Source organism: Myxocyprinus asiaticus, chromosome 34 (genome assembly GCF_019703515.2).
Source record: "Myxocyprinus asiaticus isolate MX2 ecotype Aquarium Trade chromosome 34, UBuf_Myxa_2, whole genome shotgun sequence".
Taxonomy (NCBI): domain Eukaryota; kingdom Metazoa; phylum Chordata; class Actinopteri; order Cypriniformes; family Catostomidae; genus Myxocyprinus; species Myxocyprinus asiaticus.
Window position 1 is genome coordinate 15433060 of NC_059377.1, and position 121896 is coordinate 15554955.

Below are 121896 nucleotides of genomic sequence, written 5' to 3' on the forward strand. Positions count from 1 at the left end.
GCCTGCTTGCAAGTGAAGGAGCAATCCGAGACATGTAAATGACCAATCACAGTTTGTTTTATTGTGACGTGCCATCGTGTTACCATAATAATAGGCTGGTGTACAGCACAGTCTCATTCAAACGGTCTTGCATGGATTAACTCATTATGTTACAGTGCCATATTTTTTATTCTCCCTCACTCTCTTCTTAACATTTCCCTGCAACTGTTAACTGTTAACTAATGATAAAAAGGCAAATATCAATAAAACTTCTAACATATACCGTCTGCAAATATGCGGATATCTCGTATAAACAGATTTAATTCACTAACCTCAAAAAACAAACGCAAATCCAGCATTTTCTCCCTGTGGAGCGCTCGTATATATTCCTCTGAAGTGCGTATTATAATAGCCTGGATCAAAACTGTATCCCTCAGACTCAGGAATGTTGCGCAACGGTCAGTTTGTGACACTCAAAGCAGGTGATCGCGGCCGAGTAAACTGGAAGCAGTCAGTAGATTGATGCTCTCGTTGTATCTGCACGAGTATCTGTATCTGCCAATTATATATGCAGTGCTGGGTAGTAATGGTTTACATGTAATATGGATTACATAATCAGATTGCAAAAATCAAGCATTTTTTAATTCAATTGCATTACATTTTTTTGCGTAATCAGATTAGTTACCTTTTAATGGATTATATGATTACATTCTTGATTACATTACTAATCAGCCAGCAGCAATAACTAGTGTGTAATTTTCTGATTATGCTTTTAAATTTTAAAAGAGCGGTCTGAGCCAGAGCCTGAAAGACATCTGATATGCCTATCCAGGTAGCACTGCACAAACTGTAGACAGTGCGGTCCTGTTCTCATATAACCATGTACAGAAATAACTTGGCTTTTAAAGAGAGATGGAGGGAAAATAATTAATCATGGCACTCTTTGCCTTACAAAAATTATATAAATTGAAAAAGACTCCACTTCCAATACATACTGTATACAGTATATATATCTGTATATATGTTCTCTAAAAATAAAGTATTTTAATAATTATTCTGTTAATCATTTAGCATGTGGGCATGTAGCTACTGAAATTGATGCACCTAACTGAAAGTGCCTAACAATCCACAAATGCACAAATAAATGCCGGGTTGTTTGTATTTGCACAAACAAGCCATCGTCAACCTGTCCAGAATTTTAGACACTCCTTTTGTAAAAACACATATTGCAAACAAACATTTTAGGTGTGTCAGTCTCATGCAACTTTGTTCTTTGGCACCATGTATATGCACTTCGACCCATGCTCCAGAATGGCAGAAACAGTATACAGTAGATCAAGGCCACACCACATAAATAATTATGAGGAGGTAAAAATTGTACATATCTACATCATATCTAGAGACATTTTCCCATTATAATTTTTTTTAAATAGTCCGTAAATGGCATAAAATGCTATTTTCGGTTTTTGTTTGAAAGAGATAAAAGACATCTTGGCCTAAAATTTAAACAGAAACTGTTTCTTTAAAATCCGGTAACAAAAACACTCACATCGAGAAGAAGTCGTCCACATTCCCAGACGTAAAGTGTTTGCTCACTTGGTCATTAGCGTATTAATAAAGAGCATTTTCCAGTGCTTTGGTATTGTGTGTTACTGTGTAGTCTCGCGTAGCCAGTAGGACTGGGTGATATGTAAAAAATATTTTATCGATAATCGCCTTAAAAATATCACGATATCTGATTATATCGTCAACCCCCCTGCCGAGGGTTGTTGAATATTTTTGCTTTATTGATTTTGCTTTAAAAATTAAATTAATTTATTGAAACACTGTGGTGATGTAGGCGTGGCCGAGCGACGTCTGTGGAGAGCAAGGCCGGGAGAGGAAGAGCGGTAAGGATTGACACCTGTGGGAAATTATCTCTAAAAGCTGTTTTGTGTTGCAGTGAGAGTTGGAGAGGGATAAAAGAGGCAATCCAGACCACCTGAGGAGGGAGAGAGAGACACACGCAGCAATGTCTATGTGTGTGTTATTAGTTTTGCTGAAAAGCATTAGTTTGTGTGTGTTCCTGAAAAGTGTGCAATAAAAAGACTGACGTGGATTGTTTATCCGGCTCCCGCTTCCTCCTTTACAAGAAAGATAGAGAAGAATCAAAATCATGAAAAGCAATAAAATAAGTGATCAAATTGTATTCGTCTACAACAACAGGTGGGAAATTACTAATAGCAAACACAATGTAGAACTAAAGACAATTATAAATGTAAATATAATAATTTTAATAATAATAATTAAAAAAAATAAAAATAAACCATTACCTATAGAAAGTTCAACACAACCCACATAATTTCTACTTTTAAAACAGCTAAAACAGTTTGTTACTTCACTTAGTCTGTGTTAAAATGAATAGAAAACACCAGTTTTTATATTAGGTGTAAGCCTAATAAATATCCTTTTGTTACCAAAATTATGCTGCCAAATGTGTGTTATCAGATTTGTGTTTGTATTGCATTTGTTAATTCAGTTAATGCTGCCTAAAGAAAAGAAAACTCAATTTTAGGTTCAAGGTAAACATGGTCGTGTATTATTTTATGATTTAATCACTTTTGTCTGTTGTATCTTTGTTGTAATACAAAGATATATTTTAGCAGGGGGGCCTGGGTAGCTCAGCGAATAAAGATGCTGACTACCACACCTGGAGTCATGAGTTCAAATCCAGGGTGTGCTGAGTGACTCCAGCCAGGTCTCCTAAGCAACCAAATTGGCCCGTTTGGTAGGGAGGGTAGAGTCACATGGGGCACCTCCTCGTGGTCGCTATAATGTGGTTCTTGCTTTTGGTGGGGCACGTGGTGAGTTGTGCATGGATGCCGCGGAGAATAGCGTGAAGCCACCACATGTGCTATGTCTCCACGGTAACGCACTCAACAAGCAATGTGACATGATGCGCGGATTGACGGTCTCAGACGCGGAGGCAACTGAGATTTGTCCTCCGCCAACCAGATTGAGGCGAGTCACTACGCCACCATGAGGACTTAGAGCGCATTGGGAATTTGGCATGCCAAATTGGGGAGAAAAGGGGAGAAAAAAAAAAAGATATATTTTAGCGAACCTGCAGAGTTGCGTTCATAATGCATGTTAAGGGCGAACTGCTCTGTCGAAATAAAGTGAACTAAACTTCGAGCGCCTCCTGAGATGGTCTTAGGTCATTTGCAGCATTTTCAACATGACACTAATCTTGCAAACAGTTTTCAGATGTCTGAAACAGAGAAGAAAGAGTGATAACTCTTTACATGCACATGTTTAACAAGATGCTCCTGCTGCACACCTCTGAACAAACAGCGCATCAGACACGGGATTTGACCGCTTTTCTTTTGTCTGTTCTTAAAAATATAATAAAGTGTGTTTCTTTAAGCATGTGTCTTTATGTTTAGCAGCATTTCTTGTCATGTGTCACTCCCGAGACTACTAACTGTACTGGCAGAAATTCATAATACATATTATCGTATCACTACTTCAGCTCAATTAAATTTGTCATAGGCTACATTAGGGGAGTGAGGGAATATAATTAATTTTTGTTACAACTTTTAAATGTTTATATTTTGTATTTATTGTTTTTACATGTATTTAGAGTATGTCTACTGTTTGTAATTACAAAAATGCCATAATTTGTTTTATTGAAATCATGTTACACCGAACCATGGTAGTGAAGAGGATCCATGCTTCCATGTGTTTACTATGGTCTGGTTACAAATACCACTGTTAAAACTATAAAAAAAAATAAAAATAAATACATTAAAATTTTCATAAGGGCAAATGCAAAATGCACTATTTTTTAGATTAAATAGAAATGCGTAAATCCTAAAAAATAATAGGCTAAAATATTTGTGTAAGAGTGTAAGAAAATATAACTGGTTTTGTTTGCCTTCAGAAATTCCAAGATATGACTCATTTGAATCAATAAGAACCTGATGAAAGGAGTTCCAACTCAGTCACACTGTTAAATAATTTAGTCACATAAATTAGTTGTTAACGTTTTACTTTTTATAGATGTTATAGATAACCTTACTGTTGTTGATACCAGTAAATTTACATCTACATCCAACTCAAAATCAATGCTGTAATGTAGAATGAGCATTTCAGTGGGACAAAATATGCAATATTATTGGTCTTTTCACTTATTTTTGAAATATAATAACAATACCACTTTTATTATTAGTTTCTGTTTTCGAATTTTCATTTTAAAGGCTCCAGATATCGCCCTCCATCTGCTTAAATTTAAGAAACGCAAGGTTTCTTACGCATAAGCCTGCTGAATTTATTACGTTATGTATTTGTTGATGTATTTATTAATGTTAATATGTATTTATAATGTAGGGGCTAGCACTATCGCCTCACAGCAAGAAGGTCCCGGTTTGAGTCCCTGCTCAACTGGGCCTTTCTGTGTGGAGTTTGCATGTTCATGTGGGTTTCCTCTGGGTGCTCCGGTTTCCCCCACAAGTCCAAAAACATGCAGGTTAAGTGAATTGGAGACTCTTAATTGCCCCGTATGTGTGAGTGAGAGTCCCCCAGCCACTGGGGGTTGCGTCACGAAGGGCATCTGGCGTAAAACTTGTGCCAAGTCAAATATGCAGATCATGGATGGTCCGATGTAGCGACCCCTAACGGGAGCAGCCGAAAGAAGAAAAAGAATATGTATATATAATGTATATATAATCTTTTATTAATGAATGATTTATGCATTTGTAATTATTTAATCACATTCATTTATTTAATCATTTATTAACAGTTGTTGTAAAAGCAATATCTTTTCCCACAAGTTTTTATTTAAATAGAAAATAAAAGTACTTAATTGACACATGCCTTAATTTTATTTATGTATGTATTTTGTTTGTGTTACATATATTTAATATAAAACCATAATTGAGGCTATAAGTTTTTATAGGAGCAGAAATACAGAGCATCAGAAAGGTTCTTTATAGCACTATTGAAGTTCTAAATAGCACTTTCAAAAGGAATGTTCTTTATGGAACCTTTAAAAAAGTTCTATTTAGCACCATAAAAGGTCTGCTATTATTACAAGCCGAAGAACCCTTATTTGGTACTATTTAGAACCATTTTTCTTAAGAGTGTATGTATATGTAATTTAATATTATGTTAAATTGTGTGAAATATCAGCATTATATCAGCCTACTGGCCACCCTGCTCTCTGGATATTGGCATCGGCCATTAAAAAACTCATTTCAAGGGGGCCTGGGTAGCTCAGTGGTAATATACGCTAGCTACCACCCCTTGAGTTCGCTAGTTCGAATCCAGTGACTCCAGGCAGGTCTCCTAAGCAACCAAATTGGCCCTGTTGCTAGGGAAGGTAGAGTCACATGGGGTAACCTCCTTGTGGTTGCTATAATGTGGTTCGTTCTCAGTGGGGTGCGTGGTGAGTTGAGTGCAGATGCCACGGTGGATGGCGTGAAGCCTCCACATGCGCTGTCTCCGTGGCAACGTGCTCAACAAGCCATGTGATAAGATGCGTGGGTTGATGGTCTCAGATGCGGAGGCAACTGAGATTCATCCTCCGCCCCTCCGCCACCCGGATTGAGGCAAATCACTACACGACCATGAGGACTTAAAAGCGCACTGGGAATTGGGCATTCCAAATTGGGTGAAAAAAAAAAATCATTTCGGTCGCCCTTTACCATTTATAGATATGCTCAGTAATGATAGAATATTTAACAACTAATATGGGTAAAAAGCATAAAACCAAAATTTCTGTAATCTGAGAAGATTTTTTTTGTAATGTTTTAAATTGTAAAAGTGAAACAGGATTCACACACACATACAGACCAACATATAATACGTCCGATTGAGCGTCACTGAGCTGAATGGAGAAGGTGCTATAAGTGCCCTGTAAGGACGTTAGCCTTTTCACAACAATGTTCCGGCCCTTTCATGGTGGACAAAAGTGGCATGTTACAAGTGTGCTTTATCAAAACCCTGGGATGATACCACTGGTGAATAATTGGTTGTCTTGGTAATGGACAAGGAAGCTTTCAGAACCCCTGTGGCATAAAATTCAGCAAATAACAACTCTTTAGAATACGACATTGATTTCCTTTTCTGCTATTGTTTTAAAATGTGAAGTCAATTCACGTAAGGCTGATCAGCACTGATTTGATTTAGTGGTTTACATTCAGAGTTTGGTTAAATGCAGTGGTTCTCAACTGGTAGGTCATGACAGTGTTTACTGAATCACACTTCTGCTGTTTTCCTATGAGTATGACATGTTAATCATTTCGCATATTTATTTGGCCTATGTGGTTCATGGTCAATTTAATAGATTTTAATGTTTGGTTTTAAGGACATTTTTGTTTACTTTTATGACAAATGAAATTTTAGGTACTGTGTTGGGTCGCCACTTAATGTCCAATATAAAATCTAGGTCCCAAATCAAAACCACTTAAGAACCACTCATTTTTCAGTGGATGAGCTACAGTTATTACAATGAATTAATTTAATCAGTTACTTAACAAAAAGCAGAGATATACATGTATATAAAAAAGTATACAGTATTTACCCACACTCTGCATTACTAAACTGAAATCCCGACATAATTCATTGCATCTACCATAATCAAGAAAAAGATGTCTAGGTGACAGCAGCATACAGGTAAGCGTACATCTAACAAATAATTGAGTTCAGTCATGAAATCAGTAAATGCACTGAATATGATCCTTCTCTTCACACATCCCATATGAGTGTACAAAAGTTTTATGGATGTGTACGTCACTCCCGAAGCTTTTTATACCACTTTCTCTTAGCTGCAGTTAAATTACAGGTGAATCATAAAATTCTCCACTGACTCATGTGGCATAACAACCAATAGTGGGCATAAATAATGCAGCTGTTTGGAGATATGCGAGCTAAAGGTCAACCATGCTTATCTGGAGTCGCAGGGGCACATCCAAAACTGACAGTCATCATCATCATCTGCCAAAAGAGCTCTTGTGAGCAAAAGAGACGACATAAAGGAGATTCTTTAATTATACATGAACAGATCAGGGGATAAAAGTACAGCCTCTTTATTGTCCCCTGTCTCTATCAGTCCTGTAGGAAAAAAGCATGCTGGTTTGCTGGTTTTAATAGGTTTAAGCTAGTCTCCCAGCTTGGCTAAGCTGGTCTTTAGCTGGTCTCCCAGCCTGGCTGCTGGTCTACATCTGAGAAGTGCCCAAACCTCCTCTAAAACCAGCAAGCAGACCAGCTTGAACAAGCTAGGAGACCAGCTAAGACCAGCAGAACACCTTAGGCTGGTTTATGCTTTTTTTTTTCAGCAGGGAGTGACCTCTGTCTGGCCCTGACTGTACTTTTCTCACACCTACTTTGAGTGCACAACACTCACACATATAGGGCACAGTGGCAGATGGTTGAGGGTAGTAATTTAAGCTAGTTGCAGTAGGCAAGGCGATGCTAGGCCCCATGTGGGGTTTTGGGCAAAGATAAACAAATCACTCAGCAACTAGTACTGTAGCTGATCTTGAGCTGGGATGTCAGGGGCGTAGCATAAAATTTTGGGCCCCGAGCACAGAACTATGTTAGGGCCCCCTGACCTTGTATCGGTTTGTAGTGGGGATAATATCCACTATAAACCTTTTAGATGGATATTTAAGAGTGCTAATTCTGACTCCAGCCAGGTCTCTTAAGCAACCAAATTGGCCGGTTGCTAGGAAGGGTAGAGTCACATGAGGTAACCTCCTCGTGGTCGCCATGTGTGGTTCTCGCTCTCAGTGGGGCATGTGGTGAGTTGTGTATGGATGCTGTGGAGAACAGCGTGAAGCCTCCACACATGCTACGTCTCCACAGTAATGCACTACAAGCCATGTGATAAGATGCGCGGATTGACGGTCTCAGACACGGAGGCAACTGAGATTCGTCCTCTGACACCCGGATTGAGGCGAGTCACTACGCCACCACGAGGACTTAAGAGTGCATTGAGAACTGGGCATTCCAAATTGGAGAGAAAAGGGGATGCAAAAAAAAAAAAAAAAAAAAACATAACTTTTTTTTTTCAAACACAAATATTATTTGAATCAAGCTATACATCATATATAACAAAACAAAAAAAAAAAAAATATATATATATATATATATATATATATATATATATATATATATATATATATATATATATAAATTTATGTTTGTTTAACATACAGTACATACAATTATACATACAATTGTAGTCTGTTATTGGAATCGGCACCTGTCACCATCAGCTCACAAATCACACTGAGTTTAAACTCATCTCAGTTTAAACCTCATCTCTGATAATCCACTCTGTTTAAAATCTTGGACCTAATACAGCCACCAACACCTAATATTTGTCAGTGTAGAAGCACACAGATATTAATGTGGCCACACGAGAAATGTAGCGCATTCCGGTTGGAGCGGAAAGTGAGCGCCTCATGAGCGGCCGGAGCGGGGCTGAGTGCAGTCTTGTGAAACGCGCTCCTCGCGCCAGTGAAATTCTGATCACTCCGCTCACGTGCTCTGTTGCATATAAATTCATAATATTCCATCAACAAATGTCTTGAAACTGCATTTATTATTTTGCATATATATTTGTTAAATGTTTATTGTTTACATGCATAAATTGTTCCATTTACAATTATTTACATTGATACTCAGAACACATGCTAAATCTGTACTGTCTCTTTAAATAGACAACAGCATCTGGTTTTGTTCCTGCACTGAAGTAAAATATGTTTATACAGCAGATGTTGACAGTTTGATTTGAATTGTGCTCGTCACTTTATTAAGCAAGAATCTGATTGTTGTTCACTGTTTAATGAAGAGCATGTAATGATGCAGTTGCTAATAATGTTATCTATCACCTGGTGAATATTTCCCTTTTATTTTCTCACCAAAAGCATTTTTTTCTCGTACTCGGCAAGTTACAAATGTTAATTAACGTTTACATGAAGTAGCTACGCTGACAGGTATGGCTCACTTTTCTTCTGTGAAAAACGTATAAATTGTCTGCTACCTCCCGCTCTTTCTCTGCTCCTTTTTCTTTTGAATGTCTGATTTTGGATTCAGTTCTGTAGATACATTAACAGACTAAGCAAATGACATCATGACGTGTACTCAGTTTGGACCACGCACTGGCTGATGGACCAGAACACTTTCTCTTTTGTTGAGAGGGGGGTGTGTGGGTCGCTAACATGGGAGGAGACAAGGCAGATTATAGGGGAACTCCCCATTTTTACAGGTGGAAAACAGAATCTTGCGACATTTTATCCAACCAATAGCATGTTATTACTATATATAACAAATGATAATATGATGGAATATTAATGAAGCCTTTCTGTGGGCCCCCTTCAGTGAGGGACCCTGTTACTCAGGTCCATCATTACCCGCAGTCTGACGCCCCTGTGAGATGTAAACCTCCAAATCTTCTCAACGGATGCAAAATCATAATCATTCTTCATAACAACAGCGAAAAACAACAATTTTTGTAAATGCACCTTAAATGAGCACAAACATATCCACAGGATACAGAAAGACAGCAATGCATTTTAATGCAGAGCAAATGCAGACTTTTGCTTAAGCCTCCTGCAGATTTTTCCCCTGAGAAATAGACTCCACTAATCTCACCGTCTCCTCTAGAGATCTCAACAATGTCACAAACTGTGCTTATATTTGCCAAGATACCAAGTCGGCAATACAAATTCTGAGATTTCAATATGAACTCTCATCAAATGCTTCTTCAAAAAACAACTTATCTGGGGTATACTATCCACATTAATTGCATAGCTCAGTTCTCATACTGTATGTCAACAATTGTCTTATTTGTATTAGGACTGACATTGTGTACCGGGTGTAACTAACATTAGCCACACAACATGGCAATTTGCACAGCAATAGTGTTGTGAAACTAGACAAAATAATAAAAAAAATGTGAAGTGGATGTCAGAGAAGTGACCTGAAGGATAGAGCACAAGCATTGGTGTTTGGCCTGGGTGACCCGAATATGTATCTTGTAGGGATGCACCGATATGAAACGTTTTGGCCGATACCGATATTAACAAAACCCCATAGGCTGATACCGATATTTAGCAACTTACCTTATGTTGTCATTAGATCACTGTTTTACTTTGGAATCCTTAAAAAATTTACAAAGAGCTACAAAAGCTTTTTTTCTGTTCTAACAATAAATAATTTCCATTGAAAATTGGATCTGTTGAACACATGACAGGCCAAAATTAAAAGATTAAATGTTGTACTTCTGAAACTTCTGTTTTTGCAGATTAAAATGCAGCCTTTTACGTTTTTAGTAATCGCACAAGGCATTGTTTTTTATTTTTTTTCCCTCAACTTTTTCTCCCAATTTGGAATGCCCAATTCCCAATGCGCTCTAAGTCCCGTGGTGGCATAGTGACTCAATCCGGGTGGCGGAGGACGAATCTCAGTTGCCTCTGCGTCTGAGACCGTCAATCCGCGCATCTTATCTTGTGGCTTGTTGAGCGTGTTACCACGGAGACGTAGCGAGTGTGGAGGCTTCATGCTATTCTCTGCGGCATCCACGCACAACTCACCACGCGCCCCACCGAGAGCGAACCACATTATAGCGACCACGAGGAGGTTAACCCGACTTGACTCTACCCTCCCTAGCAACCGGGCCAATTTGGTTGCTTAGGAGACCTGGCTGGAGTCACTCAGCACACCCTGGATTCAAACTCACGACTCCAGGGGTGGCAGTCAGCATCAATACTCGCTGAGCTACCCAGGCCCCCTGAAATTTCAATTATGGATGCACCGATATGATACCTGGATCGGTATCGGTCCGACGAGCCAGATCCAAATCCGATACTGTGTTAGTCATGTTCATTTCTGTCAAGCTCAAAAAATGACATAAAAGAACCATTAAAACACAAAGTAGTTCATATGACTCGTGCATTTTATTCAAAGCCACATGAAGACGTGCGATAGCTCTGTGAATCACAAAATGCTGTGTTTAATAAGTAAATATATAAAATGCATGCGCAGCTCCAGCACGTTATTGAATGGCGCTGCTGTTTACACACTCTCACGGCTATTTTTAGCCTTCACATGGTACGCAACATTTGAGCGCTACTCACGAACAACACCTCAAATGTAGATGCTCAATAGTTCGGTTCACTTATATGCATTTAAGGAGGTGCTTTTTTACCAGAATTTGGATAAGCAGCAAATTAAACTACTGTGAACTTGCCTACAAACAGATACATACAGGACTTCCTGGAGAGTTCAGAATGTCAAAATAAAAGCGTGAGGGTTTTAAAAGTTAAAGGTGTCACGGAGAGACTCACGGAGGCAGAGATATGAACTCAGTAGCAGGGTTTATTGAACAGATGATTGAAACAGTGATGTAAACATTGTGAGTAAATCCAGCTGAGCAGAGTGGCAAACAGCAGGTGAGAAATATCAAGACAGGGTATAGACACGATGAACAGTCTTATGATACTTGCAGGCAATAATGAAGACACAGGTGTGTTTGACATAGTAGAAAGGCGTGGAGTCTCAGAGATAATATCGATGGGAACAAAGAGTGTGTGAAAGTGGGGTATATATGCAGTCCTTGATTAGCCACTAATGATATGCAGGAGCGTGTAATCAGAACTCAGGGGAAAGTGAGCGCTGTGACGGCAGTGAGGAAGAGAGAGAGAGAGACCGGTGGATCCATAACAAAAGGTGCACGATTGAGATATATTACTATTATAATATATTATTATTATTATTAGCATTTGTTTACAAAGTATAATTATATTTAAGATGAATGGGTTCCAAAAAATAACTGTGAATGAAAAGTGAGCTGATATCTTACAACTAAATTGAACAAAAAAGAGATCTGAATCCTTTAAAGTCCAGATACAAGAAAAAAAATTGCAAAAAAAAAAAAAAAAAAACGGCTTCTTTTCTATTGATAACATATACTGGAATTACTGTTAATTTTGCTGCCATATTATCCTGTAAACTAGTTAACAATAACATTTTTCTTAATAAGCTATAAATTTATATTGAAATAATGTGTAGTTAGAGGTTTGTGTTTCTTTACATATTAAAGAGTACATCCAATTAGTTCTACACAATAATGTAAAGATATTCTAAACTGATTATGCAAAAAAACAACACTGGTATCGGCTCAGGATCGGTATCGGCCAATACTGAGATTTTCAATATTGGAATCGGATCGGAAGAGAAAAAGTAGTATCAGTGCATCCCTAATTTCAATCTTAATTCAATCTATCATGCAGCATTAATGGATATCATGCCGATGTCTCACAAGTCAAAGTCTGCTGGTTTCAAAGCATGTTGGATGGTTTCCCTCATCATGTAGTCAATGGGAAAGTCCCACTTTAACAATAACGAAAGAATAATAATGATATAAAACATGTTCTTAGGAGTGCCAACCCTTCTACATTCTATGGCTATTATTATTTCTGGATTGTGCATTTGAATTTCACAGAGTTACTAATTAATTATAAATAAACTATCGTTTTTTCATATTGGTGTTTTAATGTTTATTACAGATATGCCGATGGTTTTAATTTGGTCAATAATTGTCCAATAAATATCAGCAGCCAATACATCGGTGCATCACTAATATCTTGCTTACTATGACATTGTTTCCACTCTCATTTAATTAAAGGCAAACCCCCCCCCCCCCCCCACCCACTATTATGCTAGTTTACTGTATGTTACTAGACAAAATGCACCTCTAATATTCTAATAGTAATAATATCACACTCAGGGTCTGTTCCAAAAGGTACGTATCTTAAATATGCTGCCTCATAAGATATCTTGTTTTGGCCAAATTCTAAGCATCGTATGTACTCTTCGTATGCGATCCCAGAATGCACCTTGATGAGCTCTGTGGAAAAACAAATCCAACATGGCGGACGAAGTGAGATAAATGTTTTATTACAAATATACTTATAATTAAAATTAAGAAATAGTTTAATATGATCGAAAACTGACTATTTTACCCAAAATGTGTGCGTGATATGCATATTTATGCTCATTAGAGTACATTATCACGTTGGTCCTCTCGCGTCACCTGTATTGAAATCAGTTGGGAGTCAGTTGGGAGTCTCCCATGCGCTGCACATGAGGAGTGCTATCTGAATGGTGCATGGAGTTGCCGCTTTTGTAGAGTGTTCCAAATTAGTCTCTTATGAGGCTCCATTTCAGTTGCCATAGAAGACAGCTGCCTATGTAGGCAGGAGACAGCAAAGAAGCTCACTAAGTTTTGGAACAGACCCTATATATTATTTTAGTAATTATATATATATATATATATATATATATATATATATATATATATATATATAATATAGCTCACTATATCTTTCTTTATAAGGAACATTAGGAGAAACATCTAAACAAAATTTAGTGCTTGATTGAAACATAACTGAGAACTCCCATCTCCTGAGTTATGAAAGATCAACCCCTGAGCAATGATTTTTTTTTTTTCAGAGTTTAAACAACTAGTCTTGTTTACCTGCTCTAAACGAATCCCACTGCAGCATGTTAAATTTGCCCCTATGTTGTTTCTATAGTGATGTTTCCCCAGTACTGAGGAAACATATATTCTCCATTCTCAGGAGAAGAGGGCAACAGACTGAACGACACCACACCTGCTTTCTACATCTCAAAATATTGTAGGCACTAAATACTGTAATTTGCTCCTGCTAATGCAACACACTGCTGCCATGGACAGCAAGAAATACAAAGAAGAATAATGGTATTGTATATTTTGAGGAACCTAACAGCCCCTAGTGTTCCACTCCACAGAATGTTATGAAACTTCCTTATTCTTCCTCAGAAACCAGCTGTATTATGTTCTGTATTAAATATAATTAGGCTACTTGTGATGGAGAAAAAACAAGTTGGTAAATGGGACAATATCAAGGAAACAGGTCACATTTCACCCCAAAATCTAAGAAATATAGAAAATTATATTTTGACATTATTTCCATGACAATTAGACACATTTACACCCCCTAATTTCTCTTTACCGTGATGCTTCCTTATGTTTACTTTTTGGGTGATTCTCACAAAACCAGTCAAAATATCCTGGGCATACCTATATAAATAAATAAATAAAAAATTTAAATCTATCTATCTATCTATATATATATATATATATATATATATATACACACACACACACACTGGCGACCAAAAGTTTGGAATAATGTACAGATTTTGCTGTTTCGGAAGGAAATTGGTACTTTAATTCACCAAAGTGGCATTCAACTGGTCACAAAGTATAGTCAGGACATTACTGATGTAAAAAACAGCACCATCACTATTTGAAAAAAAGTCATTTTTGATCAAAACTAGACAGGCCCCATTTCCAGCAGCCATCACTCCAACACCTTATCCTTAAGTAATCATGCTAAATTGCTAATTTGGTACTAGAAAATCACTTGCCATTATATCAAACACAGTTGAAAGCTATTTGGTTCATTAAATTAAGCTTAACATTGTCTTTGTGTTTGTTTTTGAGTTGCCACAGTATGCAATAGACTGGCATGTCTTAAGGTCAATATTAGGTCAAAAATGGCAAAAAAGAAAGAGCTTTCTCTAGCAACTCATCAGTCAATCATTGTTTTGAGGAATGAAGGCTATACAATGCTTGAAATTGCCAAAACAAATGAAGATTTCATACAAAGGTGAACACTACAGTCTTCAAAGACAAAGGACAACTGGCTCTAACAAGGACAGAAAGAGATGTGGAAGACCAGATGTACAACTAAACAAGAGGATAAGTACATCAGAGTCTCTAGTTTGAGAAATAGACGCCTCACATATCCTCAGCTGACAGCTTCATTGAATTCTACCCGCTCAACACCAGTTTCATGTACAACAGTAAAGAGAAGACTCAGGGGTGCAGGCCTTATGGGGAGAATTGCAAAGAAAAAGACACTTTTGAAACAGAAAAACAAAAAGAAAAGGTTAGAGTGGGCAAAGAAACACAGACATTGGACAACAGATAATTGGAAAAGAGTGTTATGGATCTTAACCCCATTGAGCTTTTGTGGGATCAGCTAGATTGTAAGGTGTGTGACAAGACAGCCACATCTAGGGCAAGTGCTACAGGAAGTGTGGGGTGAAATGTCACCTGAGTATCTGGACAAACTGACAGCTAGAATGCCAAGGATCTGCAAAACTGTCATTGCTGCATATGGAGGATTTTTTGATGAGAACACTTTGAGTAGTTTAAGAAGTTACATTTTTTTCAAATTGTAACTTCTTACACTTTGGTGAATTAAAGTACCAATTTCTTTCCATAAGAGCAAAATCTGTACATTATTCCAAACTTTTGGCCACCAGTGTATTTATATATTGTGCACAAAGAAAATGAGGCCTATATTTAGGAACATTAAGTTACTATTTTTTTGCATCACATTATTTTCAACACACCCACAATTCTCATTACTGTGACACATCCAGAGGTTTTGCTTTTAATGTTCTAATTGTTTTTAATGATGATTCTCAATACCGTAACACAGAAAAAAAAGATGTTTTTGTACAATGATTTTCTTAAATAAAATCAGCAGTACCTAGGGAGTGCTAGTAAGATGGGTTTAAAATTGAAATAATATATGATGTTTCATTTTTAGTAATAATAATATCATAATGACCACCTTTTTTTGCATTGTGTTAATGAGAAAATTGAGGCTACGGGGAATAGTCTTGCGCTTGAATTATTTGGTCAAAGGGAATATATGGTGGCATTTAAATAGTTGTTATTAAGAATTCATAAAGGTTTTAGCTCTTTTGTTGTATTATTTATGTTGTTTTGTTGGAAATAATACTTAGATAAGCAATAGGAAAGGAGTTCAACTTGAAATGTGTGTCTCGATATCCACGCGTTCGATTCCATTCTGTTGTGTTCCGTCTGAATGAAGAGCCCCTCATAGTCGTGCCACTTCACCACCCAGTTCAGCCGAATACCTCTGCTATCTGGGAATATTGCTACCCTACATACAACTGTAATGAATAAAAAAAAAAAAAAAAAAATGGTATTTCGCTGTTATTATGAAGCTTGATTCTGGGGTAGTATCCTGTGGCATCAGTGCAAGCTAGTGTAACACCATGTGAACTGTCTATTGAAGCATCCCCACACACATTCAGAAGTGGTTTTCACCTTGCCCTATACACACCAAGATTTGACCAGATTCCTTGAATCTTTTAACGATATTGTGCACTGTAGAGGGTGAAATGCCCCAAATCCTACCAGTTTGTCTTTGGGGAACATTGTTCTCAAAGTGCTGGATTATTTGCTGAAGCATCTGTTGGCAAATTGACAAGTCTTGAATGATCCTTGCTCTTGAAGGACTAGGCTGTTTTTGGAGGCTCCTTATATACTATGACACAATTGCGTCACCTGTTTAACATCTCCTGTTTCACATTGCCTTATTATTTTAACTCGTCAAATTGTTATTAGTCTTAAATTGTCTCAACTTTTTGGAGTGTGTTGCAATCATCTGATTTGAAATTACTGTACATTAAAAAAACAATGAAATTCACAAAGTAAAGCATCATATAACGTGTAGTTGTAGAGCTTTTAATATAGCAAAGGGTGAATATAATTTACAAATCACTCCTTTTTGTTTTTATTAGCATTTTTCATACTGTCCCAACTTTTTTGGAATTGGGGTTATTTAAAATCAACACCATATGGTTTGTGGTTTTAGGAAAAAAGGAAGTTCTCAAGGTCCTGCCTCTCTAACACTACAAAACCTAAAAACCTAAATACTTTATTTAAGAGTAGCCTACTTCATCATCCATCTCTATTGAGCAGAACCAAACAATAGTAAAATCCTGTTCCAGATGCTGGAATAATTTAACTTGGGCTAAATCAGTATTTAGAATTCAGAACGGCATGTCACACAGGTGCTCAGACTTTCTGTGCTCATTTTAGTGCACTGCATTTGATTTAAGTGGCTTAGCAGGCTGTTTTTGAACTGTGCCCTTTCAAGGATGGAACTTGGAGGAAAATAAATAGGACTATGAAATGTGGTGACCAGTCTGGGCAGATAATGTAGCGCACTGCAATGCTTTTTGAAGTGCACACTTGTGAATAATATTTGTTTGCATCAAATGCAGTGTTTACTGTGAAACCTCAAACATGGATGGAACTCTGAGTCTGTGCAAAATGCAAATCAATTGTAAACAAAAAGGTCAAAATATCATCTCTCAAAATTGCCAGGTCAATGTAAAATCAATTTGTGATAAAATCAATAGGCTGGAAATAGACATGCAGTCAGATCCCAAAGGATGTGATGTACCATACTATCTATAAGTTAAATGCACAGTAGGCATCATTTTATTCTAACACTAAGTTTGGCATTGAACAGTCAGTCTTACTTCACAAAATCAGCCTTAGAGTGGTTTATATCTCATGGCCTGCCTTATCTATATACTGTAAGTAACATGTTGGGTTGAGCGCATTGAACAATTTGTTTCTAACACCCCGAAGCGGCATCCGATAACTCCAGCTGCTAAATGTATCTGACAGCATCCACCCGTTATGACAGTGTACTTGCCACTCATTCGCATTCAGAACAGGAAGCAGAGCAAAGAACAACAACAGCAACAAGAGTAAAAAACAAAACAAGCCAGAGCTTTCTGTTTAACATGAGGAACATTAACAATATGAACAGGATCATAGAGTCCTCACTAGTTCCTCCTTGCAGACATTCCTTTGTTTTTCCATGTCAAGCTGCCTGGAGGCCATTAGATGGGTCCCACCCAAAGAGCTGACAACTGTCTGTGGCTTTTGCAGCTCAGCCATTTTAAATTTGCCATCCATCTCCATGAAAACCAGAGCATGTGATGTGGGTATACAGTCAGCCAGTCATGTGTGTGAGTGTAGGAGTGCCCGATACTGCCCGCACTCTTGTCTTGGGCAAAATCATGGTGAACTGGTGGGTATGTATATGCCAGACTAACCCAATGAACTTCCCTGCTGCAGGCACATTCATGTCTGCAGCACCAGTAATACCAGCTCCAAAGGTGATAATAATGGGCAGTGGTGGCTCAGCGGTTAAGGCTCTGGGTTACTAATCAGAAGGTCAGGGGTTCAAACCCCAGCACTGCCAAGATGGTGCTGTTGGGCCCTTGAGTAAGGCCCTTGACCCTATCTGCTCCAGGGGCACTGTATCATGGCTGACCCTGACCTCAGCTCAGCTGGGATATGTGAAAAAAAGATGTTCACTGTATATGTGTGATAAATTAAATTATTGTTTTAACTGGATGTGGCAGAGTGCTAAGATTATGGCTACTTCTAGGGCTACTTTGCTACAAGTTGCAACAAACGCCAGCTGTATAATTAGAAATACGCAAAAACTCCACAGAAAGTTACAAAGATTTCCACTCACAGACTGATCACACTGTGAATTCGGCATTAGGACGCTGAAAGTTCTGCTGAAATTGTCTGCACCGGAATTTGAAACACTGCCCTCAGTGCCCAAAGCTGGAAGTGTTGCTGAGGTGAATTGTTCATGCACAGGGTTGCACAAAAGTTAGTTGTATTTTGAGTTGTAAATGATGTAATACATTCAACAGGAATGCATATGTTATGAACCCTACTCCTTAACCCAAACCTCAAATGAAGATTTTTAGAAGAATATTTCAGCTCTATAGGTCCTCACAATGCAAGTGAATAGTGACCAAAAAGCACATTAAGTCAGCATAAATGTAAGCCATCCAACTCTAGTGGTTTAATCCATGTCTTCAGAAGTGATATGATAGGTGTGGTGAGAAACAGATCAATATTTAAGTCTTTTGTACTATAAATCTCCACTTTCACATTCTTCTTCTTTTGTTTTTGGCAATTCACATTTTTCATGCATATCGCCACCTACTGGGCAGTGAGAAGAATTTATAGTAAAAAAGGACTTAAATATTGATCTGTTTCTCACCTACACTTATTATACCGCTTATAAAGATATTAATTTAACCACTGGAGGATTATGGGTTACTTTTATGCTGCCTTTATATGCTTTTTTGAGCTTCAATATTTTGGTCACCATTCACTTGTATTGTATGGACCTACAGAGATGAGATATTCTTCTAAAAATCTTCATTTGCGTTCTGCAGAAGAAAGAAAGTCATACACATCTGGGATTGCATGAGGGTGAGTAAATGATGAGAGAATATTCATTTTTGGGTGAACTATCCCATATATGATGTACTGTATAATTTGAGTCTTTGCTCTGGGTCACACTTATACTAACTTTAATGTATTTGTTTTGTTTTTGTTTTTTATAGCTGCTTGTCTCAAATAAATTGCCTTTGTATAGAAGCTTGTATTATTTTAAATCTAAAGAGAAAAATATTTCAACAACACAGGGAATGTTGCAAGTTTTCCTTATGAGTCGTTACCAAGCTACAATGGTGAACAGCTGTCGGTAGTACTCACGGTGGTACTCACCTTTAATACACAATCGTACCATGATTCAGCGAACTGCGAGGTAGAGGAAGGGGGGTGAAATCGAACTAGGGTTCAGACCAAGCAATTGAACCAAGTGTGAAAGGACACAGCTGCTTCCATCTTAATACTTCACCACAACAAGACAAGTTTTGAGACCTTTCAAACTAAGAGTATCCATCAATTAGAGATAATGACAGATCTTATCCAATCTGCCCACACCTCAGTAGTTTAAGTGTTTCATGGTCATCCAATGTAATGAGGCCCTGGACCTCCTCTCATCATCAAAATCATCCCACATCTCTCAAGCCCTCTGCTGTTTCATCGGAAACTGATGCGCACATAATCACCGCATCCATTCATTATTTGAGCCTAATGAGCAGTGGCCATGAGACATACTGAGCTCATTGAGGCATCATGGCCACTCACAGTCCGGTCCAAATGGCAGGATACAAATAGACATTGACGTGATGCCAACACACCGATGTCCTCACAACTCAGTGCTGATCATTTTAGTGATAGTTCAGTGGTGAACACTTGGATGATCACAAAGGGCAATCATATATTTATTCAACTATTTATTAAATGTCGGTTTGTATGCATGTTGTAATAAAAATGTGAGATCAAGGGTAATGAGAAAACACATTCACAGAGAAAATATTGGAACACACAGGCTGTGTTTCAGAATCTGTTAGCAGCATACCTAGACAGCATCAGAGATTATTTAGCCCGAGACAGACCACTTGTATTAAAATGAATGGGAGAAATTGGAACACCCAATATGGCGGATGTAGAAAAGGAAGTCCTGTCTTTCCGGTAAAAAAGCCAATCACCTTTTAGATGCAGACATCACCTGTCAGTCAATTTAAGAATGTGCATGCACCTTAGCTGGACCAGCCTGAAAAATAGCGCTTTTTAGCGTGATATGAGCTAAAGAAGCACAACTTATGATACCATTTTTGTCCGATTTTATTGCTGATTTGAAATGTTCTGTGATCGTAATCTTGACCAACCGTTTTAGAGATTTCAGTCTTTCCCCGTTCAAGTAGACAGGAGCTGTACTTTTATGCCGCTTGTGACCATAGAAAGTAGCTGATGGCTGCAGAGTGGACTGACTGCCTTGAAAGGGACTTTGACAGCATCTTTGTTGCAAAAATGTTGCATGAGCTTATGATGCGCAAAAATTATCCATGCACCTACTATATGATGCCCAAAAAACGATCCATGCACCTATGAATGATGCCCAAAAATGCTGCATGCTTCCATGCTGCCCTAAAAATGGTGCATGTGTTCATGCTGCCTAAATATGCTGCAAAGACTGAAACACACATGGCCATATACTGTCTCAAAATCTAGTGAGCTGCACAACTAGACAGCAATTGTTTTGGGCGTCATAGGCACAATGCCCCTATGTGATGCCCATAAATGCTGTCTAGGAAGGCAGCTGACTAGGTTTTGATACACCGCCATGTTGTCCCGCACATACATGCGTGGCGCAGCGAGCGCAGACACAACAGTGACTCACAAGCACGCACGCACCCATGAACTTTTCTGGCACCGCGCGCTCGATAAACAGACCATAACGCCTCGTCGTAATGTCAATACCATGAGTTAATAAATGCAACAGACCAAGACAAATGTGTACAAACCACAGGCGAAGTTAAAACACTCATTTGAATATAAGAGCAAACCAACAATCACAAGACAAGACCTACGTATTGGCTTAAACAAAAAATTGTAAATGGCAAATTAACATTCCGTTCAGTCCATCTCAGCGTCTAGTTGGCATCTATATGACTGCACAACATATTACTGCAAACGTAAGAATAAACAACATGACAAACGAATTAATGCTTTTTTACTTTCAATAATTTTATTATTAAAAGTTGTTAGGAGCACATTCCTGATAAACACGCGTCATTATAGAAAATAAGAAAGTATTCTTTTTTTAATTTAGTTTGTAGGTTCATTTATTAAGTGCCACCAACTAAAATATAACATTGTATTTTATATTCAGCTAACCTTGAAGAAGGACTGCACACATTTGCTGGTCATATGAAATGGTAGTGAAGTAGAAAATTATTTCAGTACAGAAAAATATATTACTTACACAAATATCGTGAGAAAAGTATCCGGTCTTGTATTAAACGCTCAAAGTGACTCGTACTCTTGCGGTAGGAGGAGTAAACTGTACTTCAAGAGAGAAACGCCACCTATTTGTTTCTGCTCTGTGATGAGCAGGATGAATGGAGCGGTTCTGTTTCCCTTGCCAACACATTTGCATAAGGACCGCCTTTTGCGCTCTCTGATTGGTCAACACTGGAGATTAGAGCGGCTGTCAAAAAATATTCGTTTTTAATTCGATAGTCTAAAATGTCAGTCAAAAAAAAAAAAAAAGCTCGTTGCCGCATACCTTACAGAATAGCGCTTGTTGCACCTTACTGCAAATATGATGAAGACATGCCAAAAGAGGAAATTTTAATGTATATATTTACTCGAGCAAATAATTTGCATTAGGCTGGCAACGGACTAGCGATCCTATCCTAATATGACTTATTAATTAACATTATACGTGTGGAAGGAATAGGGTAGTTAAAAGAAAAATCAATCTATCTATCTATCTATCTATCTATCTATCTATCTATCTATCTATCTATCTATCTATCTAGGGGCGGACTGGCCATCGGGAGCACCGGGCGTTTTCCCAAAGTACCGACCCATCCTACAGGCAATATAGGTGGCTGCCCTGGTCTCCAACATGGCCGCGCGGACCCCATTATAGAACAAATAGGCCTATTCAAAAAAAATTTGTAAGGTACAGCTAATACAGTGTTTTTTATTTTCAAAAACTGAATTTACTTCTATCTTGAAATTACTTACACAACAGAGCACATTTCCACATGTGCGCATTAACTCCGTACCTCACGTGGACCTAATTATTTGAGATACAAATAAATTATTTACAACCAAAGACAAAATATTAAGTATAAGATGAGCTCTGAAAAATCACTAAATGACAAATAACAGCAAATTACAACAAATACAATAACAGCAGCATATATAAATCTGCAAACAGTAAAGCTATGAGCATTACATAGTCATTTGCATAATTTATTCATCCTGCAGGGATCTGAAATGTGGCTTGCTGAATAATGCTCATGCCTGATAAAAATGCAAACAATAAGTCAAGAAAAATATTACTTTGAGGCTTACTTTGTTTATAGGATAGCAGAAACAGCACTTGTCAAGCGCTTTTCACTTTTTCTCAAGAATAATCTGGGGAATTAAAACTGCAGATATAAAGATGAAACAAACTCACATAGAGTGAAAATATGAGCAATTCATCTGCAAAATATCTGCAAGGATCTACACTTTAAGAGGTATGTTTATTTTGTTTTACATATATTTATATTTGTTTATATTTATATATGTACATATTCTGGCCAACTTTGTTTTCATTGAGTTTTTTTTAAATAAACATAACATATATCTATCTATCTATCTATCTATCTATCTATCTATCTATCTATCTATCTATCTATCTATCTATCTATCTATCTATCTATCTCTTATTAAAGGTGCACACAGTAGTTTTTCCTCATTAAAAAAGTATAACTTCTAAAGACATAAATTGTAATTTTGCAATATATGTAGGAAATCATGACCACTCACATTAAAATGAAGACTCCAGTCATATCAGTAACCTTATAAAAGCTGTTTTATTCTACATGGAGAGGGTCCGCACATGGGGGCTGCCCATACTACTCACTTAAGGTGTGTCTGAAATCATTCACTCATTCACTATTTCCTATATAGTGAATGGCAGTGAGTGCACTATATCAGCAGTGAGTGAATTAAATGAGTGAGTGAATTCGGATACTGACGTATACACCGATTGCAGAGCTCTGGGTCTGTCGCAGAAACAGCGTCACATATGAACTTTTAAAATACTTGGGCCTTACTTGTTGTTCTTATTAAATAATATATTAATACAATAAATCTTCATTTTGTTTGTCATTTTTAATATATATGTTAATATAAAGAGTAAACACATTTTATCAAATGTACATTATTGTATTTGTTATGCTTTAGTATCTTTAAACTCCAATACAAGCTGGGTAGCATTTCTCATCTGACCATAAACAGCACCAAAGTTCCTGCAGTCTCCTGAGTTAAAATAACACTACCTCAGTGAATTATTTAGTAAATAAAGAATTCTTCAGCTTAATGGCAAAATTCTATATTAAATATAAATAAAAAGTACATTTTAAAATGTATATATAAATTTTCCTCTCTAGATTTTATTGTTATTTTAATTAAGTAATGATTTGTCAAAAAGTCATTTAATACTTTCAGCATGAAATAAAACATTGCAGGAGTGAATGAAGCAGTAAACTCCCAGCTCGTACATCTACCCCGTGGTGGATTATGGGCATTTAACCATTGTCAAGTGTACTTGAATGTAGAGAGCATTGTGGGAAAGAATGAGTGAATAAAAGTCGGGGAACGAGTGGCTCACTCAGAATTCAGACACTCCTACAAAAAGGCAGACACCCGAAATAGTGCACTATATAGTGGATGGGGGCGGTTACAGACACAGCTTTAATCTCAGTAACCATCCTGTTATTTGACACTTTCAATCATGTAATCATGGGTGACTGTGAATACAAAATTTCTCCAATGGCATCTGAAACTGAAAACTATTGATTTTAAATGATGCTGCATCCAAGCCACTAGGTGTCAGTGTAAGTTCAAAATGACACAAAGACAAAAGTTACTGAGTACACAGCCATTTGACTGAGAATAGCTTAAATTTTGTCTAAGATTAACAAGACATGATTTTAGAGATTGTGTAATCTATGTCGAAAAGTGAGAAAAGCGTATTATCCTCACAAGTGTGTAAATGTTTATTTGATGACTGAATAAATCACAAATCATATAACAAACAATCTGATCAAGTCTGTGAAAGCTTGAGATGAAATGAAGCCATGACTGCTGTGTGCATTTTCCATTTCCCTTTTTGATTTGTAACTAGTAGCCCCCTAGTAGAAACATACAAAAATAAATAATAAGAACAACAACAACAACAACAATAATAATAATAATAATAACAATAATATATTTATTTTTAGACCAAATAGTTTTTCTAAAAATGTATGTCCACATTTGTGGACAGCAGGACTAAGTTGTGAAATTGTAAATAATATCAAGCTATAGAAAGTCAGTTTTTATTAATTAAATAGTTTATTATGTTTCAGGAGTGTTGGTTATTCATGATTACAGACATTACATCAGAAATTAGCATAATTAATTCAAAGTAATGGCCAGCATCATCCAATCACTGCCAACCATGTTCAAATAAATTTAGTATGAAAAATTCTGAATCTCAGTACTGATTGCCATTGTCCCATGTCTGCCAAACATGTTAAGTGGTCCAAAAATCGTTTCATGATAAATCGATGAATTGTTTAATATGGCATAATGGATGAAACTAGAGACTAATCTTTTGACTCAAACAGGTTTCAATGTAAAAACGTAATTAGGTTTCTTATCAAATGTAGTTTTGTTGCTGGGTCTCCCAAAGACAAAATCAGCTGAGATCAGCGCCATTTTGTTTTGTCACATGACTCGAAAGTTTAACCCTTTTATGACAGACTAGAGTCTCCTGAACTGAGATCAGTCATTTAAATTAAATTATATTATGCATAGCCTATAGCGAAGTCAAAACGTAATGTCTACTCATGTGGGCGCGGTGTCTCAAGAGGTTAAATTTACATGGAAGGGTGCCCCCATGGGGGGCAGCCATGTAAGGATCACATGACCAGCCGAATACTACTTAATCTCAGTAATTACCCTATTATTGGACTTTTTCACTCATAAACTAAAATAATCATGGCTAATTATGAATACTGAATATATACACTGGCATTGATTTCTGAAAACTATTGCGTTTGATTGAAGCTGCATCCATGCCACTAGGTGTCAGTGTAAGACCAAGACAACAAGCATTAAAAAATTGTGAGTGCACCTTTCAAATTATTGGGAACCGGAATGCCCAATATGGCAGATGTTGAATTCCCGCTTTACAGGTAAAAGAGCCAATCACTAACAGTTAACATAAGAATGTGCATGTGCATTAGCTGGACTAGCCTGAAAATGTATTTTAGTGTTATCTGAGCTAAAGACGCACAATTTAAAATACACTTGTTGTCAGATTTTACTGCTGATTTGAAATATCTTATTTCATCATAATCTTGACCAACCATTTTGGAGATTTCAGTCTTTCATCATTCAAATATATAGGAACTGTATGCCGCTTGTGTCCATAGAAAATATCTACCCGGGAGCATTTTCCAAGATGACCGCTGAGTGGACTGACTTGCCTTTAAAGTGTTTTTAAATACGTATCACATTTACAATATCACAATATCACATTCTATACATCTGCGCAACAGAGGTGACCTACCCATGTATTAAACATCCAGTAAGTGTTTATTTATTTATTTTTACATCCAATATTTCCAGTGCTTAGCTCTAATTACAGATATTGACCCCTGAACAATTGTTTGATTGACAAGTGTTTTTCTTAGGTGGAATAACATTCCAGTATTTTGTCCTTAACCTAGGCTGTTGTGTTTCATACAGTCTTGTCCTGTCCTTCCTCTGCATCACAGCTCTTTTGGATCTCCTTGGCCATTTAGTGACAAGGAAGAGTGTAATTGTTGTGCTGGACTCACTTTCACGCATATTGTGGATTAGATTGAAAGATCATCAGCAGACATGTCATGCATGTCCCCTACCGATGTCCTCCCACTCCAGACTGTCCCTCAGAGGTGAGGAATCAAGGCGCCCAGCACTTTACTGGCAGGTGCTGAAATGACATCCTGAGAGCAAATCAGCAGGTATCTGGTTTACAGACTATTGCAGTTTCCCAAGGATGGGCGGCATTTGGTTAACAGTTGGTTCTCAGTGTGGGCCACTGTCACAGTCAATTGAAAATGTTTTGTATTGCCCTACCATCCACCCCACTGTTGCACTCATGTTGTTCCAGAGGTGATCAGAATTAACAGACCACATAAAGGTACAATGATCCCTGACTGTGAGTCCTATTTGGCATGCTTACAAATGGATTGTGCTGAAAAACTACATTTTTACAATGGAGAGTCACATGGTTGGATTGAGTGTAACATGGTTGGATTAAATGCCATTACAGTTAAAGGGATAGTTCACCCAAAAATTAAAATTCTTTCATAATTTACACACCCTCATGCCATCTCAAACTTGTTTGACTTTTTTCTTCTGCAGAACACAAACAATAACATTTTAAGGATATTATCATGTGTTTTTGACAATACAATGCAAGTCAATGGGATCCAAAACTTTCAAGCTACAAAAAGGCAACAAATGTAATCCATACAGCAACAAATCTTGACATCCACAGTCTCCTTGGAGCATTCATGAGAGAAGCTCATTCACACACTTCCACGTGCTTGACAACACTGTGTCTGTATGTATTTTGAAAATGCAGACGTGAATTAAAATGATAGAATCGCAGACTGAGTTTACTGGGATACTTTCAAAATGTACTGCAATCATCAAAAAGTTGACCATAAACACTACAAAATTAAAATGTAACATCTCATTTATCTACAATGATACCAGAATTAAGTACCTGACAACCGTGCGCAACCTCAAAGCTTACCATCTTGAAGCCTTCACTGTGTTCCTGTTGGGCCAGATTTACAGTAAATAAGGACTTGAACTTGACTTTGAACTGTTACCCAAAGTGATCGTATCGCTTCATAAGACAAAGATTAGGCCTACTTTTATGCTACCTTTATGTTTATGCAGCCTTTTATAGAGCTTGAAAGTTTAGGAATCCATTGACTTGCATTGTATGGATAAAAACACCTCATTCATCCTTCAAAAATTTTTTGTTTGTGTTCCGCAGAAGAAAGAAAGTCATACTGTAAAGTTTGGTTAGTGGAGTGGAAGAGAGGAGACGCAGGAGTAACTTTTCAGTCCTTTAATGGTAAACGCTGGAGTGGAACTAATGGCATACAAGGAAATAATCAAGGAAACTCGCTGGAGTGGAACAAAATATCATGCTAAACATCACAATGTAACAATACAAGAACTGAACAAAGGAAGAAACAAACTAGAGGATATTTATACACAAAGGAGCTGATGAAGGAATGGAGAACAGGTGAGGAGGATTGGGAACAGATGGCTGTGATGAGGGCAGTGCATTATGGGAAATGTAGTTTGTGGGAAACTAAGGACAGATGACACAAAACCATTTCAAAATTAGAGTCCATGGAACGGAATGATGAATAACTGTGACACATACAAGTTTAAAATGGCCTCAGGGTGAGTAAATGATAAGAGAATTACACTGCCTGGCAAAAAAAAAAAAAAAAGGTTGCTTACTCTAATATATTGTTGGACCGCCTCTAGCTTTGATTAAGTTGTGCATTCATCGTGGCATTGTTTCGACAAACTTATGAAACGTCACAACATTTATTTCCATCCAGAGTTGCATTCATTTTTGGCCGAGATCTTGTTTTGATGACGGGAGAGTCGAACCACTCCGTAAAGTCTTCTCCAGCACATCCCAAACACTTTTAATATGGTTAAGGTCAGGATTCTGTGGTGGCCAATTCATGTGTGAAAATGATTCCTCATGCTCCTTGAACCACTCTTTCACAATTTGAGCATGTTAAATCTTGGCATTTTCATCCTGGAATATGATTGTGCCATCAGGGAAGAAAAATCCATTGATGGAATAACCTGGTCATTCAGTACATTCAGGTAGTCAGCTGACTTCATTGTATTGCCACATAATGTTGCTGAGCCTAGACCTGACCAATTAAAGCAACCCCAGATCATAACACTGTCTCCAGAGGCTTGTACAGTGGGCACTATGCACGACTGGTGCATCGCTTCATGTGCTTCCCTTCTTACCCTTACGTGCCCATCGCTTTGGAATAGGGTAAATCTGGACTCATCAGACCACATGACCTTTTTCCATTGCTCCACAGTCCAATTTTTATGATCCCTAGATAAATTCGATAAAGTTGTTTTTTCCGATTAGTCTCATGAACAAGTCTTTCTTGTGGCCACACAGCTGTTTAGTCCCAATCCTGTAAATTCTCGTTGCATTGTGCATGTGGAAATGCTCTTACTTACAGTATTAAACATAGCTGTTGATTTTTTACAATGTGCCTTCACCAAGCATTTTAGTGATCTCCGATCACAATCATTCATGATTTTTTTCCGAACACATTTGTTCCGTGAAGCTGACGGTCCACCACTTTCCTTCCAGGTTTTAATAATGCTTTGGACAGTTCTTAACCCAATTCCAGTGATTTCAGCAATCTCCTTAGTTGTTTTCTTTGCTTGATGCAGGCCAATAATTTGCCCCTTCTAAAACACAATAACATCTTTTCTACGACCACGGGATACGTCTTCTGACATGATTGGTTAAGAAATGAGAAGCCACACACTGCATCAGTTAGGGTTAAAATAATTGTTGCCATCTGAAACATATTAATCACTGCAATAATGATCCAATCATAGACTCTTAAGTATCTGCTTATTTAGTAAATCCAAACGGTGTCTTTTTTTTTTTTTTGGCCAGACAGTGTATCATTTTGGGGTGAACTTTTCCTTTAACTTGAAACCAAAATTGACTGTTTAAATTTGTTTTATACATGTTCCTGTGCACAATAATAAAAAATGTCTTTGTAAACTTTCATCAAAATTTAATAACTTACTCCACCTCTAAAACGACTTTCCTTTTCAGCTGACGTCACCTAGCTCTTTTGGGTGATTAGTGAATGTTAAACTATAGCCACATGACTATTAAGACCTTGTTTTAAGTCACAGTCACATTTCCCTTTGCGCAGCGAAATTCCGTGTGCAAAGAATGTGTAGGCGGAAATTGTGTGTGTGTGTGTAATCAGCAAAAAACAAATTGCAAAGCCGTCTCTTATTAATGCTGCACTTTATATTCTGTTAGAGTGAAGTTAATAAAATGATATCCTTGTCCATTGTGAATATTCAGTGTAGCTGTGTACAAAGCACCATCCACAGAGTGGTCACTGCCAAACCAAGAATCTTCCTACTGGTCAACGTGGCGAATTCACCTGTCAAAGTTCACCAAACTTGAACTTCACGCAAAATCAGCGAGGGCAAATTCTTTGCCACCGGAAGTATATTGTGCAAATTCCAATTGAAATTACTGTAATTTCACCATGCGAAGGTAAAGGTGACCACGCTCTTAGGCTACTCTTGCCAATAATTAATACAGTAATGTATTGCTGTTTAATGTTAACTTAATGAAAGTTTACTGTAATAATAACAACGGTACAGTACGGAAATAATAAGGGCCGTAATAATGATGTAAAATAAAATAAAAAAGCGTTACCACTGAGATACATCTAGATGGTCTCAAAGGTGCACTTGATCTCCAACCTTCATGTCCCGATCAAAAAGCCTCAAAAGTGGCTCCACAACCAACAGCAAACTTGCATCCAGTTCTGACTCCATTTTGGTATGAAACATCCACTTTTCACTTTTCAATTTCTAGATTAATATCCTACAGTATTTCACTCGGAAACATGTCACAATTCAGAAGTCAAATTGGTTGCTGTTTCATGTTGACTTTAAGATCATTTCCACAGTTTTGATGAGTCTGTCTGTCACATCTAATAATACCTCATGCCCATACCTGTAGCATATTTTCACCATAGGAAAACTCTTTTTTGTTTTTCACACAAAGCCCCACTTAGTCTTCATCCATTATTTGGCATGATGGACAAATGAACATTTAACATTTTAACAGACCTTTCCGCCTATCTCAAAGGGAACCCTCCCCACCCTCACTCTCTCCCTATGCATGTTGCTGCCAACAGCCTGCCATTGTAGGGAAAACAAATTAATTAGAGTCTGGAGAGCTGAAATCTTTGCAGCCAGCTAATCAACAATGGTAATAATTAAGCAAGGATGTGACAGCACATGCATTTGGAGAGGGGTGACATGGCTAGATCAATGGGAAACATATCAAGGTGACACAGAGCATCCAATCAGGCCATTGTGGCACTGTTATAATATTACCAAACCTTAATTCCCCTTACCCACAAATCCTGACCTTTATAGCAGAGAGACTTTTTATTTCCTTTTTATATCAGAAGCCTTTTAATCAAATTAAAGCAAATGTCTGCATCTGACCCTCTTTGCTGAGGTCATCATTTGCCATTTTGTTTATCCCATGACAGAAAGGTTAGCTCAGAAGATGAGACTGCTTGATGGTGGTTAAAGAGGCTCACTCAGGATCCCTTAATGAACTTTTGTGATAAAATAAATATATATTAGCTAGATTTCTATATTTTATGAAAACATTGCTATGCATTTGATAAGGTGTTTGGAGTGGATTTTAGTGGTTACTTAATGGCCCAAGTCAAAAGTGCCCATCCAAAGTCTATGTTTTTCTGATCCCTAGATATGGCTCAGATTTCTCCTGTAATGCAAGTCTAAGACCTGTTTCTCTCTGCATTTCAAAGCAATAATCCTTTAAAAATGGAAACCTTTGCCTTTCTTAATAATCTAGTTGTATGTGAAATGAGATGCCTTAGGATAAACCAATAGAAAATAAATGGATGTAAACCCTTTTTTAATCCATTTTGTATTCCAACAAAACGGTTGTATTTAGAAATAATCTAATTGACAGAATCACCAAATTTAGCCTTGAGCTTCGGACCAGAACATCACATTTCATGTTTAATTTCCTGATGCTCCATGCAAACACATCCTCATCTGCTGTGGCTGGAGAGATTTATTAGGTTCACTGTGTGAGGTGGAAGGCTACAACCTGTGAGCTGTCTGTTGAAATGGTAGTTTGCCAAGCTACAAGCTACTCATAATTTAAACTAGTTAAAATACAGTCAAGTTATTCTTTTTAAAATAAATAAATAAACAGTTGCATTACAAGTTACGAACATACCATTTTCTCAGCTGAAGATGCCTCTATAACCTAAACGAAAATGCCAAAATTTTTCCCACATGTCTTAATAGAAATGATCACAATGGGATGACGGTGTTGACATGTTGAAGATGTGACCGCAGAGACTTAAACATTGTTTGTTTTAAATATATAAAAACACAGACAACGTGTCCTCTGTTGCATCTACCATGAGCAGGAAGTGGGAAAGGGGTACTCTGAGTTATAGCTGACCATGACATTGTCTGATTTATTCAAGATTATACCAAAATCTGACAGAGTTGACGCAAAGTGAGGACACAACTTTTTTTGTTATGGAAAATCTCATTTAAATGTTACTTTATGTATCGTTTGATATCTTACAGATCCCCACCTTTCATTTGATATTTATATTTATGAATTTGTTGCATTTTAAAACACTTTGTTTGGCAGTTTAACATTGTGACAGGTTAATTTACATGTGCTTCCAAATATAGAGCATGCATTATAAAAAATTCTAATGAAATTATTTAAAAATATAAATAATGAATGCCCTGAGTATACACCTTTCCTTTTGATTGAACTTTTTCAGTATTTTTATTATCATACATTTCTTGATTTTTAACATAAACAGGACTTTTGTATGTATGACATGCTTTGTCCATTTTCTCAAGTATCAGTGATGTCATAATTTATGTAACTGAGTCGAAAACAAAATTATGGACTGCAGCATTTAACTAAATATTTAAACAAAAATTAGAACATTTCTGCACAGGAAGTCAAATATGTGAATCGCTGATGTTGTTTTTTTTTTTTTTTTTTTTTTTTGGCAGAGGCTATTTGCACCAGTTTAATTAACAACAAACATCTTCTTTCCACTAAGTGCAAATAGATACTATTTTCACCCCTAATTAAATACTTTACAGTATAGCGACATCACTGTAGTGTGTTTATTGTGTTTATTTAGAGTCCCACAGACATCCTAAATTTAGTAACCATAGTATCACCATGGTATTTTGTACTATAATCATAGTAACCACAAAATTAAACATAGTTACTATATTAACACCATATTACTGTAGTAACACCATGGTTAATTACATTAAAACTATGGCTTCCACCAAAAAACATGGTTACTACAATATTACTATAGTAAAACCATGGTTAATTTTACCCAGATCAAATCTTTCTCTCAACACCCTAATCTTCACTGTGACCAAATCACTGCGAGGAAATCAGCCTTCATGATACAGTTTTTCTCAATTGCTTTGGCTCAATTCTTGAATGAGAATAATTTTTTTAAAAACAATAAGTTCAAATCTCTGAACAGTTAGTTTCTTGTTCACACCAGATTTGAATTTCTTATTTATTTAAGCAAATTGCTCAAGTTTTGGCAAATGTGTGCAAAAGACTAAGTACAATTGTCTACAATTTGCACAATGTGACGAGGAGGAGGGCGTGGCTGGGCAGTGATGGAGCACTGAATCAGCTGATCAGCGGGAGAGTGAGATAAAGCGCAGCTGGAGACGCCAGTTCGGGAGAAAGAGAGACGCACACGGCTGCGTTGCATATGTGTCTGTGTTTGTTAACGTTTGTTTTAAGTTGAGTTTCTGATTAAACTTTACATTGACTGTTCAGCCAGTTCCCGCCTCCTCCTTGCCCATTCTTGTACTGTTACACACAATAACTAAATGCACATGGCTTGCTGATCAAAACTGATAAGTTGATTCTCAGTGAAACTGTCATACTCTTCACAACTTCTAAACATTCTTTCATCGTGTGAGCCATCACATGCAAAATGATCCATTCACTTATCAAAATCTGTCAGACTTACATGTATATTCCATAAATATCTATGACATGGAGTGTTTGTGATGTCTACTAAATCTCTGGCCAGACCAACAAGAGCAACAGGATGTCCACCAAGAAGATGGGAACTTGTAGTGTTATGTACTGTGAGGAGGTACAGCTTATTGTTTTTTACAAAACTACCGCAGGTTTTTTCAATGTTGCAGGTTTTTTTTTTATTTATTTTTTTTTTGCATGGATGGCAATTTTCTGTTGACTATATATGACTTTACATGTAAGAAATGTGTAAAAATGGGCATACAAATGTGAATTTTCTGTTTACATGTTACACATTGCTACAAAAATACATTTACTGTGTACATATAAATGTGCATATCCTTTTTCTGTGTACTACAGTATTGTACAGTATTGACTTTTCCCAGTAAACTTTTACTTACTGTTGAAATCGGTATCTAAAAAGCTCAGTGTGATACACGACAGCATTCAGCTAGACAAAACTGGCATTCTTGTATAGTAGAGTAAGCAATGTCAACAAAAAAGTAGAACAAAAATGAAATTTGTACAGGTGCATCTCAATAAATTAGAATGTCGTGGAAAAGTTCATTTATTTCAGTAATTCAACTCAAATTGTGAAACTCGTGTATTAAATAAATTCAATGCACACAGACTGAAGTAGTTTAAGTCTTTGGTTCTTTTAATTGTGATGATTTTGGCTCACATTTAACAAAAACCCACCAATTCACTATCTCAAAAAATTAGAATACATCATAAGACCAATAAGAAAAACATTTTTAGTGAATTGTTGGCCTTCTGGAAAGTATGTTCATTTACTGTATATGTACTCAATACTTGGTAGGGGCTCCTTTTGCTTTAATTACTGCCTCAATTCGGCGTGGCATGGAGGTGATCAGTTTGTGGCACTGCTGAGGTGGTATGGAAGCCCAGGTTTCTTTGACAGTGGCCTTCAGCTCATCTGCATTTTTTGGTCTCTTGTTTCTCAGTTTCCTCTTGACAATACCCCATAGATTCTCTATGGGGTTCAGGTCTGGTGAGTTTGCTGGCCAGTCAAGCACGCCAACACCATGGTCATTTAACCAACTTTTGGTGCTTTTGACAGTGTGGGCAGGTGCCAAATCCTGCTGGAAAATGAAATCAGCATCTTTCAGCAGAAGGAAGCATGAAGTGCTCCAAAATTTCTTGGTAAACGGGTGCAGTGACTTTGGTTTTCAAAAAACACAATGGACCAACACCAGCAGATGACATTGCACCCCACATCATCACAGACTGTGGAAACTTAACACTGGACTTCAAGCAACTTGGGCTATGAGCTTCTCCACCCTTCCTCCAGACTCTAGGACCTTGGTTTCCAAATGAAATACAAAACTTGCTCTCATCTGAAAAGAGGACTTTGGACCACTGGGCAACAGTCCAGTTCTTCTTCTCCTTAGCCCAGGTAAGACGCCTCTGACATTGTCTGTGGTTCAGGAGTGGCTTAACAAAAGGAATACGACAACTGTAGCCAAATTCCTTGACACGTCTGTGTGTGGTGGCTCTTGATGCCTTGACCCCAGCCTCAGTCCATTTCTTGTGAAGTTCACCCAAATTCTTGAATCGATTTTGCTTGACAATCCTCATAAGGCTGCGGTTCTCTCGGTTGGTTGTGCATCTTTTTCTTCCATACTTTTTCCTTCCACTCAACTTTCTGTTAACATGCTTGGATACAGCACTCTGTGAACAGCCAGCTTCTTTGGCAATGAATGTTTGTGGCTTACCCTCCTTGTGAAGGGTGTCAATGATTGTCTTCTGGACAACTGTCAGATCAGCAGTCTTCCCCATGATTGTGTAGCCTAGTGAATCAAACTGAGAGACCATTTTGAAGGCTCAGGAAATCTTTGCAGGTGTTTTGAGTTGATTAGCTGATTGGCATGTCACCATATTCTAATTTGTTGAGATAGTGAATTGGTGGGTTTTTGTTAAATGTGAGCCAAAATCATCACAATTAAAAGAACCAAAGACTTAAACTACTTCAGTCTGTGTGCATTGAATTTATTTAATACACGAGTTTCACAATTTGAGTTGAATTACTGAAATAAATGAACTTTTCCATGACATTCTAATTTATTGAGATGCACCTGTATATACCAAACATTTCCAGGGTTGACTGCCATGGTGAAAAAACATCTAAACATTTTGACCAGTATGGCTCACACGATGACAAAAAAAAACCTTTCATTTTGGTGGCACTGGCCAATTTACTGACACAATAACTAGGATTTGAAGCATGAATTAAATGTTTTGGGTGAGTTACTACATTTTGCAGACATGCAATAGAGTTGTGATGTCCCATAAAACAGTTGTGACAATTGCACATAAAGTTTAGAGAATGTTAAGACAGTTACAAAAAATGAGCCAAAGTGAGTGAGAAAAACTGTAGTTTATTTATTATAAGTAGTATTAAATGAAATAATATGAGTGGAAACAGGATAGGCAAAAATGGGACAAAAGGGGGAATCGAACCCGGGTTGTCTGCATGGAAAAAGCTTGGGATGTCCCAATACCATTTTTTTTTTAAACTGAGTACAAGTACCGTTACTTTTTTTGGGGTACTCGCCAATACTGAGTCTGATACCAGTTTTTTTTATCAACAGTTCATTTCAATTTTATCATCAAAATGGTGTTTAAATAAATTTGTTAAAACTTTAATCAAATGAAAGTATAACAATTAATTTTCAACATGATATTGTATTATTTTTACCAAATGAAGTGCTTTTATTCAGAACCTCACAGCACAATCTAAAATACAGCATTGGAGTTATTTTTGTCAAATAAGGTGCTGCATAACAGAGCATTACAGATGTGAGATATTGCTTAAATATAATACAATTACTACTGATTTATTATTATTATTATTATTTGAAGTAGTAGTAGTGCATATTACACTTCTGTAATACTTTTTTAATTTAAATTGAGCATATATTTTGGCAGAGCTTTTATTTTGAAGTATTTCTGTGTTTTTATGACCATGGAGATCGCACATAAGATGCCAGCTTTCCACTCCAGAAAAGCCGATTGCTACATGACTCAGAGTGATTATTAAAGAACAGAAGGCTGCTATTTAAATAAATAAATACAGTGTGTACTCTGTAAGTGCCTTGCACTACAAACCTTGCATCATCTGCTACAAACAGAGTGCTTGAAGCTCATGGCGGTGTTCCCTGTATGAGCCAAAGTGGAGCTTTAAAAGGTATGTGCAGCTGGCGTCAGCACCAGGGGCATCAGACTGCAGGTAATGATGGACCTGATTAACAGGGTCCCTCACTGGAGGGGGCCCGCAGAAAGGCTTCATTAATATTCCATCATATTATCATTTGTTATATATAGTAATAACATGCTATTGGTTGGAATAAAATGTCGCAAGATTCTGTTTTCCACCTGTAAAAATGGGGAGTTCCCCTATAATCTGCCTTGTCTCCTCCCATGTTAGCGACCCACACACCCCCCTCTCAACAAAAGAGAAAGTGTTCTGGTCCATCAGCCAGCGCGTGGTCCAAACTGAGTACACGTCATGATGTCATTTGCTTAGTCTGTTAATGTATCTACAGAACTGAATCCAAAATCAGACATTCAAAAGAAAAAGGAGCAGAGAAAGAGCGGGAGGTAGCAGACAATTTATACGTTTTTCACAGAAGAAAAGTGAGCCATACCTGTCAGCGTAGCTACTTCATGTAAACGTTAATTAACATTTGTAACTTGCCGAGTACGAGAAAAAAATGCTTTTGGTGAGAAAATAAAAGGGAAATATTCACCAGGTGATAGATAACATTATTAGCAACTGCATCATTACATGCTCTTCATTAAACAGTGAACAACAATCAGATTCTTGCTTAATAAAGTGACGAGCACAATTCAAATCAAACTGTCAACATCTGCTGTATAAACATATTTTACTTCAGTGCAGGAACAAAACCAGATGCTGTTGTCTATTTAAAGAGACAGTACAGATTTAGCATGTGTTCTGAGTATCAATGTAAATAATTGTAAATGGAACAATTTATGCATGTAAACAATAAACATTTAACAAATATATATGCAAAATAATAAATGCAGTTTCAAGACATTTGTTGATGGAATATCATGAATTTGACCATTTTTCAAAAGTTAAAATGCAACCAATATGATGAAAAACTGACCAAATATAATTAGTAAATTAATATTTTCAAATTGTACCTAGAAGGGGTTATCTAGATGAGCTGAGGAATAATTGATTTTTTATTTAAGTTAAATGGAAATTGTAACCAAATTATTCCTAGAATCTGGAAATCTGTAACAATACCAAGCCCTAATTTTAAGTTAATTTTGGACCCTGTGCAAATATTAGTTAGCAAGTTAAGACTTTCTAAAACTATCTAAGAGCAGAAATGTCTCAGGATAGACTGAACAACTGACACTCTTCTTATTTCAGAAATGTTGTGGTGACTTTACCAACAAGAAAACTCATAACTGTATGTACTGTATGTTAAACAAACATACATTTATATAATACATAATAATTAATTTTGTTAATAGGCTTTGTTTTTTTATATAATAATTTGCTTGATTCAAATAATGTTTGCGTTTGAAAATAGAAAGTTGTGAATTAGCACTGTTAAATATATATCTAAAATGTTTATACTGGATATTATCCCCACCACAAACCCAAATTGGCCCAAAATTTGGTGCTACGCCCCTGCTCCACACATTCACAAGTGCTCACATTTGCAGTGCGCTGCTCATGCAAACTATCTATTTATATAATTAAATCACAGCTTTTGCTGTAAAATAATCTTACTAGGATATAACGTGATTTTAATTTGTGCGCTGAATGTTTACGTAAGGACATTCGTGTGTCAGATGGTATAATTTTTGGTATCAGAGCATTTTTACGAGTACGAGTACATGAGCGTGGTATCAGACCATATTCCGATACCAGTATCAGGACATCCCTAGAAAAAGTACATCCACACCGTCTTAACACTACACCATTGCAATGATTGTTGAGAATGCAGTTTGTCTTTAATTTTTGTTTCCACCAGACTATTCTAGTGTAAATAGTCACAATGTGTGGCAGGTGTTATTTACACCTAGTGCAATTAGTCACAGTTATGAGAGAGGAGATATTCTAGGAAAGTGTGTTTCATTATAACCTCAACTCGATAAAGCTGTGAGCATAATACAATGATACAAAAAAAGTGATTTAGCATTTTGTCTTGCTTGTAGTAGCTAACTATTTTATTTTGACAGGTTTTGACCCTACTGCAAAATGTAGTTAAGTCAGTAGTCACTATTTTAAGTCAGTTACTCAACTACACTGGTTAGCAGGGGCGTATATGTCAATACCCTTGACCTGATGCACAGTGTGGAACAAGCAGACAATCAGAGGTGACATCCAGATTTAACAAGTATTTTTAGTCATTTCAAGCATCTCTCAAGCTAACTAAGAAAAGATCGGAAGTCTGAGTCACTGGGGTTAATGGCCTGAGTTCTTCCTGAGGCAGTTGTTTTGTTAGCAAGAAAAATCTTAATGGTTTGACTCGCATACTGCTTTTTCTACCTGAATTTTTATTTTTATTTTTTGGATTTTCTCCCCTTTTTCTCCCAATCTGGAATGCCCATTTCCCAATGCGCTCTAAGTCCTTGTGGTGGCGTAGTGACTTGCCTCAATCTGGGTGGCGGAGGACGAATCTCAGTTGCCTCCTGAGACCGTCAATCTGTGCATCTTATCATGTGACTTGTTGAGTGCGTTACTGCGGAGACCTAGCGCATGTGGAGGCTTCACGCTATTCTCTGCGGCATCCACGCACAACTCACCACACGCCCCACCAAGAGCGAGAACCACATTATAGCAACCACGAGAAGGTTACCCCAACCTGACTCTACCCACCCAGGCAACTGGGCCAATTGGTTGCTTAGGAAGCCTGACTGGAGTCACTCAGCATGCCCGGGATTCAAATTTACGACTCCAGGTGTGGTAGTCAGCGTCTTTACTTGCTGAGCTACCCAGGCCCCTTTTTCTACCTGAATTAAAAAAGAAACACAAGAAAAAATGTGTGTAGTCCACATTGTTTGGTATTCTGTTGACATTTCCCCTAGTGTGAGGTGAACCAAGGACAAGCAGGCAGTTCCTCTCAGCTTGTCATGTAGACAGACAGCCTCTGGCAGTGACTTCATGTTTGATATTGTGGTGACTGTAGGCTCATCCATTGGCTGTCCAGAACACATCTGCCATCAGCGATCTACACCTGACACAAACCATATCTCATTTGTTTGAGTTAGACAACAGCTGCTAAGCACACACGCAGATCCACAAGGGTGATCTAAGCTCATGCACATTGTTCAGCTATACCATTAGGCACTGTAATGTTGTTGTTTTAAACTGAAAGATTGACGATCAATGGTTAGATATTGAGGGGTGAATTCACTAACCAGCCACTTTGTATGCAGTTTATCAGAGCAAATCCAGTTTAACGAGGAACTATCTCCGCTGCTAGTGCTGTACCATGCATATTTATATTAAGTCATTTCTTTCTATGTAATTAGGTTTATAACAGATTGTGGTTTATTCTCAAAAGTCAGTGCTATTTGCCTGGTGCAATTAACATTTTTCTATTACATGAAAAACGTGTTAAACATTTAAAAAGGTTGTATATGTATATATTTGTTGCTGATCATGGTAGCAGTAATTTGTCAAATGGTGGAGTGTTATAACTGGTTATATATCCAGACCAGCAGTGATGTCAAGCACATTTTCAGTATTTTAAAGAGTCGATTTATATGCCTAGATCGTGGTTTTGTAGGATTCAGAACCAACCTGCAAGATGAGGAATTGCATCATGCAAATTGCGTTAAGAACCGATTTTTAAAACATGTTTGGAATAACAATATTATTGGCGACCTTAGTGAAGTCCGCCTAAATGAAACTAAGTTAATAAAAAAATAAAAAAATCATTTATATGTATTTATTCTTAGTTTTTCATTTCTTTTTTTACACAATTACCCTTTTTAAGTAAACATGTATCAATAATTGGGTCTTATTGATCAGAAGAGCAATTTTTGTGTAGTAGTTTCCAACTGGTCACAATTATGATTAGGTAGAAAGCATAAACTTTCACTAACTTTATTTATTTTTGTTTAGAGAAGGCATGCATTTTGTGTCATTTGGCTATTCAAGGAGTAAATATGTACTGTTTTTGTATTTTTTATTTATTTTTTATTAAATGGGTTAAGTGGGTCAAGTTTTAAAAGAAAAGCAGCAACAAAACCGAGCGTTTCAGATCAGAATGAGGGTGGAAAATGATCATGTTTGACAAATATATGACTGTTTTTTGTCCAAAAGTGAACCTCAAGGAACATATTAAAATAATAATTAAAAAAATGCATGTCAAGACCCCTTTAATCTAAACTCGGTCTGTGCTTACTGAAATTAGACATTTTGAAAGTAAGAGCAGGTGTGAGCTCCAGTTTCTGGGTGAAATGTCCACAGAGGGTCACCAAAAGCAAGTTGTTTTTAGCTGTAAAGGATGTAATACAGTGAAGAGGAATGCATATTTTATAAAACTCTTATCCCTAACCCAAACCCTAAACATAACCGTCAGTGAATTAAAAATGAAAAAGAGGGAAAATGGAACCTTTGAGTTACGCTTATCACTGTTCATGAGAACGTGATCACTTCCTGGTTTCAACGCAGGATGAGAACCCGGGTCTCTCACGCTACCGTCGCAATGTGCTATCGGTCACATCACAGGAGAAGGTAAATAAATTTGAACAGATGCAAAAATGTGTAATGGGTGATGGCACTTGTCAGTAACTCAGCATAATGGGGCTGATGTCAAGGTACCGGAACGTTCGGAAGCAACATGCCGACTTCCAGTGTGATCATGTTGCTAGCAGCAGCAGGTTGTTTGTTTCAGTATAAACAAAGAGGTTAATGCAAGCATGCCTTTTCATCTCTTATCCTTGTCAGTCTTCCTTCCGCTTCACCTTAATCCCTCCTTTCCTCGCCACCTCTTCATACACCTGTCACACACTCACACAATCTGCCTCCCTGGATGCAGCAGCCCTGACCTAGTTGCTATAGCAACCGCACAGGTCCTCTAGGGCAAAGAAAAGGCCTGTGACAACCACCTTGCAGGTTCCACCTCTTCTTTCATCTTGAGGGGCTGGTGAGAAAGAGAGAGAGAGAGACAGAGATGAAGAGAGAGAGAGAGAGAGAGAGAAATGGAAAGAGAGAAAGAACAAAACAGACAGAGACAAAAGAGCGGTAATCCATCATCAGTGTGCACTCTTTCTCTGTTATTTAATATCTACTTTACTTTCTGCATAACCTTGCTTTCCTCATATATATTCTACTATAAAAATCTTCTCTCTCCAATTTTTGTTCCCATGTCTCTCTCTCTCTCTCTTTTCTCTTGCTAGCTCAGTCAGTTCTCCAAAAAGCACTCTTACCCTTTCACAATCTGCACACTCATGACCTCACATCTACTTTTACAAAAGTGCAATCTTTCTTATTCCTGTTCTTTCTATACCAAAACACTTTGAGGCATCTCCTATTACAACCTCAGTATGCAGAGCCAACTATGGTTATGCCATTTAAAGTTTAAATTCCTCTGAAATGTACATTTTGGTACTATTTTGTAAGTGAAAGCAGTTAAAAAAAAAGGAATGTATGAAACGAACTACAACACGGGCCCTAATCAACCTGTAGAGGCGCTACAGGTGTCTTCAAAATTGTGCCAATAACAGGTGGTGTGTGTCTTTTGCAAGTCTGTTGCATGTGTGTGTGTGTTTGCACTCAGGCCAGCTGGCTCGGGACAGGCCTGACCACAGGCTGACCGTGGATGTGTGTCCGTGTTGTGAGGAGGAAGGGAAGGTGCCTCAGATTAACACTTCAAAGGCACAAGAGCCCAGTGTGGAGATTAAAGCTCAGCGTGTATCAAAGCCCCTCAGGTGGCCAACAACACACAGGTGTCCCCATACAACAGTGTGTGTGTGTGTGTGTGTGGGCAGGTTTGGGTGGTTTACCAGGACATTTTTTTAGGTTACAAACTGGTAATTACAAGGGTATTATGCTATAAATGTGGTTTATGAGGACATTTCTAGTGTCCCCAAAATTCAAATCACTTAAAAAAGCATACTAAACGAAGTTTTATTGAAAATGTAAAAATGCAGAACGTTTTTTGTGAGGGTTAGGGTTAGGGGATAGAATCTATAGTTTGTACAGTATAAAAATAATTATGTCTATGGAGAGTCCTTATAAGGATAGCCACATCAACGTGTGTGTGTGTGTGTGTGTGTGTGTGTGTGTGTGTGTGTGTGTGTGTGTGTGTGTGGTATAAGGAATACAGTATTGCTGATATTACGTGTAAATGACTACAAAATGTAGAAATCTGAGTGGAAATGAGCATTGCAGATAAAAACACAAAAAACCTCTTAAGATAACCTTTGTGCCTCTTATTTGTTTTCTTGGATGGGTCAATCTAAAATCAAATCAAATCAAATCAAATCAAATCACTTTTATTGTTACACAATTTAAAATCTAATATACACATAATTACACACAACACAATATACAAATAATAACATACACTGTACAGTATACAATACACACAATATAGATACACATTATTCAATAAAAAAGTATATGTAGTATATATAGAATGTACAGTAGGTTGTATTGTACTGTATTGACATTCAGGCTGTCGGTTGATAGTAAGTTGTTAAGAGAGAATATAATATAATAATAATATAATTTATGACAGTCCGGTGTGAGATATAAGAGTAATAAAGTGCAGTGCTGATGTATTTTGATCGTGGGAGATCAAGAGTTCAAAAGTCTGATTGCTTGGGGGAAGAAGCTATCATGGTGCTGCGATACCGCCTGCCTGATGGTAGCAGTGAGAATAGCCCATGGCTTGGGTGGCTGGAGTCTCTGATGATCCTCTGAGCTTTTTTCACACACCGCCTTGTATATATGTCCTGGAGGGAGGGAAGCTCACCTCCGATGATGTGTCTGGCAGTGTGCACCACCCTTTTCAGTGCTTTGCGGTTGTGGGCCATGCTATTGCCGTACCAGGCGGAGATGCAGCCAGTCAGGATGCTATCTACAGTGCTGGTGTAGAACCGTGTGAGGATGTGGCGGTTCATTCCAAACTTCCTCAGCCGTCTCAGGAAGAAGAGGCGCTGATGAGCCTTCTTCACAATGACTTCAGTGTGGATGGACCATGTGAGTTCCTCTGTGATGTGGACACCCAGGAACTTGAAGCTGCTGACTCTCTCCACTGGTGCTCCATTGATGGTGATGGGACTGTGTTCTCTGTCTTTTCTCCTGAAGTCCACCACAAGCTCCTTTGTCTTACTGACGTTGAGGGAGAGGTTGTGCTCCTGACACCAGTGTGTCAGAGTGTGCACCTCCTCTCTGTAAGCTGTTTCATCATTGTCAGTGATCAGACCTACCACCGTCGTGTCATCAGCAAACTTAATGATGGCATTGGAGCTATGTGTTTCCACACAGTCATGTGTGTACAAGGAATACAAGAGTGGGCTGAGAACACAGCCTTGTGGGGCTCCAGTGTTGAGGGTCAGTGATGAGGAGATGTTGCTGCCTATTCTAACCACCTGGCGTCTGCTTGACAGGAAGTCCAGGATCCAGCTGCACAGCGAGCTGTTTAAGCCCAGAGCCAGGAGTTTCTCATCTAGCTTGGAGGGCACTATGGTGTTGAATGCTGAGCTGTAGTCTACAAACAACATTCTCAATCTCATGAAACCATGTCATATTTCACCTAAATATATATATATATATATATATATATATATATATATATATATATATATATATATATATATAAAAATAAAAAAAAAGAAGAAATTATATTTTGCATGAAGGAAATTAAAGGGGCATTCAGTAGTTCTCTAGCTAGCGTGAGCATTGCTCTTCTTTGTGTATTTTAATTACCGATGTTACAGTGGTGTTATACGCTATACTGCCATCTATCGACATGGATCAGCATGATCGTCTCTGCTGCCCCCGTCAGCTTTGTAATATCATTTGCATCTGGAAATTGTGGAGTTTGAGGTAATTTCTAAAGTTATTTATTACTCCTATAATATAATTACTTTGCCTTAAAACAAATGTCAGGAATCAAGTGAACATGCTTCTACTATTAAGGACAGATTTTTATTGTCCCTCATATTTTTAAAGATAGTAATTACCTTTATTAGAGAACTGCTTAGCGTGAAATAAACCTCAATTATCTAGCAATACAGAATGCTATGGTAAAGGAAAGATTAGAATTGTTTTTGATTATCAAATTTTGCATGTCCATGAATACTGTATTTGAAGAACTCGTTTTATTTCCAAGCAATTAATGTCATGGTTTATACAAAATCCACAATAATCGCTGTGCCAAGCTACTTTGCACTAAACTAATGAAGACATAGATGCCTTACCGTTACAAATGTTTACTCTAGTTTTTTGCCTTTGCTGGTCTTTCTGTTTTCTTGCTTCAGACCTTTTTTTGTGCTTCTTCGGTAGTACAGCTATTGGATCTCCCATTGTCTCCACTACTAAAGCACGATAAATAAGTATGTTCCATTGTGTTCTGTCACCAAGACAAATTCCTTGTGTGTTTAAGCATACTTGGCAATAAAGCTCATTCTGATTCTTTTCGCTCTTCACATCACCAAACGACAACATTCTAAGCATAGCCAAGAGTATCTACACAGGGGGCAGCCAGTTAGCATGAGGATTCTCTTCTTCGACGTTTAGTGAAACACAGCAGGCCATTTGGCCCCATTTTGCAGCCGGCTCACCAGGAAAAGACACGGTTCTCCCTATGGCCAGTCCGCCCCTGCTTCAGGTTACAGTAATAACTTTTTTTTTTAAACAATGTAGGCTACTTTTGTGAAGAGGGACTTTCAAAACACTAATTACAAACGCAATATTGCTTGAGTAACCTGAGGTAAAGAGCATTGCTAAATTGAATAATGGTAGATCTCATGTTGAGCTCTTAGAGTTTCTTCTCACCCTACTCAGATCCTTAACCTTTAAAGCCAACCCTATACGCTCGATTGATGTAAAGTGCATCTTACATTGAGCTGAATATGTGGGATTTGTGCCAAGCGGAAGTCACGACACATCCAGACTCACAAGCCTTCCTGAGGAAGTGACTCAACCACAGGGCATCCATTAAATACAGAAGCATCATGCTTTCCTATTTTAAGGAAGCGTAAGTTAAAAACACTCAAATGCTTCTAGAGTCGTTAACAGCAAATAATAAATGTGTAATAAATTAATGTGGTAGGACAAAAGGCGCCATCAAAATTTACCGTTATAATCATAACGGTATGGAAAATCTCAAGCCATGCAATAGCTTTGTGTGAGGAAGACATTTTAGTTGTTATTCATAGATAGTTCCCTCTGCCGTAGCTCTCAAATATCATTTGCATAATGTATAAATTCAAATATGGTTCTCGTGTATCACATGACCAATACTGATGCACCATATTTAATATGCACACATGCAGAGATTTGAGAGCAATAATGTAGGGCAAGATTTTCAGCAAATAGCAACTTAAATTTTGGATTCTGACACACAAAGCTATCGTAGTGTTCCAGAAAACTTGGAATATAGCACACTTTCATTGTACTTTTAGGTCACCATCTACTTTTACCGACTGGCAAAGAGCAGCGTTGAACATTCTGCCTAACATTTCTTTTTATGCTCCACAGAAGAAAGAAAGTCATATGGGTTTGGAACAACACGAGGGTCAGTAAATGATGATAGAATTTTCATTTTGGTGTGAACTATCACTTTAATGTTATCAAATTCCAGCTGGGTTGTCATTATATAAAGTCTTAGTTTTCCAAAGTGCAAAGAATGCCCCAGATTACCCTAAAATTCTCCCTACAACAAAATAACACTCTTCAAATTTGTGTATATATATGTATACATGTTTTTTTTTTTTTTTGGGTTCCAAAAACAAGAAAATATACATTCGTCTGAAAGAACTTCATTGGACTTTTAGTCCAAGACAAAGCTGTATTGTTTGAATTTGAGTGACAGAGCATTATCTGTCCTGTTGTCAGGGTTACGCAGCACAAAAGGACTGTCCACATGAGAGAATTTTTATATCGATATCCAGAGCAATAATACTCCACTATTGATTCACATACCACAGGGGTGGGAGTATAGGGGGATGAAGGGAGAGAGGTAAATAATAGAGACAGACAGACAGACAGAAAGAAGAGGTGAGGACGAAAACGGAAAAACAGGAGAAAAAGAGGCCTGAGAGGACAGACAGGAGGAAGGAAGTTAAATTTACACCAGTTATTCTGTATTACCGGTGCTCACTTGGAGTCCTTTTTATAGACAAAGTGGTCGAGAAAGAAAGAGAGAGAGCGTGTGTGTGAGATTGAAAATTTTTAGTTGACGAAAATATCTCCAAACAACCAGAATCACCTAGTTACATTTGAGTGAACATGCATGATCTTGCTCCACTATTGGCACACTCAACACTAGATGCATAATTGTAGACCTGCCATCATCAGAGCACAAACATAATTAAACACAAAGAGAAAAAGCATTCACAGGGAACCTTTATTGAATGATGTGCATTAGTGGCTTGTTATTTTAAAAGAACAGAAACTTTTGTGTAAGAAAATGCGTGAGTAAATCTATCAGATAAATTTACCAGTGTAAATATTTACTCTTCTGTGGCGTGCTTGCAGCTCAGTGGTTTTATCTTTAGCGGCTTGCCAATATGTGTTCTCTGACTCTCTCTCATTCTCCCTCAACACCTCATGCATGGTTATCAGCTATGAAAGGGAAAAGACATTTAGCACTTACAGGAATAGTTCACCCAAAAATGCTGTCATAATTTACTCACCTTCATGTCATCCCATGCCCGTATGACTTTCTTTCTTCTGTGTGACTTTAGCACTAAAAATTAACACATAATTTTGGGTTGTTTTACACCAAAACCTACCGTATGACTTTAGAAGACTTGGAATATAACACACAAGCCACACAGACTTCTTTTATGATACTTTTGAGTCCTTTTTAAGCTTTAAAGTGAGTCACTATCCACTGTAATTATAATGAAAAGACAGACCGTGATATTCATTACAGTTTCTTCTTTAGAATATTTCTTTGCAAGAAAGAAAGTCATGAAGACTTACAATGACAGGAGGGTAAGTAAATAATCCAAATTCATCTAAAGCTACTTTAAACAATTTTTGTAATTCTTGTATAAGTATTGCACATGCTGTTATTATGACCTCATATTAAAGGAATATTCCGGGTTCAATACAAGTTAAGCTCAATCAACAGCATTTGTTGATTACCACAAAAAAATTTTTTGACTCGTCCTTTCATTTTATTTTAAAAAGCAAAAATCTGGTTTACAGTGAGGCACTTACAATGGAAGTAAATGTGGCCAATCTGTAAATGTTAAAATACTCAGTGTTTCAAGAGTATAGCCACATAACCTAAACAATATATGTGTAAAAATGATTTTAGTGTGATAAAATCACTTACTTACCTTTTTTTTGGTAAGTTATAGCCAATTTCACAACTTCGTTGCCATGAAGCCCTTAAACGACTGTAAATTTAAACTACTATACAGGTCAAATAATACACAAGTAAAAAAAAAAAAAAACAAACAAAAAAAAATATATATATATATATATATATATATATATATATATATATATATATATATATATATATATATATATATATATATGTATAGCATAGTGTCATAAAAATGTGAAAGGTCTGTAATTTTTAACATGTTGCGGGAAAGACTTCATTTTTAAGACTTATTTACTCACCTCCTTTTCTTCCATGGAACACAAACATTTCGTATGTTAAGCAGAACATTAGGGATTGATAGCCTCAGTCACCAGTCACTTTCATTGTATAGAAATAATGATGCATTGAAAGTAATGGTGACTGAGGCTAGCATTTTGTCTGACATCGCCTTTTGTGTTCCACAGGAGGAAAAAAGAAAGTTATATGGGATTGGAACAACATAAAGATGAGTAAATGATGACAGAATTTCTTTTAAAAGACCAGAATGTTTTCTTTAAACCATCTTCTGTCCTAAAGGGTACAATAACTGGCATCACTGCCAAATGTGCTTAAGACAAAATAATGGATAGAGCTTTTCACATGAACAGACATTAATGCTCTCACTTGTGCCTTTCTACACCTTGCTATTCGATCCAAAGTTTACTATTCTTCAGTGTTCAGTATTTGTCAGATCAGCTGTGGATTACCAGTGAAGGACAGTTATTAGGCTACATCACCATTACCCATGGCTCCACAAATCACTTTGGCCTCAGTGACCCAAGGTTGCCATAGCAACAGAATACTCTCTGTGGCTTCATTAAAGAGATAGTTCACCCAAAAATGAAAATTCATACATTATTTACTCACCCTCAGTTTGTTCAAAACCAATATGCCTTTCTTTTTTTTTTTCTTTTTCTTTTTTTTTTTTTTTGGTACACAAATGGAGTTTTTCAGTGATGTTATACAATGGCAGTTTATGGTGACTACCTCTTCAACCTTCAAAAAGACACAAACAGTGCCGGCCCTGCCTATTGAGCGACATATGCCGCTGCATAGGCCCCTGCGGCCACCAAGGCCCACCTACCATGGGTTCAGTATAGCCAAATAATTATTTGCAATAAGTGTAAATAGCACTGGGCACACAGCCTGACTATATGCATGCCAATAGTTTGATGGAACCTATCAAAACTATTACAATTATTGCATATGCTTCAAAGAAAAGACATGCATATATAAGTATGTGAATTTGACCTTGCATATCCTAAGATTTAATATGGTGACATTGGTAAGATAATTGGTTAGTTGTGTGGGTGATCCAGGTTCAAATCCTCTTTTTTACTAATTTCACTATTCTCCCCTTATCAATCCATGTAAGTGAAGACAGTGGCTGTACATGCCATCGAAAAGTCACTTATTTTAAATAAAAATGAACACAAAAGGTGTAAATAAAGTGTCTAAGTGGAGTGTGATATCACTGAAAGTAAACGTTGTGTTCTCGTTGTGATTGGGGGGCTTCACTAAATGTTGGGCAATGCAGAGAAGGGGGTCGGATGTGCACACGCACGCCTTTCCCGGTCTGAAACGCGTGGTTGGTGGTTTTTTCAGCAGCTCGGCATTTCACAGGCCAGCGAAAGCAAGGGTCGTGGCGCCGACTCGGTTACCCATTTCCTGGACCTCTAAAGCCGTGCTATGCATTTAAAGACAGCAGTGACAAGGTACCATTACGTGACACATCAGGTGTGTTTCTTCCCACCAGCGATGTATTCAAGTTCAGTCACAGTACTTACAGCCTACTACATGCACTGATGTTGTTATATATTATAGCTACTGTTTTATTATACACCAGGGTGCAAATAGCAAATGCCACTATTTACAGCAAGTGTAAATATCATCTACTGTAGCCTACCATACCTTAATTTGGTAATTTAATTCTTTCTTATTCATTTCCACATAACTTCATTAAATATATTTATTAATTTGCACAAGTGAAGTGTGTTTGTTTGTTTGTTTTAAAAATGATTTTCTTTCATTTGTACTTCTGAAGTAGATATACCTGTGCTGATAGTTTTGCATTTTTTAAGATTTATTGCTTTTGAATAAATAGACTTATTTATTTACTTATTATTTGCACAATTTAAACTTACCGATGTGGGGTGTGTTTGGATAGGTGTACTTGAAGGTAGGGAGGCCCCATTTTGAAAATCTGCTTAGGGCTCCTAAAATGTTAGGGCCAGCCCTGGGTGAAAAACAAACCTTATTTGATTATTAAAGATTATTTAGTGAAAATCTGGACCGTCCTGCGCACGTTTATGAGAGTGCACGAGAGCAGCAGAATACACAGCCCCCGCTTGCGAGGTGGGACGTTCATGCGAGAAACCGCTTTGTTGTTGGTGCAACTGGACCACCAGAGAAATTCACAACAGAGAACACAACACAGCTGCACACAAACCAGAGAAAAATAGTCGAAAAATATTTGTTTGAACCAGAGTACTTGGAAATCAAACAGAGAGATGGAGGAAGCTAAAGGCAGACAAAGCCCCACTGTGTCTTAACCTGACGCCAAACGACACGCGATAAACGTTTTCTTTTTATGTTAATCAGAGTTTATGTTTATGTTGTTAATATCTGATGGTCCTATTGTTGGCGCACAGGACAGCAATGGTTGGTCAAGATTTCACTGAATAATCAATTAGGTTTTGATTTGTTTCTCACCAAACCTTATAGTATGCCTTCAGAACAAGGCATGTGTCACACTGAATAATTTGTTAGACTTCTGACTGATACAATGTTAAATGTTAAATGATTTTCAAGCAGACAAACACAAACATTTTCAAAAACAGCACGATCCTCTATCTGATTAGAGTGTACATGAAATATTACATATATTGGCGAAGAGTTTGAGCTATATATGCTAGATACGATTCGGTGATATTAAATTAAGCACACGATCAAATTGTGTTGGTAAATGAGTTAATGTGAAAACATTGACATCTAGTGGCGCAGGCTTGTATGAATACTATATGGATCTCCTTTGACTAAAAATACTTCAGTAATAAATATATTATAAAAATCATAGGCGGTATTGAAGGACTCTGATGCATATTTGCGTGTATGAGATTCCCACACCTGTGGTAAATGAGCGGCACAAAATTTTTTTGTTGTTGTTTTTTTTGTGGCTCAATCAAAATTCAATGTCGACAGAATCGTGTCATGAGTGAGTTAGAACACTAGAGGGTGTTAAAGATTAGTTTATAAATGTCAGGCGCTCATTTGTTCATAAGTAGAATGCTATCAAATATAACATTTCTGTCAAGAAGATGCAGCAAAAAAAATAAATAAAATAAAATAAAATAAAAATAAATTATTTTACTACAAATAAAACAGTTGAAAAAATAAACTAGTTAATATATGGCTTGATTAAAAGAAACCGCTTAATCATTTCCTTTCTATAATGGAAAAATATGAATCCAGGGGTGTGGAATTAATATGCACATTTTGTTCAAACTTGTTTACAAGATTCAAAACCACCTTTGCCGTTTGGCATCATTGAAATCAATATTTTTGGTTCATCCAGAAATGAAAATTCTCTCATCATTTACACATTCTCATATTGTGCCAAACCTGTATGATGTTCTATCTTCCATGGAACACAAAAGCAGATGTTAGGCAGAATGTCAGCCTCTGTCACTGTTCCCTTTCATTGCATATTTTTTTTTTCCCATACAATGAAAGTGAATGGTGACTGAGTTCCTAACATTCTACCTAACATTTCCTTTTGTATTCCATGGAAGAAAGTAAGTCATATGGGTCATGGATGCCCATTAAGTATCTATTCAGAGTGGCTGTAGGGTGCTGGCCGCTAGCCCAAGACGTGCCCCAGCTGTCCGGTGTAACACAGCTCGCCATTTGATGCTGCTGAAAGAGGAATGGTTAGTATAATAAACTGATCTGAATGGGGCTATTGCACTACACAGTTCCCTTGGTGATGATAACTCTGTGACGTCTGTGTTGAAGAGAAAGGAGTGAATGCGCCACGTGGAGGAGCAAAGACTGAAAGGGAGTGAGGGCTGGTGCCATGACTGATACCCGGTGGGAGGAGGCTGGCTGTGGCAGAGGGGCAGCTGTCTTATAGACCTCCCTCCTCCCCCACCTGGAGCTGAGGGCCCGGCACACAGGCACACAGGTGGAAGGGTGCCAGCATGGTCGCCTGCAGTGCCAGCAAAAGTGTGTTTCTTTATAATCAGCCTCTTCAAATGCTAATAGTGAAAAGCAGACTTTGGATTATTAGTATGGAGTGTCTGTGTGTACTTCAGGGTTGGGCAAAATTCAAAATGTAAGTGTCCCTTACAGTTCATTGTAACTTTTGCAACAGGGTGTTTAAATTTGAATTGAACTGATAAGAAGATACATTTACTGAATTAAAATTCAGTAAAAAGAAATTCAACATTACTAATTATGTTCCACCTCTGGAGTCACATGTTTGAATCCAGGGCATGCTGAATGACTCCAGCCAGGTCTCCTAAGCAACCAAATTAGCTCGGTTGCTAGGGAGGGTAGAGTCACATCCTCCTCGTGGTCGCTATAATGTGGTTCTCACTCTCGGTGGGGCACGTGGTGAGTTGTGTGTGGATGCCTCGGAGAACAGCGTGAAGCCTCCACAGGCACTAGGTCTCCGCGGTAACATGCTTAACAAGTCACGTGGTAAAATGCGTGGATTGAGGTCTCAGACACAGAGGCAACTGAGATTCTTCCTCCACCACCCCGACTGAGGCGAGTCACTACGCTACCACGAGGACTTAGAGCGCATTGGGATTTGGCCATTCCAAATTGGGGAGAAAAGGGGAGAGAGACACACACACAGAGAGAGAGAGAGAGAGAGAGAGAGAGAGAGAGAGAGAGAGAGAGAGAGAGAGAGAGAGAAAACATTACTAATTATGCCCATTTATTCCCTTATATCTATGTAAAATACTGATCAGACATATTTCTCAACACTGTCAATAAGTTTAATACTGTCAAAACAATATATATAAAAAATATATTAAATTTTTTGTCATACAGAACAATCCGTGTATCATTCGTTCATTTCATATTCAATTAGGGATTTAAAATCGGGAAAACGACTTATTTCATTATTCGTTTACAAAACCAATTTTAAGAAACAAATAATGACTTGTTTTTCGTAATTTCGATGTAATGCTCAAGTTAAAAATAGGAAATTGGAAAAATAGTCACGGGACACTGTGCGTTTTGATGATTTGATTTCACTAATATATGGCTTGAATATTTTATTCGCACATATGGGCGGGCCTGAAACGCCCCTTTCTTCTGATTGGTCAACCTGCACCTCGTCTTCCTCAATGCTGTGAGACAGATTAAAAGTTCCCTGCTGTTTAATTGTTCAGATGAATTTGTCTCATATTATATGCTTTACCATTTATTCTCCAAAACTCGCCACGTTTATTGCAGCTGAGCTATCCCTCTCATCAAATAGTCAGATTTATCAGACAGCCCTACACATAAACCTGCCGTCTTTGACGTTGCTCCAGTTTGAAAAGGCATGGTTTTAAATGAGATGACGAAAATAACCATACATTCATAAGACTATTGAAGCATATGCCTACATTGTAAAGACATAGGCTTACATTTAACTGTGGGGTAAAGTTATCTTCAGGTGCGATATTCGTTGGATATTCACCTGTGGTGCGTAAGGGACCGTCGGAAAACTCCACACACAATTAAAATGTCACTGGCGTAGAGCAGTCATTTATTTGACCATTGACTTGCATTTTATATCATAAAAAAAAAAAAAAAAAAAACATTGTTGTTTAAAAAAAAAAAAAAAAAAAAAAAAAAAACGCATTTCAGAGGTTGTAGTAGATTGCCAGAGTGATGGCTGTGCATATGAATGTACAGTATTCACTTATATTATATAAGTTCCCAGTAGACAGATTGACTTACTACAGATGAGATTTTTACAGTTAGTCAGTCTATCCACTGGGAAGTTACTATAACCTTTGGAATGTGAAAATAACATTATTAGTCATTTTTATGATGTTTATCCTAAAATAACCTAATACTGTACTCATATTATTGAATTTACTGTAATAATCTCACCTGTCGTAAATCAGACTGTCTACTGGCAACCTACTACAACCTTTGGAATGTGAAAGTTTACTTTTAATGTTTTATGTTTAACTTGCACATCAACTGAATGAATGACTGGACACCGCCTGTGTTTAATAGTGAGAGGAAGTTTCAGACGTTCCTTTAAGTATGCTAAGCAATGAAAGCTCATCAGAGCATTTTCAGTCATAATTCTGCAGCCACACCAATTGACAGTTCTGAGTGCAGTGTTTTATGTCTGTATATTATAGTTTTATACCATTTATATTAATATTCCATAAAATCAAGCCAAGTGTGCGAAAAATTTGCAAACTCTCTCCCCTCCTCTCCATCAGGTCTCCATATAGAGCATTGTGTTTTGGGGCTGCACCCCTGCATTCCATGCACACACGCTCAAATTCATCGCCCCAGAGGTCTCAGATCAGTGTTAGGGCTCCATAGTAGATTATAATAGAATAATAAGTCTTTAAAAAGGGTTAAACGCAGATGTTTTCAAAAGACACAAGCTTGTCAGCCGAATGAAAACAGCAGCTGACACCAGGGACAAAGACATAAGCCTCCGCACTGTGATGGTGAATGTGTACAAAAGATTCAAGAGGCTTTATTGGCATGGTTAAAAGCTTTAAACTGCCAGAGCACAAGGAACATACTGTATGCACATACACATGTAGATGCATACAGTGGTCCCAAAAAATATTTGGACACTTATTCCACACTTGAATTCATACAATTTCATTGCATTAGATTACAAAATACAGTATCAAACCAAGTGCCAAATGCAAACAAATTATGCTAGACCTTTTCTCAGGAATAACTTCACTTGTCTTAGCCATTTTAGAATAACTTTTAACCAACTGGTCCCAAAGTAATTTTGAGTAAGTAGAAGTCAGTTTCCCTCAAGTTCACACAAGTTTTGTTTTGATATTTTGTTATATAGTATAAAGACATTCATACATATGTAAGTGTGGATAAAGTGTCCTTTCTGGACATAAAATAAAATAAAATAAAATAATAAAAAATAAATAAGTACAATTATTTAATAAATACAATTAAATTAAATATAAAATATAATATTTACTTATTTAATATATATATATATATATATAACATTCAAATTAAATACAATTTAAATAAAATAAAATTATGGTTTGTCATTCAAATTTACACAAAATTGTAAAAAAAATAAATAAATAAATAAAATAAATCATTCTCTCCTGTGTCACACACCCTTACCTAGACAGCCAATGTCAGTTGTCGTTAGAAAGGAGGACAACAATTGTGTGAGTGTCTTAATAATAGGAATTGCTAACAGAAATGAGAGGAGATCAAAAGCTGAGGTGACAAAAGAGAGTGATGAAACAGATAAGATAAACAAGTGAAAACAGAACACAAAGTATTCACACTAGAGTTACAGAGATGAAAGTATTGAACCGAACAAGCTTTTACAAGCAGCCATAAAGAGCCCTCTTTCCATTCCGCATTCTCATCCTCATTCATTCACTGACTGACTGTTTCAGGGTCAGCAGGTCACCTTACTCACTCTTATGGCTTTTAAAGACTGACCTTTAAGACTCAAATGCCCCCTCTTTTCAGGTCAGATCACCAGTGTTTGTGTGTGTATCTGTTTCGTGGAGTCAGACTTAATTAACTTGATAGACATTAATGACGGTATTTTCAGAGTCCACTTAATGGAAGCTGAATTTAGTGCTATGTGTGATATTAGTTGAACTAAAATGAGAGTTGAGCTGTCCATGTGAGAATGAGAGGATGGACTGGAGAGCCATAGGGAAGGAAAATCGCAAATGAGATCTCTTTAATATCTCAATTGTTTCTCCAAGACAGCAATGAGATTAAATGGAGAGCAAATCAAAACTTTTGCTTGAGACTCTCAGAAATTTAGTCAGTGAAATCGCACATGTGTCTGCTCTAGAGTTTTAGAAGAGATCTCAGCAATGTCACAAACTTTTCTCAGATTTGCCAAGATACCAAAGTGTGCCGTTAAAAGTCAGAGATTTAGAAATGATCTCGGACATTTCTCATCAAGCTCTTCCAAGATCAGATTATCTGGACTATGCTTTGCACATTAATTGTACAGCTTTATACTCTCACTATATGTCAACAATTGTCTCATTTGTCTCTCTTTTTATTTATCTGAAGGTATTATAAGAAAAACATCTGAGACAAAGTTGATATTTCAGTGAAACATACAGTAACTAAAAACTCCATTAAGCCTTAGCAGCTATAAAAGAACATTGTTTGAGCTATAACATTATCCTCTGGGAATGGAGGACTTCAGAAAGGGTTTAGGCTTCTGTTTATGGGTGTTTTTGCAAAAAAATAAAAAATAAAAATGTTTTTACATTGTGGTTGAATTCCATGCTTACTGGGGAGTGAAACGGACAAAGAAAGTGGCCTGGGGTGTTTGCAGCCTTCCTTATAGAAGCTCTCAGTTCTCTCCTTTTATCCTCTTTGCTGTTATACCATTCTTTACCCATCATCCCATCCTCTGAGTGTTCTGATGGAGAGACTTCAAATGGGTACGTTATTGCAAAGCAACATCAAGCGCAATATTCTCATAGCTTCCAACAATATAAAAGACCTCCTACAGTCATCCGTTTTACACGTTGTAGAGTTTTCCGCGGGCTGGGCCGATTCCAGTGCGGCAAGGGAGAGACGTTTTTCCCCAGAGAGAAGTGAAAGTGAAAAAGAGGTTCTGAGTACTGCACTAAAAAAAAAAAAAAAAAAAAAAAAAACACACAGCATTCCACTCGCACACAAAAACCGAGACATACAACACCAAACAGAGTTATTATCACTTCATTATGTCATTGCATATTCATGTGGACAGGAATTAGAGATTATTAAAATCTCTCAAAGACAGTGTATGGCAGTGAAAATTCAATATATGACAGTGTGTGTTTGAGGAGGTTTATTTTAAAGCACAAATGTCAAACACTGAAGAGTGATTCAGTTTGCAATCACACTAAATGCAGGAGTTTTAAAAGCAGTCTTCCTAAAGTCTTCCTAGTGAATCAAACCAACATGACACACATATGCTTATCAGGTTCATTTTTAGCTCACGATTAAAAGGTAAAGCAATGGCAGCCAGTGATGCTCTGCATCTGACATGCTGTCAACATAACAACATACTGTATTTCACCTACACATGTTTAATTCACAATGGCCACCTCATACACTATGACATCTAAAAGAACATTTCCAGTATGTGGCTGTTTGAAGTATAGTATAAACTAGTGGCAATTTCTCAGGGCCAGCAAAGCCTTCTCTGCTGGCATAACATGCCTAATAAATAAATATTGTTTCATCCTTTCATTCTCATTGACCTTTTTGCCAATGTATTTTCAGTCGCTTTCCACTCCTAATTCATCTACAAACGAAGGGAGAAAAACAAAAAAATGTATCCAATCAGAATTTATTCCTCGATGCTTACAAGCAAAGTGTGACAACTGTTTCACAAATCACATGCCCGAAGCCGTACTCCTTATCCAAAGCAGCACGTGAGTCTGAGCTCCACCCCGTCAGGCCTTCAGAATTTCCACAGAATCCCTAAACAGTGCAAATGAATGAGCAACTAAAGTCAGATTGTCAGATTCATCAGCCAATCAGATTGATTTATTTGTTCTTGTGGGTGTGGTCTTCAGGATATGTCCCAGTCCAGGCCTTCTAGCTGGTCTTGACTGACGCAATCACGCTTTAAGTGACATAATTTGAAAGGGAAGAGCACGAGATCTTGCTGACGAGTCGGCTGTCCTCACCATTGAAAAAGAGATACTTATGGATTTAAAAACCTGAGATGTTCTGCATGATCGTGTGATTGATTAATTAAACAGGAAAGGAGGACTGATTTTCATTTCAAGCAAATTATTGTTATAGCAACATCTGGAGTTTTCTAAGTGTAAATTAGGCTGCTTGAGCATTCAGTGTCAGATCAAGTTGAGAAGTAACTGTGTACCCTGACGAAACAAAATGTATTGCAAGCAAAATTTAAATCACAAATATTATTAGATAGTTTTTCTTGGTATTAGACCTCCTTGGTTCTGGCTTTCGTGCGTGGACGTGTTTTTAAAATGTCAATTGGTATTATTAGTTGACTGCCACGTAATGTATGATAGGCATACGGTGTCTTATTCATTATGATACTGTGTTTTCTTAATGGCATGAATCACACTGAAGGCCTAGACTTAGACTGCATGGGCCGTGGCTGGTATAAACACCATAGCAAATACAAAATTACATGCTCATGAACATTTTGTTTTGTTTTTTCAACACTGAGGCTTTACAGTAGGTGAAAATTCCAGCTGAATGGAAAATGAATGAGTGGAATATATTTATATAAATATTAAAGCAATATCACATGAGCAAGAGTGCTGTATGTCCAGCTAACAGCACGTCTGTGCCACAGCCATGCTGATAGATGGACAATACAGCACGATTGTGAATGTGATATTGCTTTTGTACAACAGTTTATCAATAAGTAAATAAATAAATAAACTAGGGAAAAACTAAGGACTGTCCCAAAAAAAATAAAATAATAATGCTTGTGTGTGTGGAATTACTTGTTTTTTCTTTTACACCACAGAATCTGTTAACGTCAACGTCAGCTCAGCTTGCTCATAGCGCAGACTAGACGGTCATTTGTCGTAACTGTTGTATAAATATATATACACTACCGGTCAAAAGTTTTGAAACACGACTGAAATTTTTCTCATGATCTTAAAAATCTTTTGATCTGAAGGTGTATGCTTAAATGTTTGAAATTAGTTTTGTACACAAAAATATAATTGTGCCACCATATTAATTTATTTAATTATAAAACTAAAATTTAATAAAAAAAAAAATCATATTTTTTTTTTTTAAATTGATGACTTGGACCAGATAATAAAGAAAAGCAGCCAATAAGTGCCCAACGTAGATGGGCTCTCCTTCAATACTGTTTAAAAAGCATCGCAGGGTGATACCTCAAGAAGTTGGTTGAGAAAATGTCAAGAGTGTCTGCAAATTCTAGGCAAAGGGTGACTACTTTGAAGATGCTAAAATATAATTTATTTTGGATTTATGTTGGGTCACAACATAATTCCCATAGCTCCATTTATGTTATTCCATAGTTTTGATGACTTTACTATTATTCTAAAATGTGAAGAAAAAATATAATATATATAAATATAATATATATAACAAAGAATGAAGTGTTTCAAAACTTTTGACCGGTAGTGTACATAAAAATGACCTGACTTAACTTAAGTCGTACAGGTTTGGAACAAAATGAAGGTTAGTAAATAACAGAATTTTCCCTAAGAGATCCTTAGCTCTGAATGTGTTTAAAGACAGTGCCATCATTGTTTTTAGAGATGTTTACATTGTTTTTGACCCAGTGCTCTATATAACTGCACTGATCAGGTCAGGCCCATTTCTAATCACAGCAGTGATGAAGTGTAGCAGAGAAGACTGAGGCTGCTGGTCCAAATGGAGAGTATAGTCTGGCAGTGGTATCAGCTGCTTTTACTAACCTCAGGATGGGCCTTTTCCAGCCAATGAACTAACACAAACTCACACGCATGGCCACTCGCACAAATACACTCTGAAATTCACATTCATCCATGCATGAACATATTGACTCATACAGATGTGCATGCTCACATGTATTTTGTCTGTTATTTTGACAAATAAAAAAATGAGGTGCCTGGTCTATTGTGTTTCTGTAAGGATGCTAATAATGAGAAAACAAAGTTTTAAAACACCCTCATGAAAATAGACAGGACAGAACTATTGCAAATGTAGTTCAGTGGAAAAATTCATGGTATATTGTTCATTAAATCAGGTGACCACAGTGTTGTCTTTGTATGCAGATAATGAAAAAAAATTAATAGCATTTAGCATAAAATGTGGTCATAATCCGTCTCTGACCACTTTAAAATGTGATTTCACTGATCCGATCACAGTACGTCTTGGGTGCATTAACACCTGGCCTTTAATATGATCAAGTGCTATCCGATTGTGATCCCATCCATTTTAGTGCCAGATGCGTAGCAACATACAACATCTTGTCCGCCTCCGACAAGGTTCTGCAGATGTGTTAAATGTCTGCTGAAGCTCTTTATTATGTCAGTCATCCTTCCTGCACATTCACACTCATTCATGCATTCGCAAACAAGCACAATGCGCAAAAACTAAAAACACATTCAGGATTAGTTTCCCAGAAGAACTGTTAATGTGTAGGCAGCACATTGCCATTGTTATACTGAATTTCATTCTCTCTAGAGAGCAAAAGAGGGAGAATAAATACAAAATGTTCTGCACACTGCATGCAGAGAGAAATATCTCACGATTTCTCCTATTATTCACTCTGTCTTCGTTTCCCTCTAACTTAATCTGCCCACTTCTCAATTATTTTATGTCAAGGTACATATTTATATAACATGAGCTCTGGTGATGATGAGAGGTTTACTCAGGCTTTCTGCATTCAAAATAGTTCAGTGCGTGGGTTCCCAACCCCATGGCAGCTATAGCTGGTGTGATGTATCAAAAGCACACTATGAGTCACTTTACAAATGTCTGTCTCTCTCTCATTCGTTTTCTATCTCGCCCTCTTTCTCCACGCGTGGGAATGAAAGTGCGCCAGCTCCTACTGTGAACATCATGCCTTTCCATCACGTTTCTCCCATGGCAAAAATGTCCAAATAAACATCTTGAATGGTTGAATTCATTTATTTAATCAATAGGAATGTACTGTCATTAAACTGGATGGTACGCCGATCAACTACAGGTAAGATTTTGAAGATTTTTCTGAAGCAAATGAGAATGGTGCTTAGTGCTTACCCATGCAAAGCCTAGAAGCCAAAATGCTGTGGTGGTTTGGTGGTTGCCAGGGAGTTTAATGTGGTTGCTAAGGAGTTCTGAGTGGTTTTAAGTATGCTGCTATATGGTTGCTATGGTGCTTTGAGGGGTTGTTAGAGCATTGCTAGGTGGTTACTAAGGCATTCCTAGGTAATTGCTAAGATGTTGCTAGGCGGATTCCAAGGTGTTTTCTGGGGGTTGCTAGGGCATTGCTAGACAGTTGCTAGGGTGTTTCCAGACAGTTGCTAAGGTGTTCAGAGTGGTGTTTAGCACATTGCTATGCAGTTACAAGGGTGTTTTGGGGGGTTTGTAGGAAAAGGCTAGGGTGTTGCTACTGTAGAAAGTTGCTAGGGTGTTTTCTGAGGGGTTGGTAGGGTAATGTTTACTAGAGTTACTAGGAGGTTTTTGGATGGTTGCTAAGGTGTTCTGATGGGTTTTTAGCACATTGCTAGGGCACTGCTATGTGGTTGCTAAGGTGTTCTGAGGGATTTTTAGCACATTGCTATGCAGCTACAAGGGTGTTATGGGGGGGTTTCTAGGAAATGGCTAGGGTGTTGCTACTGTAGGCAGTTGCTTGGGTGTTTTCTGAGGGTTGGCTAGGGTATTGTTTACTAGAGTTACTAGGAGGTTTTTGGGTGGTTGCTAGGGCACTGCTAAGGTGTTCTGAGTTGTTTTTAGTGCATTGCTACGCAGTTGATAGGGGGTTTTGTGGGGTTGATAGGTGGTTGCTAGGCAATTGCTAGGCAGTTGCTACAGTGTTTTTAGGGGTCGCTAGGGCATTGCTAGGTGGTTGCGAGGGTGTTCTGATTGTTTTCTAGCACATTGCTACACAGTTGAGAGGGTGTTTTGGGGGGTTGCTACAGTAGGCGGTTGCTAGGGCATCGAATGTTGGTTGTTAGGGTGTTCTAGGTGGTTGCTGGTGTTTTCTTAGTGATTCCTTGGCTGTTTGTTAGGGTGTTCTGGATATATGCCAGGTGGTTGCTTACTGGCCCAAGTCAAGAGAGCCATCTCCAAATTGACCCTATGATATTATGGTCCCTACATATGGTTAAGGTACCTCCAACATTTTATCATGCACCAGATTAAAATCGAAAAGTCTGATTACTTATAAGAGTAATGGCACACCTCTGCTCAACAAGCTGCACAATTAATTTATGTCTGTTGCACAAATGGTGTGAGACAAGTTACATGTTGAAGTTTAACACTTAGGGTTAGGGTTTTTTTTTTCAAATGTATGTCAAATGTGTTCAAAAATACTGTATGAGCAATAGCAATAGTGACACTTGCCTTAGTAAGCACAACATACTAAAAGCCCCTAGGACAGTCATACACCTTGCACTTCTATTCTCAAGCATTGACTGTAATCTACACTCACTTATTTACTTAAGGAATTGACTGGAAGCAGCATAGCCATACACCAGTGAAGAGCTTAAGGTAATGCAAGGCTTATCTACAAGTCTTCCCTTATTCCAGCCCCTTGACATCTTCCCTGAGACTTCCATCCTTAGAGAGCCTCACTGAAATCCAGGACTCTTACTGGGTGCCCCAAGCAAGCCCAGAAAGATGTGGGTAAATTTGGAGCCCACAGGTTAATAAAGATTAGCAGAGCAGATGTTTTGTCAAGATTTAAAAAAAAACACGTCTCCACAGAAGCCTCAATCCACACATACATTTGTGGGCCATGCCAAGGAGATAATACACATTAATACAGTTAGGTAAGGTTTAACTCTCAGACCTCCTCTGGCTGTCTCCTCCGTGGGAACGGTGACTAAACAGATTTGCATCTGTAGTGCATTATTAGAGCCGAGAACCTCCCAGAGCTTTCACTCCCTTTTCCCACCACAATGAAACCACACAACACACTCAGCCTTGTTCTAACAGAGTAAAACATTATAGGAAACCATCTTGCACAAACAGGCTTCTACAGGTCTCTGTTTTACAACTACCCACAAACAAACACTTGGTAAGCAAATAAGGAACCACAAACAAAAGTTCAACCCACAGCATCAATTCATGCCTGCCATCAGAAGTGCCTCACCAAAGCTCCTGTTTCCTGTTCTCTGTCATTCACGTATGAAAGTATTTCTGGAAAAACCTGTTTAAGTTGGTAGTGGTGTCTTAAAACATGGTATTTAGTCTAAGATTGTCATTAACTTGTCCAAACTATGTAACAGTTGGTTATCCATGCTTATGGTAGTCAAGCCAGATTTTGGAATGGCCAGCTTGGACCAGCTAACAGTATAACAGCCTTCTTATATTGTTAGCCATTACTCAACTCTGTCCTCAGTCAGAGATGATACACTTGTGTCAGAGAGGATTAAGAATGTGTTAGCATTAGATAAACATGCAAATACTGTATGCAACATGTAATAACCTAATCAACACCACATTCTAATCTACAGCAGTCCAGCCTAGATACTACAGACAGACTCTCACAGAAAGCTTCAGCAGAATAAGATGCTCTGGCCAGAGAGGAGATGATATGTCTCAGTAACATTAATCTCAGCACTATTCTCACAGGCTAGCACCAATACAGTCGATAAAATGAGGAAACTCAACACTTCTTAACTGCATACAGCAGAATCTACCACAGGAGAAGCGCTCTAATTCATTATATTCTCTGTTCACAAGTCAGTCACAAAAGTGCTCGATATTAATGATGGTGAATACTTTTACAATGAGTGAATTCACTGGCTGGTTACCACATCATAAAACCTCTTATGAAAGTCTGAAATGTGATTTTTGTGTTTTTTTTATCACTGGAAGTATTTTTAATACATTAGTAGTATTATTAGTGCATTAGTTCAAGTATTAGTATGTAGTATAAGGCACAATGTGATTTACACATACTGTAAACAACATGTTCCTGAATCAACAACCTTTCATGTTCCTGGTTAAACATTCCAATCAACCAAGCATAGTTATTATTCTATCTCTAACCTCCACCCTATTGCTACAACTAAAATCACAGGGAAATGATTAATATATATGGGAATGTTGCCCCAGGCCATGCCCCTAAACTAATCTTAACCCTAACCCTACTCATGCACCTAACCTAACCCTAACCCTACTCATGCACCTAACCTAATCCTAACTCTAACCCTTGCCATGCCAAAACCCTACTTCAAATCTGAAGGCAATAATTGGCTGATAAGAATGTTGTTCCAGAACCAGCACAGGCTTTTCCTTCCAAAACATCATGTAAATCATGTTAAAGACCCCATGAAATGGCTTGACGAGCACAATTTTCTTTCTTGTTTTGACATATTTTTCCTATTAAAACAATTGGGGTGGGACATACAGGTGCATCTCAATAAATTAGAATGTCGTGGAAAAGTGCATTTATTTCAGTAATTCAACTCAAATTGTGAAACTCGTGTATTAAATAAATTCAATGCACACAGACTGAAGTAGTTTAAGTCTTTGGTTCTTTTAATTGTGATGATTTTGGCTCACATTTAACAAAAACCCACCAATTCACTATCTCAAAAAATTAGAATACATCATAAGACCAATTAAAAAAACATTTTTAGTGAATTGTTGGCTTTCTGGAAAGTATGTTCATTTACTGTATATGTACTCAATACATGGTAGGGGCTCCTTTTGCTTTAATTACTGCCTCAATTCGGCATGGCATGGAGGTGATCAGTTTGTGGCACTGCTGAGGTGGTATGGAAGCCCAGGTTTCTTTGACAGTGGCCTTCAGCTCATCTGCCTTTTTTGGTCTCTTGTTTCTCATTTTCCTCTTGACAATACCCCATAGATTCTCTATGGGGTTCAGGTCTGGTGAGTTTGCTGGCCAGTCAAGCACACCAACACCATGGTCATTTAACCAACTTTTGGTGCTTTTGGCAGTGTGGGCAGGTGCCAAATCCTGCTGGAAAATGAAATCAGCATCTTTAAAAAGCTGGTCAGCAGAAGGAAGCATTAAGTGCTCTAAAATTTCTTGGTAAACGGGTGCAGTGACTTTGGTTTTCAAAAAACACAATGGACCAACACCAGCAGATGACATTGCACCCCAAATCATCACAGACTGTGGAAACTTAACACTGGACTTCAAGCAACTTGGGCTATGAGCTTCTCCACCCTTCCTCCAGACTCTAGGACCTTGGTTTCCAAATGAAATACAAAACTTGCTCTCATCTGAAAAGAGGACTTTGGAACACTGGGCAACAGTCCAGTTCTTCTTCTCCTTAGCCCAGGTAAGACGCCTCTGACGTTGTCTGTGGTTCAGGAGTGGCTTAACAAGAGGAATACGACAACTGTAGCCAAATTCCTTGACACGTCTGTGTATGGTGGCTCTTGATGCCTTGACCCCAGCCTCAGTCCATTCCTTGTGAAGTTCACCCAAATTCTTGAATCGATTTTGCTGGACAATCATAAGGCTGCGGTTCTCTCGGTTGGTTGTGCATCTTTTTCTTCAACACTTTTTCCTTCCACTCAACTTTCTGTTAACATGCTTGGATACAGCACTCTGTGAACAGCCAGCTTCTTTGGCAATGAATGTTTGTGGCTTACCCTCCTTGTGAAGGGTGTCAGTGATTGTCTTCTGGACAACTGTCAGATCAGCAGTCTTCCCCATGATTTTGTAGCCTAGTGAACCAAACTGAGAGACCATTTTGAAGGCTCAGGAAACCTTTGCATGTGTTTTGAGTTGATTAGCTGATTGGCATGTCAAAATATTCTAATTTTTTGAGATAGTGAATTGGTGGGTTTTTGTTAAATGTGAGCCAAAATCATCACAATTAAAAGAACCAAAGACTTAAACTACTTCAGTCTGTGTGCATTGAATTTATTTAATACACGAGTTTCACAATTTGAGTTGAATTACTGAAATAAATGCACTTTTCCACGACATTCTAATTTATTGAGATGCACCTGTATAAAAGTTCTTGTTCTTTTCTTTTTTACAGCCACTAGCTTTTAGTCTAGCACAACTAACAACCCAAGATTTTCTACGTTTTAATGCTAGTTGGACTAGCAGGTGGTATTTATAATTAAGGGGGAGGTTTATTTTCATTCTAGAGAGCATTTTTTTTGGACCAAAATGTGTGTACATTCTGGCAGATAAGATCATCAAGCATCTTGGTCCATTTTACAGGAATAGAAAGACTCAGTAACACTTTCTATAAAGTCCATATTATCATTTTAAAGTTTACATCTGCTAAAAGTTTGACAACATTTAGGAGTACGCTAGCATATAGGTGCCCTCAAAGCTAACAGACATGTATTTAAAGCCACAAAATTCCAATTACTAATGGCGTCTTTAAACATCGTGTGAGAATGCTGGATTCAAGTATAGTAATGCTTTGTCATATCCTGAACTCCCCCATATCGATGCTGCAGTGGAGGCTGTAATGTGTGAGTGTCTGTCATTTTTTATCTGTGAGTGTGTGGCATCAGAGAGCAGATTCTGACAGTATACAGGTGTTACACTGAGGGCAGCCTCATTATCCTCTCTAATGTGTGTTATCTCAGCAGTTTCACGTGGGAAAATGTAGATCTGATTTGAGATGGCCAATCTGAACTGTCACAGCAAAATGAACTTGAATGGCACGCAGCCATTTGTTTACCTGTGAAGGTATGAGACACGAATGCACATGCAGTTGTTTGCAATTCTATTGACACACTCTCTTAAATATGTGCCAAGGATCAGCCTAATTATAATAACATAATAGGACAAAATTGTCATTTGAAAATATAATGTGTGTATGTTGGTTAAAAATGTCTTTGGGCACAGCTGGCACATTTTAACACACTCGGTACACTCTATGCATTTGGTAAACCCATGTCCTCATTTACCCAACCACAATATTTAACACAATAACCTCTAGTCATACTTTGGACTCAATGGACTCAATATCTGTAAATGTATTGTGTTGATTTTGTGGATTCTAATTTTACCAACAAAGAGTGAATAGCTTTAAATAAAAATTTTGAAGTGTGAAAAAGTGTGACTATGAATGTATTAGCGAACTAAAGTTTAATTTTTTTTCAAAGAAAATGTGAGTGGTGCTCGAGTATTGTGGGTGGTTACCAGGCAGGGTGTTGCTATGCAGTTGCTAGGGTGTTCTAAATGGTTGCTTAGTGGGCCAAGTCAAAGTCCCTTTCAAGGCAAGTCAGTCTACTCTGCGACCATCTTTGGAACGCTCCTGGGCAGCTGTTTCTATGGATACCAGCTAATGCGCATTTGCATTCTCGAGTTGATTGACAGGTGATATCTGTATCTTAAAGGTGATTGGCTCATTTACCTGTGAGGCAGGACTTCCTTTTCTATATCTGCTGGGTGTTGGAAATTCCAATTTCTCCCATTCATCTTAAAAGATGTGGTCTGTCTCTGCCAAATAGAAATTAAAAAAAAAGTGGATGTTCTTTTTTACTTTACAAGGCACATAAACAAGTGGCCGAAACAACTGAAAAACAATGCTGAGCTAAAACATGTTCGGTGTGAATGGCCCCTTATGGCCAACTCGTAATACTGTATGTACAATCATAATAGCAGAGACTATTTACCACAAGACGGAGCACTTACAGTTAACTTAAAACTTAAAGTTTGCATACCCTGGCAGAAATTGTGAAATTTTGTCATTGATTTTGAAAATATGACTGATCATGCAAAAAACAACAACTGTCTTTTATTTAAGGATAGTGATCATATGAAGCCATTTATTATCACATAGTTGTTTGGCTCCTTTTTAAATCATAATGATAACATTAATCACCCAAATGGCCCTGATCAAAAGTTTACATACCCTTGAATGTTTGGCCTTGTTACAGTCACACAAGGTGACACACACAGGTTTAAATGGCAATTAAAGGTTAATTTCCCACACCTGTGGCTTTTAAAATTGCAATTAGTGTCTGTGTATAAATAGTCAATGAGTTTGTTAGCTCTCACGTGGATGCACTGAGCAGGCTAGATACTAGAAAGACCTGCATAACAAGGTAATGGAATTTTAGAAATATGGAAAAGGTTATAAAAAGATATCCAAAGCCTTGAAAATGCCAGTCAGTACTGTTCAATCACTTAAGAAGTGGAAAATTTAGGGATCTCTTGATACCAAGCCAAGGTCAGGTAGACCAAGAAAGATTTCAGCCACAACTGCCAGAAAAATTGTTCGGGATGCAAAGAAAAACCCACAGGTAACCTCAGGAGAAATACAGGCTGTTCTGGAAAAAGACGGTGTGGTTGTTTCAAGGAGCACGAATGAAGTTGAAATAATGCTGACTGATGGCTTCAACAGAAGCATATACCATGATTAACAACCTTGGAGTTCACGGTAGGTCTGTCTTTAAAGGTTTATACGTTTTTGTTAAAAATATAGTAGTATATTGAAAAAAATTATGGGATTTTTACTTCCAGAACCTGACTGGAACGCCCAATATGGCGGATGTAGAAAAGGAGTATTACAGGTAGGCCTGTCGCGATTATTAAATAACCGTCTGATCGTGGTTATTTGATCTAACCGCTGCAATTATCGGGCATTAAAATTCCAATCAATTTTAATCTAATATACTGTATAAATGCCATGCACAGTGCATTTGTGTGTCATTCAGTTGAACTCTGAGTCTGAGCATCACTGAGCCACACCGAGGAGGTCAACCAGACCCTGTACGGAAGAGCACATGAAGCGAACTGTCAGCAGAGGCTCACACCAAACTCCCGCAAAAATATAAACGAACAAGTATAAACTTTGACAGTGAACGCAAAGTGCTTCATTTTCACATTATACAACTGTGTAATAGCAAATGTTCCTAGTTCATATATGGTGTAGGGGTGGGCAATACCACTTATTTTCTTTTCGGCCAGTAAGTACTTTTAGGCCAGTATCGCCGATATCGATACCAATACAGATACCTCCAATAAATTTAATTTGGATATAATTAGTAACTTAAATTTTTTTTTTAGATATATTTATAGGTCTAAGCAGAAAATTATTAGGCTGCTTTGTTTACCTTTTAAAAATGAGTAAGTATAAGCAACATATAAACCCACAAATTAACCATAGATATTATTATATGGTTACTATTACTAAAACCAAGCTACAATATGGATACTACAGTAATGCTGTAGTAAAACCATGGTTAATTGTATCAAAACCTTGGTTACTGGCAAAGAAATAAAATAAAAATAAAACATGGTTACTACAGTCATGGTTACTATGGTTAATACAATATTACTACAGTAAATTCATGGGTAGTTTATTCAAGGGTATCATTTATTAACGAGGATTACAGATCATTATCAATGTTTTATCAACTCTGAATTTAAATAAACCTGTAGAAATCGTCACACAAGCCCATTATAATACATGTCAGGTCTAGGTTTGTCATTACTTAATGTGAATAACTCCAGATGCTGTTTTTCTGTCATTACCTCAGGAAAGCACTGCTCCCTCTTTGAACAAGCGCAATCATGACTGAAAGGGTGAGCGCTGTCTGACTGCTGGTGTATTTTAGCATTTCTGGCACATCAAGATGAGCGGAAAAAAAAATAGTTCCGGTGCCATGCAAAAATTCAATAATATAATTCTTTTTTTTTTCACTTCGAAGCTTATGAGATGCATTAATACTCATGTAATCTAAATAATAAGATCACTAGTTAAAAAATAAATAAAATCAGAATCGATATTTTTATGTGAGGATCGATATTCTTGATACCACATCAATATCGGAAGTATCCATACTTTAGTATCGATCCACCCATCCCTAATATGGTGTTAATGACATGCAGTGACAAAGAGATGACGACGCACACTTTATGTGGAGTGATAAAATAATGAAACGAAATCTCAAAGATTCTGCTACATGACAAATAAGGGCTTGTGGGTTTAATCAGAGCATTGAATTAACGTGTAAAAGTGAAGAAATTAGGAAATAAATATTTTACTATTGCATAATATAATAAAAATATAAATGTAAATATAAGATATAATATAAATACAAGTTGACCAAGAGAGACATATTTTAAGCATTTAGAAATATTTTTATATTTAAAACATTATTTTTCATGTCATTCATAAGTTTTAAAGCCTTGAAAGGAAATCATAGTTTATTCCTATTTTATTATTTTATTTATATATTTGAAGTTGAATATGTAAAAATGACTTCTTAAGCACACATGCAGAAAAAAAAAATATGGCAATTTATATGACACTTAATCGTGAAAGCCCTTAAGGAGACAATTAATCGCCACAGCCCTAAAACAGGCAATTAATCATCATAATCGTAATTTGACAATTAACCGTTAGCCAAATTTCATAATCGTGACAGACCTAATTACAGGTAAAAGAGCCAATCACCTTTGATACAGACATGGCCTGTCAGTCAACTCGAGAATGTGTATACGCATAACTATTATACAGGCAGGCTGGTATTTTTTTTTCCATAATCTGCTAAGAAGCACAATTTGATACCATCTATGATACCAATTATGATACCATTATGATACCATGTTCTTTGATCGCAATCTTGACCAACCGTTTCAGAAATTTCGGTCTTTCCCCATTCAAGTAGATAGTAGCTGTACTTTTATGCCGCTTGTATCCATAGAAAATAGTGCCCAGGAATGATCTCAAGATGACAGCCGAGTGGACTGACTTGCTTTAAAAAGGACTTTGGTTAACATCATGAGTTCTAAAAAAAATAACATTGTTAAGCTTGATTACAGCATAGAAAATTGGAACTTTAAAGTGTATAGTCATGATTAATCAATCAACCCCACTTTTATTCGTTCCTGTTTCCCATTTATTCATTTATGAGTTGTGTACTGTGTTCCTCTGCTGCTCTCATAGGGAACGTCAAGGCGCTGTCCTTTCAGAACCACTGATCCCCTCCCCACCTCTGCAAATTCTTCCGTTCACACTCTCCGTAGAGCTACGGTTCCCCTACCTGCTGCTGAGAGCTGGTATGGCCCCTTCTCCCACTCTTTCTCAATGCATTTTGCCCTTATAAGGAGAAAGTGAGAGCAGGGAGAGGGAGGAACAAGAGTGTAGCTGGACCAAACTATCTGTTCACATTTTCCAGGGGTGTTCAGAGGAGCTGTGTAAGAGTAGGAGGAGGTGGATGGGGCAAGTGATGGAAATGGTGTAAATTACGGCACCTTTTTGAGTGGCCCTGAATAAAAGGACAAAAATAGGTTTAGAAACAGGAAGGGAGAGAAAGGCTTGTGATTAATGAGCCAATGGATTTCTCTGTGGGATGACAGCATGTTACAGCTTGTTTCTGAAGGTTATTTGCAGAGAACACTGGCGTCAGTACTGTGCTAAGTATCATTCATTGAGTGGGATTTTATAAAGACTTTTCTTTGTCTTGCTCCGCTCCCCCACAAAAGTACAAACCAAATGCCATTGCAGGTGTCACAGATGAAATACATCACATAGGGACAGGTGTAGACTTAAAGGTATCACAAAAGCCCTTGCCTTGGATAAGACAGAAGAATCCATGGTCACAAAACCATACATAAAATCAAGCACACAGTCAGTAGGTTTGATTTTTAACTCTTCTCAGGTATATTGTGATCTCTTAACAATGCTGCTACAATGCTAACAATGACTTCACTTGCATTTAGCCATGCATATAAAGTATTAACTGAGCACTAGCGTCTTACAAGACTATTGTTCTTTTCCAACACCTAGTATATTTGCCTAGGCAATAAGTTAAGGCATCAAAAGGAAAGCTCCCAACGCAAAGGCTTCTCCAAAAGGAGGCAGCATAGTTATGCCTCATAAGTTACCTCTTTTTGGACAAATTTTAAGGCAGCATTGCAAGCAATCCCAGAATGAACTTAAAATATCTGTACTGTTCATTTGATACCGAAAAGTATAAATTAAAATAAGCTATGTCCCATATGATGCACTGTACACTATATACTTGCACTATACACTCGGCCATCTAGCGTATGAATGTTCGAAGTGTAGTATCGTCTCAAATGGAACACTAACAGTTTTTTACTGCATAGAAGCATTAATCATTTTTCAGCTGATGGAAGTGCCATTTTAAACGCACGCAATATGTTGCTGCTAGCTTTAGCCAACCTAAGTCCGCCACTTATATCTCAAGTAATGTACATATTTACACAAAGTGAGGTGATGGTAAATCATTCAACTCACATTTGCAAGATGCTGTCTTCACAGAAGTCTGGGTAATTGCCACATTTGCCATTATAACTATTGGTTATATTTATGTCAGACCAGCATTGCGGCCAGGTAAACCCGGCTCTTCTACTACATACAACAAGCTGCGACCGCTGAGTGCAAGATGTGTCTGACATTCTACACTTTTTTTTGGTTGAAGTAGTACATCATCTGGGTACAATAATAGATTCTCTGAAAATGCAACAAAAATTAGGGTGGCAATATTACTTGCACTACATAATGCTGTAGAAAAGTACATAAGTATGCGATTTGTGACACATCTATTAGTTATATATTTCAAAACAGGGCTATATGTTCTCTCTTCGTCTGACCAGTTCTTTCTTGGTCATTTCGCCGTTTGACTGGGAGCACGCGGAAAATCTATGGGGGCAATGCCTCCCTAGCCCTCCCACAGTCCTGGCCATGTATAACAATTTACCATTTTACCCAGTATTTGTGTGTGATATGTATATTTATGCTTATATTGTGTCGTTAGCTAAGCAACATGATAACTTCAAACTCTATTGAAATCAAGTGTGATTTGATTCTCGTGTGCTTCGCATTAGGAGCCATATTTATATGAAAATGTAATTGAAATGAGCGATTTCTGTCAATTATGAAAACAGAGCCCATAATGTTCTTATGGGCTGCTTTATTTTGATCTGCACCCGTAGGCAAATGATACATGGAATAGAACAATTGACCCAAATATAATGGTCATAGGATAAATTATGGACAGCTCAGCTTTGAACTGGATGGAAATAATTCTCTGCTGTAAATACTTCAGCAAATAGAGGTTGGACTTTCCTATTTTCTGCTGTCTTGGACTTCCTCAAGCTAACCTAAAAAGCTATGGAGCTTTTGTCACAGAAGAACTTCCTTCCTAAATTACTCTTAGCAGCCCCAAAATTAGCAAAGCCACGTTATTGTTTTAGGATTAAATGATACAATGGTAAATCTGTATTATCCACCTACAGATGTTAAATCTAAGGTTTTTGTAGCTTTTAGTATGTTTATTAGTTTTTAGGCTGTCTATATGCTAGAGTACTCCTAAAAGTTGACAATTACCTTTTTGCAGATATACGCAATTTTCAGAGAAAACGAATCAAAAATATTGATGACTCATCTTGCACTCAAGGGCGTATACAACTTTTCATCTAATAAAATGCATGAGAATGTCCCTTGCCCTAACATCACCTGCCTCTGATTAGCAAGAGCAAGTAGAAAATCTTGGTAAATGGCTGTAAAGTAAACTAAAGCCTATTGGCTATTTAAAACAAGGGACAATTCCTTCAATATGCCCCTCCCAAACTTCCCATTTCAATTGGAAATACATTCATACAGAAAAGAAAACTACACTCAACAAGCGATATAAGGTCTTTGTCAATTTTTGGTCTTTGCCTTTTACTTCTACTTAACAATTAGCATTAAGAATTCAAGGCTATTAATGGCATCAATTTTGGCATGATGGGGTCTGTCTGTAATGTTTGGTGTTGAAGGGATAAAAGCCAGAGCAATCAGCCTCCCATGATTTCACTCAAAAGGTCAACCCCTACAAAATGCTAATTTAAGTGAGTCATCACATCCATTTACAGACCTGACTGCATTACAGTCTGACGTATGTACACGCTCCAGGTTGCACCTCCGCATTCATTACTAACCTCAAATTAAAAGCACAGATTTATTCTCAAACTGTCAGGCATAAAAAGGATTCCACTCCAAACTAATTTCTCAGTCATATGATAATCTTGTAACCTAGTTTCCTATTTATACTGTATAGCAACACCGGCATACACACTCACACATCCAATACAAATACATAAAATCAATGCAATTCCATATCACCAGCGAGAGAGATAAGAATACATCTGTTTGCTTGGATTCATGATGTCTAGAAGGGTTTAATAAACCAACACTAACTAGCACATTGGCAAACAGCCGTCTTCACTGGGCCAGTTTCACCCTCCACTGGAAGATTTAGGTCACTGGGCTAATATTCACATAATAAACAGAAGGGGAAGTAAAAAAAAGGAGGATACTGAATGGGAGGGTGTTGTAGGCAAAAGGCAGGTATTCAGATATGAATACATGATGCAATAGCATATATGTAGATTGTAATAAGCTCTCGACCTCTGAGGTTAAACTGATGACTGTAAATAGTTGAAAACAAGGTTGAATGTCATAATGTAATGTACCTGGGAGTTAATTAGTCAGCTGAAATTTTTTTAAATGACATCTTTTCACAAATTTCCATTGAACAAAACTCTGGATTGTGAAAATTAGATATGACCTGATGACCTACACAAAAGTACAACATATTGAACTGCTTGTATTTCCATCTAGCCTTGTTTTTATTCGTGTCACATGAAATACAGCATCAACTCAACTCATTTGGACAATCTAAAAGGTTAGCTTTTAAAGCTGAGGTGTGTCACATTTCATTGCTAAAATTCTTTTCTATCCTAGCTAAAAAGCGTCACCAAACAGAATAAAAAAAAAAAAAAAAAAAAAAAAAATTAAATAAAGATTCCAGAAAACTCCACCCATCTTCCATTGATTGTACAAACAGACAGATATTCCTATGAGGAAATTTAACAAAAAAAAAAAAATAATAATAATAATAATTACACACATCAGCTTTACTATGCAGAGTCAACCAAGTAAGCTATTTGTAGGTTGATCTCCCAAAAAGGCAAACTTTTGAGCATGCCAACCAGTCTGGCATAGCAACATTAGCTCAACCAATGGAATTAGTTCAGGATGAGGCTATTTGTTTGACCGACCAATGTCCGATGGAGTGTTTGGGAAACCTATTTGAAAACAATCATTATTTTTGCAATTCCATTTGGTGTTGCTAAGTGCAAAAATGAATCAATTCAGCTTTAAGCTAATGACAGACAATGTAGTAGTAAATAAAGCTGAAGTATGTAACCTTTTCTGTGTTAAAATACTTCTATCCCAAGTTATCATGCAGAGACAACTACAAGTAAGCCATTCATAGATTAATTTTCTCAAAAACTGTAAAACGCTGTGTCTCTGTGGTGCCTGGGTTTGTTTTGCGTGACCCACTTAGACCCGCCCCAACAACGTTACTCAACCAATGGTGTGCATTGGGGGCGAAACTGTCTGACTGTTTGAATAACAGCAGATGAGGGACATATTCGGAAAGCTCTTTTGAAAGCATTGATTGTTTTTCAATTCCATTGGCGCTAGCGTTTCAGAAATTACATACTTCAGCTTTAAACAGAAATTATCCCCAATGACTAGGTGTCACTAATAAATAGCCCATAGCTAGAGACTGATCAGGAGGCTTTTATTTGTTTGGATAACACTACATTATTATTATTTTTAAAGCCCGTTTCTTATTTCCTATTTGCCACAGGCAGTGTTATCTCACCTCCAAGAGTTAGAACATGTCATAAGAAAACATAAAAGAAAGGGAACAAAGATATGAGGCTATGTTTGCACTGTTCAGGAAATTGTCAGGACCAATCTCACCACTCATTTAATATCACAATAAGATTGTCCCTGACACCACTCCAGACCACCCCATCTCTGTTACCTGGCAATGTGCAGGACTGTTGATGACATCAGCAAGAGGAGGCTCTGTTGATTGGGCACTGCTGTGGCTGTCAGTCACACCACTTTTACTTTCATTTGTGGTGTTTGCGAAGACAAACTTCACTAATACTATTGCTCTTAAGGTTAGGGAGTTGAACAAACCCTTAACTTTGGCATTTAATTCTTTCTGCCTCTGCTGCAGACATGAATCATAACTCAAATTATGTGAAAAAAGTGTGCAATTATTTTCCTAAGCAATCAGACTTATGATTTTTGCGTGGCAGATGAAAAAAAAGAGCAAAAAATCCCATAGACTGACACTGAAGGAAGAACCCAACACATATATTTGGTCAGCCACCAAATCAGACAGAAGGAACTACAACAGACAGTCAGGACTGCTGAGAGGATTATTGATGCCCCCCTGTCCACCCTTCAAGACCTGTACGTCTCCAGAGTGAGGTAACTTGCCCTCTGGCCAGCGCTACAGAGCACTGAGTGCCAGGACATCCAGGCACAAGAACAGTTTTTACCCTCAGGCCATTTTTCACATGAACAATTAAACTGCCTCAGGACTCTCCCATAGTGCAATAATATAAATACATATCTCACGTACATATGTAAATTCACATATTTAATTCAATAACTGGACATACCCCTAACTTGCACATATATTACCTCTTGCACATGTACATATGCCATTCTGTTATATGTCCTATTATTTGTATGTCCATTTATACTCTTACCTTGTTTTATATTCTGTGTCTCAATGTAATGTTCTGTATGCACTTGTTTCTCTAATCACCAAAAATAATTCCTTGTGTACGTGAGAACACTTGGCAATAAAGCTCACTCTGATTCCGAAACGGTATCTAGGGACCAAAATATATTGACTTTTGACTCTACTTGAAATAACTCAGATTGTACTTTAACTAAATTATTAGTTTCTGTAGCATCTCTCATAACTCCAAAACACATCCATGTGCAGCATTGGGCCACATCAACACTAATACTTCTTCGTTTGAAAACACATTAAGCTCCGCTTACACCCCTTACAATGCTAGAATGCAGACGTTAGGAAACTAAAGCAGAGTTTTCAAACAAAAATTGATTAGTGTGGATGTTGCCTGATTGTTGATAGCAATAACATTTAAGTCTGTGCTTTCATACTGAATTTTCAACTTGTAATTACGAGTTTAATTATGAGGCAAACAACAAAGAATTCATGACGTGAACCAAAGTCCCTTTCATGGCAAGTCAGTTAAATTGGCAGCCATCTTTGAAATACTCCCAAGCAGCTATTTTCTATGTAAACAAGCATCATAAAAGTACAGCTCTTATCTACTTGAAAGGTAAAAGACCGAAATCTCCAAAACGGTTGGTCAAGATTATGATCGAAGAACATATTTCAAATCAGCAGTAAACTCTGACAACAATGGTATCAGAAGTTCAGCTCCGATCATGCTGAAAAACTTTTTCAGGCTGGTCCAGTTAATGCTCATGCACGTTCCTGAGTTGACTAACAGGTGATGTCTGTATCTAAAAGGTGATTGACTCTTTTACCTGTAAGGCAGGGCTTCCTTTTCTACATCTGTTGAGCCGTTAATAGCAGTGGTCCATCTCTGCTAAATACTGTGTGTGAACGCACCATATGCACCCTCCATGCAACCACCCAGAAAACATTAGCAACTGCAAAGCAACACCTTTACAACCACTCAAAACATGCCAGCAATCACACTGAAACTAGCTAAAAACATTCAGAACACCTTAGCAACACTATGTCAACAACCCACAATACTGTAGCATCATATCTGTAGTAAGTGTAAGAAAATGTAAAAGTTGCAAAAACTGATCTCTTTCCTCTTTTTAGAAGATCACCACAAAAATGTCTAGCCATTTGGTCATCAAAACAGCTAAACATACAAATACAGGCAAATCTTCCATATTAAGCATTAGACAACTCCTAAATCACTGTGAATTAAATTGAAATACTATTGAAAGCCCACAAAGAGAAGATAAAATCTAAATACAATATGCAGTCTAATTCACTAACAGACTGTGACAAGAGCACTGCACATTAACGCAGTAAGAATATGTGAGCAAGTATGAAAGTGAAACCACATTACACAGATCCTCTTATTGAAGAGAGTAGGTTAACAGGAAGGCTTATATCTATAATTAGATATACATTTGTCCGATTCCTTTTTAAACGCACTACCACAACACTTGTGAGTTCATATTGAAGCATGTCCAAAAGCATTCACACTGACACTTTTATTTGGTCTCTCTACCTCTTTACCTGTTTGTTTCTCACTTTCGACAAAACCTTCTCCAAAAAGTATGATTCACCCGCTGATGTCTCAAAACACTAAGCTGACTCCCTGCAGACCCAGAACATTTTGATGTAATCAAAATGAGTGAGTTACAGTGGAACTTTTTCGTCTGATACAAATGAAGGAATGACACTTAGAAAAGCATGGTACTTACCACTCACTAATAAAAAAAAGGTTACCTGTCCAAAAATAGTGACTAGTCTGCTTGTTAAGAGAACAAAAGACCCCTCCACACATATCACAGATTTGTCAGTGTCATTGAACCTTAATTTATGTTGCCATTGCTCATTTTTCCCCTTTATCCTAACAGGTATAACACTGCACTAGAGTAAAGTCATTGGTCACAAATCATGGGCTCAATTCCCAGAGAACATACTGATAAATGTAGCCTATTTCAAAGCACTATAAGTCACATTAGATAAAAGCATCTGCCAAATGAATAAATGCAAGTTTAAACTTGCGTAAAACCATTCAGTATACAGAATTCTGTTAGAATGTAAATACTACAGGATCCCCATCATGAAACAAATGCTTGCAATTGAAATTAAAGCAACACTGCAAATTCAAATGTCTGTTTGTTCTGCTCAATAAATTCAAAAGGAAGTCTATTTCCTCCTTTCATTATTCGACTGTCACAGAAACACAAACAGACGTGCTTATGAATGCACACATTTTAGAAATGCGTATGTATAATTTTATCCTTTAGCACTTTTCTGACACTACTCAAAGATTTTTACATTGGAAACGAGTGTATTCCAAGTAATGTACTTAAGGTAACTAATCTGATTACAAGAATTGGAAATGTAATGCATTACACTACTTTTTGCACCAAAAAAATTAGAGAACACCCAACACTGATCATCAATAATATTAAGAAGTCAGAATAAACAGTTATTTCATCAAGTAATATATTTAATCAGCCTAACTGCAGGATGTTGGCATAGCAACTACTGCATTCTGATGTGTTCACATGTGCAAATCTCTTATTTTACAACAGCTTTGAAAAAGTTTTTTTTAGTTTAGCCATATCACACGGACAATCACATGAGTGTAATGTTGCTTTTATATGAGAGTTCAATAAAAATGAAGTTGCTGTAGTATCAAGATGCAAATTACCAGGTACGGTGATGGCACCTGTCTGTAACGTAGCAAGGCAGGAACCAAAGAAGACGGTGATGTTAATATAGGTGAACCCAAGTGCAGCTTTATTTACAACAATAGCAAGTCAAAAACAAGAACTGAGCAAAGACTAGACTGGACTGGACTTCCGGATCTTTCCGGAAGATACCAAAGACTATACTAAACATGACAAGACTTGAACATTACAATAACCATACTCAACAAAGGGCAAAGGCAAACATGAGGGTTTAAATACAGAAGGACTAACAAGGTTAATAAAACTAGAAACAAGACACAGCTGGGGAACAATCAAGACAGGGAAGAAACAGGAACAGGAAACAGTGACAAGACAAGAACCCAAAAATAAACTTCAGAATTAAAGTCCAACATGACTAGTGCCACTACTGGCCGCTAAGAAGAACACATACGTTACACTGTCCACTTGTGATTGGATTGCCCGAAACGCATCTTTAATACCAGGCAATAAACAGGGCACACCACATATCAGGAGAGTGAGAGAGATGGTGTCGAAACTGATGCATTAGGTTAAATAGTTTTCTTGTTTCTTTTTTATCTGTCAAAATGACAGCATTTGGAATTATCCTTCAATGTTTAAAAAAATCTGTAAATGACGGAGAATTTTCAGTTAATGCAACCCCTGCTTGAAACACCGCTTTTCCAATCAAATTAGTGGACCAGAACTAACAGTTGTCTAATTTTACATCCAAGAACACAAGCCATCTTCATACCATTCCTGACTAACCTCAATGGAAAGTGACTACATCACTTCATCCAGTTGATCCAGTTGATCCATTGTCCATTGTTTTATGCTAGTCTACAGCATATGTCTTAGGCTAAATGTCTTAATGTATATGTTAGTGGTGGACTTGCTGCCAGCCAGGCATGATGAACTGTGGGACGACCACAAACAATAGGCATTCTGTTCATGTGCCACAGGCCACTTAGGCATGGCTCATTACACTAGCCCCATCGCCAAGGCGACCCGTCACCAGCCCTGGCCCTTCTTGGTGTGGGGGTCTATGTCTTCAAAAACCAACACATACACACCTGCTGTTTTGGCTTGAAGGAAAAGTGGTTAAATACCCCCACCCTAATACATACATTCAAACACACAACTACAAACTGTTCTCTCACATACTCACACACTCCTGCCCCTTGGTCATACCAGCAAGCATTGGAGATGTCCGTTGTTAGTTAGTGGGAGGGGGTGTGAAGGGGATAGGCTAGTGGAGGTCTTTGTGAGACAGAGAGCGAGAGAGATTGAGAAAAACACACACACACACAGAGAGAGAGAGAGAGAGAGAGAGAGAGAGAGAGAGAGAGAGAGAGAGATAGAGAGAGAGGATGGAACAGAGTGTTCTATTTCTCATAGATGAGCAGCTGCTGGGTAGGACTGTCTTAAAAGCAGTGAGAGGGAGAGAGAGAGAAACCATTTGGTGCCTAAGAGAGAGAGAGAGAGAGAGAGAGAGAGAGAGAGAGAGGGAGAGAGAGAGAGAGGGAGAAAGAGACACAGCGTGAGGCTGTGGTTTAAGCAGACACTAGCGGTGCGTTTAGGGAAACCCATAGACTCGGCTCCCTGGGATAAAGGGATAAAGTGTTGTTTCTTCTCTTTTTCTTTCATTTTCTTTGTATCCTCCAGAGGGGCTCTGCTTTTTCCCCTTTCCATTCTTTTATTTTTTTCCCTCCATCCTATTTCTTCCTCCCTCTTTTGCCTGAGGAAAGAGCTGGATCACTGTTGTCTCCGTGAAACACATCAAGCCGGTAAGCAGGCACACTATATCTCTGATTCTGTCTTTTTTGTGTCAGACTTTAATCAGTTTATTTACTGTCTCTTATTCTGGTTCATTCATCCTCACTGACTGGATAGAGAGTGATACGGTAGATGTGCTAGCGCAGTGGGTTGCAATACATGAGTGATGCTGTACCGGCATCCATCGTAGCCATCTAACGGCGGGCTTATTGTGGTTTGGATGCAGAGGAAGCAAGATAGGAAGAGAGAGAGGGATTGGAGGAGAGAAAGAGGGGTGTTCTACTTTTGCAGCCCTGCGATCGGTCAACTGGGGCTCGTCCTCTTTCACTGCAGCACATGGCACCAAATACACACAGAAACACTCACAGCAGTATCTGCATTATCCACTTGCATTACACATGCATGTGAAACAGACCAGCACTAGCCAAGCAGTTTCTGCATTAGTAAGGCTAATTAACGTACCTATTAGCCGAATTAATATACAACCTCTCACAATAACTTACATTGAAGCGTTATGTATACAGTTTCAGCCACGTTCACATTTATCAACCCTTTATTGTTGTTGTTGCATTTCCTTTATAGAGAGTGATAACCTGATGCTATCTTTATAGAAATTATATGTTATTCCCATGTGACATTTGCAGAGGTATTTGGTGTTAACAATAAACCACACAGGGCTAATTAGGTTGTGAGTGATTATATGTGTGTACAAGGCACGCTTGTGCATTGTTGTAAAAACACATAGCATATAAGGGGTTGAGAAATCAAAGAGAGAAAAATGTATGAAAGGATGAATGAACCACTCTTTTTTTCCCCAATCTTCGCTGTTGTATTCTTAAGAGAAACATGGAGGGGAAATTCACACCTGAAATGGGGCAGAGAGGCAAATGTGTGAATGAAGCCCCAAAATATGGTGGAGTCCATGTCATACATGTTTACTGTACTTGTCTGTGCCCTGTGTGTGTGCACAGTGTGTGGCTTCTGAGGGGGAAAAATTAAGAGATGGATGCATTTAGTTGTATGACCACTGACATTTCGAAAACAAGCACTTACTTATGGGCAGCTACATAACTGTAATTTTCTGGTGAGTGGATTTGCAAGGGTGGTGAAATAGCTTGGATATCATGGTCAAAATCATTGTTTATTGTACATGTACTAATATAATGTATAAAATACTCAAATCAGGCCCAAATAACCATTAAAATGCAATTATAAGGGATTTGACAGCAAGATATCATATGAATGTATGTGCATATTGTGAAGGAATGGCTACCATCATTCATCAGAGATGCTGTTTAAACAAAAATGTTCTGAATTATATTATACCTGTATGATTATCAAATTGGCTATATATTTATATAACTGAAAATAAAGCCCATTAGCTCATGTCAGTACGGCATACACATTAAAATGTCTTTTTAGAACTTACACAAATACTGTATATGCTTTTCCCTTATAGCTATGGAATCAATCTGAGCCTGAAAATGTATTTACTCGTCTGTTGCTAGGACACTCCCTTTGAACATTTTATAGGAGGCCTCTGATTGGCTGCAGCCAATGATGCAAGTTTCTCACCCCAAATCTTTCCCCTTGGCCCATGGAAACATGCCTGTCTGCATTTCTTCCTTTCCTTCTCTCCACCTCTCCATCAGTGACTGTCTGTACATTGTCTCCATCCTATCACCCCTCTGTCTCTCCCTGTCCTTTCCAGAAGCCAATTTCTTTGTTACTATGATGATGGACAGTCAGAGGGATGCTATAGAGCGCATCCATGTGATGCAATCATTTCCTGTTCTTTGCTGAATTCATATTTCATAAGCTTTTATATAAAATCAACTCTATGACAAATGTCATAATTGCTGATTATTTCCTTTGAAATTGCAAGTGCAGTTAATTTTGGTGAATCCAATTCACATTAAAATAATTTTATGTGGGGTATCTGCATTCATATTCTTTGTGTAGGCTACACATCTAAAACCAGCGGAGAACTGTTTTTCTGAATGACTTTTGCTTTTTTGCATATCAATAAATCAAGACAGTGCCTGAATGGCCAACTTCACATTGGTCCTCTTAGCAGCATTAAAAACAAAAAATTATATACAGAAAATAAGCAATGCTAAAACACATTTTGACGCAACTGGGCTAGACCTAATTGGAAATCTGTAAATTACACTTTTCACGATTCTTTAGTTAATTGTGGCAGCTGTAACTGTAATCTTGATTATTTATTTCAATTAATTGTGCAGCCCTAATCAACTGGCAGCAAAATCAGTATGCTGTGATTTTAGAAGAAAAGAGTGAGAAAAAAAAACTACTATATTAGTTCATGCTCTATGTCTGTGTTCTGCTCTCTGCTGATTTGTGATTTCTGCCACTGTGCTGGTGGCAAAGACTCTGACCCCCATCTTCAACACGAGCATTGTATATGTGGTGTAAGTGGGTCAGGGTAGAGAGTGTGGCGTGTTGTGAGTGTCTTAGGGAAGTGGCCTCGAGCTGGACCGTCACAGAGCGTGGGAATCAGGAGAGGATGGAGGAGGTGCAGTGAAGGGCTACTGAAATGTTTTTGCTCACCTTGAGACAAGATTTCAGTCACCACTGCAGCTTGACCCCTATGTGCATTATTATGCATATGTAGCAGCACCACTATGTGTAGGGAGCAAGAAATTCTATTATATATGGAGATCTGTCAGCTAGCATTTCCATTCATCTCAATGCGATTGCTTTAATGAAGCATGCCCTCCTGGAAGTACATGATTTGAAATCTGCCATTTTTCTCATCGGAACTCCATTTCACGTTTTTAAGAGCCCTTCAAAAAGACTCAGTCGGTCACTGGGAAAACATCTACTCTAATATAATGAAAGATTTGTGATCTTTATGTTGTTTGCCAAAAATGTATTGCATCAAAATTCATGGCTACTTTTTAATGCTTTTGCCCCCTAAATGATGTTGATGTGGCATTTACCAGCAGGACCTTACTGGATCATGCTAACCAGTTAAGCCTGGCCACCAGATAGGGAGGGCATGCTCAGGAGCTGGCATTATGAATAGTTGCATAAATTCTTAAAAGGGTTGAATATTGTGAAGAAACTAAGAATTTTCTTTTGTTTTACTCGAAGTCTGAAATCTGATATCAAAGAGTACCACAAGGCTCTGTATTAGGACCTCAAACTTGGTTAAAGTATATTTTCTTTTGACAAAGAATGTCATATTTTAAGTAGGTCTCTAACTTAGTGAAATCTGAATTAATTTGTGGAAAATGTAGTGATATGCAATTGAAAATGTACAACTTGCTCTGTGAAATTCAGATTGATGCAATTTCTCTCCATAGGGATGCTGACATCCTTTAAAAGAGGCTTAGCAAATTAACATTGAAACCTGAAGAAAGTGCATGGCTAATTTTAAACAACCTGCTAATGCAAACATATAAAATCTAACATAATTGATAACCTCAATTTATTTTCTTCCCTATAAATTATTTTTCTCAGTTCATCAGAGTTTAGTAAAGTGTGCTATCTTAATGCCTACTCCACAAACTTCAGTTCAAAAGACATTTCAGATCAAAAGATGAGGGACTGCAGAGCTATTCAGAAGTGTAAAGCATGCCAATGGAATCAGTCCAAAGTTTTTTAATATTCTCTGGTGTCAGAAAGTTGGCATTTTATGGCTCTGATCACATCTTAAAGTCCCACTGCACTCACACTTTAATGACTTCAATGACTTATAGGATTCATATAAAAACGCTTCCAATTTAGTATATGAAGTTTCAAAAGGAAGCTTAAAAATTTGTCTTGCTAATAGGTCAGGCTTGTATGATTAAATCATGATTAATTTAAAGAATTTGCAATTATGTTGCTGTTATTCCTTATTATTCTTGTGCAGAACTGGTAAATTATATGTTCATAGTTAATATGTTCAATTGCAAGAAACGTAGGCCTAATCATGATTGATTTTGCCATTTTCAAGATCAGAGTCTGAGTTAAAGTACATTTTGGCACCAATCCTTCAAATAAATTAAGCTCCATTTGCTTATTAGCTTAAATAAAGTGTGTCTATCTGAGAACTTTAAGATAGCTGTTACAGGAAGTGGTTACAGAGTCTGTATTACATCTCAATGACCTATGCCCACATTTTGATTTCCTGCAGGCGAAAGGCAATGGCTGAGACAGTGCTATGTGAGATGGTTTTCCTATCTGCACCCCACCATGTAGTGACCAGACACCTAACACTGCTGCAGACTCATAGCTCTCTTATAGGGGAGAAAGACCATGACGTGTCAAGATGACATAGAAAATGTGATAGGTACATTACTATTTCTTGGAATGGAGGACCTTTGCAGAGGTTGTGGTGCTTGCTAAGCCACTAATTTGTAGACCCTAACCCTAGGTCTTCAAATTTGGCACATAACTCGTCCCGCACCATTTGTGCTACAGATATGAATGATGCCTGTATTCAGGCAGATTGTTGAGGAGAAGTGTGCTGTAATTTTTCTAAGCGATCTGACTTGGCATTTTTGCCTTGCAGATGCTAAAATGGGTGAAATCCCATAGACTTGCATTGAAGGAGCGACTCAAACCATATCTAGGGACCAGAATATCGTAGAAATATGTGGGTGGACTCTTTTGACTTGTGCCAGTAAGCAACCACCTACTCTAGCAACCACATAATGGTGCAGAGTTTTCACAGGCAAGCACCACTCACATTTTCTTCTGAAAATGTACAAATTTGTTTCTATGGTATAAGAGTAAGACTGAGAGAAGGTTACACTTTATTTGGTTTTATAAAACACTAAAAGTGTATATGTTAGGCAGAAAATATGCTGTCTCTAAAGATATGTATAAATGTGTGTGTGTGTTCCACACAGACAGTATGAAGGCAAGAGAAAGGTAAATGGGCGATATAGACAGAAACTGGCAGGTAGACCTCAGTGCAACACCATTTCCTTGAAGAGGTGCCATCAAGAGAGTGCTTTGATGAGACTGAATGGCTCAATCAAACCATGTGTAAGGTCTTTGGTTTACCTTATCTTACTGCAAAAAATTGTTCCGTTAATCAGCATTTTTGTCTTGCTGTCCAGTAATAATATCTAAATCCTGATAGCACATGTACATCACCCAGACATCTATTTCTTGTGTGTGTTTACATCTGGAAGACATGTTTTTTACAATGTTTGCTCATCTGCAATACATCTATAAGACATTTATCAGAGATGTACATGTTCTATCTTGGAACGTTCTTAAAATGACATACATTTACCTTTGTAACACGTATTGGTCATTATCTAATTTTAATGTTATTTTCTAGTGTTTTTGCTGACAAAACAGCCACAAGAACGCAATAGCTACTCTCTGGGGATGTTTTATTTTTATTTTATTTTTTCAAAACGAGATAAAAATTTGCCTAAGTGTAGAATTAGTTTATTATGTATCTGGATATTGCATTTGTATTTCAATTAAGGGAAAAATTGAGCAAAAATTGAGCGGGAAAACAGAATGAAATCACAAATGCATTTATCTCACCATGATTGTTCGTTTGATGTTCGCTCATTGTTTTCCCTTTATGCTTTTTTAATAAGGCTCTAAAAATATAATTCATTGGAAATTCAAAAATCTATAGATTCATTTTGCTCCATAATTAAATTCAACCCATCAAAAGCAATGAGCAAAACGATGTGAGGCTCTCTGTGATCAAGATTTTTGTCTCAATCTGTTCGCCCTTCAGCAAAGGCACACAATGTTAATTTGCAATTGGCCTGTCCGCTATTCTCTGGTCTCAGCCTTTTTTCTCCCAGCTCCGCGGATGGAGAGAGCATGGGGGAGGGGTGGTGGCAATGGAGAATTGTTCTCCTTCTCTTCCTAGCTTTCACGCTAGCATGTTTTGCAGTTCCCCAATACTTGTGTAGGTGACAAGGGGCAGATGATGGCTGAGCAAGTCAGCTGTAGCATTGGATTTCCATTCATCTAGTTCATTCCACTCTGGAGGCTGCCACCTCCTATCAAGTCCAGAGGCGAGCCCTCCATTATTACCGATTTCTCTTTGAAGATCTGCCATGCTAGGGTAATGCTATCTCATGGATATCTATCTATCTATCTATCTATCTATCTATCTATCTATCTATCTATCTATCTATCTATCTATCTATCCATGGTGTAGCAGCTATAATGATGCACATTAAAAGTTGGACATCTCATAAAACAGAGAGGAAGTTAGAAGGATTGTCAGGGTGCTAAAGAAAAGAGAAACCATCACTACTTTTATACCCTGTGTGACAGACTTTTTGAAACTGATTTAGCATGGAAAAAATTGGGCGAATTCAGGTAAATTGGGCCACTTTTTACATTCATGTCACAGGTACCTTGCTGTAAAACCATCTTAAACCAGCATAAGGTTGCTTTGGTCTCCCAGCCTGGCCAGGCTGATCTGGTTTGCTGGTTTTACAGGGGTTTTAGGCACTTGTCAGCTGGTCAGGCTGGAAGACCAGCTAAAACAGCTCAGACTAGCTGAGAACAATAAAACCTGGTTTAAGGCTGCTTTAAGATTTCAGATGGGCACCTGAATTCCCCCTTTTACAAACACCTAATAAAAAGGAGAACCTTTATACTCTTTGTTCATTTTTCTCTCCATTATCTACACACTTGTATTCTTCAATGAAAGAAATATGGCTGATAATGACTCGTAATTTGCTTTCAAAAACATATTGCTGTGTGAATTGTAATTACAGGGCACTTTTGGTAAAGGCAGGTTGAATGATGTGTTCAAGCTTAGCATCAAGCAATAAATAAAAAAATGGTACCCCACTAAAAGGCACACTGATTTTAAAGGGAGGCTCGTTCAAGGTTAATAATGTATAACCTGGTTGGACGCGTCTACTCTATATGTAGTAAAAGCATACCAACTGGAAACAGTCACAGCATACACCACCCTATTCTCCCACGTCGGCGTTCAAGGGAGAAAAATGGACAGGGTTGGTGTCCACCTCTCTAAAATGGAACAAAGGTAGATGATGAACAAAGCATTAGAATATCTTTGCTAAAATAGCTAAAAGATCCCGCTACAGAGCTGAATGGTGATGGCACATCTGTTCTTTAAACTGTTTTTCAAAGAGAGCCCTTCAATATAATGCATGTTCTTTGGATTAAGTCATTTTAAAGTGACAGTGACCTAATACAACATTGTTAGGATGTCACTGCCAAAAGTCAAAGTTCACACACAAAAAAAAAGCTTAACATTGCTTTGTTTACCATGACATGAACATCAATCAGACGTATATTGTACAAATTATTACACATTTTATACTGTGACATTTAAACATTTCTTTCTTGTGAGGGTGGACAGGTTTCTATAAACTAGCTATGGTTTCAAAGACATTTCTTGGTCCCAGGTAAACCTGAATGACCCCGTCCTGCGCAGTCATTATGTCTAAAGTTCCTTAACATTGCTGCGAGTTCAACTGCAGATCAATGCATTGGACTACCCTGGTGGGAAATCCATCTAAAACTAGCTCAAGGTGGTTGCTTGGTAGCTGTGTTTTGGAACATGATAGCAGGTTTCGACATGGTCTTTGGCTGATCAAAGCTGGTTAGGTGGTTAACCAGGTGGACAACTAGCTAGTAGAGGTTTCTCTGAGCTATTAGACTGTCTTTGACTAGAACCAATCCAGATAGCATTTTAAGCTTTTTAAAAACAGATTGACCATAAGCTGTTTTTTTTTTTTTAGCAGGGTCTTTGAATAAGATGGGCTACCAGCTAAACCAGGTCCCCATCAAATGGTAGTCCAACTGATCAACCACCAAGATACCAGACACCATGTTCCAGTAGTCCAGTTGATCAACCACCTAAACCAGCTTTGACCAGCTAATGACCAATTACCATGCCCCAAAACACAGCCACCATGTTCAGCTGGATATTTTTCAGCCACATATATTTCAATGTCCTGACTCAGCCTGCATCATGTTGGTTTGGTAAATGTTCCAGAAGTATTCTGGATGGAGAAGGATCAAATCAGTCATACAGCCACAGCAGTGAGCAGATTTCTTTGTGTGCTGCATAATGCTCATCGCTTTGTGCGCTGCAAGCTGCCTCAGATTTACGAGGGACATTGCGCATTATGCATTGAGCTAAGCACCTACATGGCTCTTTACACGAAAGGTAATACTAGAATGTGTGTGTGTTTGCTGGATGTGATGATAGATTTGTGGCCTTGCCACTCAAGAAATGAATCAGATCGTGACCCATCAACAAATGCATCCCAAGACCACCCCCACCCCCCACTGTCAGCCAGACTTGGCTGAGCTGGTGACTGCACGTGTATATTATTAGTAACCCCACTGTGTTATATTAGTACAGTCTACTGATTATATTGCTAATGTTGAGTTTAGTCCAAATTTAATTTTGATAACATCTAGATTCTTTTGTTCAACCAACTGCAGTGTCTTTGTGATCCCATTTTAAGATCCTCTCTGGTCTGCTTAGTGCTAAAGCAGCATATACATTATCAGTAGATACTATCAGCTTATCACTATAAATAGGCTTTATTTTCTTTACGACATTATATATATATATATATATATATATATATACATACATATATATACATTTGTGCTCAAAAGTTTGCATACCCTGGCAGAAATTGTGAAATTTTGGCACTGATTTTGAAAATATGACTGATCATATGACTGATCATATCCCTTTTTATTTAAGGATAGTGATCATATGAAGCCATTTATTATCACATAGTTGTTTGGCTCCTTTTTAAATCATAATGGTAACAGAAATCACCCAAATAGCCCTGATCAAAAGTTTACATACCCTTGAATGTTTGGCCTTGTTACAGACACACAAGGTGACACACACAGGTTTAAATGGCAATTAAAGGTTAATTTCCCACACCTGTGGCTTTTTAAATTGCAATTAGTGTCTGTGTATAAATAGTCAATGAGTTCGTTAGCTCTTATGTGGATGCACTGAGCAGGCTAGATACTGAGCCATGGGGAGCAGAAAAGAACTGTCAAAAGACCTGCGTAACAAGGTAATGGAACTTTATAAAGATGGAAAAGGATATAAAAAGATATCCAAAGCCTTGAAAATGCCAGTCAGTACTGTTCAATCACTTATTAAGAAGTGGACAATTCGGGGATCTCTTGATACCAAGCCAAGGTCAGGTAGACCAAGAAAGATTTCAAGATTGTTCGGGTTACAAAGAAAAACCCACAGGTAACCTCAGGAGAAACACAGGCTGCTCTGAAAAAAGACGGTGTGCTTGTTTCAAGGAGCACAATACTTGTTGACCCCTCTCCAAACATAGCACTTATGGTTGTGACCATAAAGCTCTATTTTGGTCTTGTCACTCCAAATTACAGTCTGCCAGAAGCTGTGAAGCATGTCAAGGTGTTGTCGGGCATAGTGTAATCGGGCTTTTTTGTGGCATTGGTGCAGTAAATGCTTCTTTCTGACAACTTGACTATGCAGCTCATTTTTGTTCAAGCATCGTCGTATTGTGCTCCTTGAAACAAATGATTATTTTTTTTAACTAATTCATTCATCGCAAAGTTTTTTGTCATACTTTGTCTCAAAGAACTTGCAAGAAATTGGTTAGTCAACATTCATTTTAATTATTTAAATGTACATGTTAAAATATTCAGTTTTTTGCAGACAGAGTTAATTAAGATACATTAAGGTATAAATCTATGAACTATGTTTACATGCCATAAAATCAGTGGACATGCTGTAATTAAATGTTGAGCAAAATCTTCTGCTGTTTTCCAGTGGACTTTATTTAAAAATATGATCAAATGGGCAGATTAAATTTATAACTAACTTTATTGGCAAAAAAAAAAAAAACTTAAGTGTACATTGCCAGTGCATTATTAGACACTATATATATATATAGATATAAAACAAATTGCATGCTGAAATCTCAAATTGAAGTTTAAAATCTCAAAACTATTATTTTTTCTGGCTGCAGTTCAGATTCTATCGCGGACACGCTGGGTCTCTCTTACAGTTTCATTTTTGACACTGGTTCAGATTACAGCAAGTGACCATTTTTGGGTGATGCGAAGAGACATAGCAGCTTGCCCGTTTCTCTCCCACACCTGGCTCACCGTCTGCGGGTGAAGTCTCCATTCTCCTTTCAGTAAATCTGCTCCCGTGTAAATTTTATATATATATATATATATATATATATATATATATATATATATATATATATATATATATATATCACACACACACATATATATATATATACACATACCCAGCTCTGGAAAAATGGAGACCACTGCAAAATTATAAGTTTCTCTGGATTTATAGGTATGTGTTTGAGTTAAATGAAAATTTGTGTTATATTCAGTAAAGTATTGACAACATGTCTCCCAAATTCCAAATAAAATTTGTCATTTAGAGCATTTATTTGCAGAAAATTACAACTGGAAAAAATAACAAAAAAGATGCAGTGTTTTCAGACCTCGAATAATGCAAAGAAAACTAATTTTGACCAGTTCTAAATGACAATATTTTTATTTGGAATTTGGGAGAAATATTGTCAGTACTTTATAGAATAAAACAAAAATGTTCATTTTACTCAAACACATACCTATAAATAGAAAATCCAGAGAAACTGATAATTTTGTTGTGGTCTCTTATTTTTCCCAAGTGCTGTATATATACCTGTACATAAATGCAATATACTATACTTTCTTTCTTTCTTTCTTTCTTGATTGGTTTTGTGAGATTCACCACAGTAAGATTGTAGAGATGCAGACAGGACCCAATAAGCCTGTCAATTTACACACAACATCACTTCCAGTGCACCATGTCTCTCCAGCATGTGAGAAACAATAAAAAAGGACTGCAATTCATATTTTCCCTTTTCTTTCTGTGCTGTTTCCATGTTTTCTTTTCGCTCTCTTATTCTCATTATGAACCCTTTCTCTGAACTCATCTGATTTAACCTTCTCTTTATTTCTGGTTCTTTCTCTCAGGTAGTGGAGGCTGATGCTGTGATACTGCAAGAGAAACATATAGGCTCTCGTTTGATGCAGTGAAGTGCCTCTTGAGGAAAAACGCAAGCAAAGGTATGGACCAAAACAACGTGGTATACTGCTAGCTTTTTCATCAGACATATGGCACCATGTGTGAGAAAACTGTGGGGAAAAAAAAAGACAAAGTGTATGCGTTCTGTCTGCCAGTTTTGTGCAATTGTTTTTAACTCTTCAAACAAAAATAGCCTTTGGTGAACAAACAGATGCCATGTAAAAAATGTATAGATTTTAATTTCTGCTTTGCTGCACTACCCATTTACTTCAGTCTCCCACTTAACTCCTTATCATCAGCTACTGTAATGAAACAAGATAAAAACATCAGTGTTAAAGTTATGCAACATCCTGGATATGACATTCCAATAAATATGCATTTCCCTGGCCAGGTCAGTCCCAAGTCTCAGATCAGAGAAGAACAGTCTGAGATTGCTGTGTAAGCACAAGTTTTTGCTCTACTTTCAGTCTGAGACAGTTGAGGTTGCAATCCATTTTTTTAGCTGGCTGAGCAAGCTGCCACAAGGGTCATTGCTTTAACTATCAACAGAGTTTTTCTTTCTCCAAGTACACTGGGGCTCTGTGTTCTCAATACAGCATTTAGTTGTACAAGTCTGCTTTAATACATTTCCTTTCTCATCTTCAAGCATGTAAAGCAAACTTTGATATCAGGCAGTTTTTTTCAAACCACAAAATAGAAAAAGGAACAAACCCTGTTGGAAAGACCAGCTTAGACCTTTGTGGATTTCCAAGCTAGTTTAAGCTGGTTTGTTGCTGGTCTATGTGGTACCAGCATAGCCATGTTGTTCAACAGCAAAATATGCTGGACTTACCGGCATCTCATACTGGACTGAAAAAAAAAAGTGCTTTAATGTTAATTATTTGGTTTTATTTCATTTAAAATGTTATTTACAGCAATCTGACTAAATGTACCTGGAAATTATGTTACATCAATTACTAAATACATTTTATGGTTTAAATCAAGTAAAAATAGATCATTTTCAGTGTGAGGACCAGCATTCAAAACCAACATACGCTGATCTTTTCAAGAGGAAAGATTCAGTGCTGTTTTGTCTTCTCTCTCTGCAAAGCACAAATCGATGACTGCATTATTCTAAATTAAGCAGAGCGAAGGTTTCATACACAGAAAACTGCAGCTACAGAGTTCAGGACATCGGTAAACCCCTGCACTCATATAAGCCACCCATTCTCTTACCTTCATCCTACTAACACACAAACATACACACACAGTGGCACCACAGAGAAACGGTTTCACCAGTCTCATTTACAATAAGCCGTCCCTTTAAATAGCAGACAGAAAAGAGAAGTGTGAAAGAGCAGAGCGATGTTGAGCACAGAGCTGCAGTGGGGATCGTGGGTAAGGTTGAGAGAGCTGCTGTGGGACCACATGAGACGGACTCTTCACAGCTGCATTCAGGGGCAGCTTTGGACGAGAAACACATGGGAGAAAGATACTGAGATAAGAGGGAAAAACTGAGGGGACTAGCACAGTGATAATCTAAGGGAAGGTGGAAGAAATAAGGCAATCATTTGTTGGCTGGTAAGTAATGAGAGACGGCCATACTGTATTTGTCAAGCTGATATGCGTTTCATGTTGAGGTGACAGCTGTAGAAGATTAATTATCGGTTGACAGTTTTCTGAGTGAGTGCTTTGGTGAAACAAAAGATAAATGGAAGGGAAGTTTGTTATTATTTCAAGAGTTTTTGCTGAAATGGGTAATAACAGACATGGATGGATTGATGGATGGATAGAGGATCTGATGGAGTATAGCATGCCACACTGCAGGACATGTCAACTTCCCAAAAGTATTTCATTTGAACTACCTATAGATAGACAGTTCTCCAGCAAAACAGCAGCAACAGAGTAACACATTTACAATACAAAATATACCATAGATGTGCCATTAAACAGCACTTAAAACCCACAAAATTGTGATTTTCTGATGGACTGTTGGCATGACATGTGCCAAAGTCTCTGGCCATTATAACCAGGGTTAGGAGGGTTACTTTTGTATGTATTCCACTACAGATTAAATGTAATGTGTAATGTATTCATTTAGATTACTCAAGGTGAGTAATGTAATCTAAATACTTTAGATTACTTCAGCACTGGTAGATTTTTTCACTTGTTTTGACTATAAAATTCTGCCAGTACAGTAAGAAAAAATACACATGTTAAAAATACATTCTCTGAAAAACCTAAATATCTTATGCAGTGTTGTTTCTAAAACAAGATTAATCTAATTGATCTTGTTTTAAGGATTTTTAGATAGTTTTACAGGAAAACAATACAAAAATTATCAAGAATATGATTTTTGCCCTAATATCAAAGGTCTTACTAGAAAAAAAAAATTATGATCCAACGTGAATTTTCTTGATAAAAAAATATGATCGTGCCTGGTAACGTGTGCATGTAAAATGGCTAGAAATAGCATTTTAGTTTAGCATAAAGCTGACAATTTACACAAGGTTCATTTCTGTTTCTTCTGCTCCAAACTTACTTCAGACTTACTTCTCTGTCTGCTCGTATGAATGTAACACATTGTAAGAAAGTATTTCACCGCTGTTCAAATGCACTTTGGATCGTATAATTTATATGTATAAATGTTTTCCATCTGAAAGGACTAAATATTAAATGAAACAAATGACAATAAAATGCAAAATAATCTCTTCAGTAATCAAAATACTTTTTGAATGTAACTGTATTCTAATTATCAATTATTTAAATTGTAACTGTAGTGGAATACAGTTATTTATATTTGGTATTTTAAATACGTATTCCCGTTACTTGTATTTCGTTACTTCCCAACCCTGATTATAACCTATAGCTATGGCTGCAAAGAAATGATAGGGAATGCTCAGTTGGCGGCCTCTAATAGGCTATTATATAGCATCAGTTCAGAGACTGGGATTTGGCTGGTAGCTGATGAAAGCATCAGATATACAGAGAGTAAGGGAGAGAGAGGCAATGTGGTCCAGCCATGGAAACCGGGCTCTACTGGTTGTTGCCAGGAGACAAGCAGAGGGGGATATATTGCCTCTTAAGTGATAAACAGGCTGATAGAAGCCATCTTTGGGTTGTGTGCTAGAAGCAAATGCTAGGGCTAGAAATACATTTAGAAGGCTAGATATGAATGGGTCAGCTTCTTATTTCCTGTGCATTTCCCTGTTTTTTTTTTTTTTCTTAGTAAATTGCAGTTTTGCAGAAAAAAATGCTAATATGTATTATTGTGTCTCTTGAGAAATGGTATGATAGGTTTTGTATTATTATCAATGCTAGGAAGCAATGATAATCCCTCCCATCTTTTTTTTAATCTCTTGAAAGTTTTTAGATTCCATTATGTCCAGAGATATTCTGTAATACAAGCTATTACCTAAGATAATCTTATTAACCCATAACTGTCCCACTCAGATTGAGAGAGCTGTATGACTTCCATTAAATGCCATTAAAGAAAGTCTGAATTTACAGTAGTGGGTAGAAGGTTACAGCACCCAAAATTTTGATTATTTTGTTGAATTATTCCCGCCACAAAATGCTTTTTCATTATTCTTTACCCCATGAGAAAACTAGCATCAAACTTCCTATGATCAAGTGAATTTGAAACTTTTTCACCTTTACAATACTGTCTGGCTTTATATCTGCAATATGAAAGCATCCAGTCACTTTCACTGTGAAAAAAAAGCACATATACAGTCTAGAAGTATTACTAATGCATGTTATCTAGGTTTTATTGCTTTGTACTTTATGTATTTGTTTTTCTTGCCCAGGTTTGCCGGCCATGGGGAACCTCATTAAGGTCCTTGGCAAGGATTTAGAGAACTGTCCTCATTTTTTCCTGGATTTTGAAAGTAAGTGCTTCACTGGTGTAAGGTGTGTGTATTTGTGTTCAAATGTGTATATGTGTGTGTGTGTGTGTGTGTGTGTGTGTGTGTGTGTGTGTGTGTGTGTGTGTGTGTGTCTGGAGATGGAGGTATCAGGGTTGGAACAGGGACAGCAGATGCAGACTGATCCTCCATATGGATGGTGACTGGCATCTAGAAATTTAGGTTTTTATTTGAATTGTGTGTGTGTGTGTGTCAGAGCTGTATAGTAACGAAGTACAAATACTTCATAGTTTTTCATAGCCACTTTTAATATTTGTACCTTACTTGAGTATAAATATTTCTTTGGACTTTTACTTTCACTTCACTACATACTGGAGAGAAAACTGATACTTTTACTCTGATAAATTTCTCCAGACCCTTTAGTTACTTTTGCAACTGAACACCGCAAAAAAAAAAAAAAAAAAATAATAATAATAATAATAATAATAATAATAATAAAATGTATTAAAATAACAGCAGTAGGTGCAAAAATGCATGCAGATCGGCAATAGTGATGTGTGATTCGTTGAAAGAATCATTTGAGTCGAATCTTTTAATTTTGATTCATTTGAACTGAACAAAAAGATTCAAAAAGCGATCTGAATGATTTATTTTGCGAATCACGAATCTGAATCAAAATCACAAGCAAAGCTCGCGCCAAATTACGTGTTCCGCCGTCTGTCTCCACTGGGTAAGACAAGAAACTGCTCATGTGAATTTAATTATTATTATTATTATTATTTTTTTTTTTTACTAATTAATTTGATAAGTTTAGGCTAAAACATTATGAAAGCTGTTAAATAATGAAGTTATGTGTGATCAGTCTCAGACCTGTTCATATAAAAGTCAATCACATGCGTTTACATTTTACATTTAAACAAGATATGATGTGTATGAATAATTACCAGCGCTCATGAAAATGTCCAACAATATTTATTTTTATATGTTATGAAGATGGATGAATAGTCTTTGCCTAAGCAAAACTAGTTTTCTGGTGGTTGCTAAAGTGTTATATTTGCTTTGTAGCACATTTATGCTACAGTATGTGGTTGCCAGGTTGTTACTATGCTGTTGCTAAATTGTTTTTTGTGTTTTTTGCACATTGCTCTGCAGTTGACAGGGTGTTCTAGGTGGTTGTCGGGTTGTTGCTATGCTGTCGATAAGTTGTTTTAACTGTGTTTCAACACATTGCTATGCAGTTGCCAGGGTGTTCTGGGTGATTGCTGGGTGGTTGCTTGGTGGTTGCTTATTGGCCCAAATGAAAAGAGCCCACCTCCACAAGTCTCTGTTCTGGTCACTAATATGACTCAACTCCCTCCTTCGATATTCCAATTTTTATGGACTGTGGTGTTCATTTACACTCATCCCATAAATATGATAATTCTGGTGTGACTTGAATGCACCATTAAAGGGACAGTTCGTTTAAAAATGAAAATTCTCTCATAATTTTCTCACCCTCATTACAGAACACACACACAAAAAAGATTTTCAGAAGAATATTGCTGTTATGTAGGTCAATTCAATGTAAGTGAATGGTGACCAGACCTTTGAAGCTCCAAAAAGCACATAAATGCAGCAGAAGAGTAATCCATAAGACTCCAGTGGTTTCCCTAAGGTCTTCTGAACGGATCCAGTTGGTTTTGGGTGAGAATAGACCAAAATATAACTCCTTTTTCGACTATAAATCTTGTCATTAGCAGTCTCCTTGGCGATCAGGATTTCAAGCTCAATTATACTTCCTATAGCGCCACCTAGGGCTCTGCGCATGCATCAAGCACTTCAAAGTGAAATCAAGCTTGAAATCATGATCGTGCCTAGAGATTGCAATGGCAAGATATACAGTGGAAATGAGTTACAATTTGGTTTGTTCTCACCCAAAACCAACTGAATCGCTTCAGAGGACAGGATTTAACCACTGTAGTAGTATGGATAACTTTATGCTCCCTTAATCTGCTTTTTGTATCTTGAAATGTCTGGCCACCATTCACTTGCATTGAATTGACCTATAGAGCTGAAATATTCTTCTAAAAATCTTTGTATGTGTACTGCAGATGAAAGAAAGTCATTCACATCTGGGTTGGCATGAGGGTCAGTAAATGATGAGCACCACCGATCAATAAGTTGCCATGGGTTTAATGAACTGTTCCGTAATTTATGCAGTTTACTTGTAATTTTGATACTTAAGTAAATTTTATATCAGTTATTTTAATAATTTTACTTAAGTCGTTTTCTCATGAGCTACTTTAACTTTTACTTGAGTCCATTTCCATGAAGGTATCTTTACTTTTACTTAAGTATGACAAATGGATACTTTATACAACACTGTGTGTGTGTGTTAGGGCTGAAACAATTAGTCGACGTTACTGACAATAAAAAAATGTTTGTTGTTGAATAGTCGTTTGATGTCATTTAACGTAACGTGATCACATTAAACTCTAATGATGACGCGCGAGAGCAGCACTGCAACTCGCGGATGACGGAGGAGAGGAAGAATTACACGGCTCACAGTCCAGATGCACTCTAAACTTTCCAAACAGCTTCAGGTGATGTTGATCACAAAATGTGATTGAATTACAATGAAAAAATACAAAACAAGTAAATACAGATGCACTTTCGTTGTGGAATAAGTGGAGCCGGAGCATCTTTAAAGGAAACACCCCGGCATTACATCTTAAATGGAGTTATATTTATACATTATAGTTTTATTAAAGTTCAAATAATACTGAAGCAGATCATGTAAATAACTACAAACTCCAAAACTGGCATTTCTCTGTGTGGTCAGCGCCTCTTCTATGAGTTGCGCGAATGTCCCGATCTAAAGGGGAGAGATTGAAACTGCACCCGGCTGATGCACACTCTGTCGCGGGGACACTCATCCCTCGAGCGTGCACGCTTAATGCCACTAGATTATAACATGATGCTCACGACTTATTGAATCATAATATATGTCACTGTGCATTTCTTATCGTTAAGAAAATTGGCAATACGCAGCTTTATTAATAAGAGAGAGTTTTTTTTTGTGAGTTAAAGATGGATTGAAGTGAACAGAAAGGTGAGATAGGGTAGTCTTCGCCCCATTATACACAAACAAAATAAGTTTTTGATTTGTTTTTGGCTTGTTTTCCAATATAAATATCTAAAACTCCTTTAAAACAATGTACATTTTCTTTAGCAGCTATACTGCGGAAGAAAAAATGTTTATCTGAGAATGTTGAATATAGTATTAAAAATACAAATATTTTAAAATATCTAAATTCTATATAAAAAAAAAAAAAAAAAGATGCATTCACATGAGAAGCAGCATATAAGATATTTAGACTTGTTTTTAGAGAATAGATCTTGATTATAAGTGTATTTTACCTTTACTACACTTGCAGAAGTATAACCAAGTGAACAAATTACACTTATATACAAAATACACTTATATTTAAGAGACATTCTGTTAATGGGGGGTAGCTCAGCGAGTTTTGACGCTGACTACCGCCCCAGGAGTCACGAGTTTGAATCCAGGGCGTGCTGAGTGACTCCAGCCAGGTCACCTCAGGGCTCCAGACTGCGACTAAAATGGTCCAAAAATAATTTACTGAGACTAATTTAAAATCTAGTCGGGTCAGTCGGGTTGTGCACGTTCATATGCGGTTTCGTCAAATATCATCTTGTGAGTTATCTTCAGAGCGAGCACCAGTGTGTCTCGCGCCGCTTTTCACCCGTTCTGTTTCTGACGGGCTCGCTGCACCGCACGCAACAACAAACCTAGCGCAAGAGATTCATGACCAAATGACTCTTTTGAACCGGATCTTTTTCATGAATCATCCGTAAAGAATTGAGGGTTTGAGCTCAGGTTAGCAGTTTGAATCAGATTCACTTTCTCGGCGAATCAGCCGTCAGTGTGTTCACAACTGGGAGCGCAGACATTTCAAATTAAAATTCCCCTGTGTATTTCGGGCTTCTTTATAATTAAAAGTCCCATACCATATATATGTGTGTGTGTGTGTGTGTATATATATATATAATCAAGCTTTTGACACTTAGGACAATTGAGAGACTTGTACACAACTATTACACGAGGTGCAAACATTCATTGATGCTCAAGAAGTCAACACCCTACTATATGCATACTATATTTTATGTAATTATCTGTAATGTAGATTCTGAAGAGCAGTAATAAATAAAAAATAAAAACTTATATTTGTATAAATTATGAAAGGGGTGTGAACATTTATGAGACAAAAGGGAATGCAAACTTATCTTCTCAACTATATATACTGTTTATTAAACCTTTGATGAATGGGTTATCAGCTGGCTTCCTTTTCTTTGGCTTGTTTCTAAACAGCAATCTAAATCGAGAAAATCTGTGATTTGGTGACTAAAAACAGCCATTTGGCTCCTTAATGTTTCAGTTTAGGAGCCAATGGCTCCTAAGTCATTTTTTTAGTCTGGAGCCCTGCACCTAAGCAACCAAATTGGCCCGGTTGCTAGGGTGGGTAGAGTCACGTGGGGTAAACTCCTCGTGGTCGCTATAATGTGGTTCTCGCTCTCGGCAGGGCGCGTGGTGAGTTGTGCGTGGATGCCGTAGAGAACAGCGTGAAGCCTCCATCTCCAGTCACTACGCCACCACGAGGACTTGGTGCATTGGGAATTTGGCATTCCAAGTTGGGGAGAAAACCAAAAAAAAAAAAGATTCATTCTCTTAAAGCAAGTCTAAATATCTTATTTGTTTTAAGGATTTTTAGATTTTTAAATGGAAAACATGACAAAAACACGATAACAATAGGATGTTTTTTGCAGTGAATTTCTTTACTGAATTAAACTAGGGCGCCCCATTTGTAATTTTATGATTCTGAACGGCGGTCTGCAAGGGCCCTGGGCACATGTATTTGAAGGGCCCCTCCTGGCTGCTGTCCCTAGTGACAGACCCCTTACCCTATGTTAGGGCTGCACAATAATGGTTAAAATGATAATCGCGATTATTTTGTTTAAAATTGTAATCAAGATTATTAATCACGATTATTCTGCCCTTTGAAGTCTTTATTTATTTATTTTTATTGCAGGGCTGCACGATTTAGACAAAAAAACTGCCACAGCTTTGAACAATTAAATGTTTTTTAATCGCGATCATGATTTCTGCCTCTCACGGTTAATTAAGCATAATCGTCTGCGATATTAGTGAGCTAGCAAACAAATGATCAGCCAGCTTAAGCTGCAAATTGTTGCTTATTTTTATAATAGGCTGTGTCTAAAGATGATAGGTCAAATCACAAGCACTTTTGAGTCTATATAATTATAATAATTTATATTCACCTCACCTGACTAACCCTATGTTAAGCAACAAGGGCCAATTTGCCTAAAAGCAGAGACTATTTAGGAGAGAAGGGCCACTTCAATTAAAATGAATGGGAGAAATTGGAATGCCCAACAGTCAACGGATGTAGAAAGGAAGTCCCACCTTACAAGTAAAAGAGCCAATTACCTTTTAGATACAGAAATCGTCTGTCAATCAACTCAAGAACGCACATGCGCATTAGCTATACAAGCCGGGGAAATTGAGTTTTTCAGCGTAATCTGAGGGAAAGAAGCACAATTTGATTGTAGACTTGAACAATCGTTTTGGAGATTTTGGTCTTTTCCCATTCAAGTAGACAGGAGCTGCACTGGCATGACTGGAAATAGTTTCCCGAGAATGTTCCAAAGATGGCCGCCAGTGGACTGACTTCCTAGAAAGACTTACTAAAAGTCAAGACAAACTTTAATGTTGGTTTTACAAAGCCAGACCTGAAAGTTTAAAACTTTTTTAAAAGGTTTAACAGACCTTACAGTGAGACAAACAGCCAGCTAGTTAGACAGACCATCAGAATTTGACTCATTTTTAATTTTTTGACAGTTGGAGTATGAATAGTCTTGGCCTGTTTGATCATTCCATCAATGCAAGCTTATGGGGTTTTGGGGATATTTTATCACCCTCTAAAGGAAAGCCATGATTCCGATCAGTTAGAAAAGTCATATTGCACTATTCAAGAACTGTCTGAAGGTCTGTGCCAAGTTTGGTTGATCCATCTTGAAAACTGTAGGAGAAGTTACATTGAATTACTTTGGTCTTGGTTTAGGGATTTTGGAAAAATCCTAATCATCTATACAGAACAGTTTGTTGGCTTTTTCAAGCCAATATAACTATAAATAGTAAAATAGAAACAGAACGTGTATACTTGAAAAGGATCATAAGGGCAATGGGTGCAATTTGGGATAGGACCCATATCTTGCAAAGAGAGCAGAAAAGACGAGTTTTAACATGATCTACTGTATGTGACCATAACACATCACCCGATGCAAGAATATCTCCTGGCCATAACGACATCCCACAACCTACACCCAACGTGTCACCCTGTACACCCCCATCCCCACTTCCACAATTTTCAGAGTATTTTTCTCTTGTTTTCCAGAAAACAAATATTTAAACATCCTTAAAACAAGATACACTTATGTGAGAGGCAAAAAAAAAAAAAAAAGGTAACCAAATGTAGCTTGAAACAAAAACAATTTGCAGATGGGGTAAGAAAAATATTTTTTTTTTTCCTTTTGATTCTTATGTCACTTTGCTTCTCAAGTAAATGTATCTTGATGTTTAGATTTTTTTTTTTGCAGTGCAGACTCCAAACACACACACAAACACACACACCATCCATGACCCACATGCTTCTCCCTTCTTTTTGTTCCAGGGGGATCATGGGAAATCTGCTGAAACTGCCGGCTTGCGCCAAACTTGAGCATGGCCCAATAATTTTCCTTGACTTTGAAAGTGAGACGATCAGCTTCTTATGTTTTGAGTTTTGTTTTCTTTCCTTTTTAATCATTGGTTCCTCCTCTGCTTTCCTCTACATTTTCACTTCCTTTTCTCTGCAATTGCTCTGTATGTGCATCAGTGCCCGGCATTCAAGGGTTTTCACGCTGACCTCAATTTGTGACATGATTTTTTCGCTTATCTTCAGGTCTGCTGTGATCTGCAGAGCTAAAGGCCATCTTTCGAATGCCATGCTTTTTTTTATTTATTTATTTTTATTTTTTTTTTAATTTAGAGTGGGGTGTTAAACATAATCACAGTCTTAACTGACTTTCATTATGTCCTGATTTTCACACCAAACCGTTGCAGACTTATAAAGTGTGTTGGCACCATAATCTGTTCCTGTCTATCCTTGTGCAACTGGATGTGTGTGTGTGTGTGTGTGTGTGTGTGTGTGTGTGTGTGTGTGTGTGTATGCATTATTAACCAGTCTGAAGGATTTAAGGAAGTGGGAATGGAAGCTGCCTATTGAATAGGGAGCCTGAATTTCCTTTTTCTCTGATGTTATGTTCCCTTTTAACACTTACCTAAGCACTTCTCTCCCTCCTGAGTAATCCTTCCTTTTATGACACCTCTAACAGCTACCTGTCTAACATCTCCTTCTTTATGGAGGATATAAACTCCTGTCCATCAAGTGTGAACACCCGGATGATTAAGAGCGGTTGTTGTCCAGTTACAATAAAACTTATGCTGTTCTTATGCTGCCTTCACGTGCTATCAGAATTATTGTAAATCTGAGTTTTTTTCTACTTGGAAGTGGAACGCCCCCTTAAGTCATTATTACGACTGGGAACATTTTAGATAATTTTGATACCAAAGTTGGGAGAAGACATAAGCTTTCAATATGGAGGAGGGGGGTACAGTTTCTGTAGTGAATGAGAAAAGGTTTTATTCATTTTTCTAAATGCAGCTACCTTGTTATCGCTTGCTGTTGCTTTCGGTCATGTACTTTTACGTAACCACCATTAGTAACCATTTGATGCAAATGTTAAAAAAAATGTACACAGAGGAAATATCATATATTTGACAAATATTATATTATTGTATTTGTAAACAAGCTGCCTATCATGTAATAAAGTGTCAAAACAGGAGTTCCCCAAGTAAAATATAAGAATGAATCTTGGACGTGACATACTCGAAATTACGACTTTAGAAGTGGGAAGTAGGATAACTCTGATAGCCTATGATGGCAGCATTAGTCAAAAGTGTAAAGTCCAATGTATATTATTTAAACTGGTGAGAGACTGGTCTGTAATTGAGAATTAGTTTGATTGATTTTTAAACAGGTGAATCTCATGAAACTTGTCAAGACAAGGTCCAGATCATGTTTTATCCTAAAATCAAAAGAAAGAAAAAAATATGCTTTATCATTCCTTTAAAAGAAATGAAGAACCTAGTATTTTTGCACATTTTACCCCCAAATTCCCATTACCATAATAAAAATTAATTCTAATTTCGGTAATGCAAAATAAATAAATAATTGATTAAATGTTATTTAAATTGATTGATTAATTTTATTTGAAAACAAACAAACAAAAAAATAAATTAAAAAAAAGTAAAAAAATATATAAAATACAAATCCAAGCAAGCATTTTTGTCTTAATTTTCCAGTAAAAATATTGAAAAATTCTTAAAAGAAAACAAAAAAATCTTAAATCCAGCATGACAAGATATTAAATGTTGGTTTTTGAGAAATCTAACAATATTTAGTTGGTTTTATGCCTACAACAAGAAAAACTGATTTGCCAATGGGATTAGAAAAATAAAGTTTTCATTTGGCAAAATATTTCTTTCTTGTTACAAGCATAAACATCAGTAAATTTGGTTGGATATTTCTGAAAACAAGACAAAATATTGTATATAATTTTATCATTTTAAGAATGTTTAAATATTTACTGCAAAAACAAGACAAAAATACTCTAAAAAATAATTATAAAGTATTTGTACATTGTTTTTTACTGCCTTTAATTTATGCTAATTTAAAGAAAAATATATAATTGTATATACAGTAAAAAAATGATATATCACAGTAAAGATAATCTAATAAGAGGAAAATGAACGCAAAAGTAAAATGTCCATACACATTACAGTAATGAGATTTTGTCTGTAAAATGTGCTTAACTATCATAATTTTGGGGTTAAATCTGCCGTTTTGGATGATACACACAAGCAGAATTACTGAATTATGCAATGTAAGTAGTAACATCACAATATGTCATTAACAACAAGCAGAAAATTGGACGACAGCCCCTCTTAAGATCTGGACTTTTACATTTGTCACAGTGAAACAATGGTCACCTCTGTTACACAGCTCTGGATTACATTTCCTCAGTTATGAAATAAGGTTAATGTGCCAAAAAAAAAATTAAAAAAATAATCAATAACATCTCAATTACAAGACATAATGGCACAGAAATCAGGCATTCAAAGAAACATAAGCCTTTGAGTCTAAGATCCAAGATCAGATACATATTTTTTTTATTTTATAGAGTTTCATTTTATTTTTATAAGCAATAAAATAAAATATTATACATTATTATAGTTTAATTATTATTATTATTATTAAATTGTATTTTAGCCATTAACAATTAGGCTATTTACAGTATATTTCTATATCAGAATTAAGAGATACACTGGTTTATTCGAAGTTTCAACAGTGTTTCTTTAAGTTTTACTCCATACTGCAAAAACCCATCCATTCTTTGAAGATCACAGGCAGCATGAGCAAACAGACCCTGAGGTGACATGACTGACAGGATCCCAGTGGCAATTACGCTCAAGTGTAGTTTGTGTTTGTTTGCGCATAGGCACAGGCTTGGGGTAAGCACTGATGTGTGTTTGCTCAGCTGATAGCACCATGGCCATCAGCCACAAACATCTAAGTGCATATTCATTCAAACAAGCACTGACGGAAAGAGCGGGAGAAAGAGCATTATGGGCTTCTGATAGGGGTAATTGCTTCCATCTACATTACAGCCCCTCTGTATGGATGCAGTATGAGGGAGAGAACTGTAAATCAGGCTGGGAGACGTCCTCCTTCACTGGATCACTTATCATACAGGGAAAAGCTTTGGGAGACAAGGGAAATCTGATCCATGAAAGACCTTGAATGACTACATCGCCCAAAACGCTCTTACTGCAGTTTTCACAACGCATAGCAAATATTCCATTGTTGAAAAGTAATATCTATTGGGAAAACTAAAGAGAGATGTTTAAACGGATAGTTAAACCAAAAATGAAAATTATGTCATCATTTACACACCCTCTTGTTATTCCAACCCTGTACAATGTTATTTTTCTGTGGATCACAAAAGGACAATTTTGAGGAATCTTCACACAGGTCTTTTCTATACAGTGATAGTTTATAGTGACTTTCATTTAGTTTTGACGCACTTCTGGTTTAAGCCCCACCCACATTCGGTCACATCTGAAAACAGATACAGAAAATGGCTTCAATGAAGGACATTTATGTACCGTACGCTTTGCTTTCCTGCCAGCAATCATCAGTTTATTAATCGAATCTTTGCTATGCTTGTTGTGTTGGAAGCCTACACTACTCTTTAAGCTCATCCTAGCCTTTCCAACAACTGTATATGGAGTAATTTCATCAGTTTCCCAAGCCTTGGCCTTTCAATGACATTTCCCACCAGACCTGTTAAAATCAACCCCAACAAATCCTGACACACATCGACACAACCTAAATCCTGCCCATGTACTTCAGACTCAGAATAACACTATCATCATTACTGGATTAATCCATGTGGATTTATGGTTCCTATCTTTCAAAGCCTTTGGAAAGAGATTTATCCCTGCCAAAAGCAGAAATGATAATCCAATATTAACCCCCAATTTAACTCACACCATCAACTTCCTTGAAGCTATTTTATTTCAATTATTTGTTAGGAAATCTCTGCCTTCCCTATTGAAAAAAACATCAGCAGGTTTGTTTGTCTTAGCTGGTTTCAAATCATCTGTCTCCAAGCTGGTGTTTAGCTGGTCTCTCAACCTGATAACTGCCTCCTCTAAAACCAGCAAAAAGTCCAACCTGACCAGGCTAGGAGACCAGTAAACCAGGCTAGTTTAAGCTGTTATTTTCACTAGGTTTGGGTGCCTTTACATAAACAACTTATTGGAAAACAATCCATTTGAACCAAATCAAAGCTTTTACCTGCTAATACAACGGAAATTATAGCAGCATATGTGTAAAATAGGTGATATATTGTATAATTCAGGTTGGCCACGGATGGCAGCATATGATCTGCCCTTTATCTTTTGTGCATGTATTAGAATGACTATCACACTGTAATGACCAGACCCTATCTGATTTCTACCCACAGATGCCCAGCCCACAGAGGCGGAGACAGCCGTATGGAACCAGGTTAGTGCCGTGCTGGAAGAGGCCCATGGGATACTGGCGGAGTTACAATCTTACAATGGAGCAGGACAAGAAATAAGAGAGGTGAGGCCACTGTATGACAATGTTAGGGTGTTGTTATGCAGTTGTTATGCAGTGGCCAATGTATTCTTACTGGCTGCTAGTTGATAGGTGGTTTCTAAGGTGTTCTGGTTAGTTGATAAGAGGTTGCTTACGGGCTCAAGTCAAAAGAGCTCACCCCCAAGTCTCACAGTGAATTTGGCAACAGGAGGTCAAAAGTTTTGCCGCTGAAATCGCGCAGTGGGAGAAAGGTGCCTCAGGTTTTTCCTGGCAGGCTCCATATGGTTAGGATTAGGGTGGGGGCGGGGTTAGGGCATCTGCTGTCTGCCAGGAACAAACCATCAATTGGTCTGTTCAAACCAAAACAGTGTTTCCTACAGTATTGTGTGAGACTGTGGTGGACCCTGGACCCTCTAGGGGGGCTCTCCCACATAAGAAAATGTTGTACATTTTAAAGTTAAATGCATCAATCTGTTGCACATTGAGAGCAAAATTAAGAGACTAGATCTATGAAGAACTTTGTGCTCTTGTAAACAATTTTGTGCTCTAGTAGTAATTTAATCATAAACACATTGCTTGTATAGATAAGAATGGTGATGACACAGTAAAAATGTCACACCCACAAAGCATAAACGAGATGGAGTTTAACGCAGTTCACAAACGGTCAAAACACAAAATCGACTAGAGCATATATTTGAGCCAGGGCTCGACATTAAGTATTGTCATGTGCTTGTCCTCCAGACAAGTAAACTGGTCATTCACTTGTCCGAGTAAAAAAGTTACTTGTCTGGAGAGAAAAAAAGACATTTAAGTTACATGCTCAAGTAACATGTCAAAGTTTATGTTGTACATTTTTCTAAAATTATGACAGATGCCCAACTTATTAGTGTACCTATGCAATCAACTCAATTCTCTGCGACAGAAATGTAAACTGCACATGGTAGGGGAGGAGGCTGTTGTCATATGATAATTATTTTGTTACATATGGTATTAAAATAAACAAAAGCCTCCATCACCATAATTAACAGCAGGGATGCTCATAGTTCAATGGAATGAGATCTACTTTTTCATCCTGTTATTGCAGCAAGATCTACCATGTACAATAAAGGCTATACATGATCACAATACCAAAATTTCAGTAGTCGGTAGTGAAATTTGACGATTCTCAATTCCAGCTTTAAGACCACAACAAATAATAACACTAACTAATGTGTTAATTATGGAAGTGTTCAAGTTCTTAAGTAATTATTCAAGACTAGTAAACAATCAGTAATAAAATAACAATAAAAAACAGCAATGAATAGAAATAGATTAAAAATAATGGAACAAAAAATATATAAATTAAGAAAATTCAGTGCTATTTTAACAGCTTTAAAAGTTTTTAACAGAAGTAGGCTATCAAGTATTCAAGGAAACATTCAGAATGAAACGCAACATAAAACTACTTCTGGTCTTCACTGTATGATTACAATACATTAATACTCTTTAAAGCTAAAGTTACCCAGTCAAGAGCAGTGAGTGTTTTCTTCTGGTTGTTTATTATAATGACACACTAGCAGCAGCAGGTCTATTAGCTTACATTTAAACTTGTCTGACATTTTAATACAGATCCGCTTTTTTCTCCGCAGTTTACGTTCACTTGAGACATCACTCTCTGTGTTTACATGAATACCTCACCAAGACAGGCATTTTGGCGAAATTTTGAAATGTATTTGACCGTTCAGGTGAGCATTAGTGCGAGCATTTTCGGAACACGCACATGTTCAGCAGTCAGCATACACACATACACCGCCTGTCAATCAAACAGGGGGCAGCTGTTACTAGATCGCTAGCAAATTATACAATGACGTGCTCTGGATTATTTTCAACAGCAGAATAAGAATATGAACTTTCTAATAAGTGACACAGGCCTAGGCTATCACAAATAGAGCTGGTTATTTTTTTGTTATTGACGTTTTCATCAGTCTGCTTGTCCGGTCGGGGAAGTAAAATTCTCTTTCACTTGCCCCTTCAAACACCTCTTGTCCTGGACAAGCGGACAAGTGTTAATGTCAAGCCCTGTGAGCCATCAAGGAAATGAATCAAAAGTTGCCTGTGTTGAACTTGCTCCTCAGATGCTGAAAATAGTTACGTTGTCAGAGCCGCTGGTAATAACGTTAATGTTAGATAATTGGTTCCAATGTGTGTGAGCATGAGCGTGTACAGCAGGGGGCTGAGTTAGAGATGCTTTGCAAAAGCAACAGTGCAAAACACAACGTTAGAGATCTTTTATGTTATTATGAGAAGTGTACAAATATTTTCGGTTTATTATGAAACTGTGGTGGGCCGCCACAGTCTAGGTAATTAATGGGAAATACTGCAAAAATCAAAGCACTGCCCCATTTGGTCGAATCTGGAGTGTTAAACGAATGGGCACATGTGAGCTCCAGTTTCTGGGTGAAATGTCCACCAAAGTGGTGCCAAAAGCGAGTTGTAAAGCAAGTTGTTTTTAGTTGTAAATTATTTAAAACAGTCAACAGGAATGCATATTTTATTAATCATACGCCCTTACCCAAACCCCAACCCTAAACCTAACCGTCAGCGGAGTGAAAATGTATGTAAAAATGCGAATTGCACTCATCGATTATGTGAATGCTATTACTTCCTGGTTTCCATGGGACTCAAACCCATGTCTCTGAGGTTGCTAGTGCAACATGTTTTCAGAAAAAGCAAACACATTTGAATTGATGCAAAGATGTCTGATCGGGGATGGTGCTGGACAGTAACTCGGTAGCATGGGGTGGATGTTGGGTACTAGAATATTCGGTAGCGACATGTTGAGTGTGATCTTGTTGTTAAGAAATTCTGGATGCTCGATTGGGGCTCCTCATTCAGTGTAAGTCTACTGTATTTTTTTGCCCGATTTATCAACTGCAAGTTAAAAATCGTACAGTAAGTCTGATCACTTAGAAGAGTAAAAGCCATATGATTTGAGGAATCCAATGGGCATTATAATACATTAGTTTTAGCAGGTTTTTGGTTTGACAATTTTCAACTGTGAATTCTTTCATATCTGATGGATCAAAGGAAGGAGGCAGTTTACTTTTATTTAGAGAAGATGCAAACAGCTCTGTAGTTGACTATTAGTAGAATATGCTTCTGGAGATTCACTTAAAAGTGTACATGCATGTCCTTCTCTCCAGGCAATTCAGAACCCCAATGACCTCCAGCTGCAGGAGAAAGCGTGGAATGCCGTCTGCCCCCTGGTGGCCAAACTGAAGAGGTTCTATGAATTCTCTCTCAGGCTAGGTGAGTGGGTGGTCATCTTTTTCCATTTGTCTTTTTTATAGTCATGGAACAGGTCTTGCGTGCTCGAGTCATCTAACGTGATGAGAGATTTGTGCGGACGAATGCGTGCATGCATCCGTTCCTCTCCTCCTCTGCAGCTGACCTTGTAAAGGGTTGTCATGGCAACCATGCCAGCAGAGCGTAGAGGGGGCCCGAGTTTGTGCCTCATATGCATGCTGACAATTCACTAGACTCAGTTTGCAAATAGTCGATAGTTTGCCACTTTTTCAAGGCAGTGCTGACTAGCGTGAAAATGCTGATCTCCAGGCAGACAGATTACATGGAGATAAGCTTTCCATGTCGTGCTATAACATCGCAGTGACTCAGGAGAAAAAAGGTCCCACCCTCTTCAACACATCCTGGTATCTGCAGTATCAGGTCCCTGGCTAATAAGTCAGATCTTTCGGTGGACCTCCAGATAAAACATATCAGCTCTTTATTTATAGTAAGACTGCTGCATATTTTGTGACAGGAATGGATAGCCCCTCTGGAGACATGCTTAGGCATACAAATGACAGTCATTCAGAGATGGCTCAGTCACCAAAGAGGAAGCAAATGCTGAGAACTGTACACCAGTAATCAGTGCAGCACATACCTAATGCACAGATTCCAGTCTGTCTCATTAAGAGACTGTTCACATTAGAAAACAGTAATGCAGTAATAGTGTTGATGAGACACTGCATTAGCACTTCTTTACATTAATGATTTGGTCTCAAAAGGAACTACAATTTTAAAAGCAACTATTGTACCCACAAACACACATGCTGAAAATACGATCTTAAACCTACTTAAGATGGTCTAGCTGGTCTCCAATTCTGGCCAAGCAGGTTCTCTGCTGGTTTAGATGGCCCATCCAGCTAAACTCCAAGCCTAACCAGCTGACAAGTGCCCAAAACTTCTCTAAAACCAGCAAACCAGACCAGACTGTCCAGGGCTGCATTTCCCAAAATCATCGCAAGCTTAAGTTGATTGTAGAGACCGTTGGCGCCAATGGTTCCTACGATCTACTTAGGCTTACAATGCTTTTGGGAAACGCAATCCAGGCTGGGAGACTAGCAAAGACCAACAGACAAGCTTAAGCTGATTTAATATTTACTAATGTATTGTGTCATGAAGGAAATCAGGTCTCTAAGACTATGATCTGTCCTATGAAAGATGGGTTTGGGTCAGATTCAGAGAAAACTGAGTGTGAACATTGCTCTGTGTGAACTCCAAAATCCACACATAAACCAAGTAACTTTGAAGCCATTTTTTTCTTTCTTTGTAGGACAGTATATACCGCAGTTGTTGATGATCATGACCATATATATACTGCAGTTGGGAGACATTAATACCAACATTTCCAACATTGTTCAGTATCTAGGCAACCCTGATGGGATCACAGGTTTTAACGCTAAATTGCAGCAATTACGATAATACAAAAGGGAGGCGTTCAAGAGTGAATAGAATGGTAACTGTTTTGCTGGTAACTATGGCGATGAAATACACATATTGCTGCATCACATTATTGATACATTATACTGGTATGCCGGGTGGGTTTCAAATTGCATGAAAGGGCAGAGGTGTTCAGAACAATGCCGATGATAAATTATTTTTTGGAAAGCTGTGAATGATTTTGAAACTAATTGAAATAAGAGACTCCAGACTCCTGAAATTGCTCCAGGGGAATGACTATATAATATGTAAGGGATAATCAAATCTGGAATCAATATCTCTTTCCAGAGAACGCCCTGCGCAGCCTTTTGGAGGCCCTAACTAGCCCACCCTATGCTCCCATGCAGCATTTGGAGAGAGAGCAGGCACTCGCCAAACAGTTTGCAGAAATCCTGCACTTCACTCTCAGCTTTGATGAGCTTAAGGTGAGTGCCACATAAAATATCTAGATTAAGACTTAAGGCCTGTTCTCACCTACAATGATAACTATAAAAACGGTAAGCATAAAATTACCTCAGGTATCCAGCGCTAATGTCGACAACATTGTCTCACCTCCTTTGAAGCTGCGGTGAAAATTACAACATTAGCTAAATCTGTTAAGGCCGATTCACACTGCCCCAACAAACTCCAGCTTACTCCAACAAACATCAACATTCTTAAGCTGGCTGTTTTATTTAGAATGTTGAGAAGCATAACTGTTATTGTCAAATTGTCCAAACACCAACAGGGTGAACACACTGACCCAACAAACTTGCTTGTTGGAGTTTGTTGGGGCAGTGTGAATTGGCCTTATTTAATGCAGTGGATTTAAGGCCCATTCACAACAACAACTCTATCAATAACTATATTAGCGTGCACACCAACAGATGATAACGTTCTGTTTATTCCAAGCACGCGTTGCAGTTATGTTAATGGTCAAGACATTGGCTGTACTGTAGATCTCCGCTGCATTAGATACAAGAAACAGATTTAGCTAATGTTGTCATTTTCACCGCAACTTCAAAGGAGTCAAGACAATGACGTCAACATTAGCTCTGGGTACCTGAGGTAAGTTTATGCTACCATCATCTCCGTTAATACTTATCACCATTCGTTCTGGACCTTTGTGATGAGCTTCTCTGCAATGTCATCTGCCATTTTAAATGCACGAGCCCTTTAAAGTCGGATGGATTTTGATTGGCTGTCAATGTTTTATCGTTCATCAGCTAGAAAAAAAGCGCTCTTAAAGTGTCCCCAACGATATCATTCCTCTGTGTCTTTATCGTTATACTTGTGGTGTGGACTCCACTATTCTTTTAGAGTTAGTATGATCTTTAATACTATATGGATACAGTTATCAATATAGTTATCGTTATAGGTGTGAACAGGCCTTTACTCTCAGTCGAGCTTCTTTTCTTTAAAGGCACTATTAATATGCCTTTTCTAAACCATGTGTTTGCAGATGACAAATCCAGCCATACAGAATGATTTTAGTTACTATAGAAGGACCATTAGCAGAAATCGGTTGAACAATCAGCAGGTAGGAAGATCAACAACTGCTAAAATACACAACATACCCAAGAATAAAACTCTTATGAGTTTAAAGGCATATTCCAGGTTCAATACACATTATACAGCATTTGTGACATAATGTTGATTACCACAAAAATTAATTTCGTCTCGTCCCTCCTTTTCTTTAAAAAAAAAACAAAAACAAAAAAAACTTGGTAACATTCAGGCACATACAATGGACGTGAATGGGGCCAATCCGTAAACGTTAAAATACTCGCTGTTTCAAAAGTAAAGCCACAAGATGTAAACAATATGTGTTAACATGAATTTAGTGAAATAAAATCGCTTTCTAACCTTTTCTGTGTAAAGTTATATCCAATTTACAACTTCCTTACCATGGCAACCTAACGTTGTAAACCCTTAAACGACTGTAAAAACGATGATTTAAACAACTTTACAGTAAGTGCTTTTATAAAAGCATAAGCTTCACATTTCTGCTTTTAAACCCAGTAAAAATTGGCCCCCATTCACTTCCATTGTAAGTGCTTCACTGTAACTTTTTTCTTTAAAAAAAAAAAAAAAAGGAGGGTTGAGTCAAAATTCATTTTTGTGGTATTCAGTATTATGCCACAAATACTGTCGACTGAGCTTAACTTGTATTGAACCTGGAATATTCCTTTAAGAGTGATCTGAGAATACTTTTGCATGCACTTATTTTGCACACTCGAAAAATACCTTTTTTAATGCAACTGAAACATAAGATGATTTGCATTCCAGTTAGAAGCAGAGAATGAGGTGAATAATGAAATGGCAAATCGGATGTCCCTTTTCTATGCTGAAGCCACGCCCATGCTTAAAACTCTGAGCAATGCCACAACTAAGTTTGTGTCAGAGGTAAGTTAAGATTTCATCGAACACTGTCTATATGATCCAAATTAATTTGCATTTGATTTGCCTAGGTGAAAAGGTGCTTGACAGAAATGCTGTCGCCCTCTAGAGGCCGTTACTGGTATGGTGTTAATGTACCTGTACTGTATGTTGCAGAACAAGACTCTGCCAATCGAGGACACCACAGATTGCCTGAGCACCATGGCCTGTGTGTGCCGCGTCATGTTGGAGACTCCGTAAGTTCCTCTGATTCACTCTCTCATAAACAGCTACCAATCAACTTTGATATAAAGACATAAACGTTTCACATTTTATTGAAAGACTGAACTATTTATCTCCATTTCGTTTCCAAAGAGAGTACCGGTGCCGTTTCACCAACACAGACACCATGCTTTTCTGTATGCGTGTGATGGTTGGCGTTATTATCCTTTATGACCACGTTCATCCAGTGGGTGCCTTTGCCAAGACCTCCAAGATTGATGTAAGATTACAATCATCCTTATTGGTTTCATATACTAAATGACAATTAACACATACAGTATACTATATCTACATAATTGAAATGCTTTCTTAAAGGAACAGTTCACCCAAAAATGTATATTATGTCATAATTTACTCAATCTTATATTGTTACAACCCAATATGAATTTCTATCTTCTGTGAAACACAAAAGGAGATTATTCAGATAGCTCTTGTCAATACAATGTAATTGAATGGGGACTGATGCTGCCGAGCTTCAGTCTGTTTGGAACAGTGCTGGAGGGCTTGGTGGTTGTACATATAGGATTTTATTTGGGTGTGTGGGTGGGTGTCCATGCTCACAGTGAGGAACTGAAGGGGGTGACCTGTCTTTAAAGCTGTATCCTCACATGCATGTTTGTGTTGTGCAGATGAAGGGCTGCATCAAGGTGTTGAAAGAGCAACCTTCAAACAGTGTGGAGGGACTGTTGAATGCACTGAGGTGAGTGGGTAAGCACAGAACACAGGTGACTTTTCCTACAGGAAGAAGAAAACACTTCTCACGTGTTTCTAAAGAATGAGATTTAAATGCATAATAAAAGAATTTATACTTTCTGAACTGTATTGGGATAAAGACAGCTGAAAACCACTTTATCGCAATGAAGTTTTGGGGAAAAAAGCACAATAACACAAGTACCATGGAACATTACATTGGTAATATTATGGTATTCTTTACTGTACCATGTACATACCATGGTATATGAAAATTGTAATCGTAGAGTTCAACTGACCGGGGCTAGTTTTCAGAATTACAGTATTGAATGTCTGTTTCTGTATTGGCAAATGGTATTATAAAAAGCGGTTTAACATTTTCACTGTAATTGCGCAGGGGAAAAAAAAGATTTAACACACTAGGTAAATAATAGGACATGTTACAGTTACATGTAAACAGTTACAGGATTTTTATCAAAATTTTAACATTAATACAACTATGAAACACAACACAAATATAGCTGCAAGCAGCAATTACCGGAGCCAAGGACTTAAAAGCAGAGTAAGCAGCTAAGAAAGCATAGATGAATAATTAAATAAGACCAAAATCATCATTTTAAACCAAAAAATGTGAAGGTTATTTGTAGAAATAACCATTTTTCTATCGTTTGACCACTAGGTGGTGCTTGGCCCCTAAATATGGGGTTAATCATACCAACTGCATGTAAGGAAGTATGATTGGACATCACTGATTACGACTGTAAGAAAAGACTGTATAAAAACATAAATAGATTTGCTTTTATTAATAATAATAATAATAATAATAATTCCTTACATTTATATAGTGCTTTTCTAGGCACTCAAAGCACTTTCAATAGTATAGAGGAATCTCCTCAACCACCACCAGTGTGCAGCATCCACCTGGATGATGCAACCGCAGCCATAGTGCGCCAGAATGCCCACCATACACCAGCTATTGGTGGAGAGGAGAGTAGAGTGATGCATCCAATTCAGGGATGGAGATTATTAGGAGGCCACGATAGATAAGGGCCAATGGAGGTAATTTGGCCAGGACACCATGGTTATACCCCTACTCTTTTATGAGAAGCGCCCTGGGATTTTTAATGACCACAGAGAGTCAGGACCTCGGTTTAATGTCTCATCTGAAAGACAGTGCCTTTTTTTTTTTTTTTTTACAGTATAGTGTCCCTGTCACTATACTGGGGCATTAGGACCCACACAGACCGCAGTATGAGCACCCCCTGCTGGCCTCCCTAATACCACTTCCAGCAGCAACCTTAGTTTTCCCCAGGAGGTCTTCCATCCAGGTAGTAGCCAGGCTCAACCCTGCTTAGCTTTAGTGGGCAACCAGGCGAGAGCTGCAGGGTGATATGGCTGCTTTTATTGCAATACAATTCATTCTAACTATTTTCCAATAGGTGGTGCTGTCACCAAATGTATATGGTGCAGTCAGGGTGTGGTGACAATGACAGACAAAGTTTTATGTCAGTATGTTATAGCGTTACAGAGATACAGCCTCAAATCCTTTATGGCGCCTTGCCATTTAATTCGTTGGTGCGATATGTGAGAACTAATAACTTTTTGTCGTGAGTGTCCCTAGATGATACATACATGACAAAGTTTGTGCACAACAGAAAAAGTAGGTTTTTAATTAAATTCAAAGTGGCAGAAAAGTAGTATGGTCGACCGTGGAAAAATGGGTATCATCGTACTTGCCATGACCCATGGAATCTAAAGAGGGCAGTCACAGGATGATAGGTCAAATTAATCAAATGTTAAAAGCATTTATACACTTTTTGTTATTACTTTTGACCACAGGGAGGCACTGGCCCTAAACTTTATAGGTACCTTCAGGGAATGGTGCTGATGATGCATATCACGTTTTGTAATGGTACGCCAATGTGTTTGTAAAATACAGCATTTTACATCAAAATTCAAAATGGCTGACACCCACAATGGCGACCTAGGAAAATTGGGTATCAGTTGACTCATTATGCACAGAGGAATCTAAAGAGACCAGTCTCATTATTTTAGGCCAAACTATTCAGAAGTTATAAGCAAAAATAGCCTTTTTTCTTATTTCCTCACCACTAGGTGGTGCTGTGCCAAAACTGTGCTGGTACCCCCAGGTCATGTGATGAGATAAACCAAGTTCTGTGTCAATACGCTAAAGCATTGTGAAAATACAGCCTCACATCAATTTTGGTGTGCTCACCGTTGAATTCGTTGAAGAGTTATTCAAGAACGGTTTGGTCTATCTAAAAGCTTTTGATAACTTCTTGTCAAGAGTGTCTCTAGATGATACGTGCAAAATTTTGAGCGAATCGAATATACAGCAAAAAGTAGGTTTTTCGAAAAATTTGAAATAGCAGAAAATCTAGTTGGCGGAGCTAAAAAACTGTCATATTTCTACGTGCGTAAAATAAATGTATACCATTTCAAACACATGCAACAACTTGCCCGGCCTGACTTTCATGAAAAATAGCCTTGTCTTGAGAACATGGTTCAACCTTCTAGTTTCATTGTATATTTGATGTTTGCAATAATAAATGCACTTGTTTACCCAACAGCTATAGCAATAATATGCGGAAATTGGAATTTTAGTTTAGAGCACTGAATTCACAAAAGATATTCACATTTAGAGGGTTTTTGAAAAAAGATTACAATTTTTGAGCATTTGAAATCAACATACAAAAACCACTCCTATAAAAAAAACAAGCATTTGTGCAGTTAGACTTTTGACTCGAAACCTCATATTCTTCAACTTCTCCATGTGACAAAATACCATTACCATCTGACCCCATTACTGTACCATACTACTGCCATACATGACATGTGAAACCTTCTTTCTTTCATACAGGTATACAACAAGACATTTAAATGATGACAGCACCTCTAAACAAATCAGGGCCCTGCTTCAATGAGAGCAGGAAGAGGGGAGCAAGAGGAAGGTGACAACCTCTGAAACCTGTTTGTTTACAAGAGCGAAATGCAACTTGATCTCAAATTAAACAAGATATTCTAGAAAAGAGAAAGGAATATGAATATATATATAGAGATTGTTGATGGTCTATCATTGTGTCATTTTATAAAAAAAAAAAAAACAGGAAGAATAGAGATATATATGTATATTAAAATTCGAAAATTGAAACAAAACTGCAGCCTACCTGGTAAAGATATAAACAAAAAATGTTAAACCTTTAAAGATTTGACTTAAAGTGATTCGACTTAAACCGGCAACAAAAAATGGTTAATATGACACGGTATGTCTAAGAGTATTTTTGCACACTTGAAAAGGAATCCCACTTCACAGAATGGATTTTAGAAATGGCTTGAAACTGTGTATAGTTCAAATCCATTTTCATGCGTTTAGACTTGATTTGATTCGAATGCCTTTGCATCATTATCCTCGATATGCTTCATCCAATGCATTGTGGTTTTTCTGAGAAAATTGCAGTCCATGGCATTTCCTCTTTGACACAAAGTCTGTTACAGAATAAATGTAAAGTTCACATATAGTGCACCATACTTGAGTTACATTTCTCTGCTGATACCAACAGAAATCAAGAGCGTACTTTAAACAGAGACTGATTTACATTTCATTTAGCTATTTATATTCACAAAGCACAGGATAGTTTTGTAAAGAATTGATCTGTTTCGTTAGACTAACTCACTAGTGCTGTACAGCAATACTCTACCAAGGTGACAAGCTGCAAACACAGCAGTTCATTTTAAATGCCTTCATAATGTATGATACGCTGAAAACATGCTAATTCATCTGTGGAAGTCCATGGCCAGTTGTACATATCATAAGACAAATAATCCTTCAAATAGCTTGAATTTTGTTCTCTTGTAAATTGTAGATGTTAAAATCAAAGACTGAGTGAGCCATGAAACTATCTCAGATGCGACACACATTCTACCCTGTGCCATAGCTGCTTCCTGTACCACTGCAACTCATTCAGGGTCCTACAGTCTGATTGAAGGTCATATCACACACATCACCTGCGTCCAGGAACAAATACTAGATTTAGCATTGAGAAAGACAATACAGCAATGTTAGATTTGCTTTACTCTGTAACCAAAAGCAAATCATTGCCAAATGAGACTGCAACATTGCCTTTTAGATAAACAGAGGAGCTGCAAAAAACTTGACTTGGTGTAAATAAGAGGATTGTCATGTGAGGAACCTTATGAGGCATATGTTCTTATGATACAATCTAGATTATTATCTGTTAGAATGGCAGAATTAAAAAAGTGGTTTTAAAAACAAGAGTGAAGTCGAAAAGACAAAAGCAGTGCTATACTTTGGATGTCTCACGCCATTAGTCTGACTTAATTTGATCTTCTAATACATTTTCTATATGGAGTTATGTTGAAAAGCAAAACTCTGTATATCTATATAGATGGCATGCTGTAAAAGTTCAGACAAGACTGTAAATATGGTGTTTTTAATTCATTTTTAATTGTTCAGTGAATCTAAATTGGGTATGTGTTGTCTTTAAAAGAAAAAAATAAACATGCGTTTTGACTTGGACCATTGGACTTGCCGTAGAAATATGTTCCAGATCTTCAACTTCATATCAGCGGGAAAGCGAAAAACAGGGCAGGGAGGAGGGTGGGGATGGGAGGGATGGGTCTGTCCATTTGCTTGTTTTTTTTTTTTTTTTTTTAACATATTGTGCAAGAAATAAAATTGTCATTTACTATATTCAACATGGAGTTTTTTGTTTTGTTTCTTTTTTAACGTTCTCTGACCTTAATCATGAGGCACAGGAAAATAAGTTATGAATGTATTTTCAAGGCTAAATGATGGCAATCTTCTGGATAATGAGTGATTTGGATCACACTGAATGAATGAGTGAGGACTCATGTACACACTGTAGTCATGTGCTTTAAGTTGCTGTCCATGGTGCTGTACTCTTAGCACACTGAATTCAATTAATCAAATACAATGGACTTATCAAGGGACAGTCAATTTGGATTTGCTTAAAATGGTTGAAATATTGTTCATTAATAAATTCATGCTGAATTTAACCTAACCCTATTGCATTCGGGTCATTTTTGATCATAATAATTTTTAAATACCACATAGTTTTTAGTACTGGAACTAAACTTTGGGACTTTGTCAAGACTATCAACATACACATAATGATTTTTTTCAGATTTTTTAATAGAATTGTTTGAGATATAAACATTTAAATTTGGCATGAAATGAAAAATGTTTTTCTAAATGTTTCTGATCTTATTATTGAACGATTCATCTATGCATATGTTTTTTTTAGTTTTTTTTTTTGACCTCGTAATCGTTAATCAAAATGTAATAACTTGATCTTCCAGTGAAACGACAGACTTCTCTCTGGTGACGTATGCAGGACATCTCCAATCATTTAGTTCGCTTCAACCCTGCCCCTTTCTTATAAATACCACAACCATGCATAGAGTTGAATGAAGCGTCAATCGCATGTTAGTGAAGATGGCAAGGTGTATTTTCATCTGTTTTCCTTCAAAACTATCATTCCTTAAAGGTGGAAAATTTTGCGGTTGTGTTCGAGACATTTCACGCCTGAATTGCTGAGGTGATCACTAATGAATACAATGCTTTGATGCCTCTGGATTTTATTTATATTTTTGAGTGCAGTTATCTTGAGATGCATAGCGCAAGTAAGTGTTTTTTCCCTTTATATTTAGTGTATTTTGACTCAAAACGTTAAAATATGGTTATCTTTTACTCACTCGTTTGTCAACAGCTACAGCCTCTTCGTGAGCAAAGACTGCGATGTGCTCATGTGTTTATGTTGTCATTTTGATAATAAATATTTGAGATCGTTGTTCAATTTCACCAATAAACGACTCTGACTCTAGCAGCACGGTGGTAGGGGTGTGTGTGTCCGCTGCAAACTCAAATTCACATCTGCCTCCATTCCACCAATTTTTTCACAATCCAATCAACAACCAATGGATAAACTCAAATCCCCACCCTACATTTTTTTCTTGTTCGATAAGCTGTTCCACATGAAAATACGTCACAAGACGAAGTCGGTCGCAACTTCCATTTCATGCCGACTTTAAAAAAGTAATTAGAATTAGATTAGAATGAGCTTTATTGCCAAGTATGCTTACACATACAAGGAATTTGTCTTGGTGACAGGAGCTTCCAGTGTACAACAATACAAAAACAGCAACAAGACTTTTAAAAAATAATTAAAATTGAATAAAAAATAGATAAATACTAAAAAATAAAAAAATATATATATATATTATATACACACATATACATACATACATACACGCACACATACACATATGTAGTGCAAATCTAAATTCAAATCGGTTATATACAGTGCAAGGGAATGTAATGGCAGAAGAGGTAGGATGTGTTGGATAATATAAAAAGACTAACCTGTGTATTGCACATTAATTATTGCTCAAAGGGGCAGTTTTAACTGTTCATGAGAAGGATAGCTTGGGGGAAAAAACTGTTCCTGTGCCTGACAGTTCTGGTGCTCAGAGCTCTGAAGCGTCGGCCAGAAAGCAACAGTTCAAAAAGGTAGTGGGCAGGGTGAGTGGGGTCCACAGTGATTTTCCAGCCTTTTTCCTCACTTTGGAAGTGTATAGTTCTTGAAGGGAGGGCAGGGGGCAACCAATAATCCTCTCAGCAGTCCAAACTGTCCTTTGTAGTCTTCTGATATCCGATTTCATAGCTGAACCAAACAAAACTGTTATAGAAGTGCAGAGGACAGACTCAATGACTACTGAGTAGAACTGTATCAGCAGCGCCTGTGGCAGGTTGAACTTCCTCAACTGGTGAAGGAAGTACAACCTCTGCTGGGCCTTTTTCACCGTGGAGTCAGTGTGTGTC

The 121896-nt window shown here is 37.5% G+C and overlaps 2 protein-coding genes across 5 annotated transcripts in view; one reads left to right on the forward strand and one right to left on the reverse strand.

Moving 5' to 3' along the window:
• LOC127425009 (visinin-like protein 1) overlaps positions 1-21672 on the reverse strand; it is a 39840-nt gene extending 18168 nt beyond the window's left edge. The window contains exon 1 of the mRNA XM_051670583.1: positions 21558-21672. The gene's annotated coding sequence lies outside the window, so the exon portion shown is untranslated. The remainder of the gene's footprint in view (positions 1-21557) is intronic.
• Positions 21673-60619: 38947 nt separating this feature from the next.
• On the forward strand, positions 60620-120070 carry LOC127425007 (CYFIP-related Rac1 interactor A-like). 4 transcript variants are annotated; one of them, XM_051670582.1, is made up of 12 exons: positions 60620-60749; positions 91717-91809; positions 95557-95637; positions 106825-106946; positions 110105-110210; positions 111972-112108; positions 113125-113202; positions 113952-114068; positions 114219-114298; positions 114417-114543; positions 114953-115023; positions 117895-120070. In XM_051670582.1, the coding sequence occupies exons 3-12, from the start codon at positions 95568-95570 to the stop codon at positions 117956-117958; spliced, it is 972 nt and encodes a 323-aa protein (XP_051526542.1). In that variant the 5' UTR covers positions 60620-60749; positions 91717-91809; positions 95557-95567; the 3' UTR covers positions 117959-120070. The 4 variants fall into 4 exon arrangements, with proteins under 4 accessions (XP_051526542.1, XP_051526540.1, XP_051526539.1 ...); XM_051670580.1 differs by lacking the exon at positions 60620-60749 and adding an exon at positions 80482-80747; XM_051670579.1 differs by lacking the exons at positions 60620-60749; positions 91717-91809 and adding exons at positions 93127-93328; positions 102366-102445.
• The last annotated feature ends 1826 nt before the right edge of the window (positions 120071-121896 follow it).

Bases quoted from the DNA above. Each gene is read 5' to 3' on its own strand.
- LOC127425007 (XM_051670579.1), top strand. From the start codon at position 102,373: ATGGGAAATCTGCTGAAACTGCCGGCTTGCGCCAAACTTGAGCATGGC. The intron at 110,211-111,971 runs GTGAGTGGGTGG...ATCTCTTTCCAG, and splicing joins TGAATTCTCTCTCAGGCTAG to AGAACGCCCTGCGCAGCCTT. The intron at 114,069-114,218 runs GTAAGTTAAGAT...TGTATGTTGCAG, and splicing joins CAACTAAGTTTGTGTCAGAG to AACAAGACTCTGCCAATCGA.